Source organism: Triplophysa rosa, linkage group LG21 (assembly GCF_024868665.1).
Source record: "Triplophysa rosa linkage group LG21, Trosa_1v2, whole genome shotgun sequence".
Taxonomy (NCBI): domain Eukaryota; kingdom Metazoa; phylum Chordata; class Actinopteri; order Cypriniformes; family Nemacheilidae; genus Triplophysa; species Triplophysa rosa.
The window spans coordinates 3,970,798-4,114,545 of record NC_079910.1 but is presented as its reverse complement, the minus strand read 5'-3'; the positions used below and the strand labels follow the sequence as shown (position 1 = coordinate 4,114,545).

Sequence of the window (143,748 nt, the reverse complement as noted above, 5' to 3'; positions counted from 1 at the left end):
TCCAGTAATGGAGACACAGTCTTCCCAAAATTAGGAGAGATGTTAACTGGGGTATCAATAAATAAAGCACTAATTAGAAAAAAGCAACAGCCTCTCTGTGGTTTTGGTGGCACGTGAGGAGAGAACGCAAACAGCAAGCAGCATCCTCCGCCCTCATCCGCCGTCATGGCAACATGTCACATAAGGGCCGGCCCAGCGTCGGCTCATCCAATCACCTTCTCTCCCTAAGCTCTTTGACTGTGCAGTGAACCCACCGGCTGGCCCGTTCCACACATCGCCTGCGTGTGGATGTCTGCGCGTCTGCATGCATGAGTATGCACAGCCACTGGGCTTTGAGACTTCACAATGATTAATACCAGTAGGGGGTCTTCCCCTCCCTCTCTGCTGGAGAAAATGGAGGGGAAAGAAGGCAACGAAAGAGTGAGAGAAAAAAGAAACTTGGAGAGAGAAAGGTGAGAGGATGATGTGACCAGCAGGGGGATCGGTGCCTTGTTGACAGGGCTCTTGCATCCCTGACCGATCCCCAACCTTCTCTCTCTCTCTCTTTCCTCTCCCTGGAGGATAATAAAGACGGATGACACCGATGCTGTGCCATCCGGCACTACAGCCCTTGACTGCAGAGCCATTTGCACCATCATTTATCGCTCTCCTCCAAACCCACCCCCCATTCCCCCGCTCTAATTCTGCTTTAATAACCAGCCCCCCCATTCATCACGGTATTGACGTCTCTGACAGACAGTGCAGTATACACTAACTCCCTGCCCTCTACTCACACACCGGCGAGGTCGTGACGAGTTCACCCAGTCAATAATCGCACAGGCTGCGCGCTGCTGTCACCTTGGTGACGCCGAGGGCCATATAGAGACGTATGATGCTGGAGAGCGAGTGTCTCAACGCTAAGCCAACACACATTAGCATTATCACAGCCGCCAGGATGGGTCTGCAAACGAGATGCGATTTGAATGCCAATTGGCAGGAAGGAACCAAAGGACCGCATGTGATGCCGGACCAATAGAGATGGTGCTTAGGGATGAACTTGCAAATCTGTGATGCTTCTACTTTGATCCAACCTAGGAAGGCTTTTCTATGATTCTGAGTTTGCCTGGCATCAAATGTAATTGCAATAATTACATTTTTCCGCCAAACCAGTCACATTTCTGCACAGGTAGCCCCGCCCCAAACTCATGCCATTGGCTGAGCCATAAGTTCACCAAAACAAACAGATAATGGCGCCACATTTACATACTTTAAAGGAACAGTTAATTTTAACAAAAATTAAAGTTCTGTCATCATTTACTCACCTTCAGATTGTTCCGAACCTGTAGAAATGTCTTTGTTCTGTTGAACACAGAGAAAGATATTTGGAAAAATGTTAGCAATTTTCAGCTCTGAGACATTATCCATTACCATAGAAGAAAAAAATGACTGCATTTTTTTTGTTCTGTTGAACATAAAATGAGCTATTTTGAAGAATTTAGGAAAACAAACAGTTCTGGGGCACCTTTTACTGCTATTTAAGTTTTCCTACTATGGTAGTCAATGATCACCAGAAGTGAAAATGGCTAACATTCTTTCAAATATCTTTCTCTGTGTTCATCAGATTTATACATATAATATATAATTTTTACAGGTATGAAATTACACGAGGGTGAGTAAATGATGACAGAATTTTCATTTTTGTGTGAACTATCCCTTTAACGCTCATTAATTTATCAGATGCATTTATCCAAACTGAATTATACAGAAGATCAAATATTAAGAGATATTTAACAAGTATTAGCAATGATACCAATTTAATACCAACTTTTCAAAACAATGGAATGACAAAAGCCACTAAATCCTAAAGATGTATTTGTTAACATTAGTATAAGCATTAGTTAACATTAACTGGGCAATATACAGTAGTTTATCAGCATTTATTAATCTATCAATATTTATTATATCTTTGTAATATTAGTTATAGGGATATTTCACCCAAAAACGAAAATTCTGTCATTTACTCACCTTCGAGTTGTTCCAAATCTGTAAATACAGTATTTCTTTGTTCTGATCAACACAGAGAAAGATATTTGGAAGAATGCTTATAACCCGACAGATTTTGCCCCCATTGACTATCATAGTAGGAAAAAATACAATGGTAGTCAAAAGTGTCCCAGAACTGTTTGCTGTCTTACATTCTTCAAAATGTCTTCTTTTGTGTTCAACAGAAGAAAAAAAAGATAAATGTATTTTTTCCTACTATGGGAGTCAATGGGGGGCAAAATCTGTCTGGTTATAAGCATTCTTCCCAATATCTTTCTCTGTGTTCATCAGAACAAAGAAATATATACAGATTTTACAAACATTAGCAAATGTGGAAATGAACTAAGATGAATAAATGTTGTAGGAGCATTGTTCATTGTTAGTTCATGTTAGCTATTACTACTAATAAAAGTCAAAATATAGGAATGGTTTATTTATAGTTTCCTCCGGACATTAAATAGTGATAGGATAAAGTGAGTAATGACCGTCTTCACCTTTAAATAACATGCCAGGAATTTTTATATGATTCCTCACATCCGCCAACCAACTGATCATCCTATTTTCTATACATGCCCTACTCTTATTGTTTTTACCTCTTTGTGTGCTAAAACGTATCTCCTTGTCATCAGCTGGCAGCACAGCTTGCTCGCAGGCCCAATTTTTGTCTTCATTCCACTTTGACAATGACATTTATGTTAATTTGTTCCGTGCCACAGCCAGGCATCTGGAGCGGCCAATCCCACTCGCTTTCCCACTTTCTTTTCATTTTGACCAATGCAAATGTATGAACCATGAGCACTGGACCTTAGATAAACAGATTGATTTGATGGGAGGGCAAGGAGACTCCATCTTAAATCTAATTTATACAACAGAGGCAACCAAACTTTTTTCCACAAATACATTTTTCACTGTGTGCTTCATTAGTGTGTTGGGGCTTCCAGAATCCAAGAACAACACCCACGGTTTGTTTCAAATCAATCATCATTACTTAGTATTTCTAGAAATGTTTTACTAGCTGAGTCCAATGTCAAGCTGTATGGAAAATAAGGAAATCACTAAAAGAACCAAAATGGCAGTGCATTTCATCAAACTTTTCAGCAAACTAAAAAAGCATGTACAATGTACAACCAGTAAATATGAATGGTAAATTCACTCACAGAGTCAAGATTATATTTGTTGTGCTGATAGCCTTATTAGTGCACTGACACATAGTGCAACTGCACCGGCGACCTGTGTTCGAATCCTGACTCGATGTCCTTTGCCAATCCCGTTCCCCACTCTCTCCCTACACTTTCCTGCCAATCTCTACTGTCCTGTCTGAAAAATCATGCAAAAAAAGGATTATATTTGTTAGATGGCTGTTCAACGTTTAATCACCTCAAGAATAAAAGTTTTGTGTTTGTGTGTACTGTGCATATTAATTTTGTGTTTATAAACACATACATGTATTTAGGTAATATTTGCATGTATATATTAATATTTATATCTAACTTAAAATGTTATATATATATATATATATATATATATATATATATATATATACACTCATTTATTCATTTATATAGGATACATTTTTCTTAATTATATACATGTATGTGTATGCGTTTATTATTTTTTTATATTATGTAAATGCAAAACTTTTATTCTGGGTGCGATTTATTTATTCAATGGATAGTTCATGTTAGTTCATTGAGCATTAAGAAACGATGCAACTTTTGAATTTAAAATAGTAATTGTAAATGTTAAAATTAAAATGAACTAATCTGAAGAAATGCTGTAGAAGTATTATTCATTTGTAGTTCATTTTAACAAGTGCATTAACAAATGTTTATTTGTAAAGTGTCATATAAATGAACCTTTCTGCAGTAACACGTAAAAGAGAAGCCTCTATTGGTTACATGCATATCACATCTAAACACGGATGTCACTCACAGATTTTAGTTTTAATAGAGTGACAACTTTCTACAATCAAATTCACTGCCAAAAATGAAGGACGCGTCGACCGAATTCACTTTAAATTTAAAGTGTCTGCTAGTGTGTCTGCCAATAACAGCCTATTAAAAGATGCTGGATGACCATACCTCGGGTTATGTCAAAATACTTCAAATGGCTAAAACATTAGCAAAACAATGTTTTTCTCCAAACTCTTGCTACGGTTTGCACTTCTTACTCCTGTACTCCATACACACAAAACAATCATTTTCAGTCCTGCATTTAAATGCGGATGTCACTCCCAAAAGTTTGCACGTGTTCATTTATTACTGACCGCTTTCCTATGCCAAAGGGAAAGACAGTACATAAACAAGCGAGGGCCCTGCGGCCCCTGCCGACGGGGAGCCATAGAGGTTCCTGTATCACGCGCACATATAATAACATGCTTGCTTACGTACCATCTCTCCATCTTTCTCACAAATACACACGCTCTGCATTCTGCATTCTCACTATCACACACACACACACCTGGTCCCCCGGGCCCTGAGAGTGATACTGGCCGCAGAGCCCAGGTTCTCCAGAGACACACGGCACGCGGCCTTGTCCCTCTTCACCTTTCCAACAACGACAGCCACGGGCGTGTGCCGGGGGGCTCTAATCCGCCGCCCAGGCCCCATCGGCAAGGATCATTGAGTTAATTAATAACGTGGCACAGAGAGGGATGGGAGTCATTAAGGAGCCACGGCTGTGCTCTCCTCTCGCTGCCGAGTGCGCCAGGGTTGCTGGAAAAGGGGGAGGGGGACTGCAGATGCAGGGTCTTGCTTGCCCGCTCAACCCTCCCAGACATAATTCACTACGATGAAGTTTATCAGGGGGGAAAAAGGCTCGCACAAACACGAGATGCAACTGAGCGCTCAGACGGCAAGGGCCGGACTAAATAAGTGTGCTGTGGGCTCCGAGGAAATGAGAGGGAGTCTTTTTGACTTCCTGTCCTCATTAGCAGACAGTGAGGATTTGTTTGGAGTGGTCTCATTAAACAGCAGAAATGTTAAACCCTTGCAGGAAGGGCAACTAGCAGGAGCATCGCAGAACATTACAATGCGATTAGATAACATAATGAAAGACTGCAGACAGAGTTTGCTCCGTTTTACAGTAACACCCTGTCCACAAGGGACAGCTGGAGTCTGTCATAGCTACAATGTCCTCAGAATGCTCACTAAGACGGACCAATCATTCGTAAGCTTGATGGATGTTGGAATAATTTAGCAACAGCAAAATGGGTGTTTATTTTATTTTTAGTAAAAATAAGTATAAAACGCATAGTATATATTTTTAAACAAGAATAATTTAATTATATAATTATATTATATATTAATTATATGAATAAATCATTTTTTTAATTTATCGTCTTTTTTACATTTTTTCAATATATTTAATGAAATATATCATTCTATCATTTACAATATGATACTTGTGTTTGTGAAATAATAACTAATCAAAATAAATAGAATAGTTCACCCAAAAATGAAAATTCTTTCATCATTTACTCAACCTGTATTACTTCTACAGAACAGAAGATATTTTAAAGAACACTGGAAACCAAACATTAACCCCCATTGACTTCCACTATATGGACACAAAACCACGGAGACATTTCTTAAGTAGTTTTGAACGACATGGGGGGTAAATAAATAATGACAGCATTTTTATTTTTGAGTGAACTATCCTTTTAAAAAAAGGGGCGGAGCATCAGGCAACAGGCAGTTACACTGTAGACACATTCATTGACTATAACGCAAGCGATTTAATAATAACATTGAGAGAGATTAGACAGGTACTAATATAACAAATACTCTTTTCAGCTTCATATTAAAGAGTTCTTTTGCAAAAACAGATGACTCTCATATTTTGAAAATCATATTTTTGTATTGTGCATTCCAAGTAATATCAATCAAATCGCAGTTGGGTTATTTAAAATAAAGTAATAGTAATAACACCATAAAAACATGATAACACCTCTTTTTAAATAAACTCTTGATATATTTAGATATATATTTTTATTTGAATGTTTTGAATTTTTACCAAGCTCATAAATGTTTCCTAAACACTGAGGCCTATGCTAGAGGTCAATATACATGCTCCGGAACACTGCGTGATGGCGCTAATGCAGGTTTCAATCTCCTTCCTCTCACTTGTTCCCATCATTCTCTTCTCATAAAAGTGCCAAAAATAAACATGCTCACAACAAACCAAGGGCTAACCAGCAAAGATATTAAACACTGCAATCCATAACTTTTTCCTCTTTATTGCCTTTTCTGTTTAAAACATTACATTTAATTTTACTTTGCGCAAAAGCCAGAAACACAGCCCTATCACCATCAACACAGCACCGGTGGAGAGAGTAAACAGCTTCAAGTTCCTCGGTGTCCACATCACAGAGGAACTCGCATGGTCCATCCACTCCGAAGCCGTTGTGAAGAACGGCTGAGACGGCTGAGGAAGTTTGGCTTGAACCACCACATCCTCACACGGTTCTACACCAGCACAATCGAGAGCATCCTAACTGGCTGCATCACTGCCTGGTGTGGCAACAGCACTGCTCTCAACCGCAAAGCCCTGCAGAAAGTGGTGTGAACTGCCAAGCACATCGTCGGGAGTGAGCTTCCCTCCCTCCAAGACCTTTATAACAGGCGAAAAAAGCGAGGAGGATCATCAGAGATACCGCAGCCTCAGAACCCACACCAGAAGACTACGTGACAGCTTCTTTCCCCAAGCTGTCAGATCTTCACTATCTATCCATAAGCACTGCGCTTTACCCCACACTGGTCTGCTACAATATCATTGTTTATATAATCCATCTTATATAATATATAAAAATTAACTCGCCACCAACTGACAGCTATTTGCATATTTTGTCATCTCTGCTACCTCACTTTACATTATATACAGATGTATATATCTGCTGCAACCGTGTAGTTACATGTATAAAGATTTATGTAAATTATGTGTCACTATTGTATTGCACAGAAAATGTCTATTGTTGTAAATGTGTGTACAGAAAGATTTATTGTATTTATTGTCCTGTAACTGTTATAGCTGCTATATTGGTTGGAACTGCACACAATTTTTTCACCTACTGTTCCACTTGTGTATATGGTTGAGTGACAATAAAAGTGATTTGATTTAACTTGACTTATCTTTATGTGTGCTGAAGTCAAATAAAATCAAACTGACATTTTCTGCAAAATCATACCTGATAGCTTATGGTTGTGAATTGGTTATGGTAGGTATAGTTTCAGCCTCAGACGTCACGCTCACGGACCGTTGGCTAAACGTTTGATGCATACGGCACACTTTTCTGGAAACACTTCAGCACGTTCGAAGTCGTCATCTGATTGGTTGAATTTCACAGGATTCAGCGTTCTTTAACCGTCCGCCTGGAAACAACACGAAGCCGTCTGATCTACAGTATGAAGTAAGCTGTCGTGTTTACAACAGTTGCAATAAGAATTCATCACGATCGACAAAAAGCTTAATTCTTAAAAGTATGCGAGGTTCATGGCATAAACTTATAATCATTGTTGTTGCTGTTAACTTTTAACACGTTCGTGAATGTACACCTGTTACTGCTGGGACATTTCCACGCCTTTAAACAAGACGCGACACAAAACGAAACGTGATTGGTTGCTTTACCTGTCAGTCATATGGCCTCTTGGGCGGGCCTTGGCCAAAGAAAGCGGCGAAAGCTTCCAGACCTTCAGTGTGAAGGTCTGGCTACGCGAGACTGGTAGATTTCAACATTAATCTTTTGTGTAGTTGCACAATAACTTGCGTTCATTTTTGACCAAAAACGTTACATATAGCAGCTTTAAAGATACATCACCTGATGTCATCACATAACAGCTACAGCGTGACAAGCACTGACACACTTCCTTCAAACAGAGATTCCAGGTCACATTTGTGCCAACAAATTAAGAGTATTTTCAAAGTTTACATGCTTCCATTATTAAGAACTGCAATATGGCACAGAGTCGCCAGAACCTCCTGCAGCCGCCTTTTAATCTAGTCCCAGCACACTAGACAACAAGCACTTAGTGTTCCAGACAGTCCAATAGCTCAGCTCCTCCTAATGAAAGGAAGCAGCAGGAAGAATTAGTTGTGTAAACAAACGTATCAGAGAGGAAAGACCAGGATCCACTATCCGTTCCCCTGACGTCATGGCTACTAACAGGCTTGAATGGAGGTAATTGGGGAAGCTGGAAGCAGAGACAAAATCAATGGAAACTCAGGCACACTCGCAGGGATATTACTCACCAGTTCATATCGCTCTGGGGACTCGGAGACTGCCAGGAATGTAATGCAGGTCTATACAGCAGGACTGCAGAACAGTACAGGGCTTGCAAAACAGGATTGCGGGAAACAATGATAGAACAAAAGTGGGAATAGGGTTAATGAGCAGGGAATCGGAAGCGGTGAATGTACTTATTTGTCGTTTACATAATGTTTAAACTTTTATCTAAACAACTCCTAGTGCACTTATTATAGAGATAACTGCCCCAGAGCAACTGGAGGTCATAAAGTGTAATGCTCAAGGGCACAATGTTTGTGTGGCCCTTGCTGGATCAGGAACCAATAGCCATTTACATGTAGTTACCAGCCCACCCGGCTAAAACTTTTCAGTTTTTGTTGGATGAAAAATGGATGAATGTAAATCTAAACACAGTAGTGTTTGTTACAGATATAATTGCTATCGCTAATGATGAGTTGCAGATTTCTTAAAGGGACAGTTCCCCCTAAAAACCAAATTCGTTCACCATTTGAGCCTCATATCAATCCAAACCTGTATGACTTTTTTCTTATGCAGAACACAAAAGAAGAACTTTTAAATAATGTTAGGAAACAAACCAAACAAGGCTCCCATTGACTTCCACTGAATGGACACAAAGCCAATGAGACATTTCTCAAAATAACACAAGTTTTCTATAATATAAAAAATAGAGCTTTTAATGATCCCTATTCTTGTTTTATAATTGTTCCACATTATAACTTAAGACTACATACTATAACATGAGACTTTGAGATCATAATGTTTTAGAATGTTTCAGTAAATTATTCAAAAAATACACTATATAAATTATAACTTACTACATTACTGTATTTATTTGTATTTATTATAATAATTGTACTAAAATTAATACAAAAACAATGTATACGTACTACATTGCTATTTTTTCCGCAATGCATTTTCTGTACAGTTGCTTAGCAACAATGCAAATTTATGAAAACTGCTATAGAAACAAACTTGAATTAAAACTTACATTTCAACAACCCCGTAAAACTTTAATTATTATTGCACCAGTTTATTGAGGACAGGTGTGTTGTTATTTTCTAAGTGATGTGAAAGACGAAAAATCTGCCAAAACATTTGCATTGAAAAAGGAACCTGAGACATATCTAGGGACCAGAATTGTATAGAAAACTGGGGGTGGGCCAATAAGCAACCACACAGCACATAAAAAACACTCAAAACACTTTAGCTACTGCATAGCAATACCCTGGCAACCACCCAAAACACTCCGTGGTGGTGAGTTTTGGACAGATAAGCACCATTTACATTTGCTTCATAAAACATAAAAAATGTAGTTGTTGTAGCTGCAAATGATAAGCTCCCTTTATTGCTCTCTCTTTTGTGCACATACACACATAACATAACACAACACACATAATTACAAATGTATACAATTGTAGGCTGTCTGTATCAACATATATACTGGACATACAGTATATTTTTCAATGTGCATACCTTTAAGTGACAGATATACGAGTGCACAGATAAACAGGAATGTGTAAAAATGTAATAATGTAATATAAATATATTATACATTATTATTGTAAAAATGTGTTCATGTTTTTTTGGCAGATTGATCACCATCATCACCAGATTCATCTCATATACTGTAGGGAGACATCTTGTGTAAATTTGTGGTTACAATGCAAATACTGAAGTTAAACTTACTGTAATATGTTCCTGTACCTCAAATCCCACATTAAAAATATTACAGTATAGACGGTTTCATCAGGCACACGGACCTGGCTGGAAGTTAACTTCTGGTCTGTGTTTGGTTATAATATAACAATTTACGCTATATGTCATTTATGTTCATATTAATCTATATTCATATTTTACAGTATAATTATTGTATTAAATTTAATTGAATTAAAACTAATGATCAGTTAGCCTATTAATTCTTTGCAGAGGTCTACCGGAGGTTAAGTGTGGGTCACATGACGTTTGTTTATGTTGTTGCCGCATCTATACACAGTAGGCCTATTTCCTATAGTAAAATGTAGTTTCTAGATATTGTAGAATTTTAACATGTATTATAGTAAATATTATACTAGTAGTACACTACAATATCTACACTATACTGTAGTTTAATTACTATAATATACTACAATATATGACAATTTACTACAGTAAATACTATAGTATACAACAGTACTTTTCATAAAGCTTAAAAATTATATATACGCTCTTCATAAAAATGATATAAACGCTCTTCACGTGACAATTGCATAAATGTAAATGTAGCAAAACCATTGTAGTTTTCATAAGAGAGACCAAATCTATCTTACTTATCAAGGTTGACAACAAACAACAGTACAGAACCATATTACAACTAAAAGCCATTGTATAAAGAAAACTGATCCGGTAAAAACACTGCCAAGCTCATCAGTGGGGGATTCTGCTCGTTCTCATTCTTTATTAATAGAGCAAAGTGTTGATTAGAACCCCCCTCCTCTTCTCTTTATCAACTCCTCCAGATACCCCCCCACGCCCAAATGCCAGAGCATTACGCCTCCCTCTCCCATCTGACAGAGCTGCCAGTCACCGGCGAGATGGATGCCACTCTCGGGATGACTCCCAAGCCTCGCTATCGACTTATTTGTTTTGCTGATCCAACAACCCGCGATCCTTCACCTAAGGTTAAAGGTGGACTTGCATGTGTGTTTTCTGCACGCTGTAGGCGACATGTAGTACCACGTCCCTGCGCGGGTGGGAACGCAGTACGAGCCTGCAGTTATACGGTGCAGGGCTGGGCTGAATTTGGCAGACGAGGAGGGGGACGAGAGCTCTGTGAAGGCTCTGTTCTGTTTAAGTGAAGGGAAAAGGTCGTTGCCGTAATGCCGTGTGAAGGCTTCATTTACTGGAAATCTCTGGCAGCACAGCAGTAGCGCAGTCATTTCGGGGCCTCGGTCGCTCCTGTGCAGAGCATTTCACCTCTGTGATCCGTGACCCGGCCCAAACTAACATTTGTATCGCGGTAATGATTCCCCAGGCTTTGCACGTGCACCTTTTGGCCCGTCGCTCTTTTATGCTGCCAATTCTCTATACCCACCTGGGCTAGAAAAAAACCTGTCCCGATTCTGTCACTTCTATCCCGGCATCTGCTCTCACTCTTCCTAGAGGCATCAGCGCAATTATTCTGCGGACAGCTAATGAAGAACAGAGACAAAAGCCGAGGCGCCTTGAGTCGCTCCTGTTTGAAGGGCACTCCAAACAGTGGCTGGTCATTTAGCGTTCCAGCGCTCTGCCCCTCATTTCCCCCACGACTTCAGACGGCTCTCCCCCGCAAACTAAGTGCAAATAGGTTCCAGTGCTCATTTATGCACGCCAGTCTCACATTCCCCTGATTAAAACAATGTAAATGATTCATTCAAGACCTGACTTCCAGGGACACGGGGAGTTGAACAGGACCATCATTAAAAGCACAGCCTCGGTCCACTCACCGGATGCTGGGGCGACTTTATCAAATCAACATAAAAAATTCAGCTCCACGATCTATATTGTATAAGATGTGTTATATAGTAATTCACTACTGTATAGTTGTGGAATGGTATATCTTAGCTTTTGCAGAATTGGACGACTGCTAGCTTCTGTCAGAATAAAAAATACAGAGATTTAGGTCAAATTTAGGTGCACACTTTATCATGACTGGCACATTACAGAGTTGTTCAAATCTATTCAGTATAAGTTTATTTAAATGTACATTTATCCATTTGGCAGACACTTTCATTTTAAAGCGACTTGCACTGCATTCAATATATACTTTTACTTTTTTTATATATCTCTTTTATTAGTATTTGCGTTCCCATGTTATCAAACACACGACACAATGCTTTATCAATTGAGCTACATCAATAACAATATTTATTTCATAAAAAGCATATATTGTTTTTTTTTATTATTAATCCAAGTTATTTTTGTTTAAGGAAATCCCATGGAAAATATTTAAGACAAATTTCAACAATATGCTCAGCCACAAATTGCATAATTTACATCCCAAGATGTTACTCACAGTTAAAAATAGATTCCCTTTAAATACGATGTTTTCTTATATCTACTTTTTATATTTAAAAATTAAAATTGCAATCATCCTAAACCAGGCAAAAATACTAAGCATTAATACTCCACTGAACTCAAACTTTACCTTGGCAACCAAAGAACAAGTACAAACAGCGCCCAGCCAGTGTGTTTAATGTAAGCAGCGCCACCTCTTGGTTAGCATTGGTACAGCACGAAAATAAAAATCTCCCAACTTGCTGTCCAAAGCACAACACCCGATTCCAAGACCTCCAAGAGAGCTATAAACTTCTACAAACAGTCAGGACAGTTGGCACAGGTAACCAATGCTTTCAAGTCACATTACAAAGTGAAGTGAAATAGATAAAGTTATGTTTTGTGCAAACGGCCACAGCTTTCCGTAGGGAGTAGAAAGTAGCACTCCTTCTCTATCAAAGCACAGACAAGTATGTTATATCTTATATGGAGTGGGTTTAATGGCCCGCTGTGTTGTATGGAGTGTGAACTACGGTATGTCAATTCATCTGGATTTCAAGCAAATCATCAAAGCGCAAGGCAGGACGTTCAAGCTGTCGGACATCAAAGCACACCTGACAGTCGATCATGCTTCTGGGAGACGCTGATAACCCCATCCATCATATTTGTTTGGCAAGAGTGAAAGAGAGAGAAAGGAAGGGGGGACAGAGCCCCGGCTCAAGTCATAATTAATAGTCTCTTTTGTAGTACCTCCACCTGGTCTGAACCTCGTGGCCCAAGGCTCTCAGAGTGAAGCAAGTCCATTTCGTGCAGAAACACCTGGAGAGATCTGGAACTTTGCTCCGAGCTATTTCTCCAGTTCTCCTGCCTACCGTCGTACGTTCTCTCCTTCATTTGACCTCACGATGCTCGGGTTACCCTTTATCATCTGCGCCGAGATGCCAACATCATGTCATGCATCTGGTTTTGATTTATTAAACATTCCACCGCAGGCGTGACGTACCTCAACTGTATTTCCTACTGTACTAGTGTCTGTCATCGCCACGCGGGTCTGGATTTAAAGTTTGGAGACGTGCCACAAGCCTTGCACTTAAATCGATTAAACTTTTCACATAGCTTTACGGAGAGCACAACCATCAGTGCGTTAGACAAGGGCCATAACCGTAAGGGGAAACTTCCTAATATGATAAAAGTAGATGAAAAAACTTCTAGCGTCTAGGGAAATCCATCTTCTTCTAGCGGGTGCGTTTAGATTAGACAGGTAATACAATAATGATAACATAACTCAGTAAAAAAGTGAAAGAGATGGCTTACATTTTCAAAAAGCACACATCGTTTAGAAAAGACAGACAAGTTTCCTGAACATCCCGCTTTAATTGGTCAGATAGAGGGATAGTCCCACCCAAAACATACGCCACTGGATGAGCCGATGTTGCTATGTCAGATGGTTTGTTATGCATTGTTATGCAATGTTTTTCGCATTCAAACTTTTCAGGTGAATCAATCATCGACCGGCTTTCACTCGAGTCGTAACTAAAAGTATTTTAACATACACACATCACCTGTAGAGCCCGCTTCACGCCACAACAGGGCCCTAAAACGCCACACCAGAGCATCTTTCTTCACTAAATCTCTGCATCTCTCTCTCCAAGTATCTGCCCGCCGGTCTCTCTGCAGTCTGCAATCCAGTTGCCATGGCAGCAGCAGCTGTATCTGCGGTGAGGGAAGGAAGCTGGCACCCTCAATAACACGAGCCCCCCTCCCTCCGCTGACCCGCAGCTGAACCGGGGCTGAGAGCAGAGGTCGATGGCTCGGAGCGGCCGCGTGACAGTGAGGAATGACAGCGAATGGGAATGAGAGGAGGGAGTAGCGGAATACAGATGGGAAGAGAGGAGGAGATAGAAAAAGGGGGGGGGGACGAGAGACAAGAGCAAATTTAATTACTATCAATGAAGGGATCTTCAAAAAACAAATCGACTGCCAATTTTTCTGTGGGCTGTGTGAAATTAAGGCAGCGTGTAAAATGGATGGAGCGCCGCTGTTGGGTTTCTATCCTCCAGTGAAATTAAAAAATGCCCAGAGCAGAGACGAACAGATTACTTTCATGTGCCATTTTTGGTGTGCACCCGATATTGTTTGTCTCGCGCGTGCAGATGTGCGTTAAAGGGAGCGTGTTGGTGAGTATGGTACGGGATGAGATGTCAAGTGAGTTGACCTTTGACTGCCCCTGCCAGAGGTCAAGCAGTTTAGGTCAGTGTCCTACATATAACATTACATGTTCTTCTCACCTGGAAAATCAAAGAAACTTCTAAGAGCATTGGCATTGACTGATTAAGCTACTTTAATGCCCAAGCTATACATGTTTGATGTTCAATTTTTCGGAATGGGATAGAGTTACTATGTACATTTTGCTTCCTTGAAATCTGACCGCATGCATGAGGTGCATGAAAGATAACAAATGTAAAACAACGATTACTGCAAATAATGAATACAAAGCAGTGATGTTTGACATTGGCATAGTACTGTACATGCTATATGACACTGAATAAATATAACCAACACACACAAAATTTCAATATAATAAACACGTCACAAATGGAACATTTACGATGTGTACATTTATGCGAATCACGAATGAGATGACTTTAGGCATGACTTAACGATATTTACATTTTTATTATTTAATCAGACTACTGATTCCAAACACCTAAATTTACATTGAAAGCAAATGATGTAAGGCATTGGATTAAAGTAAAAAAAGTGATTACTCTTCATTTATGGAAAAATTCAACTTCTTTAAAAGAATGCCGTAAACGCTATTTATTAAATGTTCTTAAAAAAACCTTTATTCTAATCTTTATTTACCTTTTGAATAAGTTATATAATAATTAACTTTAAAACAAAACAAAAAATATTTACTGAAATACTGTCTGGGTTGTAAGTTACACTTATCTGTTCACACAGGATCATGATGTAAAATCATAAAACAAATTACATTTCTGATCTCAAGCTGTCACTCTGCTGCCCTGGCATCATGATCAAATATACATTTAAAAATATAATTGTTCTGTAAAATGCTTTACATGGTAGTAGTGATACCATTATTATGGTGCTGATTCTTTGATAAATAAATATAAACTAGTTAAAGAGACCAAAAAGGCATATTATAAATCTACCGCTCAAAATACAATTATTGTTTTTTTTTTCAAGAACATCCCAGACCACAGAAAAGAAAAATTATCCAAGCGATAACTAATATAAGAATGAACCATGAATGATTGTCTGAATGATCCATAAATGCAAACATGCACAAGCCAAAGTCTAGGTGTACAGAAACAGATGAAAGCTGTAATATTTCTAAATTACTAAATACAAAAAAAAACATTTCCATCTACTACTTTGTGCATATTAACAAAGCACTTGTCTGCAAAGCACCATCTAATCCATCTATTAATTTGGATTATAAACTGAGATCTGCAGATTATTCAATTACCATCAGGCAGTTCATTAGCATCCAGGTACAATAGAGTCTGACTGAGGCAAACAGCGCACTCTGCTGGCCATTTGTTTGCACTTCACCTTGTACACCTACAACCTGAGAATGTTATAGGCTGTGAAAATCAATCCGAAAATCCTTCAGTTCAATATCCTTCACGATATGACATATTCTTTAAAAGGACATTCCTATCACAAGCTTTCCAGTGACTGTGCAGATGGAGCAGGGTGTGCGCTCATGTACACATTGTGGCTGATGGTAACAAAGCAGAGATTGTTTGTTTCTACAGCACGTGCTGCCTGCTGTAGCGTGGTGCCCGAGCATTCTTTTTCATTTGCTTGTTTTCCAGATGTCGTGTCCTCCATATCACCCTTTCCTCGTCCCGGTAGGCTACCCTCCCTCCCTCCCTCTCTCTCTCTCTCTCTCTCTCTGCCCGCCCGCAGCAGCGTCAGAGACCCTAACCGCATCAGGCGAGATAGCAGATTGGAAGTACAAGAGCTGTCCATCCATCAAACAGGAGAGTTGGGAAGCAAGGGAACACAGAGAGACACCAAAAGAAAGAAAGTGGAAGAAAAAGAAAGATCATCCGAAGCACTTTTCAATTTAACTGCCGATCAGCACCAAATGTGTAACAAAAAAAATCTATACCTATTGCTAAAAAGGTTTTTTGTCAGGCTGTATGGTTTCATAAACAAACTTTAACATACGCAGAATATTTTTGGTGGCCAAAAGGTTCTTTGTAGGAACAGGTTCATTGAGGAAAAAATGTTCTTTAAAAAGGTTTTAAAAAAAGAAGTTGACCTTTTAAAGGGATAGGTCACCCAAACATCATCATTTTGTCATCATTTATTCACCATCTCGTCATTTAAAACATGTATATGACACTTTTATCTGTGGAACACAAAAGAAGGTATTTTGAGAAATGTCTCAGTGGTGTTGTGTCCGTATAATGGAAGTCAATGGGGGGCAGTGTTGTTCGGTTACCAACATTCTTCAAAATATCTTCTTTTGTGTTCTGCAGAAGAAAGAAACTCCATAAAGAATTTTTGTTTGAATCTCAGAATCTTTCACTGTAAGGTTATTCCTGGAACCAAAAGTGCTTCTCTAATGACATCATCACTGCAGTGCAAATAACCCTTTGTTGCACTTTTATTTTTAATAGTGTACTTACATCCCCAAATGTACCGATAAACATGCTTTTACTCATAATACAATGAAATACAGCAATGCAGAAGTGCTATAAAAAACTGTTGTTATGGCAACATCTGTGCAGGCCTATTATGACATCATCACGCCACTGCAATGGTTTGACTAAACTATTCTAAACTAACTCGGAGTACACGACAGACGATGGACGTATCCAACGTGTCTTTTATAAAAAAAACACAGGGAGGATGCCACAGACGCAGCATTTCTCCTGTGCAAACAACCCTTTTGTTCTTGTTTTGTTAAGACACGCCGGCAAGCTGAGGCGTGAGCCACGCAGTCCGGTGGGTCATGTTTACGCAAACACCTGTTGCAGAGCAGACGCACAGACAAGGAGAAGACCTGAAGGACAGCTGCCTCGTCTGGCGGGCTGCGGGTAGTGGTCCTTTGATGGATAGAGTCTACTTAAAACAGGTGTGCGGTGGGAGAGTCCCCTAGACTCCTACCCCATGATTCATGCATGCAGGCTGTGAGTGCGGCAGGCCAGAGAAACACACCGTAATGGAAAACATAACGTTTTTCGGTATGCGCGGCACACGTGGGAATAGTTTGGGTCATACCTGGGTTGTCCTGCCACTAGCTCGGCTTCCAGGACCGTTTTATCTCCTACTTTCTCTTTATCGCTGTGATATAACGCTTCACTTCTCCCTGCATATCTCTGGCACCCCTTTGCTGCATCTGTGTATCGCCCCCCTCCACCCCCCTCCATTCGTAATGTGTTTGTAGCTGCACTCTCTCTCTCTCTCTCTCTCTCTCTCTCTCTCTCTCGCCCCAGCACGCTCTCCATCTCCCTTTCTAATTCCCTTCGTCTATCTCTTCGACTCCCTCTCTTTGTATCCTTCCTCTTCCTCTCCCACCTTCACGTTCTCTCACTCTCTTTCCGCGCTGATGAATCACCTTCCCCTCCCGTTGAACTCGACTGAATCCAAGGGAAGCAGTAAAGTAGCATCGATCAGCGTCTCCAAGCCACGGCGCAGAAAACACAGGGAAACAACACACCGCCACCGTCAGCTGCGCGCAAGTGCACGCGTGTTTAAGCGCGTGTTTAGCGGGCACGGGGGAGTACGAAAGGTCGCGAATCTCTTTGGGCCCGGTGTGCGATTTTGCATGTTGCATGCGAATAGATGCGTCATTGCATGACACCGGTCCTTTCCTATCCGAGTTCCGGAAAACACGGATGGGTGCACGGTTGCGTTCACATGTGGGGAATATGTGAAATCAGCACAAAAGGCTGTCATAAATCAGTGCGCATTCTTTTGACCTATAAAACGTGGAACAGGGGAAAAGCGCACGGCTGAACAAATTGCTGGCACTTGCAAAGCACACGAAACACATTTTTGAAATCATTTTGATTTGCATCGAAATATTCATCAGTATCACAAATATAGCAATTTGGAGGAGGTTAACGCGCCGAGTGTTCACATTTTCAAAGCAAACGTTGAACGTGGCCGCAACAGGTTAAGAGCATAAATGTAACCAATTGCCACCTCTTCTCTCTTGACCTCACTCTTAACACGTAATGAATCATTATGTAGCAAAGAAGGAAACCTTTGACCGTAAATAACTAACTAACAGGACTAACAGGAAACAAATGTATCAACACACAATTAGAGGCCGACATTTCACTGACACCAGGTTCTATTTCCCTTCTCCATTAGGCCTACGCTGTTCTTTCTCGGACGGGTGGCGTTCTCTCCTCTCTTGTTTTGTTCCTAATGTACTGGCAAAGGCAGACTCCATTAGTCCCTGCATGCACCAAACACATTTATGTCCCTCTTTCATTTCCTGCTTTTCATTGCACCATGATACATCAGCACGCTCGTAGCAGTGTGAAAAACCTTTCTGTGAACTTGTAGTTGCTTGTTGAGGGCGAGTGCCACCTGCTGGCCGCAGTCGGGATTGTAAGTTCTTAAAGGCGGTGACTTTGCGGCTATGAATTCCAAAGAGATAAAACATTGATAAAACAAACAGACAGCCATTTATCATGAGAGGACATCTTACAAATCAGATAAGAGATCTAAGTCGCATTCCTACCATTTTCTGACACGGCCAAAAAGGAATTTGTGCTCTTTTGAGTCATCCGCGTGCGCCAATGAGAAAACTCGAATTCATTTGTGGAAGTGCGTGTACATGCCAGCACAGGTGCAAGAGAATGTGCTTATTATCACTAATTCCTGCAGGCCTACTTTTTAAAAACAAGCGATGTGTTCTTTTAAATGAGTTATGTTGCGTGAGTCGCGAGGTGACGGGGGACATTGACAGATCACGTTAGACAGCCGAATTGCAGGTTGTTAGGTCCCCCTTGTCACCAGCCTCATCTGTCTGGGAGGTTGCCGTACCTGCGAGGCACCGAGCGATCCTCCTACCGCCGGGATCACACGAGAACGGCTGCCAAATGAAGCCGCCCAGTCTTGCTCAACTGCTCCACGCAGCTCGGTGTGTTTTGGCATCGATAGTTACGGGCCTTTATGAAACGGGGTGAAGCCACAGCTACGTGTGAGGTCAAGGAGCGAGTTGCAACAAAAGTTCAATTTCAGTTTTGGCTTAACAAGAAAGCACATTCCGGCATGTGCGCGTTACATGTATGCCTGTGTGTACTGCTCATTAACTGTTTGCTGTCTTTTATACAAACACGTGAAAGGGATAGCTCACCTAAAATAAAAAAAATTGTCATCAAAACCTGTAGAAGACTGTCTTCTCTGGAACACAAAAGAAGATATTTTGAGAAATGCCTCGGTGGTTTTGTGTTCTGGAAGTCAATAGGGGCCAATGTTGTTTGGTTACCAACATTCTTTTGAATATCTACTTTTGTGTTGTGCAGAAGAAAAAAAGTCTTACAGGTTTGACATGACACGAAGGTAAGTAAGCGATCAAAGAACTTACATTTGGGTTGAACAACCCCTTAACTAAATGGCATGCATTCATAAACCTTTCAAAAAGAAGTGTGTTAACAAACTTTGCACATTTAACGTATAGCACCGTTCAGTTTTCTTGGAAATGCAACAAGATTTGCATTTTAATCCAATTTTGTGTTCAAATGAAGTCTGGGTAAATAATGAATGAAAAAAATGATTGATTTTACATTTAGTTCATTTATCACACCGGACAGGTAGAAGGTCAAGTCAAGGCAAGGTGGTGGTTATGTATGTTCAATGCAGTACAGAAAACGCGCCCATACTGTGCATAGCATGCATACTTCAAAGTGCAGAAATAGTAAGAAGTGCATGCTATTCTATCTGTGCAGAAAGGCATGCAAGCAAGCACACACACAAATGAATTCGCAGGCAATTATTTCTTTGACTAAATATCGCCCCCTGCAGTTCAAACGTGACTAGAACACATCCAACATTTCTCCTGCCAAGTACAAACATTTGCTTGTGCATTGAGAAATGCTGGCATTAAAAATACCACCGCTTTCTTTCACCCACTATATCAGAACGTAAAACTTCTCACGCCGCAGCGAGAGAACACCGAAGCATCTCCCGCAAACCCGACTTGAATTAAAGCGAGTCACGACTCGAAGAAATTACGACCATTAAATTTTAAGTGTAGAAATTTGTAGAGAAACGAATGCACAGTGCCGCCCCACCCCCCACTGCCGGGCTTGCAGATGCTTTATGGCGGGCAATTCAGTTACAGCTGCTATCTGCACCATCTCAGGAATGGCCGCGCTTGGAATCAAGTGCAATAAACCAGACTGGAAGAGCAGGGGGGAGAGGAAACAAAAGAGTACTAGTCCGTCTGGACGACCATTTAGGGGGAAAGAAGGGGGTGGGGGTCACTGCCCTTTTTTTTCCCCCAAAACAGTGTAAAGAAAATGCCACACGCATTCACACAAACCGGTGAGAGCAAAAGTTGTTGTTTGTCGTCACAGGTTAAGAAGGGTAGAGGACAGAGTTTCCACACTACTTGCTAATACACAGTGGTGTACGGCCTCAAGCTCTTTTACGTTCACGATTCTCTCCTTTCTTTGGCTTGTATTGGGGTTTGTGTCCTGGGCCTCACAAAATCCCCTCCAAAGAGATTGCGAGCTGTTATTTATGTCTCCCACCCTAAAAAGAGTGCTTTATAGCTCATGTCAAGAAGAAGCAAAGGGGGAGAGAGGCGTAAGGATGAGCTGCTGAAAGAAAGCGAGAGAAAGAGAGAACAAGAATATAAACGTACGATTAGAGTCAAGCCATAGATGGCTGCAACCAACAATCGCCTGGTTTAGAGGTAAAAGACAGAATTACATTGAAAAACTCTCAACTTGCACTGCACATCTTGTCTGAAAGTGACCAAATGCATGTGTAATGCGTCTGTCACAACTGCACACAATCAGAAACCAGCAGCTACTCTAACTGGTTAAATAACTCTCATATCTAATAATGCTGATCATATAAAAAACAATTATTTTATATTTAATTTAAATTAATCACTTTAAGTTTAAAACATATTATTAAATGGTGTACTTTACAATAGCCATAATAATAATAATAATAATAATAATAACAACAATAATCATTTGTTGGTATTATTATTAAGAGTATCAATAATAATAACAACAATAATAATAATAGATATCATTGTAATTATAATTATTAATATTTTACTCTTAATAATAATAACAAATTATTATTATCATTTTTATTATTATTATTACACACAACAGTATTAATATTACCTTATCATTATCAAAAATATTTAAATAATTTATACGAAAAATACTAATGCCTATAAATACTAATAAAAATATTGTTATTATCAATAATAATATTGATCATTTTTATTTTATTGTTATTCTTGTTAAATACTATTTTTATAAATATCAAAACCAAATAATTTCTGTTGTTGTGTGTTATTCTTTGATTGTAGTAGTGTCTGTTGTGTTTGTACCCGCATTGCAAAGCGTCCTATTTTATTATGCATAAACATGACTCTTTTTTTACAAATATTCTTTTACATAACGCAATTGTTAATAAAAAATATTACTATTATTATTATAATTCTAGTGTGGGTGTGTTTAGCCAGATTATACCCAAATCATGCCAATAAAGGTGATTCCCCCCACCACACACACACACACACACACACACACACACACACACACACACGCACGTACACACACGCACACATCAGGAATCATAAATCTGGGGGGGGTGAAAGTGGGCCCAAAAGCACATGAAACAGACATGTGTTGTGTTTAGACTGGGCCCAGATGTACCTGCCTGCAGCTGAGGGGGTTCAGCACCGCCTCCTCCCTCAACCTCCCTACAACCACTTAGAAAACAATACCTGAGCTCTCCATGACACACAAGACACGCTGTAGCTCCAGGCAGGAGGCTGACAACCACAAGCAACCCACAAAGACTCCCACTGCAACGCGGTAGGCTCGCGCTAACAATGTAACAACGGTAACAAATACTGCAAGAACACACTGCCTCCAATGCTACGCTATCTCTCATGCAAGGTAAGAGCCGAACACAAAGCTACTGAAACCAGAACATCACATTTTACCGCATTACATCACAATTACATTCTTGTCCCACTTCTGGGCTACGCTGAGAATGAATGGAGGGTGGATGGTGAACGCCCACAGGTATAAAATCAACACTTCTCCCGACAGTGCTCGAGTCCAGACTGTCTAAGTGCTCTGAGTGGGTTTAACGTTTCAATGACTCATTCTCCATGCGTTAGGATGTCCTCTTCAGTATCACGGAGCGATTCATCAGCTCAGCTTCATTCAGCGGGTCAAACGCAGGTGCACCTCCTTTGAGGCCACAGAGAGTATTCTGTAACATTTTCACTTATCAAAAAATGGAAGAGAATCAAGGTACATCCATCAGAGGTGTACAATAGAGCCAAGAATATAAACATAACTTCATCACTGCCAGTACAGAGCGTTCCAGATATGGAACTCTCAACATGGGCATCAGACACTTTCACAAAGACTGTGCAAACTACTACAATGCTGTTTTTAAAGTTCTTCTGTTTTTATTTGAATTTATGATGTCATGTTTTAACTAGCATAGTTCACACAGAAATAGCATTTCTGTCATTCATAACCTTTTTCTGTGGAACTCAAAAGAAGATATTTTGAAAAATGTCTTTTGTGTCCATTCAATGGAAGTCAATGGGGTCAGTGTTGTTTGGTTACCAACATTCTTCAAAATATCTTCTTTTGTGTTCTGCAGAAGAAAGAAAGTCATACAGGTTTGGAAGAACATTAGGGTGAGTAAATGATGAAAGGAATTTCCTTTTAGAGTGCACTATCCCTTTAAATGCACATGTGGGTCCAAATACACAAACAACAAATATCATTTTTACTTTGGCATCTGACATTTTAGATATTCGTTGTCTTCGATCATGTGAACAAATTGTATTCAAATTTACATTTCAATATTTTTGTGTGAAAAAGGAATATAATTGTAGTAGATTTATATAAAGACCCCCAGCCTCCAAACTGTTCATTTGCTAATTTACATAATTAATACATACAAAATTAATTAATTATTTACGCATCATACGGTGACGCATATAAGGAAATAAACTAAAAAACAATCTATTCAATCTATTTTATCCAGTAAAACAGGTAACATTCACTCGAAGAGGCTTCAGGAATGACATATTTCAACAAAATTTCCTTAAAATACAAAAAAGATGATGGTGACCTCCGATGTTCCCGAGTTCAACACAACCATCCGTACACAGAAAAGAGAAAGACGCACACGTGTAAACAAGTGCGCAAACCCCGTGCCCGAACGCTCTGATTTACAGCAAAGTAAACGATTTAAGCTGCACGTCTCGCTCTAACACCTAAACACATGACAGGCCTCTCATAAATAAGGTTAGCCAGAGCCTCCTGTGTAATTTACACCTACACTATCTCTTAAACTAACATGTAACAGGTTCATCTGCCATATTTCAGCACCACAGGCTGAGAACCCGCCCGGAAAAGATGAATGAGCTGGACGGGCATTAAGAAAGAGAGAGAGAGAGAGAGAGAGAGAGAGTGCAAATGTGCAGTTATGAGGGGTGGCGCGAGTGAACTTCAAAGACCTCAAATGGATCTGTTTTGGATGTGGTGGCCATGTTGGCTGCACGCAGGCCCGTCGCAGGCTTAGTTTACGCTCCTGTGAAAGCGCTCCAGGCCTGAGGCACAAGCATGGCAAGCTGCGGTAATGTCTGACAGCAACATCAAGGCTTCACATCTCCCATCATAAATCCTGCTGCCCTCATTCTTCTTTTCTCATGCCGCGAAATGCATCTTTGTCCCATAAGGGTGATTTATTCCGGAGGAACTATAAGTTGCACCAATCACTTCACAGTATGGGACGCTGTGTAAAAGAGGAAGGGAGAAATGAAGAGGCCGAATCTTCCCTCGAGTCTGGATCCAATTTTGTAAACCTGGTTATGTGAACTAAATAAATCTAAATAAATAATAATGAAATAATTAATTTGCGATAAAAAAATAAATAACTGCATGTAATAAAGTACCACTGATTCTAATAAAACAAAGGCATGCCCCCATACAGAAAACTATGTATGCCACCTAGAGGCTGAGTTAGGAACTACAATATAAACAAATATAGGAGACCCCAGAGAGACTTTAAAACCTTTTTATAGGTTATACAAGCTTATGCCTGTACAGTATAGCTTACATTTCCCTCAGCTGTGAGACCATGACAATGTCAAATAAAACCTTTAACAATGAATTTATTTGTAGAGAATTTAGCGCTCTCAATCCACTAAAAAGTGCACTTCAGAACCTCACAAGACCCATCAGAAGCACATTAAGGTTTCAATTCAACCCTGAAGAAAATAAATAAATGTATAAAAATTGTATTGCCATACACTCTTAAAAATAAAGGTGCTTAAAAGGTTCTTCTTTTAGAATCTGAAGAACCTTTTTTCACCACAAAGAACCTTTTGTGAAACCATTTGGACAAAAAAAAAAATTCTATGGCATCGTGAAACACCTATTTTTTAAGTGTAATGTGTACAAACCATAGGAATACATTATTCTCAGTGGTTAGTCTTTTTATTGGGGTTATTAGGTTCTATCTCACATTTTTTCAAAACCGAGTAATTCACACACAATCTTATTTTGTGACAATTTATTTAAATCATGTGATGATTTTGTCTTTACGTTGTGTACATTTTGGGACTTTGTCAGAAAACAAAAAGGAATTTACTTGCAAGGTCAAATGGACTGCAAAAACTTTGAATCTCAAAACTGCTTACAATGCAGATAGAACCTTATACTTCCAAGGCGACGATATACTGTATTGAGTCTTTGAGTCTGTCTTTGTTTTATTATGGTAATCGGAAATATTTGAATGAAAAAGAAATATAATTTCAAATTCAATTTATTTCTGGCTTTGCTTCTATCAATTTGGGGTACATTAAGAACTGAACGAGCTCTTGACCAAGCCCCAGTTTGTCATGACACCCTAGTCACATCCACACTTACTAGACCCTAAAACAGCAGCGAGCTGCACACCTAAAGATTTGCATGAGGCCCTTAAACCTGCTGAACTGAGCATGTTCATTCGAAGCATTTTACTGCCAATTGCCACTTTAGCACCATGAAAATAAGCATAAACGCCACAGCTGAAAATGGAAATTAATGAGGGTAGTTGCTAGGTTACCGATCGCACATCCTGAACAAATTATTAATTTGAGACTAAGCGATACATTACTTAGCAATTAATGTTTAGATATAACCATTCAATTTGACATGTAGTCTGTGTAGAATCTGTTGGTTTAGGAGGAGACTGCAGAGATACACTGTATAATACGTTTTAAATGATCTGCCTGTCATCTATGAGAAATGTATGAATAAGTTCACTGCTCAAATGCTTTTGTGATTTACATGGGAAAATTGTGGGGAAAATAAATTACAAAACGGTAATTCCAGGGACAAGCCATAAGTAAACCAATGAAACACACTAAATTATATATTGTAATGTTTCCCAAACTCTTAAAAATAAAAATAAGAAACCAAGACACATTCATTTAAACATTTTAAAAATTGAGAATTTTTCAAATGTACATTATATAAAACGTACATTCTTTTTATTAAGAAATTGACTTTTTCTTAAGAACAAAACAAAATTCTAAGATTAATCTTGATGTTATTTTCATCTATTTTGAAACGTTTAACAAAGCAAAATGAAAATCTATGTACACCCGTGCGTGAATAAGTTCCTCAGTTGCACCCAGCTGGGTCCCTCACTGACACTAATGGAAATACAAAACCCAAGGTTCCAGTTTCCCACCATTGCATCCAGCACCTTCCCGGCTCACAAAAACAAAAAGACACAAACCCTATGACAGGATCCACCCCAGCGAGTCTTAACCACAAGACCATCTTGAATGTCTGCAGTGAGAAATTCTCCGCAGCACAGAGGAAAACAACAGGCCTCATCACAGGGGTCTTAATTCTGAGAAACAGAGCCTTGGACCTGACACTGTCCAGCTCGATCCAAAACGTTGTCCCATCTGTAACAGCTGGATGTCAGCTGGTTAAGTGCGAGAACATTTGGGTTGGGTCCATCCAAAACAAAATACTGAATTCAGGTTTGAATGAGATTCAAAAATCACAAATTGAGCCCCCCTTTACCAGTGTCATTGTGAAGACTGAGCAAACACACAATCCTGAGGATGCCAAGAGGACAGACGTAATTCCCAGACGGAGCATCTGGCCAACTGCGGACCTTCAACCCAGCGTCAATAAACAAAGCAACCCCCACCTCTGGAAATGTTCTTCACAAAAACAAACATACCTGCGGCTTGAGACTAGGTGAGCTATGCTACTTGGTTGGAAAAGAGAGAGGCATTTATCCAATAACATGACATCCAAAAATACAAAACGTGCTGAAGACACAGAGACAAGGCCAATGAAAATTACGACTTTGCTGTTACGACTCAAATTCCTTTGATTTATAAGGCTCACCAAAGCCTCTGCTAATTTAAACAGAAACACAATTTTGATCCAGTATTAGATGTGAAAGTTTAAGATGATCGTTTCGGCTGGACAAAGGTTAAATAACAATTTGTTCAACCAAATAAAAGAAAACTCTCTTTACACACTTTTTTAAACTTTTTTTAGTTTTACATTCGAAACAACTGAAGTGCATTTCGATGTTTACACTTTTTGTCAGGAATGGCAAAAGACGCCTTAGTTGTTTTGTCATTTGTATTAGTTTATCAAGAAGACTATGGCTTTAGATGGCTCTAACACCTGCAATTCCCCCTACAAATACAACAATTCTTGAGTGCTTGAGTGATTTTTATTTTTACATTTGGTTTTTAAAACATAGATTTAATCCATTGATAAATCCACAAACCTTATGAGTGTTTTATCTCTGAAATAGATGTGATCTTCATTTTGAATATAGGTCATTCTTTCATTATTTAATCGTCTTCATTTGAGACCAAAATTCGTTTGTTATTCTTTATTTAACTCGCCACGGAAATAATAAAATTAACAGAACACGGGACAATAAAAAAGCTTTCACACCCTCCAATGGCTTTGGCATGTGTTCTCACTGATGTACAAGCGCCCTCTGGTGGCAGCACTTACACCACAACACTACTATGACATTTTTTGTAAGCATAAATGTATAGTCATCAGACAACATTTATAAAAATTTCACAGTTACTATTTACTATTTATAAACTTACAAGTTTAGTATAAAAAGTATAAAAATCATAAAAAGAACAACAATTAACTTCAGTCAATTTTAGGCTTTTATTAAAAAAAATTTTTTTTATTGCTGTAAGGATTGTAGCAACTTTACGATGTTATCTGGGCAGAAACTATTATTACCATTACTTTTTTTGCAATTTAATCAAATTATGTATTAAACCGAACAGACATAATCTTCTCACAATTTGGCAAATGAGAATTTGACCTTCAATCTCTACTTTTTACTGAACTCCTTCACTTCTTATGTTGCAAACAAAGTATTTTACTATTTTGCAAGTATGTTTGCGATGAAAGTTTCTACACAATTTACCACCCAGCATTGTCATTATTATACAAGACAGCCGAGTTACATTAAACTCACTTAGCGCCCTCATCCGCCCGTCCAGCGCATTTTGGATAATCAGACACCAGGTTTCATACAAAAACATTTTCACTTCTACTGAGAACGTCAGAGTCGAATTATCAAATGGGGAAAACACATATTTGAAAAGAATTTTAAAAAGTGCATTAAAAAAGCACAAGCATCCAATTATTCACAATACCCAATCTTTTAGATAAAGCCTACTTGTATTTATTAGTTAGAAATCCAATGTTTTTAAATCACATAAATGTTTTTTAATAATTATGCAATGTATATTTAGCCTAGAAGATTAGCCTTTGATGATTTGACATTATATTCCAGACTCAGATAAACGCCGCGTTGAATAAACGATAGAAGTCAGAATTACAAACATCAAATAAAAATAGGAGTGCATTACATCCACCGTGGCTATTTACAGGAGTGAACATGCCCCTAAGTACCCCATCTGTCTTCATTCACAAGCTCATAATTCTGTATAGAGGCATTTGGCCTCTGTCCCGACGATGTCAACTCATTGATATACCAACAGACGTTTGTCAACGAAGCCCAGACCAATCACACTGGACGATAAACACACTGAAACTTGTATTTCACGTAACATTTTAACAATGTATTGAAATAACTCTTTTATATGTTGAATCTCATTGCGAACATTGGATTGAATGCGATTCCTACTGAAAAAGCAAGAGGGCAGTCTAAAACAGACAGGCCTGTGGAAGGAAAGCTGTAGTTTCAAAAGATCAAAAAGGTGTTAAAAGATAAAACTAATCTGACAAGCATATGAACGTGTATAAATCAATGTCACTGCATTAACACAATTTCAAACAAACCCGAATTTGTTTAAAACAAAAAGCACAGGTCACTTACACATTCCAACCATATTGTGAAACACGTCCATCATTATTATGATCGTCTGGGGTTGCATTGGCCGGACAAGTGCGAACTGATTTCATATAACCACACGAAATTACTGTAGAAGTTATATGTTGGCTATATGTTGATAGTTCTTGCAAACTGTGCATTTATAAAAATAAAAAATAACTTGCATCATTTGTTTGAAAACACCTTTAGCCATATAACACTTTGTCAAATAATAAAATGGAATTCACACGATTTTAAATGGAGATTAACGTTGCACTCACGTCAAATGACAAGCTAAATAGTTTATTGTATTCCACATACCTGTTTGTTTCACTTGGTGACGCCATATTGAGAAGTCACATGACCAACCGAATACTAACGAAGTAAATTAATCGCCGCTTTCACTTCAGGAATAAATGTGAAAGAGCTAAAAAAAAAAAAAAGGAAACGTTTGTTTTTGTGCAATAGTTGCTTTTATAAATTCCAAGCAGACTGTCGCAGGTCAGTGAAATTTTAGGGAGAAATAACTATAACAAAGTTCAGAATGTATATTTTTCTTTTACTTTTCATGCAAAGTTTTTATGTTGCAAGAGATAGATGTGTTAGTTAGAAATACTGTAAAATACTGTAAAAACTTTTTTTAAAGTTGTACTTACATCATTACCTAATTACCTTACAACATTACCTAATTTCCTGTTGTCGAAAACAACTTGCACTGACATATCTTAAACTATATCAGTGGGATTGTTTTGTTTTAAGATGCGCACATGTCATGTTTTGTTTTGTAACGTGTGTTTTTTAAAAAACACTTCAATATCCTAATTTAACCAAGGCGCCTGGTTTAAATTAATCCCTGTCCGCGAAACCTCCCCAAAGTTCATTAAAATTAGGCCTACTAAAGTTCCCTATTTAAACATTAATCATATTACTTAATAATTGAAAAGGTAACAGCAAAGCTTACAGCAAAACAAATTAAAATAAAAACAAATGAATTTAAATATTTTAATTAATAAATTGTATACTTTTATTACATTTAAAATCCCAATATAACATTTAATCACATAACCCTTTTTCTGAGAACAGAGTTAAACCATTCAATATACCTTCATTATTCAGCACCCTTACCTGAATGTATGCCAGTTGTTTAAATTGTATTTTCCTGTTTACCCAAGCGCTATAACAAAAACATGATGCTAGAATTGAAAAGTTATGTCTTTAAACCCAGAATACAAAACCAGTGACAGAGTGAACAAACATTTGCCCAACTGGACTTTTGACCCACAATTTGAAATAGCCCTTGTAACAACTTTCCTGTGAGACAACTTGCCCCAGCCCGTTCTATAAATACGGTGTCCCTGAACATTAGACCTCTGACCCCCTGTGGTGCTTGGGGACTAATAGGGCCCCTCCTCACCTGAATTTATGATGAGGAACCCGAAACAGCAGGACATTGCAGAATCAGTAGTCTGGCTCCAGCAGGGCAGTAAGTGGACCCAGCAGTGCCACTGTTGTTTCCGGTCACCCCAGACCCCTTCATTTCTCTCCATGGCCATATCCTACACTAGCACTAGCACACAGCAAACAGATGAGCTCTACCCATAAAGCCAAGCTTCTGGTGACCTTGCTGTTGCCAAGGTAACACATCTGTCATACATTTTCACATAGTTTGGCATCCATTTAAAAGCATCCTTTGGGGTTCCTGAGACTCGTTTGAATTGTTTATGACTTAATATATGTGCAGTCAAGAAACCTTTTCATAAAACCAAGTGATATTTCTTTTATATATATTATATATATATTGTTTTACATAATAGAAGACAATCGTACAATGACCATGTAAATGAATTTTGGAGTTCCATAACACAGATACTTTTTATAAAACAAGCTAAAAAGAGACATTATAGTTTGCATCACTTGCAGAACAGATTTGCTGCTGCCTGTTTCCATCAAACATCCCTTGTGTTTGTTAAACATTTGGAGACTTATCCCATAAGATGTGTGGCTCTGCATAGAGGGCTAAAGGAAACCAGGTGTGTACACGCTGAACTCAAGAGGTCAGGCGTGGAAACATGCAACACAAATTTTTATGTACTGTTTTTACTCACGTTCTTCTAAAGTTTGCTAATCAAACGCAGTGTGCTGAAGCGGTTCGTAACATTCTGAACACCAGCACAGCAACACTTACATCTGTTCCAAACAAATAAATATAAACCGTTGTGGAACATAAATCCTTTGCAGAAATGCTGTGGGACTTTTGAGAGAGAGAGAAAGAGAGAGATGTGAGCATCTGGTGAAGTTTCCAACTGCTCACTACTGTGTGTTTGAATGTGGTAGTTTTTCATAAGGTTTGTTTTTGAAAGTGAATATTTATATAGGCACATCTTCACATACATAAACACCTATTTTGCGCATTTCACCCTCACCAAAAAGGTACAGTTTAGTAGACCTGCTCTAGCCCTGGTAGTGGGACATTTGGTTACAATGGGGTACGTTGTCACAATGCTTAAACTTGCCATTAAACAGACTATTTTAAGATTTTCAGTCAAATGTATTCAGTATTTTTTTCCAGTAAAATAACTAGTATGCATTATGCTACTATGCTCATAGCTACTATGCTATGTAAACATTAACGTGTTATATATAGCCACGGAAAAAATTAAGAGACCATTTTAAAATTATTTTCAGTCTTTCTGAATTTACTATTTATAGGTATGTGTTTAGGTAAAATGATCATTTTTGTTTTATTTTGTGAACTACTAACAATATTTGAAGAGGTTGGTTCCAAAATGTGATAACATTGTTAACAACCAAAATGTTTTTACATTTTTTCATTTTTTATTATGTTATCGTGTTTTTATGTGTTTTATTGTGTAAGTTAGCTGTATTTTTTTAGTTATTATGGCTTGAATCAAAACAAACCAACTGCAGTTTGATTGATATTAATTGGAATGCACAACAAAAAAAAACATGATTTTTATGAGTTATCTCATTTTGGAACCAAACTCTTAATTTCTCCCAAATTTCAAATAAAAATATTGTTTCTATTTGCAGAACATGAAAACTGGAGAAACAGATCAAAATAACAGAAAAGATCTCTGTACTTTTTCAGACCTCAAATACTGCAAAGAAAACAAGTTCATGTTCACTTTTGAGCAATACAACAGTAATATTTGTACATGTATTTAGGAAAAGTTATTTTTCATCACAGTTTTCATGTGTCTTGTCATTTTTATGTGTCAGTCTTTCACATAGCTGTTGGATGACTTTATGTCACTCCTGAGGTTTGATTTTGTTAAAATTCAACTGGACTGGAATGACCAGTAATACATAGTATGGAAATGATGATTCAAATTTTTTTATTGGTCTCTTAATTTTTTCCATGGCTGTATATGTACTGTATATGTTAATCATGTTATAAATATATGCTACTTTATATAGTATTTAACATGACATATATTTGTTTTGTCCAACAAATCTTAATATTAAACTGCGCAACTTTTAAAAGTAATTTTTAAATGCGGTTTTATTCTGAGGCAAAATATATTTCAATTACCTAGACATTTCTCAGAATACCATTTTTTTTATTTGAAGTGTTATTTTGAGAGTTTCCGTGTGTCTGCCCTGAAAGCCAGCGGATTACACGGGTATTCACTAGAGAAATCCTTCCCGCAAACATCAGCCCTCCTAAAAGTGAAATCAGTCATCCTCTGACACTTCACAATTGAGATGCATGTGATAGTTCTGCGTTTCCATCAGACAGATGTGCCCGATCCCCTCTCTGCCAGCTGGGTTGGTGTGCACATGACCGTTGTGTGCTTGCTGTTGGATCATAGAGCCCTCTGGTTTCAAACTCTGCCAGATAATCACACAGTGTTCTCTGGGGATGCTGTAACTCAAGTCTCCATTGTGCCATGTCACGGTTATGCGGCCTATGCTCAGGTCGGCACGCCGTGGGTTAAAACGAGTGGCGGCGAGCCAGCGTCTGAACATGTCTTTCTTGAATGTGAGTGGATTAGCACTCTCCACACATCTAGCTCAGCCAGGAAACTCAAGAAGACTTTTGAAGCAAAATAGGCGCCGATAAGTCGCTGTCATAAATTAAAGAACACATGCTGACCAAAAGCAACCTATGGTCTTCCTAGTCCAGGGGCATGATGGGATGCAGGAGAGGCCAGCAGGTGGGCACATTTAGCTGACCTTTTCATTCAAAGCCTGTAGTATTGTAATAAATTGACTGGTATATGAGAAATAGAGACGACTATCTTTTACATTAAAATCCTTTTGAGGTTGTAACTTCTATATCCTCCTCGTGCAGACTCGAAGGAGTTTAAATGTATTTCCACCATCACAAACACACACAGAAGTGTGTAATTTCAGACTAGATAACTGAAACCGTTACTGAGATTAAACTGTGCCGGTCGTTTCAGACGTACAATGATCGGTGCAGACTTAAATATGCATTAAATAAGAGTCATTCAGAGAAAACTGGTCTAATACTACTAAGTGAAAAGCAATTGAAGCCTGAATCGAGATGGGAATATGTTCTAGTATGATGGGCAGTATCAGCAGAGCGGTCAATTTTTATGCTGGAGGAGGTCACGCACACCACATTTAAAGACAGACGTCATATAAATCACATAAATAAATATATATATATGTGAATATGCAATTGTGGTGGCCGAGTGTGAGAGAATGAAGCGCTCTGCAACACTGAAAAAACATCCAGAATTTTGTGAGCTCAACAACTTCAGCTACTAAAAAAAGGCCTGACATTATGCGACATGGTGTCTCTCCATCTTCCTTATGTCCCTTCCTTATTTATGGTCTAATTACAGAACACGGCAAGTGTTGAACGAGCACAAATCAGCCATCATTAACAAATTGCAGAAAACTGCCATTTTGTAATTGATGTATAGATCTGAATCAATATTTAAAAGTCCCAGTGGGTTTCTGAGGGAATGGCGCTATTCTATTGGACATCTAGACGGAAGATGATAATATCGCTTTTTCTAATAACGGCACAAAATAAAACTTTATAAAATGTATGCAGATATCAAGCATTTGGTTTCTGAAAAAAAGGATATAAAAAGGATATTAAAGGGATCCTCCACCCAAAAATGAAAATTCTGTCATCATTTACACATCCTCGTTTTTCCAAACCAAATAAATTTCTTCATTCTGCTGAGCACAAAGAAAGATATTTGGAAAAATGTTAGCAACTGACTTTTCTGGGACATCATTGACTACCATAGTAGGAACAATTAAAATGGTAGTCAAAGGTACCCTAGAACTGTTTGTTTCCTAAACCCTTCAAAATATCTAATTTTGTGTTCAACAGGAAAAAAAAAAGGAATCAAACATTTTTTCTACTATGGTAGTCAACGATGTCCCAGAAATGTCAGTTGCTAACATTTTTCCAAATATATTTTTGGAGTTAAACAGAACAAAGAAATTTACACAGGTCTGGAACAACTCGAGGGTGAGCAAATGATGACAGAATTTTCATTTTTGATTGGAGTATCCCTTTAATAATAAATGCATATTTCAACATCGGAGATTGGTCACAACCAACACACAGCCACCACCAATCTTATTGAAAGTATTAAAATGAATATTTATGATTTACATGCCTAGATTTTTATAATTAGAATGTCCTTAAGGGATGTAATATTTCAACTGAAACTCCTCCTGTGGCGCATAAATAATACATAGGCCTACATAGTAATGTAATGATTTGCTCAGTTTATAGAGTAATATACACTGACATTTACTCTCTGATCAGTCCAGCCCGCCAAAGCTACAGCACCAGAACCTCCATTTTTAGGATCCGGTTCTAAGCTGTATCTTCTTTCCTCCTGCTGAGCATCCTTAGGATACCAAAGCTCCACCGTCGATGTCGTCCGCCGCCCCACCCTATCGCAGCTTTTACCTCCGGCCTGTTAAAAATGATATCAGCTCGTGGAGGGCGAGCATTAGCATTTGCATTTTATTGGAGGCATGGAGATTTAGGGCTGTGGATACATCAGCTCTGAGCAGACAGAATTAGTTAACAATGCATTATCTGCCTTTTATGGCTGCCATAATTCTCTCACTCCCCCGGCTAAGAGAGAGATGGGGGTGGAAGAGGACTGGATATAACAGCAGACAGCTCGCTCTGCGGTGGGGGCTGCCGGTAGACGCCGGGCTTTGTGTCTCAACGCTTTGCTGCACATTAAACGCGATTGCAGAGCGTCGCTGCGGCATCGCTGATTGGTGAGCGGAGAAACCGCAGAGCGAAGTCATCAAGGGTGTACGGTGACCCGATATACAACAGCGGGGCGATAAGCGGCTCGAAAAGGTCACGTGTAACGACAGGACCTTGTGTTCCTAATGATGGCGCACATAATCTTGCACTAAAATTCAGCAAAATTTTGGTGTAATGGGGCTTGGTTGGTACTTCAGGCATTTATAGGTTGGCAAAGAAACGTGGAAAAACCGCCACACATCTTCCAAACTGTTCTTCCGAGGGCTACGGAATCTGCTCGCTGGTCCAAAGAAAGGGATGGTGTGATTGTGTATGTGTGTGTATGGTCTGGATGGTGATGCAGTGTGGATCGAACACACTGCTGCAGTCTTCCCAAACTTCAGCCCTCGACCACAGCTGTTCAGTGGTCCCCCTGACGACCATCTATTTGAGATTATGCGCAGCAAAAACTCATCAGACCACATTCATCCCGGAAATCACGCGCACGGACACCGCTCGCTGGGTTTTTTTTGCCTCAGCAAACATATTAAGCATGCAAGATGTGCTATTTTTCGACTTGGTTGAGTTTGGTCAAAATGACTAAAGGTCAACCCCTGGGTTTACACACAAACTCAAAATATCAATTTTCATCACTTCTTTTGTTTTAGCATTAGTCATTTATTTCTCGACTGAAACATGGTTTAATTCCTTATCCCTTCTCTATAAACGGTTAAAAAATCAGTAATCATTTACTCACCCCTATGTCAATCCAAACCCCTTTAACTTTCTTTACGTTTTCCATACAATGGAAGTGAATAGGGACTGAGCTTGTCGGTCCTAAACAATCTGTCTAACATCATCTTTCATGCTCCACAGAAAGAATATCAGTCATACGGGTCTGGAAGAACACGAGGGTCAATTTTCATTCACTCACCCCAAATTTTTATTTTGGGGTGAACTGTCCCTTTAAGATCACAGTCCTGGTGGAACAGACCAAGTGTGACGTTTCTCCGGCGTTCCATAAAGCACAAAGGCGGTCTCTCAGCTATCTGCCTAGACTTTTGCTCCCCAGGGCTGAAAATTTACTAGTGACCTCTGCATTCCTTTTCGGAGCTAAGCTGCCTTCCCCTTTTCCCCTTCGGAAAATTCCACTGCTGAGGTAGTCAAGACAGCGGCCGTCAGCCAGTATTAAAGGGAGGGATTTACACTCTTTTAAGTCTGGACTGCTTGGAGCTGAGGCCATGAAGGAGTATTCTAGAGAAAGGATATAACCTAGAGAGCAGAAAATATATAATAGCATAAGTCAAAAACTTGCAGGGCCATGTGCCTTCATCTACAAAGGTTTATACGGGTAGTTGACTGGACACGTCGTGTCCTATGGTGACAGCAAATATTAAGAAAACAAACTATTACTAATAATAACATATTACTTTATATTATTAATATTTATAATATAAAAACAATGAAGATAAATCTCTCAGGCTATTTTTTCCCTAAATTTGTGCTGTCACACTATAGGACACATTTATTTGTCAACTACCCACAACTTAGTTAAACTGAAAACTAATGAACTAGAAGAAAAAAATGTCACATTTGTATATAAATGTTTTGCAGGAGGATGCTGCTGCATAAAATTAACCAATACTGAAATAGACTATAAACTCCATCGTTAATATATAAGTGGAGATAAAACTGTAAGCAGTTCCTTTACATTTATAAAGCAAATTTTGAACAAATAAAGTACGAATACTCCTCCTTTCTTCTTGGATTCATTTTAGGCAATTTATATATTTTTTGATGAGCAGCAGATCAGAATTGCTCTATTATGACATCTGCTGGTACACATTAGCAGTGCTTCTTAAGTCAAACGTTATTCATTTCTAAACAGCTATGGATACTATACTGTGATTATTACAAAAACATCTCACAACCATCGAGTAAAACAGTCTCATACAGTAAAGATTAAATTTATTTCACATGACTTCAGTCAAAGATCCAGGGGTTTAGGTTTCCATATAATTTTCAACGGTTAGTGTTGAAAACGTTTACTACAATTTGGTACAAGACATAAAAAGAATGTGCACATAACATTGTAAAAGACATCTAATGATTCACATATTAAAAACTACCAGAAATGAGAAATCTTTATAAGTGAACATGGCAGGGAATGTGACAAAAACCATACCACCCCTAAAAAAACTTGTTTTAAACTACACAGATAACCCTGTTTTGAAACTTTCCCTCCCTTCACAAACAATTCTCAAATCTCAATAAATGAAACCTTTGAAAATAAATGACTGCTGTCAAAGTGGACTGCATCCCTACCATTTCCCTTTCGTAAATAATACATGGATAATCATGTAGACCATCATCAGCTTTAACGTATGTCCAGTGGCTTCACAAAGAAAACAACACACTACTGAGAATCAAACTCTAGTGTGGTCAGTCGACCTTGATAAACACCAATTTATTGATTCAACTATATCAAGTAAAACAAGAACCTGACATACACTGAAACTATCATGTAAATGAAGAGAGTTCTGGGTTCAGGAAGCCACGATGGGAATGTGTTCACTGAATCAGCCACAAGAGGGAGTTTATTGTTAGACTCATGACCAAAGAAATGCCATGGATAAACATTGTGTTAAAAAAACTCACCACCCTTTTCACTCTTGCATGAAGACGATTGTCTGTCCTTCTTAAGAAACACTGATTAGTTAAAAGGTAAGACTGACTAAAAAGGGACAATTTTGCAACTGTTATTTTACTTTTACACGTTAGAGAAACTACTGTTGACACAGATAAAAAAACAGAGTCATCTAAAATAAATTCTGATTTGACAAATAACCAGAAAAAATGGAGAGGTGGAAAAAGTTATATAAACTGGGATGCAACATCCAAAATCCATCACGTCTTTACCCAGGGAAAAAGATATAAAACTGAGAGTCAGCCATGTTGAGCAATACTACAAAATCAACGCTGTGAATGGTTAGATCTTTTGACATGTAAGGGTTATCGTTGCACATCTATACTAGCACACAACACATCATAAGAACATAGTTGTAGGGGCACGAATACACAAATCCTGACAAAACAAAAGGAACAACAGAGAGAATAAGAGAAAAATATCACATTCCACCACTGCTGGACCTATCATTCCTAAAGCTCAACAGAAGATGCCTTGAGAAGTTGTCTGGACAGAGATGCTATTTCATGGACAGAGGCCGTCAAGATGGGCAGTAACCTCCTTCACTACCTGGCTGTTCCTCTTTTAAATGGTTCGTTAAAAGTTGGCTATAAGAGTGTCACTGGTGCGACACAGGGGATAAGGTTTGGAGGATTTAAGTTTTAATCCTCCTCCCCTCTCTGTCCTTTAAACTGCCGTGGCACTTTTCTCTTTCTTCTCGCCATCTTCGTGCCAGGTCAGACGCTCCTCGTAAAAGGCAATGACGATCTGCGGGCACTTGTGATTGGCTTCCTTTGCAAGCACAAGGTCTGCCTCATCCGAGTCTTTCCTGGGATGGAACAGCAGCAACAAAGAGAAACAATTACATTACGTGGACTACCACAATACTATAATTGAAGGATTCAATTGAATTTTATTTATATAGCGCTTTTCACAATGTGCATTGTTCCAAAGCAGCTTTACAGAGAAAATAAGAAAAACAGAAAAACACAGAAAAGGTAAAACACAGCACAGTGCATGGTGTTTATAGAACAAGCAAGATCATTCTAGTAAATTATATCTAATAAAAGCAGTCTCCTGGTGAGCAAGCCAACACTGCCCTGTGGCGAGGAACCCAAACTCCAATGATAAATTAAAAAAACACTCTGGAGAAACCAGTCTCAGCCGGGAGGGCCAGGGCCCAGTTGCATAAAGCACCTTAAGTGTAATTTTCCCTTAAGTGTGTCCTTAAGTATACCTTAAGTTTTACTTAAGTTATTCTCCCATTGTCTTTGCTAAAGGAAAATCACCCCTTAAGTGTCATACTTAAGGGAAAAACTTAAGGTGCTTTATGCAACCAGGCCCAGGTCTCCTCTGAAGTGTCACAGCTGCACTCAGTGACTTGATTAAAAGTTACTGAGTAAATGTTTATGAAGAATAGGGAGAGCTTATTACTTGTGATTTAGGAAATGTCATGTGTTGAAACTGTTCAGGTCTAATTTGGTCTTATTTCAAGGTTTTATAAGGATGATTGGTGCATGATTTTGGAGTATAATGTTCTTAACCAATAAATAACTGATTATGTAATGTATGAACCGTGTATATTCTTTAAACAGATTTTGGTATAAGTTTATGAAAAAAACACAAAATTAGAAAAGTAGTCAATTAAAAGCAGGGATTGTCCATATTGTGGGGGGAGGGTAACAGGTGTTAATTGGTACAAAATAAATACAAAAGAATGTAGATTGTTGAGTCTCACACAGGGTATGTGTGTGAATGTGAGCAGACTGAAGACAATGACAGATGAACGGGGCAGTCTGCTGCGTATCAGATGCAAGACAACAGACTAAATGTGAGTTTCACCATGGCCCTATTAACACCTGGCAGAAACTTGAATTTCGTGACCAGTTAATCAGATTTAAAGGGCAGGGTCTTTATTAACATGCAGTTACACATTGTGTGTATGTGATGTATGTAAAACACAATGTTAGGAGTTCGCAAAAAAACCTTCAACTTAATTGAACATTTTCAATATATTTTACATGACAATGATTCAAACCAAGTACTTACCACTTCATAAGGAACATTAGGTCTCCACAGGAGTCTGTTGCTCCGATAATCTTTTCTGGCTCTAGACCTCGCTCGAATCCTCTTGCTACAAGGATCTCATCCTATAGGAACAAAGATGATGCTAAAAAAAACTCACATGTAACTTTCAACAGTAATGCTGACATCATACACAGGGTCTAAAATTACAAAGCACCATGCAACAAAGGTATAGACGTAATTTACTTGCTAAACCTAGTTTTCCGACATTTGGTTGGTAACTTAAGAGTTTATACTGTGTTTACTGATGTCACCTAAGGCAAACTGCTTCCTCCTTTCTAACTCACTTTGGATAAAAGCATGTCCCAAATGAATAAATGTAAAGGGAGGCTGCAACATATTATACATTTCTATTGACTGATAAGAATGACAGAGATGGAGTATTTTGAGCCGTTACCTCTTTTTTCTTCTTGGGTTTGCTGCTACTGCCATTCTCCTCCTCGGAGTTTTTCCTTTTGCTGCTGCTGCTACTGCTACTGCTGTCCTTGTAGCGGGCTGCAGAAGAGCCTGTACTGGGGGTCTTACTGGTGGGTGTGCTCCCACTGCTGCCTTTTTTGTACGTCTTCAAGAACTCTCCAATAAGCTCAGAGCAATCCAGGTTCTTCTCTGGTTCCCAAGTGTTGTGTTTTCTGCAAAGCATGAATTGAAATAATTATATTTTCTCATAACACTAATGTATGAAGTACCAAAAAAGTCACATATACGTTTTCAAATATGCAAAGAAATTACACAATTTAAGCTATCAGCATCCAAAAGATGTGAGGAACAGGCAAACACTACACAAAAAATTTGAGTGGCAAAATGTTGACTTACTCCGAAAAGCCTTTCCACTTGAGGAAATATTCTACACGCCCCTTCACAACTCTCCTGTCCAAAACCTTCTCCACCACATACTCTTCCTCATCTGAGGAAGCAGCTCCATCTTCTTCACGGTTCTGGTTCTTCTTTCCCATGTCTGCTTTTTAACAGTTACTTTTTACAAGCAACAGTGGCTGTCCGCTTTCTAGCTCACAGAGGAAAACCGTCCCACTGAAAGAGTTTAAAAGACACTAAATTAGTTTTACATGGTGAAATGCTATGTAAAAAAATTAAAACACTGATTTTGGCACTCACATGCTTCTGTTTTAGGCGGCGACCTCTGAGCAGAGTTGATCTTAGGCTTTGATCATTCACACAGAACTCCCCTAAGTAAACAAAGTGTTTGCATGATATTTCTATGGTATTTCTGTAAAAATACAAGACCATGGCACAAAGACAAACAATCTAAATAGTTTTCTTGCACATAACAAAAGTCACATGAATAAGAGTACAGCAGAAAACCAAAAGAGGACAGATAGAAAATGGCTAGATAATAATAGGCAAATAAAGTGCACACAATGTTATCAATCTGAAGGCATAACAAAGCACGCTGTATGATAAACTGATTGATAACAGAATTTATGTTGGCATGCATCTGGTAGATCGAATTTTATTTCTCAAATTCTTTATAAAATCTAATTTTTATTTAATTGTGCGCAAGAAACACTACAAACGACCTACGAGTTCTTATCTTAAAGCCACTAAGAATGCAGGCAAGCAAGGCCAAAATATTTTAAAAGCCTCGAAGAAAAGCTTTCATACTATCAATCTAAAAGACGACAAACTAGTCACGTGAATTTCCTAATACGTGATTTCCTCCGAACACCACACCATTAACTGTTTTATATTAATTCGCAATTCACATATTTAAAATGCAACGTTACTCGCATTGAAATGTAGTGCTAGCATCACTGCTAACAATGCTAGAAATTCTACTAACTATTGTTGTTAACCTGACTAAAACCTCACGGTACATGAGGAAGAAAAATAATAAGATAAGTTTTGGTGTTATATTTGTGCATTTATAAAAGAGTTCAACGAGTCAATGCCTGCTGCAAAAACAATAAACAAATATAAACAAACGTGCACGTGATCGCGAGCAAAATTAGCTACACTACTCTGCAGTCTCAGATTAACTTTGCCGTTTTACCCAATTCGTATTAACATTAAAACAAGTACATTTAGTCACGGATTTTATCATTCATTTGAATGTTATCGACGCGCGTGCTAATACATTAAACCTCTGCTTAGCAATACCACAGGCCGCGCTGATTTTTACCCGATTTTGTTATCTTAAAACACAAATGCAGATACCTTAAATCGCTTTAAATGGAAAGAGCGACTCACAATCATAACGCCTGATATTTATTGTGGTGAATATTTATACTTACTGAATGGTTTCTGGAGTTTTTTCTATTGGTGTTGGATAATGGGGCTGCGGCGGTGGCGTTTCCCTGCACACAGGAGTTTGCTGCTTCTCGCGCACGCATCCGTCCATTGGCGGTTCAGCCAATCAGCGCACGTTTGCTGGAACCACTCTCGCGCCAAAACGACCTAGAAACATACAATGGGGTGCGCACGCGCCACCCGGATCCCTTCTAAAATCACAGTTTGTTACAATATTATTTATTATGAGCCTATTTCATTGCGAGTATTTTAAGGATTAAATACATTTAGACCGTTTTGAAATGTGAAAATGCTTTATCATGAAGATGAAACCATCAAGAGAGGCTCACAGTTTATCAAATCTCTAAATATTAAATTAAATTGTTTTACGTTATCATTTGTTCATATTTTATTTATAAGCAAATTAAAAGAAAAGCTAATTTTATTGATCGAACGAATATTTATTGGTGAACCTGTGCTGTGTTGTCCAATTGGCTGACTGAGATACTGACATGATTCTAAACCAATCAGATACTCGCAGTTTTCATAACAAAAGCGTTAGCGGGAAATGTAAACCAATCGTCGTCTACAGTAGGAGGGCTCTATGTTTACATAACGTATTTATCGTATCAACCCTCTTCCCACTGTGTCTCTCTCACCGACAAGCGAGTGGCGCAGCACGGACGTAAATAGTCGGTAGGATGTCTAAGGAGGTAGGTGGCGTTGCAATATCATTGGTTTAGGATTTAAAGACTTAGCTTTAGCATTGTCGTCAATTTTCTGCCATGTTTATTCCCGCCCTGGACTCGTAGATCTTAAACTGCGGTTGTTGCTCTTTGTTAATGCTTATAACGTGCACGGGCCGCCATTTTAAATCCTGTAACCCAATACAAAGGCCTGATGGTAAAATACAATTAACTTTAATCGTATCATAAATAGTTCAATTTTAAGTCGTTGTAGAATGCACTGCACATATATGATGACTTGCAAAAGACTGCATTAACCCTAAATGTTTTAAAAATTGCAACGATTGTCTCACATAGGCCATATGGCCTGTTACCAACATGGCCGAGGTGTTTCTTCCCCTCCCCCAACAGAATGAGTAGTTTTTTTTAAATGTTATTATTTAACTTTTTTTTAAGGTTTACAGTTGTTTTGTTTAACGCAACCTATTCATTAAAGTTATGGACCCATTTAACGCTTCAAAATTATTATGGTATATTTTCAGGGCCCACCACGTGAACCCGAGCAGCTACGGAAGCTCTTCATAGGAGGGCTCAGTTTTGAGACGACAGATGATAGTTTGCGGGCACATTTTGAACAATGGGGCACCCTAACAGACTGTGTGGTAAGTTTATGCTTTTCATCATTTTGAAAGGTATGTTTATTTGTTGCTAGTTATTCGGGCAATTAAAAATACACGATCAGTCCTGGAGCGCGCCTCTCTCTTACATTCAAAGTGCTTTAAAGGCTATATGTACTTTTCAGGTAATGAAGGATCCAAACACCAAGCGTTCCAGAGGTTTTGGCTTTGTCACCTACTCTGGGGTGACTGAAGTTGATGATGCTATGAATGCACGCCCCCACAAGGTCGATGGCAGGCTTGTGGAACCCAAGCGAGCTGTGTCCCGGGAGGTCAGTTTTCTCTGGTTTCTGTACTTTCCTAAGTGAGATGCAGTCCTCTTTGTAAGGATTCTTGTGAATGCAAATGACCAATTCAATTTGTGGCGTTAATGTTTTAGGATTCCAACAAACCATTTGCTCACACAACTGTAAAGAAGATCTTTGTGGGTGGTATTAAGGATGATACAGAAGAAAACCATCTTCGTGACTACTTCACAGAGTTTGGCAAAATTGAGGCCGTTGAGATAATGGTTGACCACAAGACTGGAAACAAGAGAGGCTTTGCCTTTGTTACATTCGATGATCATGATTCAGTCGATCGCATTGTCAGTAAGTGCTTTTCTGGTTTTGTTTTTTGTTTTGTTGCAGCAAAATTAACACCGGTCTTTTCCCCCCTTAGTTCAAAAATACCACACTGTGAATGGGCACAACTGTGAAGTCAGAAAAGCACTCTCGAAACAAGAAATGCAGAACACTGGAATGAACATGAGAGGTGTGTTTTTATTTTTTTTATTGTTTGCCTATTTTTCTCTCCCTCAAACATACAAATTATTTTCCTGGAAATGTATTTAAATGCTGTTTTGCTCTCTTTAGGCCGTGGTGGTGGAGGCGGCAGTGGTGGAGGCGGCGGTGGTGGTGGTGGCAGCGGTGGTGGCGGTGGAGGCAACTTCAACAGATATGGCAATGGAGGTTACAACAATGACTGTGACGGTGGCGGAGGTGGTAGAGATGGATACTTTGGTGGAAGAGGTATGTACCGAAGTGGACACATGTCTTCAAAAGTCATGTAATGTTGTAAATTGCCATTCATGTGTGCCTATCTTTTCTCAGGAGGAAGAGGTGGCGGCGGTGGTGGCTATGGAGGTGGTGACTGCTATAACAATGGATTTGGAGGTAATTTGTGTTTTAATTTCCTTCATTCAGGAATCTGATTTTGCTGCCTGTTTCTACAATGTTGCTTTGCCCTGTATTTAGGTGGTTATGGTGGAGGTGGCAGCGGTGGTCCTGGTGGTTATGGTGGTAACCGTGGATATGGAGGTGGTGGCGGAGGAGGACAGGGTTATGGCAACCAGGGTGGTGGTTATGGTGGTGGTGGCGGCAGTGGATATAATGATTACAACAATGGCAATGGAAACTTTGGTGGTGGTAAGTAGCTTTTCAAACTAGAAATAAATGGCCTTTTTTTTGCCTGTTTCTCCCAAATAACTGCATGTTATAAATGTGCAGGTAATTTTGGAGGAGGAGGAGGAGGTGGTGGAGGCAGTAACTACAGTGACTTTGGGAACTACAACAACCAGCAGTCCAACTATGGCCCCATGAAAGGAAGCTTTGGTGGTGGTGGTGGTGGTAGTAGTAGTGGTGGAGGAGGAAGAAGTTCTGGGCCATATGGTGGTAAGTTTAGAGAAATGACACTCTTCTATTGGCATTGTTTGTCATCTGTAAACTTAAATCCTGATTGTGATCTATTTTAGGTGGCTATGGCGGTGGCGGCTCAGGAGGTGGATATGGAGGCGGCTCTGGAGGCAGACGGTTTTAAGTTTAAGGTTTGTACTCCTTTTCCCCTGTCTGCTTTGAATATAGATTTATTTTGCAGATTACTCTAGTTTGTAGGGTAACAGTAGCAACCAGTAAGTCATGGACTCGATCGTCATTACTAAAAATGTATATCTGGTGTAGAAACCACCCTCAGGTAGTCTGCAGCTTAACATTTGTTGTTCGTATTGTTCAACAGGACTGAGTGCTTTAGGAGAGGAGAGCGAGAGAGGTGACAGGGCAGATGCAGGTTTACATCCTAGATCTGCTCAGCCAAACAGGTGTGGCAGGGTTACAACTGCTACCAGAAGAGGTGTACAGTAGTGCTATCATGTGTGGGACGTCATGAATTTTGTCATCATTCAGACTTGTTTTATATTGTCAATGGAAAAGCATTCCAATGAGGTTTTATGTAGAGTTACTTTTCAGTTATGGATTTGATTTCTGTAACCAATCAAGGTGAAATAAAACATCCTTTTTGTTTTTTAAAAAGCTTGCTGTGTTTAGTCATTGGGGTTTCTGGGGGTTATAGTGTAGATGATATAAACTATGGGCTGTAGATCTTCAACATTTTTATAATATTAAAGTAGGCCCCAAGTACATACTGGGAGCCATTTTAATGTTACAAGCAATTCAATGCCCAAATGTGTAAATGTAGTGAATCAAATGTGTTCCAAAAGAGTACCGCAAGTGTAGTGTACTTGAGGCTGCAAAGCAGTGTAGCCATGGAAACGAGCTGAGGGAGTAGCAAGATCATCGCCCCGTGACGAAGCAGAGAACAGGGAGAGCAGGTCTTCACTCAAAGACTAGCAGGCAGCATCTCCCAAATGGCTTTAATAACCTCTGTAGGTAAGAACAGACTTCTCAATTACTGCTGGTAACTGTAAAACATAACATTTTATTTGGCAAAAGCTGTACAGTAAATCAACTTCCCATTCAGTGTTGTGATGGAGTAAATGCAGTTAGCATAGTCTTTTGGTGCGCACGATTTCTTAACTCATTGCATGCCCATTTATAAGTGTGGTGTTAGACTTTCTAATTCTAACACTTGCCTTTTTCATGTAGGATCAGAGTGAAATTCTCTAGTGGATGGGCATTTGTCTGTCTAAACTGGTGAAGTGATAAAAGGTACTCATGATCTGCCTCAATGTAGTTCTATTGTTGGAAAACTTTTCTGATATTGTTTTTCTTCCTAGGACCAAGACACGGCTGTGAAAAGGATTTTGTTTTTTACGTTTTTACCTTTTTTACCAATAAACTTTTTAATGCTGTAATTGATGTGTTGCCTTTTTTGTCAAGTTGTATACTGAATGCTTGCAGCGATGAAACCTTTAAGTGCATTACACTGATTCCTTATGTTTAATGTGTGTTTTAATTCTTGCATGGTCTACATCAAAAGCTGTACAGTAACTCGACTTCCCATTCAGTGTTGTGATGGCGGTGTAAATACAGTTGGCATAGTCACTTGGTGCACATAATTTCTTAACGCATTGCTAGTGTGGTGTTGGACTTTCTAATTCTAACACTTGCCTTTATCATTTAGGATCTGAGTGAAAATCTCTAGTGGATGGGCATTTGTCTGTCTAAACTGGTGAAGTGATGAAAGGTACTCCTCGTAATCTGCCTCGATGTAGTTCTATTGTTAAACTTTTCTGCTATTGTTTCTCTTTCTAGGACCAAGATGCAGCTTTGAAAAGGATTTTATTTTTTTACAAATAAAACTTTTTAATGCTATAAATGATGTGGCGCCTTATTTGTCAAGTTGTATACTGAATGCTTGCAGCGATGAAACCTTTTAAGTGCATTACACTGATTCCTTGTCTTTAATGTGTGATGTTTTAATTCTTGCATGGTCTACATCAAATGCAAGCACATGTTGAATTAGACGAGACCTAATTGTGGAGAAAATTAGATTGCTGCTAAAACATGTTGGACGTTTGCCCTCACTTTTCTCAATAATTAAACAAGTTACGTTTGTAGTATTTCTTCAATCTGTTCTTCCTGACAAGTTTATTGTAGCATGGAAACTAACTCTGTCGTTCTGCAACTATACACTGTTATGGTTTGTAAGAATATGCCAAATGTGAGTTTTTGGGCACTTGGAACTTTTAACCCCTTTCCACAGGTTTAAAGGGACAGTTTGCCCAAACTTTAATCATTTATTTTTGTATCATTCTAAACCTGTACGGCATTCTTTGCTTCTGCAGAACACAAAAGTTCATATTTTGAAAAACATTAACCAAACATCACTGTCCCCCATTGACTTCCAATGCAAGGACACAAAACCATGAGACATTTCTCAAAATATCTTATTTTGCATTTCATAGAAGAAAGTCATATACAGAGTTTAAACAAGCAGGTATACAAATGATGACAACTTTTATTTGTGGGTGAACTATCCATTCAAGTTACATATTTTAAACACCATCTCGAACCTTTCATTGGACCGCTCGTTTACTCTCCAGCACTGTGTTGCGTGGTACCAAGTAAATATTGCCGTCATTAGTCTGTTGTAGTGAGTATTCATCCAGCGAGTAAGGCTGCCCTTCCTCATCCCGCAGCTGTGAAAACACTTGGTTGTAAAGATCTGACAGACGGCATTTGATAATGGCTATGTTTTGCTGAAACTCCAGTCTCTCTCTGGTTAAATGCTCTCTTTGGCCTTTAAGCTGTCCCAACTCGCTCTCCAAAAACACAATATTCTCTAACTTCCGTTTGCGGCAGTTCTGAGCCGCAACCTTGTTTTTTCCTCTGCGGCGAATGTCCCTAACAAGTGCCAACTGCGCATCGTTCAGTGTAAACTGGGTCAACAGCTCATTGAAGTCATCCACTGGTAAGTTCACGATCTTGTCAGGAGAGAATGGGATTTTTAGAGCGAAGGCTCGCCGCTCATCTCTGCTCATAGGTGTGGAGACGCTGCTCGCTTTTGGCTTTGGGTAAGGAGGCTGATATGAACCCACTTTAGATAAACTTGACCCGTTTATCTGAAAGTCATGCAGGGCTGTGGGTAAAATCGGTTGCTTTATTGTTGCCATTGGCTGGTGAGCTTGGCCATGGCGGGTAACAGGTTGTATATTCGCAGATGTGGAAAATGAAGCTCCGGGATAAGAGCCGTAGGACTGCTGGTAGTCAACAGACCCAAGCAGGTGAGGCCTCACGCGACACTGTTCCCCCATGCTTTCATTTTCAGCGTAGCACATTGTTCCATCTGTAGGAAGGTAAGTAGGTACTCCATGCATGTTTTCCGGGGAGGCTAGGGGTGGACTCGAACCAAGCGACAATCCGGAGTCTGATTCTAGATCATCGGCTTGTTTCATTTGTCCTGAGCTATGAAGATTGACAACCCCATGGCTGCGTGTAGTCAAGTTCATATGCTCCAAAAAACTCATGGACGGCGGATGAAGAGCTTGTGTATTTGTGAACATTCGGGATGAAACATGGCCACCGGGGAGTCCATAGTGCATATCCATGTGTGGATTCAGACGTTGATAAGGTGGCATCATTTCAGGGTACGAGTTTTCGTAAACCCCCGCGGGATGGGCATCGGACGTTCCTGGAATGGGTTCTGCCTGAGGTTGACCCATCCCAAATCCCCCTTGAGAAACCATGGGCTCCATGGAGAGGTACGGAACTGCTTCAAAGGGATTCTCATTGGGTACTTCAAACTCCTGTGACAACAACATAATGTTTTAGTTACAAAACCAACCGCTTCTCAAACATGACCTTGGAGGTGCTCCTAACTAAACTCCATTTACAATCAATTTCACAGGGAGGGGAGTTGCATTCATAAGTCGGTTGCTGACTGCAGCACCAGCCCACCTTGCTGAACGTGCCACCCGTAGCCTTATGCAGGTCTTACTTAGGGGCGCTCGAGTTTCATGTAGAAACAGATGGTCATTGTGCTATGCAGGGGGCTGTCAGCAATACACAGCTCACCTTCTTTCTTTGTCTGCCTTTATTCTTGCATCACTCAATTGGCCCATTGTTGCAGGTCTAAACACAATGTGTGTGTGCATTAGAAAAATGTTATACGCCGGCTTTTCATTAGGACACCTTGTATGAAATGGATTGGCTGTATTTTCCCAAAATAATTTCTTTACATGAATTAGTAAATATTTCCTACATGCTTTAATTGTGTAATTGTTAATGACTGGGTGTTCTAGTATAAAGACCTGAAGATCTGTGATGGCCATCAGTTCCTGCCAGGCCAAGTCCATCTCCAAATTCTGGGGAGAACGATGTGCCCGCAATCCAGTGACATTGGTAGACATAGACAACTCCCCATGCGGTCTTCTAGGGCTTGCCAGTCCCTTAAAAAGTTAAATATTTGTTGGTAAGTTTGAAATACATGTTTCATATAGAGATAACTAGAGTATTTTATTTTACACTATGGTTCTTGTTCTTGTCTCACTACAGATTTCCTCCAGTTACTGTAAGTCTGATACTTACAGAATACGTTTACTTCGTCAGGTGGTGAGCAATAGTCTGTCTCATGTAGATATTCACCTCACTGATCCTCAGGGGAAGTACACCGTTGACTGCTGAACACATTCAGGACAGACCCCTAATGCAGTGAATCAATCTAAAACACAACAAGAATCATTTCAGACAGACACACAGACAGCTTGAGCACTCTTACAGCAGGTAACATAGGATGTGATCATGTGCCAATACTATGTTGAAAATTAATTAAATGTTATCATTGATTTAAAAAAAATATTTATTAAATGTTGAATTAGATGGAGGATGATGCCATGATGAAACTTAAATTTTAAAATGTAAAGATTTTTAGTTTGACATTGTTTGATCTCTTCATTCCAACGTCCTCCAAATGTCATGGTGTGTCAAGTTTCGTTGGGCTGGATTTGTCCTATCAGCTGGGTTTTCGAACGGTAATGTCAACCCTTGATAAGACAATCTTTTGGGAGGCAGCCTGTTCTCCAGTAAACGAAGACAGGGGCCTAACCACAAATGTCAGGAAGACTCATTCAACACTCCTTAAATGTATAAAGTGATACATTGTATCTATAGTAGTATTTACAGCCAGTTTTACTACCATATAGCTTAATGTATTATTTGCCTAATTATTGATTTATTTCGTCCAAAGGTTTGGAGGTTCTTCTCATAGTGTTTTTTATGAAAACGTCAATTTTGGGTTTCCCGTTTTTATTTTGTCTGATGTACAACAATCCTGCTATATAATAGTAATAATAATAAATGTAACTTTTATGATATTTCCCAGATGGTTTTGACTGCTTTTGTTAATGAGAAAACATACTGTTAGCCGTTTAATTAAAAATAAATGGGCAATTTAACAAAGCTGTATATTACAAACATGCAAATTTAAGACCAATTCAGTCTTTAGATAATTAGGGGTCAAGCCACGAAGTGGCATAGACACCTATTGCTTCCGTTAGTGGTGTTATTATTATTATTTGTAAAATGTTTTTACTCCTTTGTTGAAATGTCTGGTGAGGTTGACAAGTCATTGCAGCAATATTGTTGTATAATGTCTAATGATTTAGTATTTCATGTGTGACGATGGTTTTAATAAAACCCTTTCCTCTTGTGATATTTTGTGTATCTAAACGAAATACAGTACATCCTGCTTTTACCGCAATGTCTAGCACATTTCCTTTAACTATAGTTTCTCAAATTCTGAAGGGAAAGATGGGACATCAGCTGTGGCATTAACAACTATAACATTCTACACAAATGCATCCTCAAAGTAATTTAGCAAGAAAATAAAAATAATAAATGAAAATAATTTACTTTGCAATATTTATGATAAACATCTAGACTAGTTTGCATTTAAAACAATTAAGAAACATTACTTAATACCAATACCAGAAATTTAAATGGACCATTAGCCATGCACAGAAATGCATTTCTAATGAAGCAACATTTAAACTTGAATGTGTTTTTTTTTAAACTTTTTACAGAAATTATTATTAATTATATGCTTATATATAAATGCGCATAAATTTAGCATTTCAAGAAAAATCGATGTAACCTTTATTATATACAATGTAATTCAAATCCAATACTTCAATCAAGTTAAAATCATTGAAGTCAACTTCAGTATTATCTAAAGCAATAAAATGTGCATAAAAAGTTCAGCATAAAGAAATAGAAAGAAAAGTTTTAATAACTTCAAAATGGCACAACACCTGTCTGACATACTTGCTGAAGAAACGTCAAAACAAACCCAACAACAGAAAACGAAAATATAAAACTTACCTTCTTTGCATTTCCTTGAACCCTTGAGCTCAGATGAAAAAGTCTTCACGAAATGAGATTATCCTGCGAGCAGAGACCACTGACCCCTGTGTTGAACTGAAGAGCGAAACACTTCACTTCATGCTCTGAACTACAAGTGTGTATGCGCTCAATCTGTCCTTATGTCTCATTGACTCTTTCTCCCACTCACCCTGTCTGCTCTGGCTGTCACTCACATAAATGGGATGGGTCTATGGGCGATGTAAGCAGCTTTCCTGTAAAGCACCCACACCTTTTGCCCTCTTGTCTCCCGAATGCTTCATCTTGCACTTTAACATATTTAAATCATCTTTCCCACAGAACGGTTAAGCCACGAATGCTGCGGACTTCCCATGAGCAAATAAAATCACTGACATGTCGCCCCCTAACACTGTGGTTTCAGAACAAGTGCACTTCACGTCCGGATCTATGGTCTCTGTGTGCGTGTCCTAAAATATTGTGCTTATCAGATGCACAAATGCATTTCCTCGTGTGTTTCATGAAAGGAAAAATTACCTGAGGTAATCGTGTAAAGGAAATCCACTGTGAGGATGTGGTTTGAACACAGACGCTGTGATCAGGCGCACCTGGAGTTAAATCTGGGATTGCTGTGCCGGCCCGTGCGGAGGAGGGGGGTGCTGTTTTCTAACTTGGTTTAGTAAGGTTGGAATGTACACCTTCAACAGGTAAGAAAGGCCACATTGTTCGTGTATCAGCAGCACAACCGCAGAGAGGGAGAGAGAAAGAGAGGGGGGGGGGGGGCGGGGGTACGGGAGGGTGGAGGAGAGCGTGTCTTACATTGCAAATGACCACCCGAGTCTTGCTGAAGTCACTCCACAGTCAATTTAAGACAATCCACACAATTGTTCAGACACAATGGGACGGTGCTTTTTGATGGCAAGGTGAAAGAATGTGTTTTCCTTAGTGCTTAATTTTATTTGACCAATGCCATTCAAAAGCTATTCCGATCGTATTACAGTCTCTCAATAAACCCCACATTCATGTTTGTGTGTGTGTGTGTGTGTGTGTTTGTGTGTGTGTGTGTGTGTGTGTGTGTGCGTGTGTGTGTGTGTGTGTGTGTGTGTGCGTGTGTGTGCGTGTGTGTGTGTGTGTGCGTGCGTGTGTGTGTGTGTGTGTGTGTGCGTGTGTGTGTGTGCGTGTGTTTGTGTTTGTCTCTGTCTGTGTGTGTGCTTGTGTGTGTGTGTGTGTGTGTGTGTGTGTGTGCGTGTGTGTGTGTGTGTGTGTGTGTGTGCGTGTGTGTGTGTGTGTGTGTGTGTGTGTGTGTGTGTGTATGAGCCGGCAATCACAACAACAAGTATGTGTTTATGCCAAACGCTGCTCGTGCACCGCTGCAGTTCGAGAAATCGAATTTCCTTTCAACCTATCAAGGGCCGTGTTTCCATCGGTGTAGTTATTTTCAGGACTACGAAATCATAAGTTATGACTAAAAACTGTCCCCGAAGTTGTTGCTTGTCACTGGTTTTGTAAGTGCTCATCTATGATTATGCAGCCTTTCTCTTCCCACGCGTTAATATGTTTGTATGTAAATGCGACGTTCTGATGGACGTAGGTGGCTGACATCGTCCAAAGAGGTGGGCGCCTGCCAGGAACCAGAGAGACGGGACTTCCCAAGCCTTGATTCCTAGCACCCACCCACCCACCCTACTCAACCACCTACAAACACACACATAAAAACAGCCTGCTATTACATAAACCACAATGGCTTGGGATCTGCCGTATTCCAACCTAAATACCCATTCGGACTTTCTCTCTCTCTCTCTCTTCATATATAGTTCGGGTCATAGAGTCTTTTTACGCATTTGTTACTGTGTAACACGGCACTGCCTTTTTTAATTTATTTATTCTTTTTATTGATGTGTTTACTTTTGGATTAAACATACTTTTGATGCTCTGTTTGGTATTGACCCCAGGAAGTGAAACATTATCCAGACCCATAATCCTTCTGCTTTTATAGGTTAAATAAAACACGTATCTTCTTTATTTTCATAACATAATTCTGCTTTTTTTTACAAAGATTTTCATTTTTATAATGTAGCATCAGTATCATTAGGCAATCAAAAGTAAACAAGGACAAGTTTTAATAATACAGAAAACCTCCAGAGAAACCTACGATGAGAGCATTCGTGTTTTGGTTTGTGGCTCGCTGGGAAAAAACATCCTAGTCTGCTGCTGGGAAAAGTGGAAAATATGTGTATGAGTAATGAACAGTATATACTTGAACGGCTCTATTAAATCTTAAATGAAATAAATTGCTCTCAGCCTGCCAAATAATCTCAACATCTTTAAATATTACAAATAAAAGTTTTTTAAATAACATGGAGACAGGGGCTTGTTGTCACATTATAACTTAACACACGGTATGTTGATTCTGAAAATCATTTCTCTTCATGCACATACCTTGCCAAGTCTGTTGCAGAAAAAACTACTGGCCAAATCAAATTTTACACATTTTTTACACATTTAGAGTTTGTGAACAAGACATGTCACACTATGGACGGTTTCATCGGACGCACACGCCTGGCCCGAAGTTAACTTCCGGTCTGTGTTTGGCAGGGTTGGGAGGGTTAGTTTAAAAATGTATTCCGGTACAATTACAAATTACTTTGTAAATGTAATCAGTAACGTAATCCAAGTATCACAAAATAAAGGTAATGTAGTCCGTTTGCTTTTGGATTACTTTAGGGTCACTATTATGTAAGTAAAATTATTTTTAAAAAAGTATTTTCATTTACACAGAAGCAAGGCAGCATCAGATTTGTCTTGAGGTGGTTCAAAGCAGAATTTCAGATGAAATAGATATAAAAAACATGAACTTATACAAGAGGGCTGCAAGATTCAAATTAAATCATTTTTGTTGATTACTGACTTTGATACGGATTATTAATGTCAATTAACACAATACATTGTAAACGTCATATGTTTAAAGGCTATGTACATAAAATTGTATATTAATTGAATTAAATTACATAATAACTACTCAAAAGTTATTGATTCTTATACCGGAAGTTAGACCACATAAGTTTGGGCCAAATAACATTTGTTTATGTTGTTGCTGCTAAAACCCTCTATATGGAGTTAGTCACAATGGAAACTTTCCATTAAATACTCTAGGCTTTTTAGCAAAACTGTAACACTAAATAATTTAATAAAAATAAGCATTTACAAAACCTCAAAAATATAAAAAGTAAAATGTCAACAAACCGTTATTTTACCCAATAGACTTGTTAGCATTTACATTTCTTTAAATATGTTAAAAAGTTCAACATATAGTACAAAATGTGACCTGCCCTGACCTTACATTTATGACAAACACTGTTGTCATACCAACACAATTAAAACATAGGGTTATACTGTACCTTTATCATATACTTGACCCTTGCCTTAATGTGTGACTGTGTGTTTTTATTTACAAAACAGATACAGCCAAAACATGACGCACAAAACTGTACCTTTTAGAACCGCCATCACTGGGGTGATGCACTTAAGGGTATAACTTTCCGTACTTTACAGGTACAAAACATAAATGGTTGTATCTTTTGGGGTGTATAATTGTACCATAAGAACCTATTTTGTACTTTTGAACGTAGGGTTAAATGTTTTAACTAGGAAAATACAATTCAGGAAAACATTCTCAAACACAATTTTAAGCTAGATATTTCAAAAAGCAACATACGAACCACTGCTAGACAAAACATTAATTTGTGTACTATTCACACAGATGTACAGTGTACTGTATACGGTTCATTGTGCAAGAGGAGGCCGGGTGAATTAAACTATATCACGATAGTGTGGACGCCTCCTCTCAACCCCCGTCTTGTGGCAGAAACCACAGCAGTTAGCAGGAGCACCTAGACAAGCCTTTATCAGCGTTCAACAGAGTTTCCGCCACACAACATCCCCTTTCCTACGATCTCCTCTCCTTCTACAGCCACACGTGCCATTCACAAGTGCAGCACTGCTCTCAACACGACCATGCCCATCCTGGGATCCGGGTGGGATATACAGAGCCACCCCAAGGTAACATGCTGTCCAAAGGACAAAGTGTGGACAGTGTCCATCAATGGCCTTTTGATGTGGTGAGAACAAGACAATTGACCACATAACTCTAGCGTGACCTCGCAGATCAAGATAAACTATTATGTAAGATTATCTTCAATTATCTGTGATCTTGCGCACTATTGAGACACAGTTATTCTGAACGATGATACTGTTGATGCTGGTTCCTCATTTGGAGCATGTCAGGTGTAACGTTTGTTTAGTGGAAAAGATTCTTCTGAAGTGAGTTCTTAGAAAATGACCTTCCACTGTATGTTCGGCTGTCATACAGCATATTCAAAGAATTCAAGGACTTAATGACGGAATAATCACAAAACACAACTTGTTAATGGCTAATAATGGTTTAGGAAACTAACTATTAATATTTTTTAATTGTTAATTTAGTATTATTAAAAGAATGAATATAAACAGATTTAGAGATAATATATATTTAAATATACAGAATTATACACCTACAGAAACTATACATTACTAAAGTAAAAAATGTATTTTTTAAAAATATACTTTTTTAAAAATAGCTTACTTTTAATAAATAACAATAATACAATGATATGGGCTATTATAATATGATTTAAAAAATAGTTTAATACTATTTAATGGTACATTATAACTATACCTGATATATACCTTACCGTTTATATCCAGGCAAAACATACTGTATCCTCTCAGACATAAAGTGGGGTTATTTCGAAATGCACTTTGTGGTAAAGTTGTGAAAACCCAGTGTTTCATTGTGAAACCTGCTGGTGAGCCACCTTTCTGTCACGAACATATAAAAATCTTCTATTCAACACAGAAATATATCTTATGCTTTAAGGTTCATTTTGGACACGAAATGAAACCTTAACAACGTGCTCAGAATAGTACTGTGAGTTTTACTTACAAATTAGCCCACCACAGGTCTCTAGATAAAACACTATGACTGCATTTTCACTCTGAGAACAAAACGAATGATCTCAGATGTCAGTGTAGTTGCTGTAGTAAATGATGGGCGCAGGGAAAACCCCTTTTAGGATTAGTTTTCACAGTGGTGCTTCCCAGAAAAAGTGACCAATGTAATTATGATGCCGAGTTGTAGGAGGATCTCTTAAATTATCATGGAAAAAACAGGACAGACTTGGAGCCATGCAGTTTTGAGGAGGGCCTGTGTCATTGAGGCTAGTGTGTCACTTATGGAGGGCAAATAGATTTGAAAAGCAATCAGTTAAAGATCGGGATCAGAAGCCGGAGCTTTGACTCGTATCTGATCATGACAGCCAGTAGTTTAATTCAGGTTTAGCAGTACAGAGGGGCTTTAATTTACAATGAATCACTTTTAATAGACAAACTCATGAAAAATAGGAGTTACATTACTGTTCCTAAAATGTTCCCTTAGGAATTGTGTATAGTCATTTAGAGATATTGTTGCTTTATCCTTTACCATTATGTTAATTTAGGTTATGTTGTAAATAAACAGGCCGGACCTGTGGTTAGCCTTTAGCAGTCACTGGAGTTGAATTCGGCTCACTGAGAGGGTCCAGAGTAAAGAAAATAATAAAAAGTACACAAAAACTCTCTACTATGAAGTATGCTGAAATCAGTATGCAATAGTCCGTCTGATTCTTAGAATAAAAAAAAACAAGAAATACCTGGATGGTCAACAGCTTCCACCAATGGATACTTTATCTATGCATTACATACTATCATGGTACCCTACACGATTTTGGATGCAGGGAATGTAATATAATAACAAAATTCCATAGATAAGGCACAAATAAAATATTGGGTTTGGGAAATACCAAATAGCTACACATAAAGTGAGTTTTAAAATGGTTTGTGTTTGGTCCTGATTTTTTTTAAGATTGCCATGTAATATCACAAAATCTGTACAGTTACATCCACAGTTATACAAATGAGGTCATATGTCATAGAGTATTTTATATATTTATAATATGTATTCAATTTAATATTTCAAGTTGTTTTGTAAGCCCTACTGTCTAATAAATTGATTGCTATGATTTCCATTACTGGCATATTATTTACATTTGATCATTTTAGTTCAAATGAATTACTGAATTAATATTGTGATTGCATTGTAGGATTTGTTCTCCAGCCAGTTTCTCTCCCCGTTGTAAGTTCTCATTTGCATCTATTTTACTGTTTATGTCTTTTAAATATTGCATATTTTATTATTAACATATAAACATAACAATAGCCGCTCGTTCTCGTTATTCATTTAAATGAATTTCCCGCAAAATAACGTCATGAACAAACCTTGAAACAGCTTCCGCTTACTTTTGCCCTTTCACCTTATGACGTAGCCGGAAGTGTTACACGCAGGAATTGAAAACACGGAGCAGAAGAGAACTGTCGACTCGATCATGGATACGTTAATACTGGTATATGTTTAATCGATGTAGATCTTTTAAGTTTGAATATGAAAAATATATGAATACGACAGTTATACAGTTTATCTGCATTAGAAACGTATCTTTCTGTTACTTCCGATGAACAGATTATAAAAGTCAAGATACAAACTGAAAATGCGTTTATAACGTTAGTATTTGAACATTAAAGTGGTTTTGGTTTGTTATAAATTTCAAAAGTGTTTTTTACAGCATTGCCATTTGAGCCACGATTACAAATCTGCCAACCTTTACCCTTTTCACAGTGATCACATCACGGCTGTAATGTGATTCACGGATTCAGCGCTTATGTTTACATTACTTGATCATGTTTGTGTATCCTTGTTATAACAGGAACCATCTCTTTATACTGTGAAAGCTGTCCTGATCATGGACAACGACGGAGAGCGACTCTATGCTAAGGTAAGATCGCCTTTATAATGTAGATTTCAGTCATTTGCAATCACAACATCAAGTTGAATCTCAGATTTGTGACACTGTTGTGTAATTTCGTTTTTACTTTTTTTTACTTTTACATAAATTAATATTCATTTACAATTTTGTAAAGAACATTCTGTGAAAATATAACTTGGATATCTTTAATTAGTAAAATAATTAATTTATGAGACATGTTTTATTTATTCAGGTAGTGATGTTTTGGTTGTAATTGGCAGGCTAGTAAACATCTAGGAGGTTTAATCCAATTTTAAATAGCTCAACGCAACCTTGAAAACATAATTTTTGTTTGCAAAGTCAGCAGAATGTTGTTTTTTAGATCCATTGCTTTGTTGTTTTCTACTAAATGTTCTAAATATAGTTTTTATTTGTGTTTTTGCTCGTTTTCTAGTATTATGATGACACGTATCCCACAGCGAAAGAGCAGAAAGCTTTTGAGAAAAACATCTTCAACAAAACACACAGAACAGACAGTAAGAGTGATTTAAGAGTTGCATTCAGTACATCAAATTTATTTGATACTGTTATATAATAATTCTTTTTTTAAACAGGTGAAATAGCTTTGTTGGAAGGTCTAACCGTTGTATATAAGAGCAATATTGATTTATATTTCTACGTCATTGGCAGCTCTCATGAAAATGAGGTAATACTGTAAATTAATAAGAACATGTGACGTCTCTGATGTCATTACTGCATGAATCTCATATGACTGTAATTGTCTTTTCTCACAGCTGATGCTCATGTCAGTGCTGAATTGTCTCTTTGATTCTCTCAGTCAAATGTTGAGGTAGGAAACATTATTTTGTTTCACATTCGTCATGTTTCTGACATCTACTTAACGATAAATATGACACCGGTTATCATTGTTCAGGAAAAATGTGGAAAAGAGAACCTTGCTTGAAAATATGGAGGGTCTTTTCTTGGCTGTTGATGAGATTGTCGATGGCGGGTAAGATATTATTTTGTAAACATCCATTTTTTGAGATACTGGCAACAAGGTTTAGACATTTTGCAAGATGTAAACAACACTGATCCAGAAGCACTTCCTGTTTTAGTTTTTTCCCACATATATAATTAAGTCTTAAAGATGTTGGTTTAACATTTTGATTCAGTTCTGTATGCTTCGTTGTATTTTGTTCAAATATTTTTGTAGTGCTAAAAAACTAACAGAGGAAGTGCTTCTGGACCAGTGTTGTTTACGTCTTGCAAAATGAACTGTATAATTTCATTCATGGTGGGTTGTATGACCATGATCTTAAATCATGGTGTTAGTAATTTTATATAGCGGTAACAGTAAATATTACTTATTTTTATTGTTGTAAATTTTAAAACACTCAATTAACACCATAAGAGGTCGACTGCACTATAGTGAAGTGTGGCAAAAAGTATGCAGTACTATAAGTAAATCATTTGTTAGTGGATTTCCCTGAGAAATGTGAACTCTGCCATGCTTTCAAAACATTGTGCTGTTTAATGACCTTACTGTAACTGGATTGATATAGCAACATTGACTCAACCAATGGGGTGAATTTGGGGCAAGACTATCTTTTTAACTTTGATCGGATGAGTTACATTGTGAGCCATTGTAAACCGCCAACATAAACATATGGTTACAACAAGCTGAAGTAGTGTGCACTGTTTTTTTTTTTTTGTATTACATTTTGCGTAAGTATCTTAAGAAATAAGTGTGTGGCGCTAATGCATGTGACATTGGTTATGGTCTAATAAGAAGAGGTCACAAAAATGATAAAAGTTAGGTACATTTATTGGCCATTCTGCTCTCAGCCATTGTAAAACACACCATGACCACTAGTGCTAATGCAGACAATATATGACTAACGTCTGTTGCTACACTGCGATTCAATAAAGAAAATAAATAATAAAGTTCATTAAACAAACAGAAGAGAGTCTAGTGTTGTATTTGCTGCAGCTCTGCATCATCTTCGTTTCATTTCAAACTAATTGCCGTGTGTCTCTCTCACAGAGTGATCCTTGAAAGTGACCCTCAGCAGGTGGTACACCGCGTCGCTTTGAGGGTAACAAACTATTCTATTTATTTGTATAATGCTGTTGTGAATGTTAATCTGCCTGCTTAGTACGCTGTGAGTCTTTCCTCTCACGTACTCTAGACGCCACCCATAAGCATTATGGAGCTGCTTGGCGGCCATTAAGTTTGATTTCCAATACTCAAGCTCAAAGTGTGGGACAGAAAGTAAGCCAGCAGTCTTAAAATCACCCTCTCTCTCTTCTGTCCTACAGGGCGACGATGTACCTCTGACAGAACAGACAGTCACTCAGGTGAGAAAGATGCGCTTGGTTCAGGACACCTGTCGTCTTCTCGCATCCGTGGCTCTTATGTTTTATAGCGCTCTGAGATTTACCCATGATTCATTTAGAAAATGAGTCTGAGGTGGTCTGGTTTCATGGCTCCCACATTAAGAACGCGTACGTCGCGCCACCATTAGCACGGCTTTCCTAGTTCCCGCGTGTCTACCGCATGTAAACATGATGGCTAATTATTGGCGGCTGTCTGCCAGCGATGGCTCCCCGCGGCTGCCGTAGTCACGAGCGTGGACTGATTAATGTTCTCATTTAAGAGGCCCTGCGACAGGCTGCCTGTATCGCTCTCGCGTCTGTGATTAATGGCTGTCTCCTCGTCTTTCCTGCTATATGGTTATGCTTTGCCTCGATCAAATTAAGATGATGAATTAATTCCTGGATGTTTTGCTGCGCCTGCATTACTCGATTACAGGGTTACACCTTTGTATAATGGGTTTCAGTTAAAAAAGTTTTGCCTTGCTTAATTGTATTTTTACATGGCCACATTAAAAATTTGTTTAGTTATTTTTAATAAACCTAGAAATTAGGACTGTCATAGTATGTGATTTTCACTACGTAATTATTATGGCGAAAAGATTGAGCAATATTTACTGAAATAAATCATTCAAAATAACGTTATTAGAGCAGAGAGAGAGTTTGTAAGCATTTTTGCTCTTAAGAAGAAATATCAAATGGATGTAAATCTGTCATATTGTGTCAACCACTGAATTGTTTACAATATGATCATATGTGTAGTACGTTTAAAAGACAGCTTGCTGTATTTCAGATACTTACGGCAGTAATATAATTTGTAATAATAATACATTTTGTATTTCAATAGAAAATGGCAAAACAGTTTACCTAGGGGCTTAAGACTTTATTATAAAACAGTGCTAATGTTTTGGCTTGACTACTTGAAGGGTTCTCTACCTGATGGATGTTTGTCTTAAGACAAATGATGGCGTTAATGACTCGACCACAAACACATTCGAATGTAATTATGTGTTGTAGCTTTAGAGAGGTTTTTTTGGGTGTGTTTTAGGCTATCCATCCTCATTGAATGATTGAATTTACTGAAGAGGAACACACAATTCTTAAATAAATGATTCTGAGGCTGCTAATTCCTTCCGATTAATTGTGACTAATTATTTGACATGTCCTAATTTGAAGCATCAGGTTATGATAAATTGTCAGCACACATTTTATGTATGCCTTCATGAGAGCCTAATGACACCTCAGATTAATTATGACATCCATTATATTTGGATTTAAAGCTATTTTTTCCACTTAAAAGTTTTATGTCTAAAATAAACGCAGGTTTGGCAGATGCGTTTAAATGAGGTATGATATGATGGTGGTGATCACATGACAGTCAAATATTACCTACTTTATCTCCGTAACTCACCACTGTTGGATTCACGCTTGACATGCACCAAAATCGCTACCACTTTTTCTTTTATATGTCACTTCCACGCCGATAGACACGGTTTTGTTTGTTTCATAATAAACGTTTTATACATAATATCGTACGTAGATGTCTTGGTTTGAACTTCAACGGATGTTTCTTGTTGTCCGCAGGTGCTACAGTCGGCTAAGGAGCAGATCAAATGGTCTCTTCTCCGATAAGATGACATGAGATCAGACACATTCACTTTTCATCGCTCCTCTGCCCTGTTTTCTTGAACGATTTCTTGTTAAAGTCCACGTCCACTGAAAACGACTTTTAGCGTTTCTCTTTCGTGAAGATAAGACCAGGAACATCTCCATTTCAAAAGAATTTCCGAGGCAAGAACCTAGGAAAATTGCCTTGGCGGGACTTTCTCTTTAGGGAAAAGTACCAGGGCGTGTTTTTTTTAAATCCCATTCCAGTAAGCAATGAATATACAGATGGTTTTGTGAATGATATCACTGTTGTACTGCAAGAATTTCATTACGTTTCTGTACATTCCAGTGGTTGTTGTTGTGTCCTTTTCCACCCTCTAACCCTTGTTTTGATTGAAGTAAAGAAAACCGTTTCATCTAGTTTTTCTTCACTGTATTTTATTCTGTAAGTAAAATTGGGGCGGGTCATTTTGCGGGGACTTTTCCTTAACCAGGTTTTGAGGTCATTCTGTTTACTGTAATGTGCTTTGGAAATCTTTGTTTAGAATGATAATTTGGAGGTGACATTACTGATAAGACTTACATTTGGCCACTTAACGGATACTTTTTCCAAACCAGTTAGGAAAACAATAAAGCAATAATATTGGGTGACCATACGTGCCATTTTTCCAGGACACATCCTGGCCAGGATTTCGGGTGCGTCCCCCGGAGGTCGCATGATTTGATGACCGTATGTGTCTTCGAGGTTCTCACATTTCAGTTAAAAAAACATAAAATAATTTGTTACTGTCATTGTGGTTTCATTCTAACCTTGAAATTTAAAATAAAACCTGAAACCTCGATGACGTAGGAAAAATGTGACCTCCGGAGGATGCACCGACATCCTGGCCAGGACGTGCAGGGAAAAATGGCACGTAAAATTAATCCATTTTAGAGACAATACTTGTTAAGAGAGGAAGAGAAAGATTTTTTTAATGATGTAAACATTTTTTAAATGTAATGCATATTTAAATACTCACAATACAGTGTTTCATAAATAAGATTACATTATTGTTAATATTGTTTATTAATCCGTTCTTTCCCAGTTTGGGCTTGTATCCCAATCCAACCCTGCAAAGTTAGGTCAAGAGCGCCCTCTTCTGGTAGAGAATCAAACACAGTCTTGAAGGCTTTGAGGCTGAAGGCATTTACCATTTAGCTTAAATTACAAGCTGTAACTTCCTGTTTTTGTTGCCCTTTTATGTTTCCCAGGCACATTTTAGCTTATCATGCGTGTAAAATTACAACTCTTTTTAATTCGTCCACAACTGTGAGGTTAATAAGAAACTTTGCCTCTGAATGAATTGCGGGTTGTAAATTACTTGCAACATATGGCACGGTTTTAAGACGTCCTAAAACCAGGCTGTTATTTAAAAACCTGTTTTGGCCACAAGCCCTCTTACAATGCAGATTAAAAGTGTTTACCGCACTACTTTATGGAATAAAAATCTGTCGTGCAATACACACCTTCACCAACTCAATGCGTGTATGTGTTTGCCAAAATCCTGAAGCAGGTTTGACAGCTTCACACACCTGCTTTTTTCTCTGGTGGATACCGCCCCTCTCTCTCATTTTAATGCAAATTAAATCTTCCCCCTCGAGAAATGGTTGTAAAAATAAGTAGTATTTCATGTACATACCTTAGGATCATTTCTAAGACATGGTTATCACACTGGGGGGATGGGGTGGAGATGCGATGCATGCAATCTCAAAGGCCACAGTGACCAACGGCTGAAAGAGCAAAGCGAGATTTTATTAGGTGTTTTATTTTTACATGTTTGCATTTGGCAGATGCTTTCATCCAAAGCGACTGCATTCAATCAGAATTTTTTTAACGGCATGTGTGCACTCTGGGGTCAAACCCATGACCTTTGTGTTGCTAATGCAATGCACAATTGAGCTACCTGTGCAAAGACCCAGTGCGACATTATTCTCAAACACTGCATGCTTCTCTAGTCTCTTTTCTGTACTGCAGAAATAAAGCTAAACAGCACCAGCGTCAACTGGAAGTTACAAAAGTTCACCACCATGTGGGACATGCAGTTGTAATAAGAGACAGATTTAGGAAAGGGCTTGTTGAGGCCACATTGGTTCTGATATACAGCTGCGGTTCTGTTCGCTTCAGACAGGGAGAACTTCACTGGCACTGATTCAGCACACCTCCGTAACCTTCTCTTCCTATCTATCTTACTCTTTAATAATGCTTTGGAATCCATATGAAAGTAGTTGAGAAAGTTTCCTTTGTCCCGAAGCATGCTGTTTAGAGAAATGAAACATCACGTTGGCCCCAGAATGCCCCACCTTCCCAGAGGGAGTTTCCTAACCTTGTTTCCGTGATGCTCGCGAGCACTGGCGTCTTATCTCCAAAGCATGAAAGCCTGCCCTACTTAATTTATTTGACCAATTGAGTTAAGTAGCTTTTTCATTATGAGGTCATTCATTATGATTCATTATCGGATGGGTCGCAGATTAAAAAACCTCAGGACATCTCGCTCATCTCTGTGTTATGAAGTCTACAATATTTTAAGACTGAAGAAAGCAGTGTTGGGGGTTTTGTTTGAGATATCAAAGGACAAAAAAGTGGAAAGGATAACCAAAGGTCATGTTTACTTGAAATGTTGAATTTTGTTAAAAAATTTAGTTTCCCCCTCCCTCACATATACGTTCATACTACCCTCACCCTCACGGATTCCCCATCTGCACCGCAGCGCCCGTTAAAAGACGCTGGCTTCACTTTATTTAAAACCAGCAGTGCTGGGTTGAATATATCAAAAACTGGAAAAGGTGCAAACGAGGTCTAAAATACCTGAAGTGCATTGCATTATCAGCGCAAAGGTCATCCCAAATAACATACAAAAATGTATAGATTGTGTTGTTTTCGATCAAAGTGTCTGCCAAATGCATAAAAATGGATTTCGATTTTCCATTTGGTGTCTCTCCAGTAATACAGAAATTACTCTCTTCATCTCCAATCTTGACATGCTAACACCTGAAGAAAGCATAACATGTTTCCTTGCATTCCTTAACGGATTGTTCCGTTTATGACCTGCAGCAATCATCATATTGATGCGGCTGATTCGAAAAGCATACTATTAAACATCTGTCTAGTATGGAGAATGTAGGGTGCTGTCAAGGTTGTGGATGATTATGTCAGTGTCTATAGGTAAGCATTCCCCAAAATCAGTTTAAATTTGACCCCCTTTATCCCGCCCCACCAACACCCCCGGCGTTCCATTGGGCTTTCATCTGGATATTCCTGCAGCACCTATTGACAGTAGATGACGGCCTTTCATCGGGTATAATTACAGTGGCACAGCTGTAAAAAGGCAAAAAGGTAATTTATATTAATTATAGAGGAATGAGTATAATAGAGTAAAACAGTGCGGTTTGACATGCTGTACAAAACGTGCCGTAAAACTGTCAGAGGCATGTGGACAGGAGGCCTGTAATTGATGCTTAAAGCGGCGTGTGTGTCTGTAGTTGAATGTCTGTGAAGCAGTCTATAAATTATCATCATCTGCAGAGTCTTTGTCATCGTCTAAGTATCACACCTTCGCTCCAGAAACCTCGGACACATCCACACGCAGAATGCTTTAATGCGACTGTATGCGTGCTATGGACTCGAAATCAAATGCCCCGCATGCTTATTCCAATCACAATAGCGGCAGTGTTTCGTATTCATGGCGCATGCAGCTCGGAGCCGAAGCTGAGCAAACAGCGAGGCTGAGATAAAGATTCGTAAATTACAGTCTGCTTTTGGTTCAGACGGGCCAAATTCATCAAGGACCACAGAAAATAGCCCAGAATGGAATACAGGATAGGTGGCACATGAGTCCATACACAACCACGTTGAGATAAGAGCGGAGACTGCGCTCGCGGTCCCCAGGCTCGCGTGGGCCCCCAACGACCTGATGTGTTTTATGGGCCTCAGTCCCTCACGGGGCCTGTTTATGGATTCCTGTCCAATAGAAAATCATTTCACATCTGAGAAAAAAGCAGCCAAAACCAACAGCGCTGCCACAACTTCTGCTGATCCAGCAGTAACTCAACAAGCTATTCTATCCCATGTAATAATAACAACATCATCTTCGCAGTATTTTACCGAGAGCCGCGCCGAAGTTATTTGTCTCTTGAAATCATCAGAAGCTGTCAATTTCGCAGGTTTAAAATCCGTAAACTTTACAGGTGTAGGTGTATGCTTGGGAAATCCTCGAGATAAATCTCTTATATGAACTGCTAAAGAGCATAAAGGCCTTCTTAGCTTCCACATAAGCGTGGCTTTAAAACTCGGACCCCGTTCGCATTTAAGTTATGTGCGATTTCATTGCAATATTTATACAAGAACACATTAAGCGTTTCAAATGTACCATTCAGAAAGGCCTGAGATGTTATTGCTTTGGCCAGACCTCCGCGTAAGAGTATACCTTATTTTCATATCACATGACGGAAAGTTTAAAAGCACATAAATTCAAGCGAAGGCACGCTACATTTATCAGCCAGGCTGTTGGATATGTCCACAACTGTTTAGACGTTTCTATTTTAGATTTGCCTGCGCTATTTGTCACCGAATCTGGCCGAGGCCCCCTGTTGAAAACGAGGCTGTCGATCTCAACCAAAGATGTTTGCTGAGTATGAAACGCGGTAAGCAGCAGCCTGTTGACATTTTAAAAGAGGGGGCCCTTCTTTCCTGCGCCGTGATTTAGGACGAGACTCAAATCCCCTAAGACCCCAAAGTCTGTCCTGCTGCGTTACAGCTGCGCACGCACAACACACAGCCTGAATGCCCGCGAGTCTGAGAACATCTGGTCAGCAGCCCCGCTCGAAGAGCCATGCCGCAGCCCAGAAAAGCCAGAGGTCATTTTTCATACATTTTCGTTTTCATGTCATTTTATAAAGTAGCGCTTGAGGTTTGCGTTCGACAAGCCATTGCGCATTTCAAATGGGCCGAATGTGTATAATGAGTGTCGTGATCTCGGATAATCTTGACAGCGTCGGTGATTAAGCCAGTGATGTAATTGTCGCGCGACGCGCGCCTGTAACTCACTTTTGTTGTAGACACTCAATGTCACGCAGCAATGGAAGCAATTAAGCTTTACGACGTTTTTTCGTTTCGCGTGTTGAGACGCAAGTGTTCGTCTTCTGTGGTCATGTTTGGTCTTGTTTGACTCAAGTTTTCATAGCTTACCGCTTCCGAAACACTTTGATTTTCGGCCATTATGGGTTCACAAATGAATCGTTGGGTAACCGAATCAAGACGAGATCGACTTTTTGCACGGTTTAGCTGTAAGTGCTCAGCTTTTCCCCTCCCTCAACATCTCTCTTTCTCCCTCCCTCACATACACTTTCATACTCCCCTCACCCTCGCGGATTCCCCATCTGCACCACAGCGCCCGTTAAAAGACGCTGGCTTGACAGATTTACCGCCGCCGTCCCACCATTGGCTGCCAACGTGACAGAGTTGATTTAATGCTCGCTTCTGATTGGTCCGGGAGTGACAGGCGAATTTATGGCTGCGCTGTGATTCGACGCTGGCTGTCTTTGATGTGAGTTACCGCTCTGTTGCTTATGGGACACAGAAACGGTGTCAGGTTTCAATCGTAAAATCCTCTCCCCAAGGGAAGGTGCACGGAGTGCTCAACATTCCTGACGTCAGAGAGCAAGAAGGAAAGAGGAGAGAAAGAATTGAGAGTGATGATTTGTAGCTGCGGTCATTTTCACTCACTGCAGTGTCTTCGTGGAATGCGTTGGTATCAAACTCAAAAATAATATCCTTCACGCGCAAAGAAAACAACTTTCGTGCAAACCGCGAATTTGGACCGGCAGGATCATCTCTATTAGAAATGTAAATAGAAATGTCGAGGCCCTGTCAGCGCTGTGTCCCTTTTCTGGTGTGTTGATGTTTACGATGAATCTGTGGCCTGCCAATAATAACCACGTATGGTTGAATTCCTGTGTTCTGCTAAACAATTGTGCATTTAAAATGCTATTTTCCTCAATTTGCTAAGAACCAAAACCATTCTATGTACTTGATTTTTTGCAACAAAAAAAATAGACATTTGCTTTTGCAAAACTCACTATGACTTGCTTATGTTTATGTTGTGGGTGGACTTTTACTGGCCTGAGTCAGAAGTGCCTCTACGGTATATGTCGATAATCTATGTCTATGAGTCTTTAAAATATTTTACCTATTTGATCATCCACCAGATGAAAAGCATGAGTGTTTAAAAACACGAAGAGCCATGATTTGAGGCATCAATCTACAGCACAAATGTTACCAGATGAGTTATGCACCAAAGTATATCATTGGTTTTGAAAAAAGCAATAGTGATTGACTGTCTGTGCAAACAATATTATTTATGCAATTTTTGCAACAATATACTATACTGAATAAAATTGTATTAAATTGAATCGTGTTACTGTAGCTTGACAACATTTTTGTGGAGCATATCCCAAGCAACTCCAAGGTCATGGGTTTGATTTCCAGGAAACACACAAACTAATGAAAACCTTGAACTGAATTTTGCTTTGGATACTAAATTACTTCATTTTGCATGGAGAAACCATGCTGAAAGTTCTTATTACAGTCAAAACTGTTGTTTACTTTCAAAACGTTCATATCGTCACTGTCCTTCCGAAACCTTGGATGTCCAAATTAGCAGCTTTTCAGGAAATGGAAAAAAACTGTACTTTTTAAATGTTTAATACTATGTTGTCAAAGCTGACGAACACTTTTTATTGGTTAGATATTTGCAAACCCCAGTGACAAACATAAAGGGTGACTAATAATAATGATTTATGACAAAAAAATCAAAATCACAACATTTGGAGATACGAGGTTTCAGAAGGGCAGCAGCGATATACAACATATGCACGGCAAATTCATTAATGTACTGTTTTCATGGTTTAGCTTGCACTAAGCGTGCAAAATTTACCTTTTTGTTTATACATTAAGAAGTCTTATTAATGCCTCTTGTTGTACTTGAGGTTTAACTGTCTTATAATTTCATATAATAGCGTGCATATATTTCTTCAGAAATAATTGTTAAAACCCACGAGAAAGGATCGGGTGACAGTTTCTAAAGATAAATGGCATCATGCAATTAGTTCATTGTCACATAAATCTTCACTCCATCTCTTCATCGGCGCGCGTGTGTGTATTTGCGAGTGGGTGTGTACGCACTGTACGCTCTCAACCTCGCTGGCCCTCTGATCTTCTTGCCCGAGACCCCATATTCCTTTGAAAGATGAGAACGTATCCCAGTGTCAGAAAATTTCCCTGAAACTATCAAAAGCAGGTTTCCGCCGTTATCTCCGCCATTTATTTTCCCGTATACATTCATGCCTTACAGATATTCAGTAAATCTCGTGTCTGTACGGCTTTGGTCTTATGAAATTATAAGCATGTCTGGTCATATCAGAAGCGCTTCTTAACCACAGTCCCCGTCCCGCTACCCCTGAGATTAGTAAGTCTGTACATGACTCATATCTCTTTAAAGTACTTTGAACTGTCTTATATAAATCAGTGTATCGTAAAGCTGATCAATAGCAGCTGACTGCCAAAGTCACTTTGGCCTACTGTCTATTCGTACTCTCATCTCCCTAAATGCTCTCTTCTCATCCATCTATAGCCTTTATATCTACATCCGCCGTGCACAGCTGACGCCACGGAGAGCGGAGCCAGCGTGTGCGAGCCCCCCGTAACATCTGTGACCCGTGAAAATTTCTAAGGGTAAATGGCAAGGCCGAAGCCGTCTGTCAGAAGCTCAAGGATTCGTAAGACGTGCACCTCTACCTCACCCCTCGCTTCACCTTGCTCGTTCGTGTGGAAAATTGCAATGGGACGGCATGAGAACACAACGAAGGCTCACGAAGGCCTTCCCAGCCCCGCACGTAATTGCATAACATCTAAAGAGACGCATTAGGAGTTTTTTAACATGCCAGTCGCTGTGTGAACACGCCGGGGTTTGCACCTCTCTGCTGGAGGCATATTGCATACTTGCGATCTTCGCGTTATGTTGCTCTCTGAACAAACAGGTCTCATAAATGTCTCAGTGACCGAAACAGTGACACAAGCTGTTTATGGAAGGTCAGGGAGGTCTAAATGTTTAAACTTTGATTAGTTGAATCAATTTTAATCCAGAAACAATGGAATGATAAACAAATTACAACTGGGACATGAAGTCCCATGCATGCAAAATTATCCTTCAGATCAAGTCAATACTGTGAATGTTTAATAGTCGTAAAGTTTTGGAATCTTAAAATATCGCTTGTGCAGCTCTCAGTGTCATTTTATTGTCAGGTTTATTATTCAATATTGAAGCAAAAAGCTGTTACACCTCATTAAAACGATTAATCTACTGCAAAAGATCATAGCAATACGTTACAGAATCCCCAATATGCACTACTTCACTCTGAGTGAACGAAACCAAATATCCTAGCGGTTAAAGGAACCAAACAGATCTCATCCCCAATTACTGCCATAGCAGGGAAAAATAAATACTATGGGAGTCAATGGGGGATGAGATCTGTTTGGTTACAGACATTCATCCAAATATCTTCCTTTGTGTTTAGCAGAACAAAGAAATGTATACAGTGTTTGAACAATCTGAGGGGTTGTAAATAATACAGCTAATAACACTCAGGTTTGTTGTCTGTGCTCCGTAGTTGTGTCCACATTGAAGTTAGCCTTTCTCATAACCCGCATTGAGGCCCTCTCAATGTTTCTGTGACCCAGACTACATCATCTACATCACCCCTTGACTCAAGGAGGGCCACCATTTAAGAGCCGACCCGGGTGACTCAAGTGGGAGTCAGGCCACGGGCCTCTCTAGGGAGACCTGAAGCAGTGATGTGGGACCCAACGAGCCGCAGATTGATGGGGTGGCACGGGGCCACTGTATGTTAATGTATCTGTCCAGGGGAAATGTGCCTCTGTCTGAGAGTGATTTTAACGCTCTCGGCAGGATGCCGAGGCATTCGTTCTGTCATCAGGAATGTGAATGACTCTCGAGCAAGATAAATCTTGACAATGAGGCGCTGGTCAGCTGAGTCTGTCTCACCACTTTGGGTTTCCCTCATAAAAAGAGTTTTAGGGGTCGACCGAAGGAATTTTCGCAGGAAACAGGGAGTGAAAGAGAAAACGAATTCAATCGCTGTGGCTTTATGCAGGTTTTTTTTTTTATCATTTTCCTATAATATACACTGTCACTGAACAATGATTTTTTACTTGGTGAGTCTAGTATAGCAAATGAGCAATTCATTACACTATGCAATATGTCAACACACAATTCTTTGCTAAAATTATAATCTAAACCTTGACGCAGCAAAAAGCAAATGAGGTCTTCGTGATCTTTTCTTTCATTAAGCCTAGTAAAAGTCAGAGAGTAACATGGTAGCGAGTCATTTATCATCCCAACCCTCTATACTGTGTGAATGTGCCGCTGCATATAAATATGTTTGATTTTCAAATGAATATGCATGAATTATTTGGATAGAAAAGTAGGGCAAAGAATATATGTCATGTTTTTTAAGAGCACATGTCAAAAGAACGAAGAGATTAATCTTCATCAAGTAAGGTCTGTTGTTATACACAACCGGGGAAAAGATTGAGAGACCATTTCAAAACCATTTTCAGTTTTTTTAGGTAAAATTATTTTTGTTTCATTCTGTAAAACTACTTGCAATATTTCTCCAAAATTTCAAATAAAAACGTTGTTTCTATTTGCATTTATTTGCAGAAAATGAAAACTGGAGAAATAACAGAAGAAATTCTCTGTATGTTTTCAGACCTCAAATACTGCAAAGTAAACAAGTTCATGTTCACTTTTAAGCAATACAACAGTAATATTTGTGCATGTAATTTATGAAAGTAAAAAAAATATATGTGATTAACCACAGTTGTCATGTGGCTTGTCATGCTGTCAGTCTTTCATGTTGCTGTTGGATGACTTTATGTCACTCCTGATGTTTGATTTTGGAAATTCAACAGACACTGGACTGAAATGACCACATTGCATCTAGAAATCCTGCTTTAATGAAAATTTGGAATGGCCTCTTTAATTTATGTGGCATTAATTGTAGTATATTGTTTCTAATTTGTCATTTAGCCAACCTTTTTTTTCTCTAAAGTGACTGTGTTAAAAACAGCTGTAGCCCAATGTTGTTTTACATGAAAGCATCAGTCAAATGCATAATTGTAAACAGGGTCGCAAAACTCTAAAAAAAAAAAAATACAGAGACACACATTGCAACAGGCCAAGGTGTCCATCTAGTGAATGTTTACATAGAAAAACAATTACAATGGCCCATTACAGTGCATTTATACAGTGATGAAACCAAATATTTAATACTCAGTCATTGAAAACCCATAATGTTACACAATCACCTTTAGCAGCGTTTGCACCTACACTCATTACCATTAGGTTAACCACCTCTAAAAAGCTACAACACTTTAATATTACATTTCCATCATTGTGAGGCTGTATTAATCCATGGTCCATGTATGCAGCTGCGTCTGGGGAGACTGAAATTTTAATGAAGATGGCTGCCTGGCGGATGGGCACGGCACACCTCTTGGTTAAATATCACCGCTAATTAACACGTAAAGGTACAGCGCTAACAGAATGACGGATGGCTGCAGCAATGCAAGAAAGCCTTGATGAAGCTATGAATTAAACATTACATAGTGCTGTACACGCAGATCGAGAATGAGGCCCTATAGAAGGGTTTTAGAGAGACTCGGATGTGAAACAAAGACGTTTGGATTTTCCTCTACGCTGGTATACACAAAGCGCATATTCACAAAATTTGTATGCTACGAAGTCGTTACAGGGCCTTTGACAATGAGGGTTTTTCCTATAACTGTTTGTGAATCACAAATTTTGTTGAACGATTGTAGTACGATCATATTGAAGACTCTCTTCTGGTCCTGGGTTATAGGAGAGAGTGTGTTAAGTGCACTCAGCCCATGGGTGCTGTAAATCAGAGTCTGGAGAGGAGAGGCTGTGGCATGTCTGCAGGAACACAAAGGCATAGTCTTTGTCTAACTCTGTCTCCTTTAGCTGGTAATGCGGTTTGAGCTGCATTTCCCTTGCACTACTGTTGGAAATATCAGATCTCAGCGGTATTAAACTCTCCTTTCCAATACAAGTCCTTTCCTAGTCATATTTCTATACTACAATGACTGCTGAATTATAGCTACTACTATTGTGGGTCGTTCTTTAAAGCGCTGACAAATATACAGCAGTAACCCAAAGTAAACGGTGGAAAATGTCTGTGTTCAAGAGGAACATGAGATGAGCGAAAAATAGGACATATCTAAACAATCCTTGTTAGTTTAGATTAAACTCTCTTTTACAAAAAACACCATGTCCTTCCCGTACACGCTTTTGTTTTACATTGACTGGTTAAATAGTTGTTTTCTATTGTTTTGTTATTTTGCTGAAAGGGATACTTCACCCAAAAATGAAAATTCTGTCATCATTTACTCACCTTCAAGTTGTTCCAAATCTGTATACATTTCTTTGTTCTGATGAACACAGAGAAAGATATTTGGAAGAATGCTTATAACCAAACAGATTTTGCCCCCACTGACTCCCATAGTAGGAAAAAATACAATGGTAGTCAAACGTGTTCCAGAACTGTTTGCTGTCTTACATTCTTCAAAATGTTTTCTTTTGTGTTCAACAGAACAAAAAAAAAAGAAAGTAATTTTTCCTACTATGGGAGTCAATGGGGGGGCTAGATCTTTTTGGTTATAAGCATTCTTCCAATTATCTTTCTGTGTTCGTCAGAACAAAGAAATTTATACAGATTTGAAACAACTCGAAGGTGAGTAAACGATGACAGAATTTTATTGTTGGGTGAAGTATCCCTTAAACATCAAATAATATCTTAATTATAAATTATATTTGAAAATAAAATGACATGTGGTCAAAATATGTTTATGTGCTCTCTAATGGATCTCACAGAAATGGCTGTGTTATATAAACAGTATATATTCTAAAGCAGGTTATGCATTCTGGAAACTTATATAAAGAGTAAAAATAATCTTTGGCAAATAATTTTTTAAAGATAATGAATACTGTTGAAAGCTGGTTGCTTACGCCACCTGCTGGTAGGCATGTGTTTCCTTCAAAAATCAGTTCACATTTAATGCATTTGGCAGATGATTTCATCTAAAGTGACTCACAGCATATGCAAGATAAACTCTATATATTTTTTAGTATGCATGTTCCTTGGGAGCCGATCCCCTGATCTGGCTTTGTTGATGTCATGCTCCACCAGTTGAGTTAAATTGGAAATCAAAAAGGACATAACAAATTTCTGTGCTAAATTTACAGCATGCATGGAGAAAAATAGAAGCCTTGTTTTTAGAAAAGAAAATTTATTGTCTACATGGTGCCTTATCAGGATAAGATTAAAGTTTAGTTGTTTATGAATGGTAAAAAATAGCAAACAGGGATGTTTTTCTTACAAAAAAATGTTTTCATTGGTTTAAACAATTACAAGTAATATTTTACAGTATGCACTAAACGAAAGGGACATGCATTCAAATTTAGGTAAAAAAAAAAGGAAGCCACTACATTAAACAGTGGCACCACTCTAGTCCAACTACAATTTCTACTTAAATAATTAAAAATGCTGAAAAAATATATTAACTCAAGCTCAGCCGTGAAAAATTGTGTTCAAGGGCAAAATGAAACATGAGACCTCTGTGAAAAGTTTTGATATAATCATGTCTCTCTACGAACTGTACAACCTGTTAAAAGGTTTTAATGTGATTCTTGGCTTGGCTTCGTCAATCCAGTGGCTTAAGTGAAACTGAGATGCCAACACAATTGCCACATGAGTCACATCATACTGCAAACTTCACATCACACCGTGTTGAAATGTCTAATTGATTCTCTAATACTCAATAAAAAGTCAGTGTTCATATTAACCGAAAGGCTAACATTAAAAGTTTGACAAATGTGCAGGCTTGACACCATAATGAAAAAACGAGCTCTCCCGTGGATACGCTAAGAAGTACGATCCAGATGTTTCTCCTAAAACCATTAGGCCGGGGTAAAACTGTCAATGTTCACAAGCTTTTATCACAGTATTTAATGAGAATACTCTCTTGAAAACAGAAAAAAATGATTCATTCATGAACACACCGAGAAAATTTATTCTATCAGGATGCATCTACTGTCTCTACGTCTAACCGCTTGGAGAAAAAAGTATTTGTGCGACAACAGGTTATTTGTTCACAGGTTGGAACGCCGAAATCCCCAAGAACCATCGTTACGAGTTTACCCAAACTACACCCCTCCACAGGAACTACAAAAGGAAGTCATTCTCTAGCCAGAGGCCATTATTGCCTGGACTGGATGAAGAACTAACCCACCTGCTGATGACAGTACCATCTACGGAGATTAAAAGTACAAAATATGTTGTTTCCCAGAGTCTAACAGTATAAAAGATTTCACTGTTGGTGAGTCATTAGAGTTTAAAAGCTCAAGTCAGTTCTGGTGCCAAACTGCATGTTGGCCGCAGCGAGTCCATTTTGTTTGCTGTATGAGCGTTCAAGATGGTCGTCACACCGCCAGCCTGCTGTTGTTTGTCTGCAGTGGGCTCCAGGAAGCCGTGTGCTGGGAGGGGTCCTGAGAATACGGCCGTCCCTCGCAGCACGGCTGGTTCTCCTCTTTTGGGATGCCCACGGCACACAAACGCCGATGTCGTAGTAACCGGTCGGTTCTGGAAAAGTTCTATGACAAAAGGGGTTTAGATGATTATGTTTGGAAGCGGACGTATGGTGAAGTGATTCTTGATTTGACCAGTGGTCACCACGTGGTATTTTACTTGAATATCTGCTGAAATTGCAATGATTTTGATAAAGTTACACGATTTAAGATTAGCTATGCGTCCTCGTGGTAAAGCGGGACCTGTAAGATTAAGTCACACTTAAAAGTTTTAAAAGTGTGTAATTTCATCACTATACGGACTACACAGACAAAATTAAGAGACCATTCCAAATTTCCATTTAATCAGCATTTCTACTGTAGATGTACTGTTGCCATTCCAGTTCAGTTTCTGTATTGAATTTCACCAAAACTGAACCTCAGGAGTGGCATAATGTCATCAAACAGCAATGTGACTGACAGCATGACACATGAAAACACTGAAAAAAATCTTGGTTTTTAAACTTTTTCTAAATACATGTACAAATATTACTGTTGTGTTGCTTAAAAGGGAATAACAACTTGCTTTCTTTGCAGTATTTGAGGTCTGAAAAATACAGAGCATCTTTTCTGTTATTTTGACCTGTTTCTCCACTTTTCATTTTCTGCAAATAAATGCAAATAGAAACAATATTTTTATTTGAAATTCGGGAGAAATAGTCGGAGCCGATAGCCTTGTGGTTAGTGCTCCGACATATGGCGCTGTTGCGCTCCAGGCGACCTGAGTTCGAGTCCCGGCCCTTTCCCGATCCCACCCCCACTTCGTTCCCTGTTCTCTCACTGTTACTGTACAAAATAGTGCCAAAAAAGAAAGAAATTCCGGAGAAATATTGCTAGCAGTTCACAGAATGAAACAAAAATGATCATTTTACCTAACCACATACCCATAAACAGTAATTCAGAAAATGAAAATAGTTTTGAAATGGTCTCTTAATCTTTATCTATCGTCACCAGATGGAATTGAGAAACTTGAATTGTAATAAATAATCATTGTTTTCAAACAGCTTTCCCAAACATCTTCCCCTTGTGTTATTGGATACCAGTCAAGGAAATACACCTCTACGTATATTAGTGTTTGCATAGTAAGATGTGATTAAAAAATGGAATTTAACATTGAAAACATGACACGTGTCATAAAGAGACATGTGACAGTCTGAAAAACATTATCGTTTTAATGCCCTTGTCAGTAAAAGATGTCAGGAGAAAAGTGGATAGTGGTAAGTGTGTGTCTTATCTCACCTGTTGGCAGCGGTCGCACTGATAAGGCTTCTCGCCGCTGTGAACGCGCTTGTGTCTCTCCAGGTGATAACGCTGTATAAACCTCATGTCACACATATCACATCCAAATGGCTTCTCCCCTAAACACAAACACAGACCCCTATTTGTTTTTTAAATCAAAATTTCCATATAGAAAAGCTTTTTATGCATTTAATTAACAGGAAACACAAGATAAGATCGGGACATGTGCTGTACTTGAACCTGCATCGTCCACAAGACGAATGTTAAAAGAAGTAGTTCACCTCAAAATAAGCCCCCTTTGACTTCCTACAGTGGGAATAAAAAAGACTATGGAAAGTCAATGGGGGCTTATTTTAAAGTGAACTACTCCTTTAAAGAGTGTGTGCCTAACCACAAAGCCACATCTCTGAGTGGTAAGAGACATCTTAGAGAGAATAGAAACGTTCATGGCGTACCCGTATGGGTAAGAATGTGTCGTTTCAGATGGTAGCTGCTGCGGAAGGCGCTGTAGCAGTGCTCACAGATAAAGTTCTTTTGCACTTGAGAGCTGAGCGAGTTATCGTCGTTCACATCAGGCATCTCCATCTACTCGTACACAAGATAACAGATCATGCGCATTCAGTCGGGACATTAATATGAGCGGCATTAGTAAATGTCATTAACAGACAAACCCGCAGGATAATAGATTGAACAGACTGAGCGCTTGCCTGGGGTTTTTCTCTCATTTTGGAGGGAGGCCCTGACTTCCTGTTCTTCTTCTTTGGCTGGACGTTTTGGCTGGCCTGCATGTCTTTTTCATCCAAGAGCCGGGACGAGTGAAATTCCCCGTCTTTGCGAATAAGCTGATGAGAAACGGGGAAATGTTGGTTATGGGTTAGAAAGCAAATCGCTTTACAAACTGCAAGGCTAACTGGCATAAACCCTTAGTAATCACCACAGTAATCACAGAAAGTGCTGTAGACTCAATTCCTCTTAAAAAGAAACAAACTCAGACAAGCCAAAAGTGCACCAAGTAAAGAATTCAAACCCCAAACCGTAAAAGTGTGCATTGCATTCAGACCACTACCTGACAAGGTCTCTGTTCACTTCAAACCCAACGTTTTGTAATCCGCTTTCAAATCCCTGAAATGAATCAAGTGTGAACAGTACGCAAGGGATCTGAATGGCTACACATGATTAATGTCTTTTTTTTCTTACCAGTGGTGGGCAGCTGATTCCTGAAGGTAGCACCATGTGGCCATGTTGGTTCTGGGTGTCCTGGTTATGGTTGTGATTGTTGTTGTGATTGTGGCTGTGATTGTTTTCTCTCTGTCCATGGCCCAGATGAGAGCCCATCTTCCTGTGGTTGGGCATGGAACCGGCCTGCATGAGCGCCATGCTGGACAGTACCGCTTCACAGCCCAACAACCCAGCCTGTGTACAAGCACGACAACAAATAAACAAACAGTGTTTATTAAGAGTAAAGCAAAAATGCTTCCCAAAGTCACCTCTTGTGCAGACCACCAATGAGACTTTCAATTTGGGACCTAAACGGCAGGTAAGATTTGTCTAGTTACTTTGCTTTATTGTTTTTGGAACACTACAAATGAATTGCTCATACCAGACAGACATTGATAAAATGACAAGTCTAGGAAATATCAAAAAAGCTTAATCTGCTTGTGCCATCTGCTGTTTCGTTGTCGCATTTGGTGTCGCTAAAGCAAAATGTTGAATGCTCTCACATTTGTAAGACGATTTGGTTAAAAATGTCTGCTAAGTGCATGAAAGTAACTGTAAAGGAGAAAAAAATGCTTTAAAAAACAGCTTTAATCCAATTCCAAAATCGCATTTATGTAAATTCTTTAAACAATTTATGTAAATGCTGTGGTCACAGAGAGAAGTTGGGTGGTGGAAATGATTTATAATCAGTTAAAACACAGGAGAGCTAAATAAAAGTAAAATGGAAACTTAAAAAAATGAATGTAGAGAAAAAGCAAATGAAATAGGGAAAAACAAACACTGACCCATTTCATGTGATCTCGCACTGAGCTGTTGGAAAGATGTGACATCGCAGTGGCGAAAGTGTGTGTGTGTTTTGGGGGACAGAGAACTTCGCTCTGGGCTGGAACAATGTTTAGAGACCGCACAAGCCCCAATCATCAGGGGGCCCAAGCCTAGAAACAGAAGGGGTGGTATATAAAGCCAGGGTAATATCCATCTCTGTCTATCCTGCTCTGCCACATATCCAGCCCACCACTAACAGACTGAGGACAAATCACAGCGTTTATCGGCTGGAATCTGACTTTTTCTTAGCCTTTATTGCCAAACCTCAGTTTATATAGGCTTAATGGAATGTGTTTTTAAGCCATACAGTTTGGCTTGAGTAATTGGTTGGTCACATTTCCAGCCGTCAAGAATGACGTCTGGAAACAAATCCATTCAAAATGGTAACTGAATGGAATGGATTCTCACAGGTTCGGTCACACTAAAAAATTTTGTAAAAACACATTCAAGCATTTATACACTATTCATTCGGATCATGTTAGGGTTTTGGAATTCACTAGAATACAATACATGTATATATATATATATATATATATATATATTACCCACCACCACCCCTCAAGTTTTCTTCCATTAAATGCTTTATCCTGCTTTGCATTAAATTTCTTAAAGAACCTGTCAGTTTAATGCAAATGATCAATTATGGAAAATATACAGACCATGCCGCATAACAATACATTGCAGTACAAAAATGATGTAGTTGATGTACAAAAAAAATAAGTTACATGTAAATAAAAAGACAAAATGAGAGAGTGAATATTTCATATTGTACACATCAATTCATCTACAACACTAAAACTTGGATTTGGCAACCAATCATTCTTCTGGCAGTTTACGTGTATAAACATGTAAATAAAATAGCATCTTATCACACAGCAGACAGAACGCAGGACCAAGCAACAAGATAAAACAAACTTTTACAAGAAATAGATTGAATTTATTTAAAAACACCATTATCATTTAATCAGTCTGTAAATACAGTTGGCTTGCAGCCTGGTGTGCTGATATAAACGGCATGCATATCAAAGCAAGTACTAAAAGCAACACAGTGCATACATTTAGATCTAAGGAGCTGAATTAAATGCATTCAACTCTTATCTAATCTTCAATAACATTACTCATGCAAAGCCCTTTCCCATCCATTCATCCTCTACAGCACAACAGGGCGTGAGTTCACCGTCTATTTAACTTCACATTGCATTTTTAAATGAATATTATGTGTTACGCCGTTATAAATAAAATTAAAACTCCACGTGTATGCATTTGGTTTACCTTCCTCTTCCTCTTTTATAATACTGCAATATTGTCTTGTCGCACTTGCAATTTTTTCAGTTTACAAACACAGGAAACGTTACCGGAAGTGCCCTCTAGGGAGAGCGCCCGTCACGTGACCACCACATTAGGAGCAAAATACGGGCTACTTCCTGTGTAAATTAAGTCCACGTTCCAGAATCCAACGTGTTCAAATGTTATGAGGGAATATTTTTGAAATAAATAAAAGAGAATAAATCAGCTGCTTGCTGGAAATTTAACGAAGTTGTGAAGTCTGACTTTTATTATGCCTTTGGGAAAACGTTACATGTAAACGATGTTTATGAAACACATTGGTTAATTTTCAAGTTTCAAAACGAACTAAGATAAAATCAAATATTTTTTAGCATATAATAAATTGACCTACAGTCTAGGTAAGAACCTTTTACAAAGGCTTTTGAATGACATTATGCAGCCAATGTGTTCAACAAAATGACAGTCACAATGCAGAAATTCACAATAAAATTCTTATTTATCGTCAGCTAATTTATAAAATATCTGTTTTAAATTGTTAAAAAAAATTAAAAAAAAACATTCTTAGGATTGTCAATAGGCTATATCAGGCTAATGAACTGTACTGTAGGCCTACCGACAAACTGAAACAAACAAACTTTAACATAATACTTTAAGGTGCCGTAATCTTTTTCAATATCAATTGTTTTGAAATAACATGTATAAAATTTCCCTATTACCTGACAGGTATCATTAAAAAAGTGTCTAAAGAAATTTGGCAAACATGAAGGGGGGAAACCAGCCAGCTCATTTTTAATAAATAAAAACAAGCCTTTATGAGAAAGTTTCTGCCCATGAATCATTTCACATTTGTGGACATGTTTCTAAAGGGAGGAGACTTGGAGAGAGGGCATGTGCTTGAATGGATAGGGCAGTCTATTTCAGTAAGGAGTCTTTCTTGTGGAAAGAATCAAAATGCGAGTAAGAATCTTAGACTCATTCACTTTATCAACCACTTCAAGAACATGTTCTATATTTAAAAATACAGCAGATTATATTTTGCATTTTTGAAAGGGACACACAAAGACTTTTTGTCATATACTGTATATACTGTAGCCTACCTATAGTTCTGTCCGTGCCCTACATAGTTCATTATAACTGAGGATCAATTTACATCTGTGGGTTCTTAATGTTTCTTTTATAAATATTTTAAAAATTGCTTATTGTTAAAGTGGACGTAAAAATAGCTACAATAAGGCAATGAAAGGGGCTGATTTTGTCTGTTGACAACATACGTTTTCAAAGTAATTACAGGTCATTGCCTAATCTCTCTATCTCATCTAGAATGAAATCCATGTCTTTGGTGGTGAGCCGAGGAGAAACAACAACCATCCGGAAGAAGTTGACATATCCCTCCATGGGCTGGTAGCCCACCATCATTGTTCCACATTTCATCATTCTTTCTTTGATAGTTGGTGCCACCTGGTGGTACAGTTTGGTAATAACATTAGAATTTCTGTCCTTAAAAGTTCTATTAAGAAATTCAATTTTGTGAAATAAAATGGGTCATTCAGGTACATTTGAACAAAACCAACCTTTGATAGTCTTTTCTGGTAATCTGGGCTGTTCTCTTTCCCTCTGAGACTGGGTGGTATGTACCAGAAGCATACGTTCACAAACTGCCTCTGTTAACAAAACACGACCCATATTTAAATCTACAACCATTATACTGATTTAACATACATGTTATTTTAGGTTTCTACACAGTACATTACCTTAGAGACTAGCTTGAAATTTGGCCTCTTCTCCATTTCTTCTACTAAATACCTGGTGTACACATGAATAAAGAAGAAAGCTCATTTCCCACACATTCCACAATGTAAAAAGTACTAATATTTGAATACAATTATATACTGAATAATTAAAGTAACAAAATGCAACATTTAAAAAGTGAGCTTGTAATCATGAATTTATAATGACATTATTAAAGCATTCAGATGCATCAATACCTTGCGAGGGAGAAGGCATTGTCTACACGTTCTGCAAGCCCATGCGATCCAATTGCCTTCCACATCAACCACAGCTTCAAACAATCCACCTTTCGCCCACACTGGATGGATTTGTCTCCTGTGTCTAGGCTTGTATCATAGAATTTGTCTTGCTGGAACAAGTAAGTTGCTTTGGCACTGTGACAGTGCATCAGCAGATTCTACAGAGGATAACAATTACAAATCTGTGATTGTATTCATAGAAACAGAAGCATTGCTTGGTACTACAGTGCACGTGAAGTATTTATTTATAGCCCAGTCAATATACTCCATTTTTTGGATGAGTTAGAGAAAAAAATAGATGAATGACTATATGTTATGTGCAACGACAAGTAGACTAGTTTAGTCATAAAAAGACAATAAAGTGCTACATTTAACAAGCGTTATTACCGTGGTATCTCTGAACAAAACCACAGAACACTGCAAGCCAGCTAGAAGCATTTTGTGGGGGTTCCAGGTTACAGAGTTGGCTCTGAATAGAATAAAAAACAGTTTTTAGAGTCAAAGATGATTCCATTCTGCCCTCTAGAACAGTAGTTCCCAAACTGGGATATCCATTTCTTAATTTAGGGCTAAAATAAATGTAAACTGAGTTTGTGTACTTCTCACAGGCAAAAAAAATGTCTTTTTCAATTTCTTTTTTAAGTTGAACACAAATGAAGATATTTCTGAAGATATTTTCTATTTGTAATTTTTTCTACTAGTCAATGGGGGCCAAGAACTGTTTGGTTATAAGCATTCTTCCAAATATCTTTCTCTGTGTTCATCAGAACAAAGAAATTAATACATATTTGGAACAACTCGAGGTTAAGTAAATGATGACAGAATTTGGGGTGAACTGTCCTTTCAACAAACTTCCAAGAGGACCTCAAAACAACTTCAAATGATTTGAATAAGGAATAAGAACTAATGATATCTCTTAGTGTTTGGTTCTTCTTGTAATGGATACACGTCCTTTAGTTATGCTAAGTTCTAGATTACATTGGGTAAAAGAGTTGATGGGCCTTCATATATTGACGAATACGTTACGATTCACTGGCCTAGATTAATATATTATATACATCTTTAGTCTGTGTGTGTGTTAGTCTAGTCTAAATAGAGGGGGTACACAGATAGATGTGTGATGTTTGGTGGGGTACGCCTTTGTGAAAGGTTCAGTCACACTGCAAAACACTGGTCTAGATTTTGCTCAGAATGAGTATACTAAACACATTTTCCTACGAGCTTGTTCTGTCAGCTCATAGAGTTCAAACCTTTCTAGCCCAGAGACCAGATGTCTGTGTTTTTCGGAGAACAGCACGCTTCCGCCCCATGCAGCCTGCAAATGAGAGAGGAGCGGATGGGATCCAGATTGTAATGTTGGAAAGCAAAAATTTGAACATTTTAAGTGCAAACAACAGCATACCTATAGGGTTGAGGCATGAACATTTAGGGATAGACAAGCAGTGAATTGTGCCTGTGTTGCGTAATTCTTACATAAGGTATCTGTGCTATACGTACGTCTACATGCATCCAGATGCCGTTCCTTTCGCTTATGTCGGCGATATGGTTCAGGGGATCAAAGGCACCCTGCACTGTGGTACCTGCTGTGGCATTGACAAAAAATGGAACAGCATCCTGAGAGGGAGACGTTAGAAAAACACTGTTAACCTTTGACCTCTGGATACTTCAAGGAATAATTCAGACAAAAATTAAACTTCTGTCATCATTTATTCGGCCTCACGTTGTTCCAGATCCGTGCGACTTTCATTCTTCCGTGGCACACAAAAAGATGAGCTACACATCTCTTCGTGTTTTGCCACCGTATTGATAGTGGGAATTCAAATATTTACTTGGGATTTTGCCTGCACGATTTTTGCCTCCAGGTCTTCTGGTATCATGCTGCCCCTGTGATGTAAGAAGCAGAATATGTTGAAGCGAACCAATGGTCTCGTGACACCTTCTAGAAAAAAGAACCACCCGTACATTTCATCCGCCTTCACAATGAAAACATTCTCCGTGCCAATACCGAGGAAAGCAGCAGCCTTTTTCATGGAATAATGACTCTGAAATAAAAAAATGATAACAATGAATTACAACAATGGCAGTAACAAAAATCACAAAATGACTCTTTTAAAAAGACTTGTCTCTTTACTTGCTGTGATGTAAATATAGCCAGGCGCGGTATGGCCCACAACCCTTGTGTCTTCACATTGGGGAAGGCCCAGTATCGTGCTGTGTCCATGGCATACATGTTGGACACGGAACCGCCAGGACAGAATATTCCATCTCCTTCTGACCATCCAACCAGAGAGCGAAGCTTGCAAAGCACCTCCTCCTCCATCAGGACGAACACAGGAGCCACTTCGTAGGTATATCTGTAATGACTTCACACTGAATATGTTGTGTATTGATCAGCCATTGTATGTACGAAAATATGTTTTTTTTAATTGCCTATAATATAGACAAGTTGCCTTGTGTGTTGTCATATGGCACCGTCTGATAACTTAAGTGCAGATAGGTAACTTATTACTGTGACAGCATAGTTTAATGGAAAACTACAGCATCACAGAGTAACAGTTCACTGAAAATGTTACATCAGTGTTTTTTTAAACTGCATGTAGATCATTCAACAGCTTCTGGAAAACTTTGAAAAACGTATTTCTTCTGAAATAAGTTAATCCAGACGTACTGGCTGGTGTTGAGGGTCTCAGTGAGGAGTCGTCCCGTCAATGCATGGTAGTCCACACCAGCAAACAACTGATTGAAGAACCGAGGATGACCTGTGACAAGAAAAAACACCACATATGCATGATGGATGTGGAGCAGACATTGTAGTTAAAGAGATAGTTCAACCCCAAATTTACTCATTCTCATGTCATTGCAAACCTGTATTACTTTCTTCTGCAGAACACAAAAGAAAATATTTTGAAGAACGTTGGTAACCAAACAACACTGACCCCAATTGACTTCCATTATATGGACACATTTCTCGAAATACCTTCTTTTTTGTTCTACATCAGAAAAAGGACATAAATAGGTTTTGAACGGTGAATAGGTGATTTTTTGTGAACTATCCCTTTGTGAAAACCCATATCAGTAAATAACTGATCTGAATGTATGAACGAACGTATCATACAAGTTTTAACGCTGTATCTCGCCACATCTTGCACTCTTTTCAGTAACTGTTCATGAGACTCTCCATGTTCTCTGAGCTCCAGGTCCAGCAGAGATCTCAATTGATCGGGCTCTGTCCACTGACACACCTGTGGAAAGACACACAGTTTAAAGAGTGTCTTCAAACCACTATGACCTAAGATACATGATAAGATAAGAAGACCCGAAAGTTTTTTAAAGAGACGGTAAACTCGTGAAAGACTTGACCTTCTGCTTAATGTCAGTTCCCTTGTGAAGTATCTCCTCTACAATGACTTTGAAAGCCTCGGTAAGGAACAATGTCCCATCTGATTCATAGATGTCTGCTTCTTCGTGGTGGACATGGCCATTCATGTACTCTGCGGAATTCACAGAACATCTCTTATCAAATAGACCAATAAGTTGCTTAGAATGAGGGTTTATATAAAAGCAACATTATAAAAACAGACACATTTTATAAAATTTTAAAAATAAATATTTTTTATAAACAATAAAGAAATAAAAGAAGAATAATTTAACAAATTAATGGGAGGCGATTCATTACACGCAGATGTTTGGTTGCCAAGCAACGCATTCTAAACCTCGTGATTAAATCAGATGTTAACGAAGCACCTTATTTCCAAAATAGCTACTATAAAGCAGTTTCTTGTCAAACACTAGCTTTACGTTTAAGTCTTTAAGTGTTATGTGGCAAGTTTTTAGGTTTGCGTCCATCGAGTACCAGACTATAAAGAAAACGTTTACGCGCCGCGTTGCCTAGCAACTCGATGCGTATTCCTTTAAGTAATTCCATGGCACCAATCACAATGTTGAATGAGGAAAAAGCCATAAACGCCCCAATTCTTGAGCTTTTTTTGTTGTTGCTGGAAATGGAAATATGACACCCTAATACAAGATGGCTCTCAGAAAGAGAAAAACATGATTTCGCTCAAATATAGGCTACAAACATTTGCTCGTATCAAGAATAAAATATTCTTAAAATTAACCATTTCTGTCCTGAGGTCTTTGTGTCCTTCCACTTCCAGAACTGTGGTCAATACGAGAAACTAAAGGCATCACGTTGCATTTCCTGGCACTCATGCAATGCGCTCTTCACAATGCATGCTTTGTGTGTCATTCCTTAATCGATTTCCACCTTTCACACCTCAAACTTCAAAAGTTTTGCAACTTCTCCGTTTTTTACTGTACTATTTTGCACGCGCACACGAGCTTACTTGTACAGCTTCATCACAGCCAAACTGCACAATTCAGCAAAACGAAGAAAGCAGTGCATCTAAAAATCGTCATGCATACATTTAAAACATCAGGTAAACAAAACCTCTCACCTTTAAAAACGGATGTACTCATTGTAATGTGTTTTTCCTTCTACTTAGCACATGCAATCTCTATGATATGTGATGTCGTACAGTATACCTTTAGACCCCAGTGGTTCAATGTGAAGCCAGCTTAAATATATAGGCTATATGTGCCTGCGCACGCATATCGTCATTCAAGTGACAGTCTAATTGGATTAAAATGATATGGGTGTGTCAACAAAAATCAATCGTTAACTTTAATCAGATCAACTTGGGTAGGTTTTACGCTATTTTAAGTTGAGCTTTGAGTAACATCAGTATTATTCTTAAAATGATGTGCTTGTTTGCAAAATTATGGAATGTTTTCATAACATGGCATTTTACCTGCTTCCTCAAGCTTTGGCAGGTTTAACTAATAGGGTGATGCATCCCATTGGATAAAATGAATCGGTGGTGAAACTATGGTTATTCTGGCATACAACCAAGAAGACTGATCACACTAATGTAAATTGAATAACTAATGGGAAAAAATAATTGTCTGTTACCTAAATGAGAGGTACAACGTTCAACACCTTCCTAAGACTGCTGTGTTGTCATGAGTTCACATTAGAGGTACATTTGCTGATGAAAGAGAGATAGATCCATTCCACCTATGTTTGTCTCATTGCGCAATGAGCCTACACTCACTCACAAGTTTAAATGGAATGTCACAGGGTTCAAAAAAGCCTGGCATGTATGGACCAATAGCAATCTGATGTCTATAAGAAAGCCTTTTCTTAAGGAAATAGGTAAATTTGTATGCAAATGTCTTTTAAGGATTAGGTTGATAATGAGGATTTTATAGCATGTAGTACCTTAGAAATTATGCTTTTAAGACTCCAAATAAATGCATGAATCTATGCGTCCAAAAGAAAGAACATTTACTTTTTTGTCCTTTGATGATGAAATGGGCCAACTCTCCATTCCACTAGAAATATATACTCAAAACCTCTAAACTAAACCAAAACTGAACACTGCGATTTCAAACGAACAGTACAAAAACACTATTTCTCAGAGCCATTTCTCAGCATCAAAACATACTTCAGAAACCAGATTTTATGAGCCCCAGCTTATAAAACAATAAACAAGACTGTTTATCAAACAAATATCTAAAGTGAATAATAAAACCTTTTCCGATTAACCTCAAACCACAATCACAATTAATGACAATAATTAACTATTTGATCATATTTATTTTTCTTCTTTTTACTTAAAATAAAATGATCCCATCACCAGAAACATAAATCATATACAAAACAGAAATGATATGTAGCAAAATAGCTTTTACAATGTCAGAATGAATCCACACATAATTTTTCCATTAATTTAAGCTTGTTGACATTGAAATGAATGCACTCGTGTCAGGTTGGAAAGAAAAAAAAAAGCTTTTATAATCCAAAATGACAAGGCCAGATGCTGTTCAATAACTAGCCTGCGCAATGGAATAGTACAAAGCTCCGCCTCTAATCCCATCACCTGCTTGGCAGGAAAAACAAGGGTGAACACGGGTGAACCACCCGGGTGAAAATGCATCAGGGTGAAACAACGTGATACTTGCGCGAGAGATCAAAGGTCGCCACAACGTTGCCAGATAGCGGTTAAATCTTAACATAAATCTTTCAAAACTTCTGTCATAAACATGAGGCCTTCCTTATCTGTTCATGGAATTAGTTCAAGTTTTAAAACTCAGATAAAAGCTTTCACGTTTGTTTAACAAAAAGGAAATGTACAGTTTTGTTGAATTTATTATAGCTGGAAAACTGGGATGGCATAGTACAAACCAGGCTCACCTGAGAAAATAGTGATTATGTCTCATGTACATTAAGTGCAAACATGGTTTAAAAAATAACATTGTACATGTTTTTTGGTCTCATGTAAAATAAGCATAACAGAAAAACAAATATGGTGAGCTAATGCCATATAAACACATAAATAAAACTTTTTTTGAAAAGAAAAAGACATGCTACACACAAAGCTCCACTGGCTAATTAATTCCTGGCATAATTCATTCCTTTGAAAAAGAAATTCTGAAAAACAAAATTGAAAACAAAGTTTAAGCAAATGTTGAAATAACCTAAGAATCTGGGCATTAGGTTTGAAATACAAACATTAAAAAACACCCACATGATATGTTATCTTGTTGCGTTTAAGCTTATAATCGTACTTTGATATACCCTTTACTAAACAAACAACACAAAAAACTACAACACAATAAGGAAACATCCATTGTAACTTAATAGCAGTCATAGCTCCCTCTAGTGGTGTGGTTGAATGTTTGCACGTGCAAACTGCTACTTGTATTACTCAGTGCTCACAGTGGCCTCAACTGCTTTCCAGCAGGAAGTTAATTTTCAGAGGGTCCACACCGTTCTCCTCTTGGGTTAAAAGGTCATACAGACGGCCCGGCGTGGCGTCATTCCTCTCACGCATGCTCCATCGTCGCAACATGGCGAAAACACGGTCAGTGTGTTGCCTGTTGTCCTCTTCTATCTGTTGAAGCATAACGGTGTTCATATCTAGTGCCGTTATGCCCACCTGCCTCCAGCTGATCCCAATCCAGCGGGCCACCATCATCATCTCCTTCTCGGTCACCAATCTGGAGTCTGCAGAGGAGAGCAAAGTTATGGAAAACAAAAGGGATACTGCAGTTTGGTAATGAGGCGGTCATGATGCAAAACAGGTGTTTGCAGATGACTCACTGGTCATGCGCGGCTTCTTTAGGTTAACATTGTTTTCCAGCAGATCCTGTTTCCTCTTTGTTGTCGTTTCTGCTCAATGAATATATAACACAAATATAGGTTTTAAAATGTTTTTAAATAAATTAAACGAAAATAGAACAATATTACAATAATCATTATACAGTACCTGTGGATTCTTGTATTTTTCGTTTGCCGATTGACAGATCAGACAGAAGCACTTGCAGGTCTGGAAATGTCTCTTGCATGTCTTGTCTTCTTAGCAGCCTTAGGAATTTCAGTGCACATTTGTCGTCCTTGTTAATCACATAGTCCAGGATATCCCGAATCTGCTCGGATCTCTTGTGAGTGTCTTTGATATTGTTATACTCATTATTAGACAATATTTTCTGGGAATGGCAGTGCTGCAGGACAAAATCCGGATCCTCACCCAAGGCTTTTATTAGATCGGTCTTTAGACTCTGAATGAGTTTGGTGCCGTCTGCTGGTCCACCCATTGCATCTTATGCTTGAACGGTGACGTGAAGACTTCAGGATGAAGGCCTCTGGCTGTAACAAAACATACATTAGAAATGACATTGTGTGGTATGTCAAGAGACATAAATAAAAAACAACTATAATTAAACAAATAAACTGGTTTATAAGATCAGAATATTTGGTGTTACTTTTCAAATCTCAGCAAGCTCACATACCATCCAAATAGCCCTAATATACAGATTTGTTAGAATACAGTGATGCCAAAGTACATCTTACGGACGATTTGCATTAATATTATGTATCATGCATTGTATTTTTATAGGTTTCCTGTTTTTATTATTAGATATTTCTTGTTTTTTTAGATGAAGATACACTATTTGAACATTTTTGGTAAAGTGCCAGTAAAACTGCTTCCGATCTATATATAATTAGCATTTTTAAGATGAACCAAATTGTTTATCAAATTAAATTCTCTACATGGCATGAAAATTGAAAAATGAGTTTTATTGTGAAATGCTGAAAAATGGGCAACTTGAAGGGAAGGCAGTGTGGGGCATCACCTTACTTTAAAATGCCCACTCCCTCACCGAAACTAGACGCCCCCCACCCCCTAGCCCCAAGGTGTGAGGTTTCAGCTGCAGCATCATTGGTGGGTGGGTGGAGGGAGGCAAACTCAAGGAAGATCTTTGTGTGTAAACCCCTCCCATTGTGCAAGATGTTTGTATTAAACTGCAGGAGGTTTGTGATCACTTTCACATTATACATATATGTAACTATTAATCATTAACTACACAACCTGCTCGCACAAAAACATATTAAAAGATTCTACGATCCATATATATTAATGTCGGTATACAATTTCGTTTGAGCACTTTCTACAAGGGACTTCCCAGATGCATACAAACGACGCCTCGTTTGTTTACTCGTTGATATACAACTTCTTATAAAATTACTATAAATCATTATTAATATTTAAGACTTGTTTCTTCTTCTTTTTCACAAGTCATAGAATACACTGAATCGTTTGCAAGCACGCTGACTTGCATTTTATTGCATCTTAATGAAGAACCGCCAAACGGAACGAACAAAGACCTTGCACATGCAACGTCATCATCAATAGATGCGCAACATGCATCCGATCCGTTTGTAGTTACAACTGCGAAGTTTATCCGTGCCTTTTACGTCTAACGTTATTTGCTTCGAGCGCGCTTCCCCTTGTTTTCCAAAATATCTGTTATTGTGGCTGAAACTGAAAGGATACGATGCACGTGTCTAACAATATTCCTAAAACCCCCACAAGAAATCCCCTACATCATAAAACAAGTGCTTTTAATATAGAGGATAAAAGAAAAGGTTGTTTACCTTAATGTGATGGAGGGAAAATGTTTAAGCTCATCCGCACTTCCTCCGTAGTCCGTATGCAAATTGCAATTTGATATTAATGCACTTGCAGCTACTGCTGCCCCCGCCCGGACAGAGACGGTTATAAACAAGATTGTGACTATCAGCCATTTCCTTACACGACACGAGGACATGTTTCTTTTTCACTTTTAAAGGTTTCTGTATTATATTGCATGCTAAACAAAATTTCCCCGGACGTTGAGCAACTGAATTAGCTACTCTAGTCTAGTGAGTCGTGAATGAGTGTGTAATGATGAAATTCATAAACTTTGGAGGAGTAGTGGCCTTCAAGTACTAAAATTCTGAAACAGCAGTAATAAATTGTAAGTTTTTACACTGCCCTTACAAAAAAAGGAAAGCGTATTCAAATGTGCTAGGCTATTACAGCCTTTACTTTTTTTAAACTAAATTTAAAAGAAAGCATACTTTCACTCTTTTATGTAGGCCTACTTCTCAGAAATATAATGTAGGTCTCAGAAAAGCATAGTTGTAAACTAGTCGACGCAAAATTTACAACTGGTACACCTACAGTAGGCTATACATAAAACACAGCTTTTATAAGCTAAAAAAGTAGGCCAAATTAGTTAGTAGGCTATTAAAACACTCTATTAAGTACTCTTACAAGTATATGACTATTTTTGCTTAACTTTAGCGTATTTTATCTTTTAATTTCATATTGTTTACTTATTAAAATGAACTTGAAGTACGCTATGTTTTTTTGTAAGTGTGGTGTGTGTGTCCCCATCGATACAACATTCATGTCCACTATCTGAAGTTTATTATTATTATTATTAATAAGAGAAAATATTTGCAGACTGTTTTCATGTGACTGTATTTTTGACTGTATCATACTGCAAATTGGATGTGATCTGTGAATCTGGAGAATGCTGTTAATGTCAAATATTTCAAGTTGAACTATAATTGGTTGCAAATATCTGCTTTGACAAATGCCTCCAGATGTAATAGTTTTAGGAATATAACATGTCAAAAGAGACATTTTATTCGATTCAATTGTTCCAAATTCAATTTATCAATAAGTCCCATTATAAAAGTCTTAATGATGTCATGTCATGGTGATGTGACACAAAAAGATCCCAGAATATATACAATTGATGTACTATAAAATCAAGTAGCCTATGTAAAATACATAAAACCCAAAGTAAAAATGGTAAAGTAATTAGATATAGAAATAAATGAAGAGTTTGGTTACATTTGGATTTTTTTTTCAAAAATCATGTTTTTTATTGTGTTAGTTAGCTGTATTTTTTTGTTATTATGGCTTAAATTAAAACAAACCAACTGCAGTTTGATTTATTGGAATGCACAATAAAAAAACATTCTCAATTTTGGAACCAAACTCTTTAAATATATATTGTACAAATATTGTGTAGTAATGTGCTGAAAGCTGTCAGATAAAATTGTGGAATGCTGAGACCATCTCAAGCAAGACTTTCATGTGACTGGGATTAATGAAACTGGACCGGTGATTTTGAAGACTCCTGACGGCTGGCTCAGTCCCACAGTTTTTAATTTAAGCATTTTGGATTAGATTTAGCAATATAACAAAATATTATTTATAAAATAAAAATATAACAATATTTTTTTAAGTTTATTAACATTTTTATCTGTTACACATCAGTAAGATGTTGGTGCTGTGGATAGATATTTGTCACTGCTCAGCTGTTTTGAGCTAATCTCTATCTTTGTGTAATTGGAGAGTGATTCCCCGAACCTTTTGTTCCTTTTCCTTTCTATTTTCTTTTACATTTCTTTTACCCCATGTAAACCAAAAGCGTTTTAGCAAAAGGAAATTCACTCTTGACTTACTGCACTTCTCCGGAACTAATGACCTCATTTGGAGGAGGAGGGGTCTACTCACACTTCCAGGAATCCAGTGGGATTCCCAGACCATCGAGCTGTGTTGACTCATGCTGAAAGTCTGAGGCCCTGTGTGGGCGGGGCCTTACCTGCTAGGTGAAAAGCAGCTCTTCTCTCATTGGCTGAGAGGAGTCAGTATATTTCCTCACTTACTAACAGTGAGCAGCATTCAGTGTGTTCAAAGCGTTGAGAAAAAGAGGACAGCAAAAACTCTTTGGCACACACACGGTACTGAAAAACTGGAAGAGGACATTTGATAGAGCACAAACTAAGGTATCTATGTTTGAGGTGTGCTTAGGGAAGCTTTGTTTGTGTTGTGGGCTAGGCCTGTTTTGTGTTTTTAGGGTGCATGCTTTGTGGTTTTGTTGGAACTGAGTGTTTGTTTTCTCTATTTAAATTGCGCTTCTCACTTTACATCTCAATTATCTCACCGGTCATGTGTTTGTGTTGAAGCCTGTGATGGTAATTAATTGACTTGTTTAGTAAATTTAAGATTAATTCGGAGCACCTTTTAAAGATTGGATTACACGGTTGTATTTTTCATTTTTCAAGTTTCCTCCTTTACAATAAGTTGGTTTGTTTTTTAGAAAGTTTATTGTGTAAAATAGTTTTAAGGAACCATTTTGGGAACCATATGTGGCCTAATGTTAATTTGTCAACCAAATCCATCTTGTAGCCAAAAAAGCGCAGTCTCATTTTAGGAATAAAAAAGCAATAAATGTTATGCTTTTAGTTGTTGCTATGCTCAACTTTACAATACTATAAACTTTGAGTTTATAGCACTTCTGCTTTGAGGTCAGTCTTAATCAAACCACTTTCCAAATCTTCATGTCATTCATACAGTGAACACAAATGACTTGAGAAGTCATGTAGAAATTCTTCTGTCAAGAGATCTGGGAAAACTCTTGGTGAGATGAACCATTTTAAGCCAAACTCCGAGATTAATCTGATTTATGGGAACTATGTAGAAACTTGTCCAAGCATGCTGAAGTGTTGATGTGACCTCTGGGTGAGTGTTTCGGCCTCACTGACCCGTGGGAAGATTTTTTACGTTAAATGCTTGAATATCCCCAGGAAGCACATTTGTGCTACATAAATATGAACGACATCGACGATGAACAATTATAACATATTGAGCCTTTCAGGAATGGCTCAGTTTCATTATGATGATTTAAGGAAGTCTTGCTTCTGTCTTTCTGGATGAGAGAAAGTCTTGTATCCAGATGTTTTAATGCGATGGAGGCTTGTGAAACCCTAAAAGAGACCATCTGAGTTCCTAGATCTCCTCTTGAGAACTGAATATGTCTCGGGGTGTTTCTGTTCATTGTTTTGTGTCACAGTTTCTGAAGAGTAATGACTTGCTGTGTCAGCAGTTTGAAAGACAATGACACCAACATTTCAGCTAAGCAGTAAATGTTTGTACTTGCTCATTTTACAGAGCTTTTGTGTTCATCCTTCATCAACTATTTTACAAAAACGTATACTAAACCTTATCCCAGTGCAGGTATTGTTGTCCATACATTCTCCAGTTTCTGTTTAATAAATGAAAGGTTCTCGTGAAGAATTCAAGCAGGGAGATGTGTCTGCTCTCCAAACAATCTATTTCCTGTGAATTTTGTAAGAGCTTTAACAGACAGCGCATCATAAGAGTATCCGCTCAATGTTTCCTGCTCTGTCAGACAGTGTCATAGCATGTCTGAGTGTTCAGGTGAGCTGTTGCAGGTGTTGGGCAGTGATGCAAAATGATGACTCATTTCAGGAATAAGATGATGACTGTTCTGGGAATATTTCTGATCAAGTTTAGACTCATTCTTTTTTAGAATAAACTTCATCAAAACAACGTGGAATTCGTCCTCGCAAGCCTAAATGAGGTGCATTTTAGTCAGTATTGATATTTCATTGAATGCAAATCAGGCGACGTTGTTTTTCTTTACTATCCAACATCCATTAAAACTATCGTGTCAATTTCACCGGTACAAATTGTTTCTATTCTTATGAAGACATATTTGAATGTGAGCAAATGTAGGGCCAGTATTAGTTTTCTCTAGGTTGTTCACTTCATCTTTGACTTCAGATTGTTTCATCATTTCATATTTCAAATGCATGTCTCTGTCCTAACAGAAACGGAGGAGACCAAAATGGCAGTGAGTTCATTTCATCGTGGGCAATGGGCCTCCCAATCCTTACGTGTGACCGCAAAGGAGCTCTCCATTGTATGTGTGCGAGGCAAAAACACGGCCATCGCCGAACGATTTTCCAAGTAAGCAAATCGCACTATTTGCATAACTAAATCTGATGTCACTAATCTTTCCATTTGTTCTCCGTCACCTATGTTTCACTTTAGTGCTCTATAATTTGTATTCACTTTTTTTATAAGACTCCATTTTAAATGTGTTACATACAGAACCCCAACACTGTACATATATATACATATACATATACATACATATTTATTTATTTATATATATATAAATAACTATGTATGTATTTATGTATTTATTTATGTATTTATATATATATATAATTTAGATTTATAAAAATTGTCACATTTAATAGTATCAAAATAAACAGCCAGAAGACCATTCTGAACTATTTCATGATTCAGTCAGCACCCAGACAACAAGTCAAAATCAAATTTGTAAGTCACGTGTTTTATTTGGAGCAAAATATGTTCTGCTCGACTCATTAGAAGCATCTTTCTTGGCACTGAATGGGTTTCCTGTGCAAAATACATTCACACTCCATCTGGATCTGCTTTTCTTGTATCTGATGTCTTTTCCAGCCTTCTGGTTCGGTTTCAACATTTCCATACATCAAAACTACAGATTAGATGAGTTTATATTCTGACCATTGACCTGTACTAGATGGGGACCATATATAAATCAAATTCTGATGCCTTTGCTGTTAACATATTTGCCAAGAAACGCCCACTTAGACTTGCTCTGACTGATATATCAAGGAACCAATCACAGTTCGCTTTGTTGGTACGTTTCATGAAGGGGCGGAGCGCCTGTGTAAGAGCACAGAAAAATCGCGGAAAATAGGCACTCTAGGCATTTTGGTCTGTTTTCCGTTCGAGCTAACCCACATTCAAAGCGAGCCGTTACATGTCTTTGTATCATGACCCGTGTCTATAACTCGTTTGTCAAGTTTGTTTCGGATTTCAATTGAAATCAGATGAACTTCCCGGTTTAGTATATGGGACTATTCTTTAAATATCTGAACGAGCCCAGTTTTAGATTTGTTTTGACATGCCATCAAAAGAAAGCGGGAAGCAACATCAATTCCAGACAGTCAGGTTTAGTTGTGTGAAGTGCTGCATGTGACCGCTAGAGGCCGCCAGCGTTACAGACTTCTATAAGTGTGCAGTAGCGACCAGACACAAAGCGGTCGAACATGAAACAATAACGAACACCCTTTGCTTATTGATCACTTTTGTTTTACACCGATAAATCTGAACCGTGTGACGAATACAACGCAAAGTTGAAATGACCTTTTCCTAATTTTTTTCTAGGTATCAGAGGGCTGCAGAAGAATCAAATGCAGACAAGAAAAAAGTGAGTTGTGTTCTATAAGACTCGAATATATACATACAAGTTCTTTAAAGAAGTTTAAGGTATCTGATGTGAGAAATATATACTTAAATGCTTTTGACTGCCTTTAAAATATGTTTGCTTTATGATGTGATGTATACATACTTACATATACATAAGTGCCTTTAACTGCCTTTAAAAGCTTTGCGCTCTCTGATGTGATATACATATACATAAGTGCCTTAGATGGCTTTTAAAGATTTAACTTCTCTGATGTGATGTACTGTATGTACATAAGTGCCTTTAACTTCCTTTAAAAGATTTGAGCTTTATAATGTAATGTATATACATATAGGTATACAGTGTGTGTACATCACACTTATGTATAAGTGCCTTTAACTGCCCTTTAAAGTCTTAATCTCTCTGATGTGATGTATGCATAAGTGCCTTTACTGCCTTTAAAAGATTTGAACTTTTTGATGTGATGTACAGTATATACACACACTTTCAACTACTTTTAAAGGTTTGAGCACTCTGATTTGAGATACATTTATGTGCGTTTAGCTGCCTTTATGAGCTTGAAGCTGGTATATCCAGTCTTCCATATACAGCAATAACAAACATTCTTCTGTGCTGCTGCTGCTTAGACACATGCAGCCAGTGTCAAATCATCTTAATCCCTATTTAGACGACTTAATCGTCAGGTAATTCCCATGCACTTTACATAACTGCTCCTGTCAGTCTGTGTCCTTGCTACGGTGGAGTGCGTCTGAAACCGGACTTCTCTGTAAAAAATAAGAACAAACTAAAGTCAATGGTGTATGAGAGTTTGTCTGCATAAAAGACTAGCGGAGATGAAGATGTGCATTGTGACGTTTCTGTGGATGTAGGTACATTGACTTTCTTTTTAAAGTAGACTGAAGTGGGTTCTTGCTGCGTGGTTTGTGCACGTTTGATTCTCTGTATAGAGAATTTTTGCTTAAGTGTATGTTTAACTTTCGTTGTTATTAAAAAAATCTGTCAGTTCGCGGTGTTTGTGTCAGGCTAAATTCTGTGTACAGATAAAATGAATTGGAGTATAATGTAAACTCACTGATAGATAGAGTTTCGGCCTTCATGATTGACAGTTTGAAGGGTTTGAAGCAGATGGGACAACTTTAAATCATCCAAACATATTTCAGCCATGGTAGCACATTAAAACGAAAAAATATGATGAGATTGACATGATTCGGTAAACCAGGCTTTTGCACGCGAGCACAGAAATATGGGACAAATCTCTGACAGGGTTATGACTTTAAGGTGAAATACGCTTCTGTTCAAACTCATGAAATTTTAAAGTAAATTTGCACCATCAAGACATGATTGGTGGTTGACATGAAAAATAGGCGTGTTGCATGCTCTCTAGTGTACATGATGTCAGTCTTTGTGTCGTGTGGTGCCTTAAGTCATAAAATAAATACAAAATTGTCTGAAGGAGACACATCACACACGCATTTCCAGGCATGTGACTATATTGATAGTTTTTTTAAACTAAGGCCTGGTTTCAAAGACAAGGCTTAAGGCTAATCCCAGACTGAAATCAACGTTGGACCTGTCTTAACCTGTTTGCCCTGAATATAACTTGCCCTGAAATATCTTCAAATATATTAGTGCCATTGTTTTGTCTCAAGATGCACACCAGTAATGTCTTCTTCTAAGGCATTTTTATAAAAGCCACATAAATATCTTAATTCAACTTAATGGGCATAGTCCTGGCTTAAGATAAGACGTGTCTGTGAAACCGGGCCTAAGTGAAATATTTATATCCAGAAATGTGACTTTTTATCAACAGCACCACACACTGACGGCAGTCGAGTTAAATCTGAAATTAAAAATACTTTATATCTTATACACGTAAAAAGCATGTGAGCACATGTTTCCGCTCATACTTTCTCTTTGTCTGCTTCCTGTCACTACTTCCTCCTTCTGATGTTCTTCCTGGTTTATCTGTCCTGTTGCGAGGGGGTTGGCCTAGTTTCCTCCAGCAGTTTTTTAAAGACCAGCATCTGGTGTCTTTTTTCCCCTCATTTTCACCAGCAAGGTCTGGAGGAGCCTCTCCTACAGGTTTTACCAGCTTTTGAAGTCTTTTTCTTTCTAACAAACTAACAAAGACTTTACCAATGACTACTAATCTATCTTGGCAGAAGATACAGCGATACGTGTTTATTTATTTATAAAAACAAAAGATCAGAAGTGTTTTGTAAATGTTTTCAAAGTGTTTAGGTAGTAAAAACAGAACAAAGCAAACTCTAGCCTTAAACGTTCCTCATTGTAAACATGCAAACTTCTTAAAATGTCAGATGTTTTTTCTCGCTTTGTCTTATTTAACACTTTGTATGTTTTCGTCTTGAAATAACTGTTGTGTAATAAGGCACGTATGAACTCAGTATTGTCGGAAAAATAGATCAATGCAGTTGTCTGAATTATCTCAGGAATGTAGAAGTTGAGCAACCCCAGGCGTCCGAGCGAACTCTTCTGAGAGTGTCTTTGTTCTTTACAGTCTCCGGAGAAATCGACTCCCTCCTTGCGCAACGGCAATCTGAACGTCCTGAAGCAGCTGTGGGAGCAGCCGTCTGCCGTCGCCCCCGAAACGCACTCCAGACCGCAGGAACATCGCTCCACAACCGCTTCTTCAGCTGTGAATTCTATTGTGCCGGTAAACGGCGAGACTTCAGATCTCACAGAACCTTCCACTGTGTCCAGTCCCCCGCCCGAATCTACGGCCGTTACACAAGCCGGGTTAGAAAGCGACAGCGAGCAGATGGAGAAGTGGATGCAGAGAGATGTGGAGACTTCAGGGGCTGCACTGGTGTCCAGCGTGCCCATCGAGAAGCCCACCGTGCCTCTCAACAGCCTGAAGATGATGTTTGAGAAAGGGGACACCTTCCAAAACAAAGTAAGCACAAAAGGATCTATTTTAGTGTTTCATAATGATTTTGACAAGTAGATGACAACTCTTTAGCATATACAAATGAGATGTTTGTGATTTGCTGCTGTGGTAAGGTACTTCGGTTCTTCGGCTTGCTGGATGTCTTTTAAACATTGAAAAAACAGAATCCGGTCATGCTGTTAGTCATGTGGTTTTGTGCTTCATCAGTGACTCTTTTCTAAAGCTTCCTCTGGGCTTTGTTGATGTTTTAGTAGGATCACTGCTCGACTACAAAGTGTGCAGGACAACTATTGTCTGCTTTGGATAACAGCATCAAATTCTTTGTGATTGTGTATTAAGTGCAGTGACATTCAGACAGTAAGTGTGGATGGATGGTTTGGATGATGTGAATGGTTTTATGAGGCCATTGTAATTGTCATTTAAAGCATTTACGTGCACGACATATTGTCGCAGTCAGACTGACAGCTTGTATCTGCAAAACCACCACTTTACAGGAAATGAAAAAAAACACGGCCTTTATTTATAGTTAAACACTGTTGACAGCTCTTTTCAATACTTGAAATATTTGCAAAACCCAAAGATAAACATTAAGGATGACCAATAGTAATGATTTATGAAAAAAATGGAGATGCCCTTTTATCCAAAACAACTTGAAACAATAGTAATGATTTATGAAAAAAATGGACATGCACTTTTATCCAAAACAACTTAAAACTTAAGTTATATATTTTTTGGTGTAAACAGGTTTTAAAGGGTTAGTTCACCTAAATATAACAATTCTGTCATCATTTACTCACCCTCAGATTTTTCCAAACCCGTATACATTTCTTTGTTCTGCTAAACACAAAGGAAGATATTTGGAAGAATGTCAGTAACCAAACAGATCTCATCCCCCATTTACTGCCATAGTATTTCTTTTTCCTATGGGAGTCAATGGGGGATGAGATCTGTTCGGTTACTGACTTTCTCCCAAATAACTTCCTTTGTGTTTAGCAGAACAAAGAAATGTATACGGGTTTGGAACAACCTGAGGGTGATGACAAATAAATGATACAATGGCATAAATGATGACACAATTTTGGGGTGAACTAACCCTTTAATCGAGCTGATGAACAATAAAACACAACAATCCAATTTGAAGGATTCATGCATCAAAAATGTAAAGCTGCAGTGCGCAAGATTAGAATAAACACTGTTAATGTGCACACCAATATGGACAACAAAACCAGTCTTATGGGTCAATTTTTCGATATTGAGATTTTTACATAATCTGAAAGCTGAATAAATAAACTTTCTAAAATTGCCTTTGAAGTTGTTAATCAGGGGCACTGTGGCAGACCATCCACTCACAAAAATAAAATTTTTATATATTTAAGGTATAGGAAATTTACAAAATATCTTCATGGAACATGATCTTTACTTAATATCCTAATGATTTATGGCATAAAAGAAAAATCGATAATTTTGACCCACACAATGTATTTTTGTCTTACTAAAAATGTTCCCGTGCTACTTAAGACTGGTTTTGTGATCCAGGGTCACATATAGTTATCATTTAAGGTCCAGTTTGTGAAATTTAGCGGCATCTAGCGGTGAGGTTACGAATTGCAACCAACAGCTCACTCCACCGCTCACCCCTCTATTTCGAAGCACTATGGCGGCTGACACGGGACAAAAATGTCCTCACGGTTTCGCTTTTTTGCATAATGAGATAACTTATTTACGAAACGCGTTGTGTAGAGCAGTTTGTCCATTTAGGGCTACTGTAGAAACATGGCGAATTCCATACAAGGGGACGCGGTGTATGCAGACAGAAATAGCTGATTCTAAGGTAATAAAAACAACGCTTCAATATGTAAGGTCTTTATGTACCTCTGAAGACATAGTTACGTGTGTTATATTGCATTTCTGTCAATAGATCCTCCTTAATATCACTCACCTTTAAAGTTATGTTGAACTATATTATACTTCTTTTTTTGGTATGTTACAGTTCTAACTCTTTGCCCTACCAATTGAGCTACTGGAAAACATGGTGGTAAAGTTATTTTAAATTCAAATATTAATATTTATTTGTAGTCATTCCTTCATCTGACATCTTGCTTTTTTATTTCGCCTGAATGTCAGAATACGTGACAAAAAAAATCAGGGACTTTACCAGACACAATGGAGTCTTGTTTCTTCCATGAACCAGGGAATCGTTGGGAATTGTGCCAAACATTTCATCTGGAAATCAGGAAGAGATGGAGTGTGGGTGGGAATAGAAAAGTGATCCCAGCATGTAATAAACAATACAGATTAAAAGTAGTCTAATACTAAAGCAAGCATCACTATTGTTAAACCCAGTCATTTACGTTAAAGTGGCTTCATTTCCTCGGTCAGGACGCTCTTTTTTTCAGACTAGAAAACTGTTCGAGTTCATCAGTCTGAACCGAAACTGTTCAACTGCTCGGCAGATCTTCCCATCATCTGACAGGGATGAGATCTCATTAGATAAACCTCCACATGATCATCACGGAGTGTTCTGCTCTCATCACAGCCAAACTTCTCTCTAACTTTAACCTGAGGGATGGTCACGAGGGAGCTCGGCTGATGGAAATAAAGTCTCCTCTGTTTTAAAAATCTTCTGCTGAGATTTTTGTCTCTGCTGGAAATTGAATTTGGCCTGAATAATGACGTGTTTAGCGATGACATGGACTGTCTGTATTCTAGATTTATTTCATAAGCAGCTGGACTTTTGTAAGCCAAGATATTTCACTGCTCATCCACACACATCATCAGTTGTATGTTGAATACTGTCGTGATTTACAGTATTGAGACATGTAGCATCATTTTGCCTTGTGAGAAGCAGCTGTAGGGAAAACAAACTGTGGAACAAGAAATAAGTTAAAATAAATCATTAAAACAGGAAAATTATGAAACATTTGCCGTGCGTTGGTTTGGATGTTATGTAGTTATTGCTATAGTTATTGTTCTTTATGTGAATTGGCCTTTCACTTTCAACTTAGATTTTTGGGTGAAATTTTAGAGTTTAGGGTTGTTTTATTATGGAAATAGAAAGCAATTTAAAAAAATTCACCACTTGTTAAATGAAAGAAAATTAAACAAGTTTTAAAATGACATTTTCATTTTACTGTCCCTGTAAGTCCCTTTAAGTGCAAAAAAAGATGTAAAAAGATTTTAACAAAAAACAAATGAAAATGATATATAGTGCATGCATATATCATCTTTTGTCACAGATCTGGTCCTGTGAAAACAAAAGGCCACTCCTCGTTTTTGGCAGCCCGTGGCTCAGATGTTCCATCTTTTGTGTCTTTTGGATTAATAGAGAGTCTCTTTTGTCCGGGCTGTTGCCTCCTGTGGCTGTCCTGCCTTCAGCTTTTGTACAATGTTTATTTCCCGCTCCTCCGGTGTTAGTGCACCAGCATGGAGACGCTACGCTGAAGACTGGCCGGCTGGTTCCCCCGGACCCCCGCCAATGGTTAATCCAAGATGGGGGTGGGATGGTTTCAGCCCCCTGGGATTTAAAGACTCAAGCAGCTGCCCTCATGGCTTCCCCCCCAAACCCCACCCCGCCCTGTCAGCCCCCCCACTCCTGCTGTTTCCAGCAAAACCCTGGCATGCTCCCCGACTCTAATCTGCTCTGTGAGCGCTGCTAGGCTTTAGTCAGACAGACAGTGCTCTGGAAATCTCCAGGAATCGCTGTGGACCGTGTCTGTCTGGTTTGAATAGGTAAGGCATGTGGATTTTGGGTTGATACTGATATTGTTGGATGTTTGGAAAGTGTCGGCTGTGGGCGGATGTCAGTTCACTTCCTGTTTCGCCTCTCTCCTGAGAACAATGACAGTGCTCGCAGCAGACTTTTGGGAAGATGTTTGTGCTGAAATGGATCGTGTTGCAGAACAAATATGTTTGTGTCAGACACTTCTTGTAAAACCAGGGATGTTGGTGCCAGTTGTAGGTATAAGATGGTATTAAAAAAAGGCAAGATTTCATTTTCGTCGCATGTAGTTGCTAAAGTTACTGTGTTATTGATCAAAAGCAAGCATGAACAAATGCCAAAAATGCTTCAATATGGTTCTAAATGTTGTAAATTTTGTTATTTATGCATTTGGCAGACGCTTTTATCCACTCGCAGTGCATTCAAGCTTTATATTTTATTAGTATGTTACATGTTATATACATATTATTTGTTTTATTGTTAATTATTATAATAAATATGTTTTGGACGAAGTCCAACAAAATCTCAATTGCAAAACATTCAGATCTCGGTTTAATTTTAGTTGTATGTCAGTTCGGTTCTTTATTCGATTAGACTATATAATGTGTATTCTTTATATCTGTTCTGAAACATTGGTTGTTCGTTTTCATGCGTCCCAGCAGCCCCGGGTGTACAGTCAGGGTGAATGGACATGTGTTGATTTTGTGATGGCAGTAAAGCCAGACGCCGGTGTCTGTCTGAGAGCTCATTACAGGATTATTGATGCCAGGAGAAGAGACGCTAGACAGGCAGAGCTGGAGGAACATATAAACACTGATGTCATAACTTCACTGTTGGGTTCATATTGATCATTCACTTTGAATTCATATTCAGCTTACTACCTGCATACCCTGTAATATGTTTTTGATGTCTTCTGATTTCCCTTTTTAATTTTTTTTATATCATATACATAACTATGTCTTCAGAGACCTTACATAATGAAGCGTTATGTTTTTTTATTACCTTAGAATGATGTCTATCTACATACACTGCGGGTCTTCTTGCGTGGAATTCGCCCTAAACGGACAAACTGCTCTACAGAGCTCGTTTCGAAAATACGTTATCTCCTTCGGCAAAGAAGCGAAATTGTGACGACATCTTAGCCCTGTGTCAGCCACCGTAGTGCTTCGAAACGGAGGGGTGAGCGGGTGGAGTGAGCATTGGTTGCAATTCGCAATCTTACCACTAGATGCCGCTAAATTTCATACACTTGAGATTTAATATTCAATAAATTTGACCAGCAATTGACCCCATTTTATTTTTGTTTTTATGCCCTAAAATTCTGCTGTGTATATCACTTATTAATTATTCTCGGTCGTATGTGTGCTACCATTGCTCCACAGCTTGGAACATTCCTTAAAACGTGCTCAAAAATGCTCTTTTAATAGTCCATAGGGCAACCATTATGCGCTTGGCCCATAGATGTCCATTGTGCCTATAGAGCTGACTATAGTGCTTAGTTTGTATTTAACCTAAACTATTTCTTTCACGTGACTTTGTTCATTGTGAAGCAGTCGTCTTTAACATGTGCTTTATTGTTTAGGTGTCTAGAGAGGCTGAAAAACCCGGAGACGGTGGCTTTGAAAGTATGGAGTCTGGAGACAAAGGTACTAACTGCAATGCATCGCATGATTCACAAACTATTAGACTGGTGTATTACAAAATCCCCCTGAACTTCTTCCTTCCGTTTTGCAACGCTGCAAGAAACGTTTTTCTGATCGGAAAGTGCTGATGTCAAGCTCTGTGGAAATTCCTGCTGACCGTTCCCTCCTGTGCATCTCATTTTTCCTGGCTCTTATATTATCTTTCATTGTACTGTTCACCAAACGCCCTCGCTGATCTGACTCTCGGTTGCTTGTGATTCACAGAAACCTTCGAGTCTGAAGCCAAAATGGTTGAGTCCACTCCTCTCAGGGACCGAATGGCCATGTACCAGGCAGCTGTGACCAAGCTCGATCTCTCATCCTCCCCCACCGTGAGCATCTCTGCGTCTGTCATAAATCACTCTGCCAGATCGCTGTCATTTCATATGACTTTATTAGATCTAATAGATTGATTCTGCTGTGGGGTTTATTGGAGCACATACTCACCGCTGACCTTTTGTGTTTTATTGTGTAGAATGAACCGGCAGACAGTGAAGTCCGCAGTCACGGTGGGAAGCAGAAGGAAAATGTGCCACCGATGTTTACCGATGTGGTGAGTACTTGCGTCTACATGAAATGAACTTAATTTACTTGGATGTTGCTGGCCTTATTGTGCATGATTTGAAACATGCCTCTGAAACCATTTTCTTCCTATGTGCCGTCTTATGTTTCAAGCCCTCCCCTTTGGCCACCTGGCTCCCGCCCCCTCTTTTGTTTTTCTTTCGGAATACTGTATCATGTTTCACTCAAATGCCCTTACGTCACATTACAGAAGGAAAATAAGTGTTCAATCTCACGTTGACTTGAATAAAAAATTCTATTATTGGATGTTTTACTTGTTCTCTGTGTGTTTGCAGGCCTCTGAATCCAACACTTTGAAAAGTCCAACAACAGATAGAAATGGTGAGTTTTCATACTCCGATTCAAGTACGTTTAAAGTGTTCATTTATGTTTTGTACTGGGAACTTGAAAGCGATTTCACAGAAATTAAAATCTGCTGTAAATGAGTCAGGCCGTCCAATTGATCTGTGCATGAAAACGAACATTTTAAAGCCCTGGTTTAACACCAAATGCAGATGATTGTTTTTTTTATGACGTAATGCTACAACAAGGTTGTGGGTCTGATTTGAAAAGAATCATACTGAAACAATGTCCTGTATATAGTGAATACACAATAAATGTGGAATACAACCACACACCCTGTAAAAAGACATTGTCTATTTTATTGTCTATTAGCACCCTCTAGTGTTCAGAGTCGTTTTAGTAATATTTGGAATTGGCATTTATTTATTCATATTAATTTTAGTTTATTTTGTTAGCAATTTTTTCACGTTCTTTTGTCATTTTATATGAAGTTTTATTACTGCTATAAAAGTTTAACGTAAATTCCAGTAAATAATTTAAGTGTCCACTTAAGCAAAAGAAAAACTAGAAAAGTTGCATTAGAAAAAAATAAACAAAAAATTTATATTCAGGCCCATGTTGTATTTAAACTGTTTTAATAGTTTGTTATAATAACAATAATAACCCTGCCAGTGTTGAATGGGTTTCATTAAAAATCTCCATGTCTCCATGTGCAGGTTCTGTTATGAGTCCTGAACAAAACCAGCCTAAAGCTATTAGGGTGAGTATTAACAGTACATATTCATTCTGTGTTTGTGTTCTTGTTAAATAAATAAATGAAACGCAGACATATGTGTGTGGCTTTGTCTTAAATGTCCGTATGTTTTGCTCTAACTTGCAGAAGTTTCGATTGCCTGTTCGTGAAACCTGTGTGACGTGCCTTAAGACGGTGTACCCTTTAGAAAAACTTGTAGCAAATCAGCAGATTTACCACAACACCTGCTTTCGCTGTGCCTACTGCAACACTAAACTCAGGTGAGCGCAAAACACTCTTTAGTACTTTTTTAAAATTGAGAAAAACAACAACAAAGTGAGCAACTGTTCAGCACAGAGTTTTGTTTTTAACCTCTCCACTTGTGTTTTGCTGCCCTCTCCTGGTCAGTTTGGTGAACTACGCCTCTTTGCAGAACAACGTCTACTGCAAGCCACACTTCTGCCAGCTGTTTAAAGCCAAGGGGAACTATGATGAGGGTTTCGGTCTCCGACCCCACAAGCAGCTTTGGGAGGTTAAAGAAGAAGGAGGGGAAGATCAGGTCAAGCTGTCACCTCCAGAAATCACCTCGAGCCCAACAGTAGAAGAGTCTGCACTGGTCAAAGTCAACGTTCTCACGGCCACTCTGGAGACCCGGGCCCAGGCTGTGTCTGAGAAATTTGAAAAACCTCCAGAGATGGGCCGACTAAAAATCTCTTGGCCTCCACAGACAGAAGACGAGGAGAGCACAGCTCATACCTACGGTCCTGCTGACGGCGGTGCTGTCAAACCCATCCGGCCAAAATGGCCTCCAGAGGGCGACTGCGTATCAACCAACACGGACATGTCAGATCTGCCAAAGATTCGCAGGAGCGTCTCGCTCAAAGAAAGAAGCAAACCCTTTTCCATCTTCAGCGCCGCCTCTGCGCCGGTGCCTCAGTCCAGCGAGAGAAAATCTCCACCTCAAAGGTCTCCATCAAAAGAGAAGCCAGAGGAGGAAATGTCGCCCGTTTCTTCGACCACGGACACGCTCATCTCCTCAGAGGACATGACTGAATTTAACCAATCGGAGGAGGAACAGGAAGTTGATGGAGTTGATGGAGACTGCAAAGAGGAAGTCGATGAGGAAAGTATGGAACATGAAGTGTGTGATGAGGAGGAAGTGGATGCACAGGAAGAGGAACTTTCTTCTCTGAAGAGCAAAAGTAGTTTGGAAAACAGTCCTCCGTCATCTCCCCAGAGCGAGTCTGAATCAGATTCTCCGCAGAAACAGGCCTCTCAGGATGTGGGGTTTTGGGATGGAGAGGAGGCTGAGGAGGACGGTCCTGATGTGAGTGTGGAGGACCTCATCAAGAGGAACCGGAATTACGATGATGAGGAAGACGAAGTTGTCTAAGAAACATACATTAACGTCAAATAGAGTAATAATGAAATGCTTCTCTGCTGTTTTCTTTGTGTGTCTTTGTTTTTGTTTTCTTCAGTTTTTCCAATGTATTCTCAAAAACGTAGTTTTATGCATTTTAATTCCTTTGGTACTTTTCTATATTCTTTTATATGACTGTAGAATATTTTATGCTGCTGATACTCCGATATTTGCGCCTCTAAAACAAACCATGAACCGGAGATGTTTTTTGGAAATTGCTTTTTAAAATATCATTGTTCTGTATGCCTAGCGAGAATGTTCAGTTTAAACATGTTATTTGGGAGATGAGTGGGCTTTCACTGCTGTAATGCACTTGGGATTTACTTATGTATGTTAAACACCTCCTGGCTGTACCACTTTGGATTGACAACTTTTGAATGTTTATTGCAAAAATGATATTTAATTGTATTTTAAATGTTATTTTATCATGGGACCAACTATCTGGAAAACTTTTCTAATAAATTTACTGCTTCAAAAGCATGTGCCAGAAAGCTGTCTGAATCATTCGACAATTTGTTCATGTTTTTTAAAGAATGGAGACGACCCGAACATCGGTCACAAAATCGTGCATGCAAGCAAAAGACAGTAAGATTTGACATGTAACATTTATTGATTTTGAGAAGCGACAAGTAACCACAGGCAAAGTTCCCTATATATCATCATCACCCTTACATTCATACTGTTTGAACCAGGCAACCACATTCAGAGAAACTGAAATGATGGAATTAAAGTAATAATATTACATGATCCAATCAAGATATTGACATTTCAATTATAAATAAATGAATTAAACCTCATTGATCATCATTGATTTAGTTTATTTTGTTAGCAATTTTTTGTGCTTTTGTCATTTTATATGAAGTGTTATTACTGCTATACAAGTTTAACTTAAATCCAATTTATTTTAATAATTTAAGTGTCCACTTAAAATAAAAACTATAAAAGTTGCGTTAGAAAAAAATAAACAAAAAATAAACTGTTATATAAATATTTAAACTGTTTTAACAGAACCGTTTTAAAAGTTGTAGTTATAATATGATCTAAATTGCTTTGAAGAGCCCGTTGTTAATCCACCCAATATTGTATCCCACTATGCAATGTGCTCAGACTTGACCGGTTGTGGCCAGAAGGGATACAGCTACGACCAAAATCTCACTGGATGAGCACTGTTCTCATCCTAATTCTACCCCCAGAGCAAACCGTAAGATTTTGACGTAGCTGTATGCCATTAAGCCTTATGCCACTTGACCTTTTTGTAAGTGTAACTAAAATCGCACAGAAATAACATCACTGCAATTTATTTCTTTTTTTGAAAGAGTTTTGAGTTGTTTTGCCGAACATTTGATTCCAAAATACCCAATGATACCCAACAAATGGAAGTGATGACTCTTCATAGAACATCAAAAAGTTATATATTTTAATTTTATGTGAACATTCATGAGGAATATGTACCATTACAGATGTGACGATTCTGAACGCGGCACTAACCTGACTAAGGAAAGTCATTCTTTAAAAATAAAAAAAATGCTTTAAAAACTTCACATGGGTATTTAAACCACCAAATGTTGACATGGTCATTTTTTTCATGGTAAGGTTGACATTTGCATGGAATTGCCCAGAATGTAGTCACGTGACAATGTAACAACACCACCATTTTACACGTTTATTTTTGCATACTCTAAAACAACTGTCAATCATGCAAGCATTCCATTTTGAACAGCCTGCATACTCACATTCAGCTCGTGATGAAATACAATTTAAGAAACAGACACCTGAACTCAAAGCAATACAGAGAACAGTTTAATGAGATTTGCATATGCAACGAATATGAAGACATTTTAAGAGAATTTTAAAGGGGACAAAAGTAGACATTAAATTTGGCAATGTACATCTCTGAAACATTTTGTTCCACGTGTGATATGTCAAAGGACAGAACAGAAAGGACAGATTACAACAGTGAGGTGTACAAACCAGCATCCGTACAGATGTCAAAGGTTTACAGCCGCTCGGCCTCTCAGCTTAAGTTTGGCCATCTCTAAAGTGCTTGTGAACAAGACAAGTTCACATTACAGCGGATGATGTCTGTATAAACAGCTCAATGTTTTTGACTAAATTAAATGAGACTCCAGTGTGGCGTCTGCCTGCAAAATCTGATAAACCGTCCGCGAACCAAGACCTGATGGCAAAACCCACTAAACTAAATAAGAACGAATTGCTTTGTTAAGCTGCATTTATAGATATTTATTTATAAGACTCCACGTAGACTATTCAATGTGTCTTTTCTCTGGTCTGGAGTTGCTGAATTGCAATGTACGTCATGACACGAGACAGTAAGATATACATCTGGGGACGATACGCTTAGTCTCCGCAGACATCACAATTAGCAATTGCTCTGCGCTGTTTATTGGCACCGTCCCTCGACCGCTCAGTTTCAGACAGGAATAATAGCAAAAGTGGCACTTGATTAAATGTGACATTCGGAACGAGTAAAAAATGACCACAACACACCGTCACCACTGTCGAGATTCATCTGTGCGGGGAGTGTTGGTGGGAAATTGTGATATAACCATGGCTTTTTTCTTTACTCCCTCATGTACATGAGATTTTAAGCGTTCTCATGCTGTACCCGATTAGCTCTGTTCTCTAATATACATTACAGATTTTCCTAAATGTTTGTGTAGCAGCCAATACATACATTTACATATGTACACGTACATTAAAAAATATATAGGTTGATATAGATTTCTATGCATTTGTAATAAACCAAATTTATCTTCATACAATATTGTTTCGGTATTGTTCTTTAGGTAAACAGCTTTTCCCAGGCCCAACATTAAATGTCCATGCCATAACTCTCTGTATGGTTTCACAGTAAACCGTTAAGAAGTGTAGAGTCGTGAAAGTCTGCAGTTTTAGTTCTACGATGGAACATGCACCGATGTGAACGTGTTACATGTGTTAATCTGTTGCATTTTAAGTGCCTCGAAAACAAGAAAGTCATAAAAAGAAACCATTCCCGCGATTCTTCGAGCGCTTGCAGGTTAGTCCGGTCGAAGCTGATTGGCTGACAGCAGGAATCAGGGATGGAACTTTGAACTTGATTTGCTTAGTTTCTCTGTTAGCCGCTGAGCGGATGGAGGTCCACCTTCACCTTCTCTCCACTGCTGAGCATCCCGATAGTGGGGTAAAATCCCCCGTCCGGAACCACCACCTCTCTCCTGCCGATGATCTTGCCGTTCCGGGTGAAGAATACCTACATGAGCACAGAGGGGCGACAGCGAGTCAGCATTTCTCAAGTCAGAGAGGAAAGGGGGCGAGAGTGAGTCAGCATTTCCATAGCTACAGGGCTGATACACGGCACTCGACGGTCCTACATGCATGGCAGCCAAAACGTTGGATACTTTAGAGGGATTGTAAAGCTATGATGAACAAGATAAGCACATCTGTTTCACAGCACCGAGATGGCTTTGGTATTCTTGAATTTTCCAATAAGCCTTTCCAGGTGATTGAATATCTGCAAGCGAATTCATCTTACAAAATTTCATTTTACCCCTACAGTTCTGTTTCGGTGGTGACCAGACATTTTGACTCCTCAACATTCTTGCCTAAGTGCCGTAGCGAGAGTCTTAACTCTCACCCAGTGTGGTCAAAGGTCAAACAGAGTCACAGATTTTGCCACGAGAGAACTTTCGATAGTCCACTTGGAGACCCTAATGCATTAATGTTGTTCGAGGTTAAAACGCTTGACTTGATAAATGAAAGTTAAACAAACTCCAGTCTGCATTAAAACTAATATAATGACGGTTCATTTATTCAGCTGTCAAACTAAGCCTTCGAGGTCTTTCATTTACAAGCAAGTCGCTTGTTTGTGGATTTAAAAATTCATAAAGTTAGAAGACGAGACACAACGGGGATGTGAAAAAGCAAAATAAGTCTCTTCTCTGTCTATGTGTGTATGTGTGTCTCACCATAACTTTCCGGCCCTCGATTTCTTGTTCTGGGTCATCTTCCTCTTCTTCATCTTCATCGTTCAAATACAGCAAGTTTTCCACGCGTCCTTGCTTCGGTCGTACGTCTGCGGCATCCCAGTCCTCGATTTCATCTGTCGAGAGTGAAAGATTTAGCTTAATATGCCGTTAGATATATGGACCGGCAGTGTTTTCAATTGACTGGTTTCTCATGCAACTCCTTAAACAAATAGCACACCAAAATGAACGAGTAAACATAAAAATATTATGTTTATCATCTTTACTGAACGTCATCTCACCTTCAAAGTCCAGCATGTAGTCCCGAGGAAACATGATTCCGCAGCCCATGATGTCGCCCTCGAAACAGCGTGGGCCAAACTGATCTCCAACCCCACTGCCGTGAAAGATCTTCCCATCATCTGTGAAGCAAATAAGAGTGTGATGTTAAATATTCAGAGTTTTATTTTAGACACATAGTAGCTAGTCATTTTTTAAAGATCAGTGGTTACAGCATGACGCTAGCGACGTCGATCCCAGGGATTACACATCCTCAAATGCAAATGTGCTGTATAGTATAATGCAATGTAAGTCGCTTCGGATAAAAACTCTGCCAAATGCATAAATGTAAATGTTAAGTTGTCAGAAAGTCATTTAAAGGGACATTTCACCCAAAAATATAGAAATAAAATAAATTTCATTAGTTCCTCACCGTTATGTTATTCCAAACATGTGAGACTTTCTTTTTTCTACAGAACACAAAAGAAGATATTTTGAATAACGTTGGTAACCAAACAATATTGTGCCCATTGACTTCCATTATATGGACACAAAACCACCGAGACATTTCTCAAAATATCTTCTTTTGTGTCTAACAGAATAAACAAAGTCAAGACAGGTTTTGAACGACATAAGAATGAATAATACTATCCCTTTAACTATGAATTAACACTTGGCAGTCTTTTACTGTCATGATATCATTCACATCATTATATGATTTATGTTACTTTTGAAATTCATAAAAAGATGGTTTTGTATTTCAAGGGGAATTGTGGTTACAGAAACAATCTATACATCTTTTTCAACCGAGCAATAAACACCCGCAGGGCACTGAATGAATGAAGACATTATGAGTCACATCTACAGTTAAGTGTTCGTTAGAAGCATCAGATGGAAGTCCTGGTGTGATCCTTAAGAGCCACACACACACTCCCCATTCCTAACACATTTGCTCTTAATGATCCAAAGATGTCTCGCACGCCTTATCCAGAGCCTGACGGGACGCGCACAAGAGAAAAGCTCTCGTGCCTCCGTTCCTTTCTCCTAAAGACGGTTCCTTATATAACGAGATAACAAAACAAAAAAGAGAAAACAACCGAAAGCAAGCGAAAGAAAAACACGGCGAGGTTGCCTGCAGACACAAACCCCACTGCGGTGCGTGGCTTGTAAATATTTGTGAAGTTGTCATGGGACCCGTCCCGGCACAGGATACCGTTTAAACATCCCTATCTGAAAACACGGGGAGGGAGATGAAGACACTGTATCATTATGATTCCCATGTGGGTCCCCGGCCCAACGCTGCATTCCCAAACGTAGAAGTCGCTGCGGGAGAGGAAGAGAGCTAAAAATAGATGAGGGTCTCGCTCTCTCGCAGGCCTTCCGCTTCTCTGGCACCTGAGCTGACGGGAAACGGTACACCAGATCGCAAAGAAGGCTTTCCTCGAACGACGGAGGGTTACTTGGAGCTCCGTCTGGAAAAGGTTGATTCTTGATCGCTTCCGCAAACAAGAAGAGGTTTATGAGCCTCGGGCTGAATACGGAAAAGCTGTTCGGTTGTTTGTGTCGTCAATAGGTGAAGAAGCTTAAAGGGACAGCTCGCCCAAAATTGTTAAAAATCCGATTTGTTCATCCTCATGTCGTTCAAAACATGTATGTGACTTGTGTGTGACGTGTGTATCTGTGGAACACAAAAGAAGATATTTTACGAAATGTCTTTTCTGTCCATACAATGGAAGTCAATGGGGGGCAATGTTACCAACGTTCTTCGAAATATCTTCTTTTGTGTTCCGCAGAAGAAAGAAAGTCATACAGGTTAATAAACTTGCCAAGCTGCCAAATGCAAGCATACATTTTAGTAAAAAAAAGAGCTTTTAAGGAACCCAAGTACACATCACAAACAGCAATTTAGGGCAGTGCAACCCTTGCCAACTATTTCCAGCAACTTGGCGTGGACGGCGGTCGCATTAAGAACAGATCACTTCAACGGCACTCCGTCACGTTCTGCCTGCCACGAGCCTTCAGTTCCAAACTGCTGCACTAGTTACTCATTTAAACTTGAATAAATTTAGCTCACTGACTTCCGATTTCTCCATCATACAAACAGTGTCCGAGGACATACACGACGTGTCCTCCCCTGGAACATCGATGGTGACCCCAGCGCAACACATCAACGGCCCTGACGGCGGTCGTATGTGCCCCGGGGCGATGACTCACAGGATTGAGTCATGGATGCGGGCTTCGTATGGATCAATGAGTCACGCCCCCCTAATCTGCCCCGCGTGTGAGCTAATGCCAAACCTCCATCAGCGGGCGCCGCAATGAGGCGCGGATATGACACGCACCATAAATGTAGCACCAACAGGAGGGCGTCCAGGTGCCAATGACGAACCGCACCACCCTGATGTGAGTGATGATATGATAGAATTCTTCTCGCGACACGAGACCTGGGTAAGTTCACAAGCAAATAAACACGAGTAATTATGGGTGTCAGCTTTAAGAAAGGGGCATTGACGCTCAAGAGGTTCTCTCTTTGCGCTCAGTCCGATAGTAAGGGAACTCAAGCATGGTGAGGTGCAGAGTACGGAAACCAAATCTATCGATGTCCCGGCTAACAAGAAGATTAATGAGTGAGGTGTTGAGGCGTGCGCATTTCTGTGGCATCTTTGTTGTTGCAGCCAACTCAACTTAAGAACCGAAACAACCCTCCGTTGCTCGACGTCCTTTGACGCGCTGGACAAGATGAAGCCGTTTAAAAGAATATAAATTAAGCAAAGAACCACGTTGTTTTAGTCAAACAATGATACTTTGTAATCTGTCATGTGGAGTGGCATGAGGGCATGCAGGGCTGGTGGAGTGTAAAGATTGTCATCTATACACCGAGCAGCAGTACTGTCTTATCCAGTATCAACTTCCTTCAGGCTGCTTTGTGAGACGGCACCCGTGGAGTCAGATAGGGTTATTTATGCTCGTGTGATTTGAAGATCTGCTCCTCATCATCACGGCCATCTCATCTCCACGATCCTCTTATCAGGAACCCGTCCCTCCACACGCTGTAGAGATGGTGCCCATAGATGTGACGAAGCCGAGAAACAAGCCGCACCTGCAGGAGCTCTGGGTAATCCACGCTTGAACAGTGGTTGGAACACAATCAAAGATGAAATGAAAACAAAAACAAAACAAACTTTGTGTAAACAGGATTTGGATGTGTGGAATTCACGTGTAAATAGATTTTGATGTGGGATGGGAGAATGATTGACATGCTTTTGATTTTTGGCTGCTTTAGTGATAAACACAAGGATATTGTTGTTAGTTCGTGAAGACGATGACAAAATATCTTCAAAATACATGTACTTGGAAAACAGAATGTTTTAGGACTCGCCTGCGTGATAGGCGACAGAACCTCGACTCCAGCCCGGGTGCCTGTTCTTTGGGTAATCCTGAGAAAAGAGACACGAGTCAAAATAAGATCCATATCCAAATAATAAATATAAGTTTTAGACACAGTTATAGACCTCCGTGGATGTTAAGAACTTCTCGAAACAAATTCTTTGAATATCAAACACTAAAAGCACTTCCATACAATGAAATACATTCCCTTCATACTAATGAAAATGATATGATCCACGGCCAAAAACTATCAGAGCATTTCGTTCGTTGTTTTAGATTGTAAAGAAATACATTATTATCTGGGGTGTAGTTGTCACATAGCTTCAGGCATTACGTATTTTGTGTACAGATGCTTCATGCCAGCACAAACATGAAGAGCAGCCAACATTCTGATAAGATCTAACAATGACTCCAAGACAATTACTTCATTCATACAAAGAAACTATAAACTACACCACTGGACTAAAACAAGAAATAAAAAATATACAGAAATTGTAAATTGATTTAACGCATTCATAATGCTTGAAAACAGACTTCAGAATCAGCTGTAAGCTGTCACAACTAGTGAAACTAGTTACAGTCAGATTATATTGCCAATTTATATTACATGATTCAATTTCATTTACATTTATTAAATATCCAGTGCACGAATTTTAGCGGCATCTAGCGGCGAGGTTGCCAATTGCAACCAACGGCTCACTCCACCGCTCCCCCTCACTTTCGAAGCACTACGGAGGCTGACACAGGACTAAAATGTCACGTTTTCGCTTCTTTGCCGAAGGAGATAACGTATTTACGAAACGCGCTCTGTAGAGCAGTTTGTCCGTTTAGGGCTACTGTAGAAACAACATGGCGAATACCGTGCAAGAGGACCCGCGGTGTATGTAAATAGAAATAGCTCATTCTAAGGTAAGGTCTTTATACACCTCTGACACACACCTTTTTACACAGTTATGAATATTATATTGCATTTCTCTCAATAGATCCTCCAAAAGATGACACACTGGACCTTTAATGTGGAGCTTTTCACAACACATATTGTTTCAAAGCAGCTTTAAAAATGCATGTTTCTACATTAAAATTAAGAGTCAAGGTTATGTCCATATTTCAGAAATGCACAAACCATGTATCGGTAATAAAAAAATCATGTTGAGAACCTGATGCAAGATGGTAGGCTTATAATAATAATTGGAATGATTTACCTGTTGCATCAGATTTTATATTTCAGAGATGGCGGCATTGCATGTTTAATGTGTATTTTAGGGCAATAATGCATTAAATAAAGAGACGTAAGAACCAATTCATAAAATAATGTCTTTCTGATGCTACCACACAGGAGAAGATGGTTAACAACATACTGTAAGAGCAGCTCCGTGTTCTTTTCGATTTATGATCCAAGTGTGAATCACAAAACCCTGTTCTGAGAAAGACGCATGATTCAAGCAGAAATTCCCATTCTGAGAAGGAAAGATGACACTTTTAATATCTCTTGGTCCATTCTGCACTCTACTCGAGGCACAGGACTACACTGTGAGGTTGTGCAACAGCATGAAAACACCTCGGGCAAATCTGACAAACAGCCCTAAACATGTAGAGACAATGGAGCGCCACTCTCTGCAAATACACATGACAAAGTAAACTGTTTTCGAACAGGACTTAATTTAGATCGAGTTGCGGCCCGACACCATAATAAGGATTCTGCGTTCCAAATCATGTACAAGCGAACAGACACTTCGACGTGCCACGAGCCATCAATCACTCGGCTAGCGCCGGCGACCCACATAACAGTTTTTTAAATATGTCAAATGAAATTAAACACCACGAGACTCCTGTTTGGAGAAAGGTGCCGTTCATGCATACAGTGTTTTGGCCCCCTAAGGATACTGCAAAAGCCATTAGAGAGAAGCACGGTGCTTCCAAAAAAAACAAACAGTAGCGTATGTGTCCATGCAGGAGCTCCACCTGGAGCTTTTATGTGCTTTACTCCAGCTACCTGCATTTCCACACAGTGACAAAGTCAACAACCGCCGGTGGAGGCAGATGCACATCTCCACACAAGCGTATAGCTCAGAGATTAGGTCAAGAGGGTAGCGTCACCATCCGGGCGCTGTGGAAGGCAGGGGACCGTGTTTGTGCAAGCTGCTGTCATCGTGAAACGGTAAACACGCAATGGAGCGATAGAAGAGCTCGGATAATTAAACATTTCTAGTCTGTTTTAAAACTATAAAAAACATGAGGGTTTATAATAAAACGCTTGCTCGACTGCTCCACAGGAAGCTCAAACCGAACCCGGATGAGAGCGGAGGAAAGGGTCGGTGCAGGAGGGGAAGGTCAGAAGGTAATAACGGTCGAACCCATTCACGCACCGTGGCCGTCGAGGCTCCTGTGCGCCTCCACCTCTCATTACGGCCCAGAAGATCTTTGTCCTGTATCCTAGCAACACAGTGTGTATCCGGACACACACACACGAGCTTGTACTGTTACGAGTAGAAAGGGAGGGGAGCCGGGTCTACGGCAGGATGGGTTCAGTCTGTGTTCAGAGGTGAGGGTTCAATGATCGCAGATAAGAACTCTCCTCTTCCTCCCCCCATATCCGCTGTCACACTCGTAGCGAATCCAGTTAAAGCGCGGCTTATAACTTATAATTCAGCACAGGGATCCCATCACGACCCAGGCTGGTCCAGAAGCACTTCCTGTCTCAGTTTAGAACAAAATACAACCAACAACTTTTAGAACTGAAACAAATGTGAAACAGACATATTTAAAGCAACACTATAGAACTTTTGCTCAAGGCTCCCCCGTGTGGTTGATAAGCGCAATTGTCTGTTACCAGTGTTGTAAATAATGTCGCTTGATAAGCTTTCCTTTGGGCAGCGCAAAACACATGAATTTGTTTAAGTAAGCTGATGAAACTAGTGAATGCTGAAACGTCATTTGAAAACCAAATCGCACTTTTCAGCAAGCAGGGAATGGGTGGGGCTGTGTGTACTGACCCGAACACAGAACTTACAGTGTAAGAGTGTGATTTTAGCTACTATGAGGCTGCTCAGGTAGCAGTTCATCCGGTTAAGAGTTGTTCTACCACTGAAATCATTTTTGAGACCGAAAAACTACGAAGTGTTGCTTTAAGACTCAATTAAAAGACTGAAACAGGAAGTGCTTCTGGACCAGTGTTGTTTACATGTTAGCCACTCGGACAGAGGTGACAGACGCCGACTCGATGTTTTTACAATTAACAGCCGCATTGTTTGTAAATGTCTCTCCAGACACAGGATGCAGGGAACAGGGCTGACGTCCAATGGTAGTAAACAGCAGTTATGCAGCTACGCATCAGACACAGATGCACACAGACAAAACGGCTTCGTTAAAGTAACTTAAAAACCTCAAGTCTGCTGTTCTCAACCTGAGAAAAATAACCCTTCACGTTTCTCATGACAGATCGACAAGTAGCACAGTGGTCACGTTCCTGTTTCCACCATGGTTGTGCACTCTATCTTGTCAGGGACATGTCAAAGTACGATTCGACAGTCAACCCTACGGCTAAATTTAGTTTCATGATGTATAGCCAAACTGTGGCTGTGATATGAGAAAACGATTTGGAAAACATAAAATCACTTTTTTGTGATATTGTGTCCTTATGAATAGCACACAACTGGTATACATGTATATCCTTCAAAACAATTCATGCACTTCACATTAATCATCGTAGCACCCTTACAAATGAGGCACGCTTAAAAACAACGCAAGAAATGACTTACTCGTCTTGCCAGGCCCAGGGCGATGTAACACTTCTCTCCTGCATCCACGATCTCCACTTCAAAGTAGTGACTGCGTGTGGTAAGGGGCTGTCGGGCCTGAGCCAGACCCACATCCATGATGCTCTTTCCTTTCCCTACATACTCCAGAAGCTGTGGAAGAACACATCACAGACTTCATTTACATCATTCACAAATCATCAGTCAAAATCTTACTTTGTGAAAGATTCAGAAATACTTTGCATAATGTACACTCGTAAAAACAAAGGTGCTTCACGATGCCATAGAAGAACCTTTAACATCCGAAGAACCTTTCTGTGTTTCACAATAGGTTCACTGTGGCCAAAAAAGGTTATAAAAAGTTAAAAAACTTGTGGTGGTTTGGCTGAATGGTTCTTTGTGGAACCAATAATGGTTCTTCTATGGCATCGCTGTGAAGAACCTTTTCAGCACCTTTATTGTTAAGAGTGTAGGGGAACCTTCTGAAATAACCATAATGCCAAGCAGCATGTTAACCAAGGAAAAGAAAACCCGAACGTCTGAAATGTGTTTGTTTGTCTGCTAATGTGATGCGTTGGTTTTGAGGTCTACATACTCATCATGTATGGGCAAACCCCAGCAGCACACGGCACTGATGACAAACCCTTGATTGACATTTTCCATCAGGCGTGTTAGCAGAGAACATCTGACATAATAAGCTTATTAGAGAAGACAAAAGGTTGACCTCTCTTAATAAGTTCATGGAAGAACAAGGGTTTGGCCTCGTCTTTCAGCTACTGTATAGACATGTGAATGGTATGGGCAGCCCCGCCTAGCTTTACGCTTGACAAGACAAAAACACCAATGGATTGTGAAATTACCATCATTAGTGTACGCTAACATTTACCTTTCGTGGCATTGGGGTTCAAATACCAGCCAAACATTTCCTTCAGCAGTGTGTCAGAAATCTACAATGATGATGTCAATGGCACCTGTACGTGTGAACGAGAGCTTTGTTTACACTGCCCTGAGGAAGCATTTGTATCTGGATGGAGCAGATTAAAAGGTTTAATTGGGTTTTAAGGATACCGTTGCTAGATTATAACTGCTGTTGAAGCAAGAATGAGTCATCTCTCGTCGGCTGTCTCAACCTAGTGAGCTGCCTACCTAGACAGAGTTCTTAGACGTCAAATGCACATCAGAATAGTAAAAGAGAAAGGAAAACTTAATTTAACTGAATTTAATTCACTTTAAAGGGATGGTTCATGCAAAAATCTAAATTCTTCCATCATTTACTCATCCTCATGTCATTCCAAATCTGAATTAATGACTTTCTTCTGCAGAATGCAAATGATATAAAAAAAAATGCTGGTAACCAAACCACATTGACCCCCATTCACTTCCACTATATGGACACAAAAACACATATATTCTCAAAATATCTTCTTTTGTGTTTCACAGACGAAAGAGTCATAAACAGGTTTATAATGACATGAGAGCGAATAAATGATGAGCAAATTTTTTATTTCTGAGGGATCTATTCCTGGTCCCCGACCTTTTTGTTCATAATATGCACATCAGATTGATGAATTCTGACATCAGATTAAACGCTAGTAACAGCGTTTTTGCCCATCACGGGCCTAAAAATGGCAGCTCACTAGTTTTTGAGACTTGAGCTCGGTCTTCCTGTCACCGTTACATTGAAAGTCCAACTTTCCTACACACCACATCATGATTACTTTCAGATTTCGACCGGTTGATATTAATTACCCACAAATCTGCGCTTGCACGGGCAATGGAAAAATTTCTCCAATGGCATGTACAACAACCTTCGGTATCCTTGTTTACGGCTACAAAGGACTGGAGATCAGATGGACGCTGGGACAGACCCGGGAGGCTCCTACAACCACATGCTGGTAATGACTACCGATGGCCCATATGTGCTCCTACGCTTTTGAAAACACAACAGCGCAAAAACGTCAAACACACAATTAAACTGACAAGAAAAGATCGCTGTCAATTCTCCAAGAACATCCCCTACCAACATCAAACCCGCTGACGGACTACGGAAAGTAATACACACTGCAAACAATCAGCCTGCGCTTTGATCCAGGCGAGCGTGGCCAATAAGCTCTTTAAAGTCCGATCAATCCAGTTAAACTAATCACGGCGCAATATGAAAGAACGTGTCTGTTGAAATGAAAGACATTGGACACTTGAGAATGCACCAGGTGGCCGACGTCCATTAATCTGTTTCAAGTGCGTGTTGCTTTTTATAGACGCAAGCGGTGCTTTTTTATTCCCCCCACCTGGCTCTTCTTTTCACATCGCCCTCTTTAAGCTTTCGTGCCAAGACGGTTGCCTTCTCCTTTGAGGACGGAGGCAAAATTGAACCTAGTCACACCTTCCTGCCTCCTTGATGCTGAGTAATGGGGAGGTTGTCTACCTTTCTACCACTCCCAACGGCTCTCAACAGCTCCCAGCATGCTTGGATGACAGCGCTGACAGATCCAACATGCTTTCAAACAGCATGATCCCAGGACCTGCTTGGGGGCGGCGGATTGTTTTGTTGACCCGCTGCCCCGGCAACAGGTGCAACACTGCAAGCAAACTCCACAACTTCCTGTGACAGTGCAGAGAACGTAGAAAAGGTGGAGATGGCCACGAGAGGAGATGTTTGTCAGCGAAAAACAGAGATTCGTCTTGGGGAGGCATGAAAAGTGCCATACAAAGTTTCAACAATACCCACTGGAGGGGGGAGAGAGAAAAAAGTTTTGAATGCAGACTTCATTTTCAACATCTGACAGATGAAAAGCTTAAGTTGTTACAAGTTGTCCGTCACTTAGAATAGAAGACTAAATGCAATTTATCCTAGACTCGCCCTGTGTCAAGCGGTTAACTTTTCGCATTTAAGCTCGTCTAATTGACACAATATGATATGAACAGCTTCAACATGTAGACTCGATTTAGTTGAGCGCTTGGAATTCCAAGCACTTCCAAGACGTTCCTCAAGTTCCTCGTTTCCAAGAAGTTCCTCAAAAACAAATCAAAATAATGTGAAAACACAAATATGGATCTATGAGCGCTAAAACACTTTTTCAAGGTGTGGCAGGAATTCCACGTCTTATAATTGTCTTAAATTAAGCGTATATCAAAACAGTGTCTGTGTTTGGCTGATCCCCATGTATTTATTCAAAATAAAACGACCAGTGTCTAGCGAAAGAAGTCTCATCAGTGGTTTGGCCCGTGCCGTCTTTCCCCACCTTTTAATAGAACCAGTTGAAATATCAGGACCAGTTATTGCCGAAGGGATGATGCTGCCCTACCATAATTGTGCATTCCTGCCCAAGGATGGATATCACTGATGCTTCTGGACCTTATGTGATAAAAGATGTTTAGATACTTGCACCTTTTGATTAGTTTATGTTGACAAAGCAGTTAAAAATACAGTGTATCCGTCAACATTTACAAAGTTCTCCAGAACCACAAATATGAAAATCTTTTCTTGATTAAAACTATGTTGTTTTCCAGTAAAAATGCTTAAACATTTTCAACTTCTTCTAACTAAATTTGTTTAGATTATAAAACTAGGTAAATTGTTTACGTGAGTTAAAAAAAGCTATTTTGCATCTTGTTTGTAAAAGTGCTTGCATTGCCATCACGTCACTGTCAAGTTGCAATGGTGTTTTTTTATTGTGCCGTACATTCGAGTGATGTATGTAGAGACTTACATCCTTCAGGAATAAATTGAATCGTTGGAAGTTGAAAGCCTGGTCATTAGTCTGTCAATATAAATGTTGTTAGGAGTGGTCTTTGATAAAAAACTGAGGTTGTTCCAAATCCGTATAAATGTATTTGCTCTGATGAACACAGAAGAAGATATATTGAAGAACGTAGGAAAGTTCTGGGGCACCTTTGACTACCACTGTAATTTTTCCTACGATGGTAGTCAATGGTGGCCAAGAACTGTTTGGTTACCAGCATTCTTCCAAATATCTTTCTCTGTGTTCATCAAAACAAAGATATTTATACCAATTTGGAACAACTCGAGGGTGAGCAAATGTCAGAATTTTTATTTTTGGGTGAACTGTCCCTTTAAGGGCAGAATGGTGAGGGATCACCACACTTCATGTGGGGATCGAATCAGCGACGCTCCGTTACAAACCCTAAGTACCACTCCACTACACCACACACCAAGAAGCTAGGCCTCACATTCTCAATAAGAGTGTTATGGATGGAAATCATACCGTGGTCTCCTGTGTGGGTGGTACGAATTCTCCCACCAAACCACCAATCCTGAACCCATCTCTACATGATTTAAAGACTATAATTGCCAACAGCGGCAAGCTCTTCCTGCGCCCAACCTCCACCTGTTAATCTTCTAGAATAAACGTAAAGCACTCCAGCCATTGTTTAACTCGGCTCTGTAAAGTCCCTTTCACATGCACCTCTCAACACATGCCTCGTGTGCTTCACATGAAAACCACTGTCGACAGAATTACAGAAGAGCATCTTTACAAGGCCGCTAGATCACAAGTCACGATATGCCTTCCGCTTTGTGTCATATAACAAGATACAGACAGATCTCTTGCATCTTGTTTGGATTTTCATGCACTACCCACGTAATCATACGTCACGCTACCAATTCTTGCGTCGGTATCCAGGAGCTGCGGGGCAGTCATAGGTATCCGCGTTGCAAAAACAATCTTACAGGAAACTCTGCATCATGCAGATTGTCTGGAAATGGTAAAAAGTTTAAATTTGACTGTACAAATCTGATACAAACCCAGCAGAAATGTCATGATAAGTCAGGTTACCGGCCACTCCCTGTTCTCTTTCGGATTTCTCATGTTTCCTTTAAAGGGTGTAGTGATGTTCTTCTGCTTTTCCATACAGTATCTGCTTGGGTTACAAATGAAACCGTTCCGCTGAAACAGATGAACTCGGCCTGACCAAAAAGATCGTCCAAAGGCTCACTGCCCAAACTAATGGAAACTAGAATAATGTTATTTTTCAATTTCTTAGTGTGAAAGATTTTAAGCCGAGCTGAAGGAACTTCATTTGCCCAACTGGGCAAAACACAAAGTTGTGATAACTTTCTAGTTTTAGGAAATTATGCTAATATATCGTCGCTGCCCTTCCAAAACCTTGGATGTCCAAATTCAGAAAATGGACAAAACGCTGTACATTTTAAATAATTAAATACTGTGTTGTCAAAGTTGACAAGCACTTTTAAATACTGTAAATAATTGCAAAACCCAGTCACAAACATAAAGGGTGAATAATAATAATGATTTATGCCAAAAACTAAAAATCACAAAATATGGAGATACAAGGTTTCAGAAGGACAGCAGCGATATTTAAAAGGGCTGTCAAACGATTAATCCCATCCAAAATAAAAGTTTGTGTTTACATAATATATGTCTGTGTACTGTGCATATTAACTTCGTATTTATAAAAACATTTTTTAAGAAAAATATAAAAATTAATGAATATTAATTAAATAAAATAAATGATATGTAATTAAATTATCGATCAATATAAATATTAATATACATTTAAATATTTCCTAAATAATATAAAGTATATATGTGTGTTTATAAATACAAAAGTACACAGACATACAGTATATTATGTAAACAAAAACTTTTATTCTCGATGCGATTAATCGCAATTACTCGTTTAATAGTCCTAATATTTAATGGAAAGCATTACCATAATACAATACAACAATACAACCACCAGCAGAAAAAAACTTAATGTTAAGCCCTGAATCCACTAAAGCCATGTTATTTAAAGTTCAGACCGAGAACAGACATCTGCACCAGCCCTGGTATCTTATTCAATACAAAACTATAAAAACCGTCTGACAGTGGTTAGTGTTACAGTAATACAGTTCGACTGGCTGTAATGATAATGAATTCCCGTCCAGACTTAATTGTTAAAGCATGTGTCTAAAACCCTAACCAGAATGAAGCAGGCCACAGTCACATCTCCAGTGCCAGAGGGGCCGAGGATCACCGTTGTGCTTTTGTGTGCGACAACCGAGACTAAATCGTTTCTCTGGGCGGGGAAAATATACAGTACACTAATGGGACGAAATTTTTAAATTCATTTTCAGACACTGCCAAGCCAGATGAACCACAGAGTAGAAAAAATAAGCATAGACAAAGGGGCCAAAGAGACTATGACAATAAATCTCTGCTCAGTCATTATCACCCCAAGCAAATAAGAAGCGTGTGTGTGTGTGTGAGTCAGTGGGAGAGTATTTATGAGTATGAATGAGTATATAAGTAAGACCATGAGTGAGTATGTGTCTGGGTGCCTACAGCTCTCTATGCTAGTGATAAGAATCAGTTGGCATAATGCAATTCATCATGAGTGTGAATGTATACAAGATAAGCCGAGGGTCCCTACTCCCTAGGGCCATACTTAACATTTTGAGCTACAGGAATCTGTGCGTGTGTGTGAAGTGAGCAGAAGTCCAGGTGTTCTATAGCTGCCACAAGGCCGTAGGGAGATTAAGTCGGTGGGCAGGGACTCTAAACTGATCCCCGCTTAGTGTTCGCAGAAAACCGCACGTACACATCAGTGCCAGCCAAATGCCACCGTATAACACACACAGGCAAGGGTGACCATCAGCAAGGCCTCTGTTTGTCAATTCACCTTTGAGTTTGCATTATCAACATTTATTCACCCTCATGTCATTCAAAACCTGTACATGAATCTTTCTTCTGAGGAGTGGTTTTGCGTTCAAACAACGGAGGACACAATGGGGACCAATGTTGTTTGGTTATCAATGTGAAATATCTTCTTTTAGGTTCTGCAGAAAAAGTCATACAGGTCTGAAATGACATAAGGGTAAGGTAAGTAAATGATGAAATAACTATTTTAGGTTGTCTATCTCTTTCATCTTGAGATTTATAGGTTTATCAAAAGTTTTCATCAGTCTCCATTACCAACAGAATTAAACTACACAAACTAAATTTAGCCCATGAATCTCTCCCAAAGACCACTAAACTGAGATGGTAGGCTTACTAGTGGCTATAATCTGGCTAACTGAAAAAAGATGAAGTCAGCAAATCCTCACATTTCCATGTGAGCTTCTTTTATATTTATGAGGGATTGTACACCGATAGCAGGATTTTAGACAGCTGTAATTTATGTGCTGTAGTTTGAGCCTCTGAAATCACAAAGTGACCACATTACTACAAAAAACAAGTGTTGTCCATCAATTAACAAAAAAGTTAAAATTGCAGTTACAGTATATGCACTTACAATAAAAGTTCAGACGAGTATTAAAACCAGAAATGTTAAGTTCATATTTTTGTTTAACCAATGTGTTTTTGAAATGCAAGAGGCATTAAAAGCAAAAAAAAGTGTCAATTCTCCTATTTCTCTTGTTATCGTGTTAATATTTTTGCATACCGACAGGCCTATGAAATTAATAACATTATCCAATCTTTAAAATTTCTATTCACTCAAAAATCACAATTCTGTAATCATTTACTCGCCCTCTTGTCATTCTAAGCCTGTATGACGTTCTTTATTCAGCAGAACACAAAAGAAGATATTTTGTAGAATGTTGGCAACCGAAAAATGGCGGTACCCATTCACTTTTATTGCACCGACACAAAACCAATGCAAGTGAATGGGTACCGCCATTGTTCGGTTACCAACAGTCTTCAAAATATTTTGTGTTCTGCAGAAGAAAGAAAGTCAGGTTTGAAATGACAAGAGGATGAATAAATGATGACAGAATTTTCATTTTTTGGGTGAACCATCCAGGATGGTCCCTGATCCCTTTAACTGTAAACATATATACAGTTCTTAATGCCTATCCTCTCTGGTACGTTTACATTAACCATGTAAATGTTATCAGGTTTAATAATATCACATAATCATTACACTGAAGGCAAGCGATGTAATCATAATAGTCTCATATCTATGTAATGTTTTAAGTCTTTTGGAGACACTTCTGAGTACTTTAATGGGTATGAATGCACTTCTATTACAAAGGCGGATTTGCTATTTTAAAATAGACACGAGACTATTAAGATACAACAATAACATACGCTGAAGCCAAAGTACAGACACAATTGCCCCTCCAAGAAAGACTCTTAACCTCAGGTTTCTGTTATTAAGGGAGTGGCTTTGGATAAAAGGTGCTAAATGACTACTTACCATTCAGAACACTTATTAGATCATGATATCACCTCAACATCTACATATCTAAAGGGGAAAAGCCAGCCACAATAATCCTTCTTAAGTGCAGTCAATTAAAATCAAACATAAAAAAGCACACATCTCACGGCATCCATTACAACAGTGCCTTTACGAGCATCAAAATATCTCCCTGTTATCACATGCATAAAGAGGGATGACATATAAAGCATGTAGATAAACAAAATCAGGGAGTGTTTGGGATGGCTCTCGACAGCTAGGATGACGGTTAGCAGCGTGCCAGAATGTGATTCTCTTATCTAAACAGGTGTGGCTGTCCTATAACAATGAATATAAACACTGCACAGGAGCAGTGCCGCCTTACAAGGAACATTAATGCTATTGTAATCGGATCTGTGTGGGCTAGAACATCTTCATTCGACCATACGAAATAAAACAAAACAGTCAAACATGCCATTTAAGAGAAATCAAGTTTATTTTCACGTTCATCTTTCTTCATTTACTCAAGGTGTTGAGGGGGATTTGCTATGTAATGAATGTATGGCAGCAGTCTATACGTAAAAAGTCACGTTGGCAAATTTCACTGGTTGATGAAAAAAATGTGTTTTTTTCCAAAGATATAATGATCAAAATTGTATCCGTTGCGATACAACAGAACCGACTATTTGTAATTCATCTGATGTAAATGTGTTGCCACTAGTAGACACGTTTACCTTTATGCATTTGGCATAAAGGAACCGTCAGCCCCAAAAAACTGGTATCATTTATTTACCCTGATGCCATATGACTTTTCTGTGGAAAAACAAGAGAAAAGAAAAGAAGATATTTTGAGAAATGTCTCTGTAGTTTGGTGTCCGCATAGTAAAAGTCAATGGGGTCCAATGTTGTTTGGATACCTTCATTCTTCAAAATATCTTTTTTTGTGTTGTGCAGAAGAAAGTAAGCCCTACAGGTTTGAAATAAAGCAGGGTGAGTAAGTAAAAGAATGATCATTTTTGGGTGGAGCATCCCTTTAATTCAAAGCACATTCGGCAGACTCTCTAATTCAAAGTTTTGGTTTACATTAGACAGAAGACTAGAGTACATTCTAGAGACTAGTAGAGTACTTGGCTATTAAGCCTATTAAAGAGTCATTTTATTACAGGTCTACCACTGCTTCACACAAGATCCATCTCGTAGAGAGATCTCCAATTCTAAAAGAACCTTAACAATTGCATGAATTCACTCAACAGTGACTAATGTGGAAACTAAACCAAGGGGCATTAGACATCGTTCCATCTGCCCAAATGTTCAAGTTCTTGTCAAAACATGCCCTTATCAGCAGTGTCTATAAGTCTTAGGTTCCCAGCCCAATTCAGGTGACAGAATCACTCCTGTCCAAAAGGGAGCCGAGCCAGAAGGACTCACGAGAAAGCGCACAGCCAAGAAAATTCTCTGGCACCCTGTTGGTTCTCTTATTGAGTTTTTACAAGCTGGTCTGGTGCCAGTTCTTGCTCGCTTGGTTCGTGCCATCCAACCAAGAAAGCACAAAGAGCGAGTCGCACTTCATGTGGCCTGCATTCAAGAACTCAGTATAGCATTAACAAGCTGGAAGAAGGTCCAGCGCATCAGATGGGAAGGTGAGCATGATGGGTTTGATGCGTGCATGCTGTGTTTCCAAAAGCACATCTGCCCTTTTTGCAAATGCAGTCTCACTCTATTGAGAAGCCCTGCTCCACAACCAGCTCAAAGCCACGACAGCATGTTCTCTTCAGAACTCTACTTTAGGAATGATACGTGGCCTTCAGCAAACACCATCATCACCTCCAGGCGGTTTCTGCAAGAATGAAGATGATGTTAACTTGGTAATGGCTCACAGGAAGTCAAGCAATGTGCGATTTCATTCCTGTCATAATTTATTGGGGTAGGCCAGTAAATTGGTGTCTGGTGATATATGACGATTAAACTATTTAAAGTGGGCATGACATCATTTTAAAAGTTTTTAAAAGAGCCAGATTTTGGGAACATATACTTTATTTATCACAATAACCTTTAAACTTTCAGAAGAAAAGGAAATGAAAAGATGGGCTTGACTTTACACGAAAAAGCAAATGTGGGTGGTAAACACAGCTTTTGCAATATCTATGATCCTATCTGAACAGGAAACCATAGTGCTTTGGTTATGAGCCATTCCAAGACTAAGAAACAAGCTGTGGTGAGTCCTGTTTCTTTAATAACAGTGAACACAGTGCACTGGCATTGTAATAGTCAGGCAAAGTTTGCATGTTTAAAACAGTCTTCCTAACCTACCACCACAACTTGAAGAACACAACTTATCATGTGCAAAGCAGAAGAGATACAAAATTACTTACTCGCCAAAGCAAAATAACACAAAAATACACAACCTCTCCCACGGTCCACAACACTATTTGAAGGCAAATAAATATTCTAGAGCTTGGCATACCTAGAAAGAATCCTAATGAAACATCTTGATTTTGGTTGTTTTGGCTTATTTTAATGCTTGTTTTATCTCTTTAAGTGATCTTCAAGCTCCCTTAAAAGTTTATATAATTGGCTCACGCTTGGTCTAACGGCTGTTTAAGAGCTGACGCTCACTTACCGTGCCGCTGACTTTGACATCATAAAGGCGTGCCCACTCATCTTCATGGCTGTCCACCATCATGACGCTGTCTTCCTCCTCTGAACCCCATTCTGCCTGCAGGTCGAGCCGCACCTCCTCACCCAGAGAATGCATGCCAATAGCTGGAAAGAAGCCGTCTCTAGCCACTGGGACCACCACTGTCCCCACCTTCCACACACGCGCACACACACAAACGGGCTCTGTTACAAGATTCCATGCGGTTAACCAAGACTTTACAGCACATCGTATCGGTGAATAAAATCTTCTGTTTGAAATGATGTATCATTCCAAACCTCAAAACTATCTGGCCAGCTGGAAAGCCAGTCATACACCATCCACCAGTAGCAGCACAAAATTTGAAGAATAGACTATTGTGTGTTTAAAACCTTTTAATTTCTATATTCTCATAAGAACTCTCATGTGGTCACTTTAAGTGCATGAATAATGTTTTGCTTTTTTATTATTACATAGCCGTCCATTCAAAAATGGCCTATACTTGTGGACTAAAACACTGTTTAATCTTTTTTTAATTTTCAAAGCAAGAAAAGTACACGCGTTACAGGTCTAAGCAATAACGCACTGGGAATTAACAAAGTAAAATTTTAGAAACGTAATTTAATGCAGTTGCCATATACAGAACGCCGTAAACAAACAGCTGTAAACATTTGTGCTGTTTCAAAACATAACTCACCTCCTTTCCATTCTTGGTAAAGAACACAGTGACAAGGCCAGCATCAAAAGTGTCTGCATAGATACCACAACCGATGCGGTCGCCACGGTTACACTTAGGACCAAACTGCTGACCGACAGGATTGCCATTGTACAGCCTGTGGACACACGAGACAATCATTTATCTTTAAAGAAATAAGAAGTGATGCTGAAACAGAATTCTAACTAGTTAACTAAACAAGTCAATAATAAACAATATATTAAAGGTACAATGCTGAAAGTGAACGATGGCTCGAACTTACTTCCCATCATCAGCATGATAAGCAATTGAGTGTGGAAGCCAGCCAGGCTGATGGTCAAGTTTGTAATACTGAGGAACCAGACCGACAGCAATTGTTCCCCTTACTCCTGTATCCATAATGGTTACCTGTAGGTATCATAAATACCACTATAACCACAGGAACATCAAAGATTAAAAACACACAACAGTATACAAGCAGCACAGCTGAGAGCCTGTTTTTCAAAGCTTTCGACAAACTGACAATTTGTTTTGGAATGACTAAAGGGTAATAGACGGCTTTTAGGGGGTTCTAAGAAAATGCCAACGGTAACATGCGTCACTAGCAGCACAGAGTCAATAACAGACGGTGCAGAAATCGACAATTAACAAGAAGCGCTCGACTGAGTCACTGGACGGAAATGTCAGGTAACCTGCTATTAAGAATTTTAATGTCTTAAGCTACCACTTTCTTCTGCCTTTGTATGCAAAGCATCTCGGCACAATTTCAGCAGGGCCACACCTTCTCCTCGGCGAGCTCCTCAAGGCTAGTCAACTTCAACATTTAACTATAAAATTAAATTAGGGCTGCCAATCTTATTCTTTAATCTGTCTGAAACAACTAGGGCTTCAAGTGTTTACGTTTTTCCTGCCCTTAAATGGAAAGCTCACACAAAATGAAAATCATTATTTACTCAACCTGATGTCGTTCCAAAACTGTACAATCTTCTTTCTTACATAAAGCTAACAGATATAGCATGCAGCATTAAAATCTGAAGCTCTCAAATTTCATTTAATTCAAATATGGTGCATTGCATTTGACGACAACACGAAGATGCGAGAACCACGTGAAATTAGAACCACTTGGCATCAGATTTAAATGGAACTCAGGCAAAGCCAAAAATGATTAGTACATAATGACTTTGTTCCACAGAATATTATACAGGTTAAGATTCATGTGAATAAGTTATGGCAAGCCACAATAACAAAAAAGCCTCATCTTTGAAGGGGGTGCACAACACTCGTGTTATATCCATCTATGTGACTATGTGGAGGGGGGCAAGCAAAGATCTATGCATCCAGTGTTTGCCACACAAACTAAACTTAACTCTGCATCCTCAGCCAAAACCACTTACAAGCTTAGAAAAGGACTCCTCTAGTTTAAACAAGTCCAGGTTTCCTCATCTTCCTTGTTGCCTCTTTCGAGGATTTGATTTCCAAGCTTTAGGAAGCAACTGTAAATCCTGAAATTTTCATCTAAATACAAACGCTTGCAGCTGATTCCACATGTTTCCTTCTGATAACTTAATACACTACAAAGTACAAGGCACTCAATTATTTTACCACAACTTCAACGAAGAACTTTGCCATGAACCCAGCGGCTATGAAATTCCACTCTGGTGATCCAGAAAAAATAATCAATTACACTAATAGAGAAATTTCCACTTGACTAAGGACAAAATTGAAGTGCACATGCACACTCGAGCACCCTGAGAAAACAGAGCAGGGGTTAATCACTGCACAGCGCTCAAATGTTGAAACAAGGAAAACGGCAAAGGCGCAACAACGTAGTACTGAATGTGATGGAGCATTGGCTGCCCAGCCCAACCGTGCTGAAATCAAACCCCTGTGAAAGGAAACATGAGGACCACGCTGACGCATATCCCGTCAGGCAGATGGCCTTTATAGACAGGGGAAAAGTTCCCAGACTTTAGCAATCTGAAGGATTCTCTTGATTCCTGCGTCATGATCAGGTGATCTAAAGCCTGTACAGCGAGGGCGAGTTCTTTATCGATTACTCATAAGTCACCACTCTAGATGTTGCATTGATTCACGCTTGCTGAAAATATTGTTGGAGCACACAGACGCGTGAGTGAGGCTATCGGTCAATACGATTGCGATACAGTTTGGTTTGAGACATCTGCTTTGAGAAAAAAGCCTTCTTTACAAAGCACAGATGATTGTTAAAAAGAATTTCTGCTAGGGATTTGGCCATTTCTTTTTTATTGCTTCAAAGATGGGCAGAACCCAAACAGTAAATGAGAATGTACAGGACGTTTCTAAATTTAGAAACAATGCTTGAAAAAGGGGTTTGCTGTAGTGCTGGGGTGAGCGAAGGACTCATCAGGATACAGTAATCTATGGGTTGTTACTTTCCTGCTTCAATGCTCAAGAGAGGAAGTTCATCAAACCAGCTCAATCTTTCAGCAGCAGAAAGCCATCAGAGCTGTCTCCAGGTTCAGACACACATCCAAGCGGTTTCTGCTGTGCCCCATAAATTAAATAATCTTGCCCTCTCCCGAAGCTTAATTTACAACCCAATTCCTGTGAGTTTTCCGGTACTAAATCACCTTTGAAGCTTTTTCAAACTGTAATTTATGGCAAAGTTGCAGGAGAAGCGATCTCCAAAAGGTGATATCCGTGTTCATCAACACAAAGGGCACAACGGGCACAAAGCTTACAGCCGGCAATGTGCTTCAATCCAACAGAAAGGCTTGGATTAAAAAAACATTTTTAACAAAAATAGATGCTACAATAAAAAGGCTAAAATAAATGACTACTGACCATACTGCCTATTACAAAAAGGAGCCTTGTGAGATTGATTCAGAGTTTCAAAAATCTTAAGAATTCAAAGACTGTGAACCTTATAACGGAAGGGGTCCAAAATGTGTGTTACGCAGGGTCACTGCAAAGATTTCACTTTTGCAAGCTAATTTACATCACAAACAAAAACAATACTGAAAATGTCACACCGATTAATTTAAACTGCAGAAATTATTTTAAAAAAAAAATCAGGTAAATAAGAAATCTACAAAATGGTCTTGGTTTAAAATAAAGGAAATCAACACACTTACAAAAAGCAATAAGTACAGGGCTATTACATTAACTAACAAAAGCCAAGAGAAAGGGTGTTGAAGTGAATCACATTCTAATGTTATTAGCAACCCCACAACATAGGTGTGCTGCTTACCTCAAAGTAACAGTTTCCTTTTGATAAGGGGCGTGGAGCCACATAGCAGCCAACTTCATCAGAGTTCCCTTGGTAACTACAGCAGGGAAGTAATAAAGAGCTTAATGTTGCTATAGGCACATCATTACATTGTCCAGTGAGGCATGCACTAACGGATGAAATCATGCTCGGTTGTGTTTCAACACGTTTCTTGATTTTTCACATTGATTCTTTCAAAGCCTAATTAAAGCCACACAATTAATGTTTAATTCAAGAGTGAGAAGCTATTTCAGACCCATTAAGATGACCCAAAGTTGTCAAGTTCATAAACATTAAATGTGCAAGATACTGCAGTCTTCCTAAAACGCAAAGCAAAATACTACTACAAAAAGTCATCAAACACACATATTAGTAAGAATTCAGCAAAATGTCATTTCCCGTTCAAATCAAACCGTCTCCGTTTTATTCATGATAAAGCACAGTTACTGATGAATGTGGTGTCAAAGACAGATATCACAAATCAATACGTACTCAATTTATTTTTACATGTGTATATGTTTTTGAATCACTGACTTGTTCACACCGCATCCAAAAACAGATCAGTGTCAAAAAATGTGTTTGGGGTCTTGTTTGACTTCAAATCGGAAAAAAACAAAGAGAATCAAATGACGTCACATGTGCAAGGCCTGTTTATTTTCCAGTGATTCAAGTTTGCTTTTCATCTAAAATAAAAACAAGTAGCCAGTGACTTTGACTGCAAATATAATTGTTTCAATCAGCGAGGTCGAGTCGAGGCTGATTGCGTTTTTAGTACAGACTAATGGCTCGAATACACGCACCCATGATGTTCTTCGCTCGCGAATCCAGCTACGTGATACCGATGGGGGTAACCGGTTGTGCAATTCCAAACACACAAATAAATAAGGAAAAATGAAAAGCAGCGCTGAAATTTTCCATACAGACCAGAGGGGTCAACGGATGAATTCCACTCCAGGTGGTGACTTTCAAACAAAGTGGAAAAAGAACAGAACATGGGTTACGCATGGTGCAAGCTCACCTTAGCGTGTCTCCGTTCTTCAGCATTCGTTTGTATCGCTCTTGATAACGAACAGCACGAACTTCCCTGATTTCTCTGATCCTGCGCCGCCAGTTCAGGAATCTGTAGTGTAAATTGATATCATCCATCTTGCCGGGCTGCAGAGTGGGAAACAGATGCCATAAGGTGTAAACGCCTTGGTCTGAGGACCTGCGACTCCAGGCAATCTATCTGATTGAGGGCTTAAGAGGAGAAACTGGTAGATTCAATATGAAGCAGGGCTCCATACTAACTTTTTTTTTTACAAAGAGCACTGTAGCCCCAGACTGAAATATTTAGGAGCGCAAGCAGAAAATTTAGGGGCACACCTTAAATCAGCCTGCAATGCAACTATTGACCCTTTCCCCCCAAAATAGCTGTTTTATTGACAAACGCATTGATAATAAATAGACTTAACTCACAGAAATTATAATGTGCAGTTTTATTTTCATTTCCGGACTCTTCTCTTCTGACACACATCGGCCTAACGTTACACTGGTGGGCTCGCGATCTACTCGTCTTTTCACATGAGTTATATAACTTAATAACTAGAAAAAAATCAAAATTGGCAGGTAAAAAACGCTTGCGCTGTGTCGCAAAATGCGACCATTTAGTCGAAGTCTACTCTGGAGCCCTGCGAAGAAGTACAAACAGACTTGCTTTACACGAATTAACACACATCTGTGCAAGTGCTGTATTTAATTTAAGCATTAGATATGGCTAGGCCCACATGAAATCTGCACCCACAGAAACAGATTATTTCGTAAATCTAAACATGCCGTCTCTTATGTATTTGTTTACTGAATATTTTGGCAAATTCAAGTATGCTTAGCTATCCTTTATCATTCATGCACATTTCTATTTGAATATGTTTACCATCTAAAGTCTCCAAAGGTTGGGAAATGAAATATTACCTCATCTGACAGCAACACAAAAATGAAATGATGTTTTGCTATTTTTTGAGTGACAGCCCTAATAAAGTCTCCACAGATAGTATCTTATTATGTGTCACCTGTCATTCATGAAGCCAGGAGATGACAGCCGACTATTCTAGATTACCACAGTTCTCGAAATGATTTTGACAACCAGTGTGACAGGTCGCAACATTAAAAAGGTCAGGACTCATGTACACTCATTAGATTCCGATCATTACTAGGTAACACTACAGTTTGACAGATTAAAGTTAATTTACATACTGTCACCAGACAGAGTTAAAACACTGACACAAAAAACATCTAAATATACAAATGTATCACCTCTAATATATCAACATACGCGTTTTATCTGCTATTACATATATATGAAACGAACAAATTATGTAAAACGTCAAAAGTAGCAGGTTGGTTTCAATCAATCAATGCTAATCATCTTGCTGGCTAACATATTATTAGCTGGTATGAGGCCTCCTCAAAACAAGGTGTCAAAACTACCAACCGGCTAAAAATACCCAGTCAAGAGTGACGCATCTAAATACTTTGAAGTAATGTACGTACCTTATGTATATCAGTGGTTTAGACATTACAACATTTTAAGGCCACTTGTACTTCTAACTATCGACTCCATTAGCTACCTGACAAACTTCGTAGAAGTGAGAACGGCTCTTCCTGGATGACGCCATAGGCACAGTGAACGCCGCGCACCAATGAGAAGCCTCGCGAGCTTGATTGACAGACGCTTAGCCAATCAGAAACTTTGTAGCGAGGAGCGGTGTCATACACGTTGAGGTTTAAAACTGACAGGAGAAATTATTATAATAATTAATTCTATTATAAATCAGTATACACATAAATAAATACATATATGATTTGGATATACACCGAGGTATAAAATGTATAATTGGGTCGTACTTTGCAGATGATCAAAGTGTTATGTTGTAAATATGTGAATATATCATCATTAGTGTCATGTCATGTGTTTTTGATGTGACAGAAAGGATTTATTTGTGCAGTGGAAACTGAATTAAGTAACATAAATACTAGCATTATGTTGACACTAAAACACCCCATTATTTCCATTATCCATTTTCTGTGAGGTTGTGTTTCCAGCCCATTGGCATTGTGCCTCCTCACACGGCTAAAACTGGGTTACAGAACATTTGGCATAATCTAAGCGCCCCTTAAAATCATGACTCATAGTGACTGGTGATGTCAAATGCACCATATACTGTATAGAGCAGAAACCCTGCAAAACCTAAGAGAAAGTGCTGACAAATGGGTTAGAAAGCTTTATTAATCCCCACAAAAAGAAAAATATACATTACAAACAATGCAAATACATCAATACACAAAAATTAAAACAACACAATAAGACTAAATGCAATGCAGTTTAAGGAGTTTTTTTAGCAAGCAACACACAGATGTGCAAAGTGATGCATAGATAGTTGAAACCATGTAACCCAACCAACTTGCAGACAGGAGTGGGGAGGAGAACAGTGTCATCTGGCGAATTGGAAAAAGAGTCAGGCACGCTTCTTGGAACATTCTCCCGACAGAACATGTGGAAACAGAGAGTGAGGCCGTGCTGTGGCGCAGATGGGAACGTCATACGGCAGGTGATTTTGCATCCTTCGCCAAGACTAATCAACTACAATAAGAAAACATCAGCCAGCTGACATCTCTCAGAACAAGGAACGATCCAACCTTGTGGCTTTCCAGAGCCTAAGGTATCATATCAGGATGCTATTTATGAGCAATACAGAGAAATATTCATTTGTACTTCACAGCGTGGCAAAATGAAAACAGATTCCAGTGGCAAACATGTTTGTGTTGAGGAGAGCTATGACTATACATGTCAATACAGTAAGATAAACATCTAAATCCTGTCTGCATTCATACCAGCCCGTGTTCGACATCTTAACTTCCATCCCGCTTCATGACAACAACAAATAAACACAGCTCTGTCCTCACAAGACCCCTGCAGCCGGGTGTGACCTGAACTTCTTCTGAAAGCAAAAATATGCCTCCCATGTGTCAAAAGCAGACTTGACCGTTTAGATGGTATTCCGTCTTTGATTCATTTTTAAATCATAAATAAACTCATTTGTAGTCATTTCTATGGACGTTTAATGCAACTTTTCATTAAAAGTGCATTTGGCACTGTCGGGCTGTTCTACAAAAGTACACCGTGATAACTTTTAGTTGACATCTCTTCTAACCTTTGGACTACAAAATAACTCATAAACTATTGATAAATGGTACTTGGGCCAATTAAGGACAACTAGAACATTATGAAGAATTCCAAAGAGATCAGATTTATCTAGCTGACTGGGTTGATGGATTGCGTTATTAGCCGTTGGCATATACTGTCTTGTGTAAATTCCAGTGAAAACACTGTCCCAATTATACAGACAACTCTTTGTCCAAAATAAACTATTAAGTGGCGAAATCTCCAGTGGCCGCACTACTCCAACAAAATGCAGAATTCTTGTTGCATTTACTGAATCAGTTAACCGACACAGTACATTAAGAAACTGGTAACGCTTTACGAAAAGGATGTATTTAGTAGCATTAGTAAATGCATTAGGTTTCATTAACTAACAATGAGCAGTTAGCACTTATCAATCATTGCCAATACCAGTTGTTTATGTTAGTTCATTGTGCATGAACAAATGTTAACAGATGTTATTTAATGTTTTAACTTATGTTAACAAATACAACCATATTGTAAAAAAAACTTCTGAATCTCTTTTAGTTGACTAAAGAACTAAACGATAATCGAGAAGTCGTCCCTACGCTTCTGTTAAGTGCCTGACGTTTTGAACATTCTTAAAAGCCACAAGGGTAATGGAGTTCCTCTCCCAGAGCAAATTACTGTAGTCAGCGTGTAATCACCAGAGAAATGAAATCCCTCGCCTTCATTGTTACCATGGCAAAGATTACTTGACTGCTTTAACATTTTCACAGCTGATGCAGGAAAAGTCTATATCGCTGGATTTTCGATGAAGAAAAAGAAAAAAGAATCTCTCTCTTTCTGTCCACCCCTTGCACATTCTCTCTCTCTCTCTCTCTCTCTCTCTCTCAGTCCCAGCCCCTGAAGGTGTCATAACTGTGCTCTCTCGCTCTCGCTCTCGATCACCGCCTTTCAGATCTTTAAAAGCTGCTGCCTGCCGTCTCTCACTCGTTCTTGGTTTGTATCCTCTGGCGCTGCAGGGGACTCCTGGCTGCCTCACCACCGCACAGGCACCAAGCAAGGCTGAAAAGCAAGCAAAGAAAAGAGGAAAGAGAAACAGACTTCCAGAAATAGCATCAGCCACGTACGAGCATGGAAAACCTGAGACCCGGACACAAGATGTTTCTCCTTTCAAACTTGATGCCGGTCGTCCTGTTGCTGGTCATCCACTGTGGATCCAGGTCCCTGGCAGGTCGTCTAGGGCCCCATAAAAACTGCCTGACCTGCAAAGACGGGCATTACTCGGGTCGGGCCTCCAGGGACCACGCCGGGCCAGCCAGCACGGGCGTCCTGGCATTGGGGGATCCCTGCGGGGTGTACACCCTAAGCTGTGCCAAGGGGCTTCGCTGCGTGCCGCCTGCGAAGGACCATAGCCCCCTCCAGGCTTTGCTGCAGGGCAGAGGCTTTTGCGCCAAACAGGGCAAACTGATCCCGACAGAAAAGCCACAGCCCACAGGTAAGCCTTCGGATGCTTTTGAGGTCCCTGTCTGGGAGCGTTTCCTCCGTAGCTTCTTTTCAGGAGCGGGTGAGCACATCTGTGGCACCTTCCTGGCGTGCTTTTTTGCTGTAGCGTTTTGCCGCATGCAGTGGGAGAATGTGATGGCTAGTCTGCTTTAAGTACCACGGCTAAATAGCACGAGGATGAATTTCAGGGTCCACGAATGTGCTTGTGGCAAGCCAATGTGCTGCAGTATTCATACTTAAGCATAGGATGACAAAACTGTAACTGAACCAAGATGTGCACAAAGTGCCGGCAATCATTTCTGGCGTGTAAAGCATTTCTGTGCCGTGAATCATCGGCATACTGTAAATACACAGATGTGAAACAGATCGCTTGTTATAATGTGCATTGTCATGAATGTCTAAGTAGTGCATACAAGTACAGAATACTTGTCTGATAGTATGTGCAATTATACAGGTATGCGTGCATATGTGCATTAGAACTATTAAAAAAATTAAACAAGAAGAAAAAGAGAATTTCGGAAAAAAGGATTGAAGAAAATGAGAAAGAGCGATTGGTGTGCGTATGTGTGTGTGTGTGTGTGTGTGTGTGTGTGTGTGTGACTGTATATCAGTGTCACCCACATTCCCATGTCATTGCCATTTTTTATAGAAGGTGTCTCCATCTGCTGTTTACTTTAAGTAACTACAACTTAAGGGGACCAAAATCATCAATGCATTTGAATGATTTGCAAAACTATACTCTCCAAATGTTTTTCGATGAATGTATACATACAAAATACATAATACAGTGTAACATTCAATCAGTCTTAATGAAATCAAATCAGACTTATCCTATGTCATCAAAAGTGTCTTTTTTTTTTACAAAATGCAAAGTCACATTTCATTTTTCCTATCGTCACAGGGTCACATCATCCACACAGTAGTGACACAGATAAGGTGAGTCTTTCATCTTTTGGTTTCTATAATTAATGTTATTGTTCTCATGACTACCTACTCAGAATGAGGAAACCTTCTGGGCAAAGGTTAACATGTATTAAAGATGTATGCAGATCATAGAAATGTAGCCGTGTAATATCTCCTGCGGTTTTGCTGATGAATGTAAATGACAATAACTGGATTCTTATTCATTAGTTACATGGCAAGCCAAATCATCATATGATCTTATTACTGCATTCTAAATCTGAATGAAGTAAATAGCACATTCTACATATTCAAAGGATACGAGCCGTTCCCTCATTCAGTCCACCATTTCGATTCCAGGCTCCATGTCGTAAGCTGCTCAACACTGTTTTGAGGGGTCTGGAGCTCACCATTTTCCAGTCTGACCGTGATATCTACATCCCCAATTGTGACACTCGTGGCTTCTACAGAAAAAAGCAGGTATTAAAGAACAAATGTAAAGCTAATTTACAAATGCGTATACAGCATACAATTGTGTCTAGCGTAAGAATACACTGATCTTATGCTGCAGCCTACTTACATATGCTTATGCTACTCATCTTTATTTTCCCCCTGGAAATAAAAAGTACCAGAATTGTTCATTGTGTTAAATATTAAATTGGTTAATGTAATATTTAGAAGTAGTATTTAGGATTATGTTCGAATTTAATATGAAGTATTTAAGATTCAACTACAATATCTGGGTCAAAAATCAAATACGCAACTGAGTTGATCATGTTAACTGTGTACATGTTAAATTTGAACAAAGGGTCAGAATGGCCAAACCTAGGAAGGACACGCTGTCGTTTGAGCAAAGGGGGGAAATTCATGTAAATGTCTTTATTTAAATGATGTTGATAATATAATTTGTAACATTTTATAATAAATCGACTGCAAAACAAACATGTCAGACGTTTGGACCTCACTACATACAAGAAGAACCTTTTTTATCTAAACGGTTCCATAAAGAACCTTTAATATCCTTTCTGTTTCACAAAAGGTGCTTTGTGGTGAAAAAGGTTCTTCAGATTAAAAAAAAAAGGTAAGAAAGAGAAGGTTCTTTGCGGAACCAAAACTGGTTCTTCTATGGCATAGCTGTGAGAGAAGCACCTTCATTTTTAAGAGTGTGAGAAAGTAAGAGATGTGTGTAAAATATAGGTAAAGAAAGAAAACGTTAATTTAGACCAACATGGTTCCATGCATGTTCATACTGGTTTATGATGGTCTAGCTGGTGGACCAACACTGTAGCCTAATGTTGCTGTAATCCAGCAAAACTAGACGGTCAACCAGCATTGTCCTTCTGGTAAAGCTGGTTAGGCAAGAAACTCTGTGCTGGTGGACAGCAATGCTGGGTTTTTCAACAGCATACATGATAAAGAATACAGCCAGAGAACCAAAGCAAACGCAATTTCCTGTTGTGTTCCAGTGTCGTTCGTCCAAGGGAATGCAGCGTGGCCACTGCTGGTGCGTGGACGAGCTGGGCATCAAAGTGCCGCCACGTATCAGTGAAGACAGTACTTTACCGTGTGATGGAGAGTGAAGACAGCGACGGCCCGACAGCTCAGATCCTGGAGGAAGAGGAGGGGTACAGGGATAGACACTGCCTGACCAGGACACACCAGGGATAAACCACTTCACATGGAAAGGTCCCCCACTTAAGTCCAGACCTCCATTCGAAGGTTCACTTCACTGCCATAAACTCATTAAGTCCATATATAACAAACAGTATAAGCACACAGAACCACTTTGAGCTTAAGTCAGCGAGCTATTTAATTCCTGCCCAACTACTTGTGTGTGTTAAATATTCGTGCCTGTGTTCTCTGTTCTAGTTGGGCTGTAATACTGTTAACAAGACGGAGTGACAATGTTTTTGAACCTCTCCCCTTCTCCAACAATACACTGATTAAACTATAAGAAAAGAAACATCAAACTCATTCTGGAGTATCACTAGATTTCTTCAAATACTTTTCTTGAAGACTTGCGTTAGTGGTTTCAAATTGTACACGTTATGTAATCCAGACATCGAAACGCTCTTTTACGCTCACGTGATTTGGAAAGCACCCCTTTGTTTTTCGTTGGTATGACACCCTGATTGCGAATGCATGTTGTGAATTATATGTACATAAGGTTATTGTGGTCGGTTGTGTTATGAGGTGGAATATTCTTGAATGCTGATGGCTGTTACCCTTTTTTGAGAAGTTATTTTTATATATTTCAATATGCTATTTTATATAAATATAAAGTGTTGATTTATTTAATGAACTATAATGCCATGTATTTTTATATTGTCAGCAGTTTTTTCATTGTCAAAACAGAGCTTATTTTATTTGCTAATATAGTGAGTGCCATGCATTGGTCACACTTTAATAGGGGAATAACAAACACAAAAACATGTTTAAACAGCCCTCACAGTAAATGCGTTTTACAGTAAGCATAATTATTTTATTTCAACATTCGTTTCATTATTTATATTGATCCTTA

At 38.9% G+C, this 143,748-nt stretch overlaps 10 protein-coding genes across 16 annotated transcripts; 4 read left to right on the top strand and 6 right to left on the bottom strand.

Moving 5' to 3' along the window:
• Nucleotides 1–37,086: 37,086 nt before the first annotated feature.
• Nucleotides 37,087–42,289, bottom strand: cbx5 (chromobox homolog 5 (HP1 alpha homolog, Drosophila)). The gene is made up of 6 exons (XM_057320070.1): nucleotides 42,156–42,289; nucleotides 41,020–41,090; nucleotides 40,720–40,935; nucleotides 40,304–40,535; nucleotides 39,871–39,971; nucleotides 37,087–38,650 (listed from the first exon to the last, which is right to left on the bottom strand). The coding sequence occupies exons 3-6, from the start codon at nucleotides 40,857–40,859 to the stop codon at nucleotides 38,509–38,511; spliced, it is 615 nt and encodes a 204-aa protein (XP_057176053.1). The 5' UTR covers nucleotides 40,860–40,935; nucleotides 41,020–41,090; nucleotides 42,156–42,289; the 3' UTR covers nucleotides 37,087–38,508.
• Nucleotides 42,290–42,650: 361 nt separating this feature from the next.
• On the top strand, nucleotides 42,651–45,798 carry hnrnpa1b (heterogeneous nuclear ribonucleoprotein A1b). Its single transcript, XM_057320065.1, is given in 11 exon segments — nucleotides 42,651–42,863; nucleotides 43,379–43,498; nucleotides 43,639–43,785; nucleotides 43,893–44,103; nucleotides 44,174–44,266; nucleotides 44,368–44,523; nucleotides 44,605–44,667; nucleotides 44,749–44,919; nucleotides 45,001–45,165; nucleotides 45,246–45,317; nucleotides 45,506–45,798. Coding segments are annotated over 10 exon segments (1,392 nt in total). The 5' UTR covers nucleotides 42,651–42,662; the 3' UTR covers nucleotides 45,311–45,317; nucleotides 45,506–45,798.
• A 573-nt stretch (nucleotides 45,799–46,371) lies between these two features.
• Nucleotides 46,372–52,630, bottom strand: nfe2 (nuclear factor, erythroid 2). Of its 4 annotated transcripts, none has more exons than XM_057320064.1 (4): nucleotides 51,547–52,630; nucleotides 49,756–49,888; nucleotides 49,479–49,616; nucleotides 46,372–48,974 (listed from the first exon to the last, which is right to left on the bottom strand). In XM_057320064.1, the coding sequence occupies exons 3-4, from the start codon at nucleotides 49,575–49,577 to the stop codon at nucleotides 47,745–47,747; spliced, it is 1,329 nt and encodes a 442-aa protein (XP_057176047.1). In that variant the 5' UTR covers nucleotides 49,578–49,616; nucleotides 49,756–49,888; nucleotides 51,547–52,630; the 3' UTR covers nucleotides 46,372–47,744. The 4 variants fall into 4 exon arrangements, with proteins under 4 accessions (XP_057176047.1, XP_057176045.1, XP_057176046.1 ...); XM_057320062.1 differs by having other exon boundaries at nucleotides 49,813–49,888; XM_057320063.1 differs by having other exon boundaries at nucleotides 49,756–52,630.
• Nucleotides 52,631–56,304: 3,674 nt separating this feature from the next.
• copz1 (COPI coat complex subunit zeta 1) lies at nucleotides 56,305–62,822 on the top strand. Its single transcript, XM_057320071.1, has 9 exons — nucleotides 56,305–58,019; nucleotides 58,380–58,448; nucleotides 58,873–58,954; nucleotides 59,033–59,124; nucleotides 59,213–59,268; nucleotides 59,353–59,430; nucleotides 60,466–60,517; nucleotides 60,741–60,779; nucleotides 62,379–62,822. The coding sequence occupies exons 1-9, from the start codon at nucleotides 58,002–58,004 to the stop codon at nucleotides 62,424–62,426; spliced, it is 534 nt and encodes a 177-aa protein (XP_057176054.1). The 5' UTR covers nucleotides 56,305–58,001; the 3' UTR covers nucleotides 62,427–62,822.
• Nucleotides 62,823–62,930: 108 nt separating this feature from the next.
• On the bottom strand, nucleotides 62,931–80,831 carry znf740b (zinc finger protein 740b). Of its 4 annotated transcripts, none has more exons than XM_057320068.1 (7): nucleotides 80,717–80,827; nucleotides 79,405–79,554; nucleotides 78,599–78,814; nucleotides 78,109–78,243; nucleotides 77,857–77,986; nucleotides 77,402–77,520; nucleotides 62,931–64,172 (listed from the first exon to the last, which is right to left on the bottom strand). In XM_057320068.1, the coding sequence occupies exons 2-7, from the start codon at nucleotides 79,447–79,449 to the stop codon at nucleotides 64,095–64,097; spliced, it is 723 nt and encodes a 240-aa protein (XP_057176051.1). In that variant the 5' UTR covers nucleotides 79,450–79,554; nucleotides 80,717–80,827; the 3' UTR covers nucleotides 62,931–64,094. The 4 variants fall into 4 exon arrangements, with proteins under 4 accessions (XP_057176051.1, XP_057176052.1, XP_057176049.1 ...); XM_057320069.1 differs by lacking the exon at nucleotides 62,931–64,172 and adding an exon at nucleotides 64,179–65,757; XM_057320066.1 differs by lacking the exon at nucleotides 62,931–64,172 and adding an exon at nucleotides 74,363–76,189.
• A 162-nt stretch (nucleotides 80,832–80,993) lies between these two features.
• On the bottom strand, nucleotides 80,994–87,318 carry csad (cysteine sulfinic acid decarboxylase). The gene is made up of 14 exons (XM_057319171.1): nucleotides 87,216–87,318; nucleotides 86,119–86,249; nucleotides 85,874–86,000; nucleotides 85,427–85,517; nucleotides 84,890–85,112; nucleotides 84,721–84,800; nucleotides 84,588–84,642; nucleotides 84,256–84,372; nucleotides 84,009–84,073; nucleotides 83,146–83,227; nucleotides 82,717–82,916; nucleotides 82,483–82,534; nucleotides 82,303–82,392; nucleotides 80,994–82,189 (listed from the first exon to the last, which is right to left on the bottom strand). Exons 1-14 carry the CDS (start codon nucleotides 87,235–87,237, stop codon nucleotides 82,016–82,018), a joined length of 1,509 nt encoding a protein of 502 aa, XP_057175154.1. The 5' UTR covers nucleotides 87,238–87,318; the 3' UTR covers nucleotides 80,994–82,015.
• A 1,091-nt stretch (nucleotides 87,319–88,409) lies between these two features.
• On the bottom strand, nucleotides 88,410–91,867 carry zgc:174906 (uncharacterized protein LOC571548 homolog). Its single transcript, XM_057319482.1, has 4 exons — nucleotides 91,760–91,867; nucleotides 90,090–90,469; nucleotides 89,924–89,992; nucleotides 88,410–89,827 (listed from the first exon to the last, which is right to left on the bottom strand). The coding sequence occupies exons 2-4, from the start codon at nucleotides 90,415–90,417 to the stop codon at nucleotides 89,547–89,549; spliced, it is 678 nt and encodes a 225-aa protein (XP_057175465.1). The 5' UTR covers nucleotides 90,418–90,469; nucleotides 91,760–91,867; the 3' UTR covers nucleotides 88,410–89,546.
• A 1,950-nt stretch (nucleotides 91,868–93,817) lies between these two features.
• Nucleotides 93,818–109,035, top strand: lima1a (LIM domain and actin binding 1a). The gene is made up of 11 exons (XM_057363113.1): nucleotides 93,818–93,949; nucleotides 95,798–95,936; nucleotides 97,191–97,233; nucleotides 99,749–100,144; nucleotides 105,439–105,502; nucleotides 105,764–105,870; nucleotides 106,014–106,091; nucleotides 106,396–106,441; nucleotides 107,119–107,162; nucleotides 107,283–107,416; nucleotides 107,544–109,035. The coding sequence occupies exons 2-11, from the start codon at nucleotides 95,815–95,817 to the stop codon at nucleotides 108,526–108,528; spliced, it is 2,019 nt and encodes a 672-aa protein (XP_057219096.1). The 5' UTR covers nucleotides 93,818–93,949; nucleotides 95,798–95,814; the 3' UTR covers nucleotides 108,529–109,035.
• A 434-nt stretch (nucleotides 109,036–109,469) lies between these two features.
• Nucleotides 109,470–137,324, bottom strand: spryd3 (SPRY domain containing 3). Its single transcript, XM_057363115.1, has 11 exons — nucleotides 137,189–137,324; nucleotides 135,678–135,814; nucleotides 134,642–134,717; nucleotides 131,696–131,820; nucleotides 131,416–131,551; nucleotides 130,704–130,892; nucleotides 119,945–120,094; nucleotides 116,179–116,236; nucleotides 112,823–112,942; nucleotides 112,524–112,657; nucleotides 109,470–111,808 (listed from the first exon to the last, which is right to left on the bottom strand). Exons 2-11 carry the CDS (start codon nucleotides 135,803–135,805, stop codon nucleotides 111,674–111,676), a joined length of 1,251 nt encoding a protein of 416 aa, XP_057219098.1. The 5' UTR covers nucleotides 135,806–135,814; nucleotides 137,189–137,324; the 3' UTR covers nucleotides 109,470–111,673.
• Nucleotides 137,325–137,887: 563 nt separating this feature from the next.
• igfbp6b (insulin-like growth factor binding protein 6b) lies at nucleotides 137,888–142,807 on the top strand. The gene is made up of 4 exons (XM_057363288.1): nucleotides 137,888–140,319; nucleotides 141,229–141,263; nucleotides 141,588–141,707; nucleotides 142,694–142,807. Exons 1-4 carry the CDS (start codon nucleotides 139,956–139,958, stop codon nucleotides 142,805–142,807), a joined length of 633 nt encoding a protein of 210 aa, XP_057219271.1. The 5' UTR covers nucleotides 137,888–139,955.
• The last annotated feature ends 941 nt before the right edge of the window (nucleotides 142,808–143,748 follow it).

Bases quoted from the DNA above. Each gene is read 5' to 3' on its own strand.
- lima1a (XM_057363113.1), top strand. From the start codon at position 95,815: ATGGCAGTGAGTTCATTTCATCGTGGGCAATGGGCCTCCCAATCCTTA. The intron at 97,234-99,748 runs GTGAGTTGTGTT...TGTTCTTTACAG, and splicing joins CAAATGCAGACAAGAAAAAA to TCTCCGGAGAAATCGACTCC. The intron at 105,503-105,763 runs GTACTAACTGCA...TGTGATTCACAG, and splicing joins TATGGAGTCTGGAGACAAAG to AAACCTTCGAGTCTGAAGCC.
- zgc:174906 (XM_057319482.1), bottom strand. From the start codon at position 90,417: ATGGGTGGACCAGCAGACGGCACCAAACTCATTCAGAGTCTAAAGACC. The intron at 89,993-90,089 runs GTACTGTATAAT...TTCATTGAGCAG, and splicing joins AAAAATACAAGAATCCACAG to AAACGACAACAAAGAGGAAA. The intron at 89,828-89,923 runs GTGAGTCATCTG...TCTCCTCTGCAG, and splicing joins AAAGAAGCCGCGCATGACCA to ACTCCAGATTGGTGACCGAG.
- znf740b (XM_057320066.1), bottom strand. From the start codon at position 79,449: ATGTCACATCTTTCCAACAGCTCAGTGCGAGATCACATGAAATGG. The intron at 78,815-79,404 runs GTCAGTGTTTGT...GCTTGTACACAG, and splicing joins TGCGAGATCACATGAAATGG to GCTGGGTTGTTGGGCTGTGA. The intron at 77,521-77,856 runs GTACGCCATGAA...GTTTGTGTTTAG, and splicing joins ACACATTCTTACCCATACGG to GGGAGAAGCCATTTGGATGT.
- csad (XM_057319171.1), bottom strand. From the start codon at position 87,237: ATGAGTACATCCGTTTTTAAAG. The intron at 84,801-84,889 runs GTAAAGAGACAA...TTTTTATTTCAG, and splicing joins CTATATTTACATCACAGCAA to AGTCATTATTCCATGAAAAA. The intron at 84,074-84,255 runs GTACGTATAGCA...TCTCATTTGCAG, and splicing joins GCATCTGGATGCATGTAGAC to GCTGCATGGGGCGGAAGCGT.
- cbx5 (XM_057320070.1), bottom strand. From the start codon at position 40,859: ATGGGAAAGAAGAACCAGAACCGTGAAGAAGATGGAGCTGCTTCCTCA. The intron at 40,536-40,719 runs GTAAGTCAACAT...CATGCTTTGCAG, and splicing joins AAGTGGAAAGGCTTTTCGGA to AAAACACAACACTTGGGAAC. The intron at 38,651-39,870 runs GTAAGTACTTGG...GTTCCATCCCAG, and splicing joins CTAATGTTCCTTATGAAGTG to GAAAGACTCGGATGAGGCAG.
- nfe2 (XM_057320061.1), bottom strand. From the start codon at position 49,857: ATGTGTTCAGCAGTCAACGGTGTACTTCCCCTGAGGATCAGTGAG. The intron at 49,617-49,812 runs GTGAATATCTAC...TAACTTTTTAAG, and splicing joins TTCCCCTGAGGATCAGTGAG to GGACTGGCAAGCCCTAGAAG. The intron at 48,975-49,478 runs GTCTTTATACTA...TTGTTGTCACAG, and splicing joins TGGCCATCACAGATCTTCAG to GAGTTTGAAGTACCCAATGA.
- igfbp6b (XM_057363288.1), top strand. From the start codon at position 139,956: ATGGAAAACCTGAGACCCGGACACAAGATGTTTCTCCTTTCAAACTTG. The intron at 140,320-141,228 runs GTAAGCCTTCGG...CTATCGTCACAG, and splicing joins AGAAAAGCCACAGCCCACAG to GGTCACATCATCCACACAGT. The intron at 141,708-142,693 runs GTATTAAAGAAC...GTTGTGTTCCAG, and splicing joins GCTTCTACAGAAAAAAGCAG to TGTCGTTCGTCCAAGGGAAT.
- spryd3 (XM_057363115.1), bottom strand. From the start codon at position 135,805: ATGGATGATATCAATTTACACTACAGATTCCTGAACTGGCGGCGCAGG. The intron at 130,893-131,415 runs GTGAGTTATGTT...CGTGTGTGGAAG, and splicing joins TTACCAAGAATGGAAAGGAG to GTGGGGACAGTGGTGGTCCC. The intron at 120,095-130,703 runs GTAAGTGAGCGT...GTTCTTCCACAG, and splicing joins ATGTCAAAGTCAGCGGCACG to CTTCTGGAGTATGTAGGGAA.
- copz1 (XM_057320071.1), top strand. The intron at 59,125-59,212 runs GTAATACTGTAA...CTTTTCTCACAG, and splicing joins GCAGCTCTCATGAAAATGAG to CTGATGCTCATGTCAGTGCT. The intron at 60,518-60,740 runs GTAACAAACTAT...TCTGTCCTACAG, and splicing joins TACACCGCGTCGCTTTGAGG to GGCGACGATGTACCTCTGAC.